The 144,179-nt window shown below is 39.3% G+C and overlaps 1 protein-coding gene across 1 annotated transcript; it reads right to left on the bottom strand.

Annotated features, from left to right (window-relative positions):
* Window positions 1-39,779: 39,779 nt before the first annotated feature.
* Window positions 39,780-92,361, bottom strand: Rab38 (RAB38, member RAS oncogene family). Its single transcript, XM_057756426.1, has 3 exons — window positions 92,049-92,361; window positions 73,854-74,134; window positions 39,780-40,644 (listed from the first exon to the last, which is right to left on the bottom strand). The coding sequence occupies exons 1-3, from the start codon at window positions 92,248-92,250 to the stop codon at window positions 40,492-40,494; spliced, it is 636 nt and encodes a 211-aa protein (XP_057612409.1). The 5' UTR covers window positions 92,251-92,361; the 3' UTR covers window positions 39,780-40,491.
* Window positions 92,362-144,179: the final 51,818 nt, after the last annotated feature.

Raw genomic sequence — 144,179 nt, 5'->3', positions numbered from 1 at the left:
TGGCCATGATGATGTATCACTGACTCTGAGACTCAGGCAGGCAACAGAAATTCACTTGCTCACAGTTTTGTATGCTGGAATTCAGAGCAAAGTGTCGGCAGAGTCTATAGCACTTCTTCTCCACTTGCTACTGATGGCCTGGCTTCTCATGTCTGTGTTTTACTCAGATTTTAATTGCTGTGATAAAACACCTAAGGTAACACCATTCAAGGAGAAAAGATGAATTTTGCCTCAGGCTTTCAAAGGCCCATGGTGGACAGGTTTCTTCTTCTGGTCTATAGAAAGCACCATAACAAAGTTGGTCTCCACTCCCCACTTGTATCTGGAAAGCAGAAAAGAAGGAAGAAAGGAAGGAAGGGAGCAAGGGAGAGAAGAAAAAGAAATAAAGAGGGGGCTAGATGGAGGGAGAGAAGGAGAAGCAAACAAGAGAAGAGAGGAGAGAAAGGAAGAGAAGAGAAAGAAAGGGTAGGGAAGATTGCCTTAGAATGTACCCCAAGTGACCACTTCCTTCATCTAGACCCACCTGTCAAAGTTTGTGGAACCTTCCAGAAATAATGCTCCACTTGGGAAACAGTCTTCACTAGGTGACATTTTTGGAATATTCTTCCTATGCAAACCACAATCTTTTGTGTCCTGATTTCCTCCTTTTAAAAGGACATACATCATATTGGATTAGAACCAATTCTAATCTCATTTTAACTCAATCATCCCATTAAAAGTCTGATCTCCAGTATAGCTACTTCCCAAAGTAGTAGGGATTAAGTCTTCTGCATACTAAATTGGTGAGGGCATAGCACGTGGTCTGGGATACTTGCCAAGATACACAATTGGAAAATAGAGTGAACTTGAACATTACACAGATAAAATATTTTTATTTTTAAGTTATTTGGTCACATCTTTTCCAGGAGCCAGTTTTGTGCCAACCTGCTTAGCTACTTTCCAAATAAATAAGTAAATAAAGCAGTTTTATCAACGCCCTCTGTGAGTCTTTCTTATTCCCATTCAACTTGCTGTTCCTTAAAGGATAAGGGTATTTCTCTTAAAAATGCCATCTGAATGTTTTAGGTAGTGTCTGTAACTTTACCTATATTTTAATCTGATGCTACAGTTCATACTGGTTACTTTTCCTTAATATTCTAATGCAACTTAATACCAAATCTATGCTCACTAACATCTGACTTAATTATCTGTCCTGACCTGGATTTTCTCCCTCCCTCACTACCTTGCCCCTTGGCAATTATGAGGCAAATGTTTCACTGACACTCATAAATTTCCATCTCCTTGCCCAAGCTTTTCTCTGTCTGAATGACCTTGCGTCTTGCCATCTAATGTTCGGTCCTTCATTTATACTGCAGTCATTGAATGATGCATCTGTCATGATACATTTCTTATCAGATTAAAATCGTAGGTTTTACAACAGACTTCATCTAAAGGATTCAGGATGGGTTGAGGGTAAAGAGCAGACATTTCATAATTCAATGTCTAGAATATGACACATACAATGCTATTAAGGTAAGATTTATTAAATGAGTGACTAGCATATTGGTTTATAGGCTGGCGATGCTGGTGATAAGATTGCTTGGGGGCACATACTTCCCTGTAAAACAGAGGAAATGTTCAGCTGTTGGATACATGTGCAAGTGATGTAAATCTGAGTTGCCTCGTGAGAACAACAGAAGCTGCATGGAAAGGAAGATAAGTGAAAGAAGAAAGAGATGTATTTTCTGAAAATTCTTCTCCTACTGAGACACTCAGGGCTTTCTACCTTCCCTCTGCAGCAGGGACGTCTATCTATCTGGTTGACAGTCACCAGACGCTAACACGCAGCCCTCCCTTGACACGTCCGGGCTCAGACTCCCAGTTCCTGTTGAGAACTGTGACAAGCCACCAGGCAGCAGAGACTTTTGTTCTTGAATTATCAAGATGGAGAACTGGTCTCTGGAAACTACGTTTTTCAAAACCTATAACTGAGAGAAAGGAGTGAGGATTTGATGACTAACGATAGAGCACTCTCTCCATACAGATTGAAGGACCAGTCAAGATTCTGAAATTTTAAAAGCATTTTTTTATCATAATTATGCTCAAATTCTTACATAAACTAAATTTTCTTTTAAATTGATAAAATAATTATTTCTAACAAATCACAAGCCACAGGCTTTCAGGGAAAAGGCAGAAACCAGGTTCTCCATAGTCATAAACCTTCCCAGGTCAAGCTAACATATATGGGAGAAAGCCCTTGACTCCCTCAAGTAGCAATCTGGAAACACAGTTCTTATGCAGAACCCAACTTCAGCAGAATACCCCTGAGTTAATTGTGTCTCTGAGAAGCTCTCTGAAGCTGGAGAAGGAGACACCTTCCGGCATCCCAAGTTAGCTCCCTGGGGCTGTCTTATGCTCATTATTCCTTTCTTGCACATCTGCCTCCAGGTTTCCCTGGAGCATTTCAAGTCAGTCGTGATGCAGGACAGCAGTCTGGATCCCTCTCCCTGCTCCTGAGTGATATGATTGAAGGGTAATCCCCAAGCATGGTGACTAGGGAAGCCAGAGAATGTGCGTGGGAGACTGATAATCCCCAGGATGATGTATGTCATCTCTCTCACTAATTAGTGGAAGCAGACAGCAGCTCTCTAGGTCTGCAGACCCAAGTGGGTGCAGACTTAGGATTGTCACTCGAGATGAAGGCAGAGGACGGTGCAGAGCTTTGTCCTGTCATGGGAAAGCTTTGCAAAGTGCTCAGGATGCCTGGGTTGTGTCTCAGAACTTACCAAATAATCAGTAATTATCACTGAACATGTAACAGACATTTAGAGTAGTAATGATTATATAGAGGATTATGTAAAAACATATATAACTTGCTAAAGGAGCAGCTTAGTTTGAAGTATTTAAACACAGATACCAGAGTTATTTAAATAAAAACTCTCTAACATACACGTTAACATACATTGAGCAATAACATAATTTGTCTTATTGGAAAACAGAAAACATGTACTAAAAGACAAAGTCTGAGACTTGACTGGTCAACAAGAGATCAGGATAGTCTAGAAGGTTCAAGGCTTTGAGATATTTCTATATCCTGATGCATATTATTCTGAGATCATTTCAGTTCTTCCACGTCTGACCCCTCAAATGAAAGGAAATACTCTCAGCCACACAGTCTTTGCCTTGTCTGCTTTTTATGTTACCTATCTGGTAAAGCGACAGGCAAAAAAAAGTGCTGAATTGGTATTTTCAAAAGGAAGGAAATAAGGCAAAGAAGGCACAATGACAGGATGGAGGCAGAGGAGGCGATAAAGAGGAAAGAAAGATAAGGGATATTTTAGGGTTTTCCAGAATTATATAAAAAAGTATTTGCTGAGCCAATATGTAGGTAATAGTTTATAGATACAATTAAAATAGTCTTGATTTTAAAATATTATAGAGTTTTCATACAGAGTTCTTAGTCTCCAATTATATTCTCAGGTTAAGCAATATTTATATACATTTTACTTTGATATAACCTCCTACCTAAAACCTGTCATATTCAAGAAAACAATTGTGGGCCAGGGAGCAAGCAAATATGTGTTCAGCACAAAGTTCTCCAAATAGTGTATTAGAATATGGTTCTCAGTTTTTCTCTTAGTAGGTATGATGATAAAAAAGGGGTGGTACTAAGCTAGACCTGTTTTACTTAAAAGTGATATGCATGAAGATATATGCTTTACTTTTTTTTTTTTTTTTTGCTTTTTCGAGACAGGATTTCTCTGTGGTTTTGGAGCCTTATACATTAGAAAAATAATATGGCCAATATTAGTAAATGTGGAGCATTTAAAAGAGAGTCTCATGCTCATGATTTCTCCAAAATAAGACAGAAGAAGGAATTTATGGCAAGAAATCAAAAGTTTTCAGTTACAACATTTTTTTCTTTCATTAATTTGGGCAGGAACATGAAAGAATCTCATCAATCAAAAACTACAGCATCCTTATCTGAGACAGTCTCCTCCCTCTAATAAATGTGCCCACACACACACACACACACGCACACACACACACACTACTTATGACCCATGACCTTTTTCTTGAAGAATGAAAAAAAGTAGTATACTGTTTACAATAATTTTAGAACATTATTGACAGGCATGGTGACACAGTGAAAATCCGTCACTCAAATGGCCGAGTAAACACGATCAAGAGTTAAGGTCAGCCTGCATTACTTTCAAGGTCTTGTGTCAAAACAAAACAAAACAAAACAAACAAACAAAAAAAACCAAAAAAAAACCCACATAAACAAATAAAAGCAAAAGCCAAACAAACAAAACAGAACACAGTCAGCCTTCTTTCCTGTGAAGGATTGTTAAGTTTATAGATCTGGGCCAAGTCACAGGTCAAGCTTGCTTTTCTGCAGGGTTTATTTGACTTGTCTGGAATAAAACCTACTTTAAGAGATATCAACTAAGATTTAGAAGATGAGAAGGTAGAATACTACTACATTCAGAAATGGTGTTCCTTATGGAAATCAGTACAACATACCCAAATAAGGACGATAGTTTGTCTAAATAACAGAGGCATCTTTTGCCAGATTGTTTACGCCTGTATAGAAACGGATATGCACATGAACTACCAAAATAAAGCGTGAAAAATGGCCTGGAATACATTGCAGCCAGTTTTACTGGCAAACTACTTGGCCAACAATCTTCTCAATAGACTTGGCATGGATAATGCATATGAAGGCCAAGTGGATGTGACTAGAGAGGAATACAATGTGGAAAGCATTGCTTGCCAATCTAGTGTTTTCACCTGTCACTTGGATGCGAGCCTTGTCGGAAGTGCAACTGACAATGCAGCTATTAGAGACTAGCAGGAATATGTGGAGAGGAGGCCTGTCTGTCCCTCACACTGCCAAATGATTCCTTTGACAGTTTTAATAGAAAGGGGTTAATTACACAAGCCCATCTGAAGCACACATGGTCAGAATGTTGCAGATTATACATGCTACTTAACAGAGATATTTTGAAGGAACAATTCCCTCAGTACTTAGAGAGAAACTTCACTTGTTTCATGGGTACCACTCCTGCCAGACAGGAGCCCTTCCTTTCTTCCTTCCTTCCTTCCTTCCTTCCTTCCTTCCTTCCTTCCTTCCTTCCTTCCTTCCCTCCCTCCCTCCCTCCCTCCCTCCCTCCCTCCCTCCCTCCCTCCCTCCTTCCTTCCTTCCTTCCTTCCTTCCTTCCTGTCTTTCTTTCCTTCTTGGTTTTTAACTTTAATTTTGTGATTAAATTCCTTTCTAAAACTCATCCTTCTATAGTCCGTGAATTTCACTCTTTGAATTTACAAGAACCTAGAACCACTGACTCAGTGAACATTTTGTAAGCTTCAGGGACCCTAGTTCCCAAGTTGATGCTCATCTGAGATTAAGAAGTGTCCATTTCCACTGCACACAACGACCTCTGTATCTCCACTTACATGGCTGAGATAGAGTAAGCACCTAACCCCAATTTTCCCACAGGAAATAGCTATCAAACCTGTACTAGGTACACATGACAGATGCTCAGTACCTAGAAAATTAATGAAAGATACATGTAGAGAAAGAAGCTCAGAATTCAGATGATCACCCACGTCAACAGTATTTGTAATCGTCCCTGCATGTCTCCTGTTGCTTGACCTCATTTGTTGGTGAAGTTGTGAAGTCCATTCTAGACCTGGCCTTGGACTAAAATGAGGGGAGAGAAGAGTGTAGTAAACCACGGATCTGGATATTTTCCTTAAAATATATATATTTAAAAAGTCATTATAGATGTTTGCTTGGATTTTTCACATGTCTCATTAAAATGTTCTTCATCTTGATGGTTGAATGTTTCGATGTCTTCTTAAATTTCATGCCTAAGAAGTATGTCTCATTTGCTGCACACTAGTTCCAACCTTGCAGGCAGAGAAATATGAAAATAAAAGCCCAACTTTCTGGCTGAAATCTTCAAGGAGACAAGGGTCATGGATATGGAAATTGCTGAAAAGATCTATGACAACAGCTCAGGAAAGTGGCCTCATGAAAACCAATTGTGACATCTTTGGTTGTCTGTGTGTAGATCTAGCTGTAATTGGCAAGACCAATTGACACCTGAGACAACAGAGGCATCACCACTCAGGTCTCAGACTGGAACACAAGATGAAAGAAGCAGTATTTTATAAATTGTAATTGATATTGACACTATAAATATTTCTACAGGAAATGGCATTATACCTGCAACCTGTGCTTCACCAGCACAAACGCCATCTTCTTCCATGGTGTCTGAACAGGATCCAGTCTCAAGAAATTGTTGGTATATCAAGAACGGTGGACATCTCAGTGCGATGTTCACATGGAAAAAGATGACCAACAAATGTCAAGACACAGATGTCAAAATCGTCTGAGAAAGAAAGCCTCTAGAGCAGCTATTAGGAAAAAAAAATGTTCCAACACTCAACTGTTAAAAGTCTTTAAATAAATAAAAACATGTAAAGTCTAAGAAGAGAATTGGAAGGCATGAGAGAAATCTCAGTAGACAGCTTTCTTCTTTTTAATCTTTGTTTCTCTTTTTTGTAGCACTAAGGATTGCTCCTCAGACTCTGTAGCTCTCAGACAGTGTTCTCACAGTGACACAATCTCTGATCATCTTTTCATAGTTTTATTTTAAGACAAGCTCTCTCTAAACTGTTCAGGCTGGCCTTGAGCTTGCAATTGCCCTGCCTCTGTACTAACTGTGATCATAGTCCCTCACCACCAGACCCGACGCTCAATGGACAATTTTAAGACTAAAAGCGTAGTAGCTGAAATAAAGATCCAGATGTTGTACTTAAGAACGGAATGCAGATGAGAAACAAATAGAGCATCAGGGAACTCAAAGACAGATCAGTAGAAGTTATCCAATCTGAACAGAAAAGAAAGAAACAAGCACTAAGAACTTTCTTAGAGATAGATCTACTCATTCCCAGAAAATGGGGGAGGGAGGGAGAGAGACAGAGAGAGAGAGAGAGAGAGACAGAGAGACAGAGAGACAGAGACAGATAGAGAGAGACAGAGAGAAGTGCTCCAAATAGTGGAATGAACAGTGACCTAAAAGTGTCAAAATTGTGTGTTTTCCCACACATTTCAAAGTATTTGGCGCTGTGAACAGGAAATATAACACAATGGGAATCCAATTCCAAGTCCTTTCAGAGATTGTATAGATATTTCTCATGTGTCTCAAAGATTACTTAGGTCTTAGTCTGTCCCTTGGTCTGTGTCTGAGGTTTACCAACTACACATTCTGGTTCTGAAAATCTCAAAGGAAGAATGCCATTTGGCTCCGGCCATTTCCTCCATTTCCAGCACGCTGACACCAAGCTCTCAGTGCTACATTAGTGATTATGCTGGTGGCTGCAGTTTCCCTCAAAGCTGGCTTTTTAATAGCTGAAAATCTCCAGTGACCTAGAAGAAATTGAGGCCACCTTTGAAAATCAGCATGAAATCTTTTAAGTAGTGAGATCTTTCTTCTTGCTGGGCCAGGGCTGTCCCTCAGAAAGAGGATTAATAGAGGTTAATATGAATCTTATATATTACCTATCGCTGCCTATTTTTATGGACTATATATATGCAAACTGTGCCGTGATACATATATTACATATGTCTGTATGTCTGCAGCCCATGCTTTCAAAAGTATCAGACCAACATGAAAGTCATCAAAGACTGTTTTTCCAGTGAGAAAACTGCATTTTTGAAAACCATGAGGGGTCTTGCTAATACCAGGCAAGAAAAATGCAGTTAAAACCAAGTTTTATCAGGAGGCCAGACCATGTGACCAAGGCAAAAATTTCAAATGAGTTCTACTAAAAGCTTAAAATACACAAAGGGCTTTTACAGGTAAATAGTTACTTTAGTTCTCAACCAGGGCGCTATTGGAAGAAAGGACTGAAGGGAATTTTTATTTCCACAGCAGGACTGCTAACAAAGGGGAGAAATTATTCGAGCCAATGAATGAACATAGAAAGACACTGGAATTTATGTCACCCCTGTTCAAGTAAAGGCCCTAGAACAAAGGATACCTACTGGAAAGCAGATGAGGGTTTTTGTGCAAATTTTACAATTTTTATTCTACTTTCTGTGTGAACTTGGCAAGCATTACACTTCCCTTTATCTCTCTTTCATTAACTATAATGAGTGAGATAATCATACCCAAATAACATGATCGTCCTGAGGATTCATGCATGCAGGGACACCCAGGGACAGCTCCAGGAGCTTGATTATCATTAAGGTAGCAATTCTGTCTATAGAGCAAGAGTTCTTCTCAACTGCAAAGTTTTCTGTCTTCCTCTGTATTCTGCAGGCTCAAAAGCCAGGCTCAGATGAACCAAACTGTCGGAGTTAAACACATCTCTGCAATGATATCTGCCTCCTAGCACTGTCAAGCTATATGTGTAAGATATGGAAATAAATAACTTCCTGGTTGTGAAATACCTCAGTGAAGCAATCAGATCATATATTTTAGACAAGCTAAGTGGTATAAATATTGCAGAGGAAGGAGTGTGTCAAGTACGTTTTAAATGTTCGGAGTCTTATAGCTAGTTCAGCTCCTTTGGTTTAACAGAGCATCTACTGGACGTGGCAAGAGCTCTGTCATCTGATGGTGTCCTAGTTAGGGTCACTTTATATAACCTTTGATATAAGACCATGACCGAGGCAACTTGGGGGAAAGGGTTATTCAGCTTACCCTTCCTCATGACTGTTTATCACCAAAGGAAGTCTGGACAGGAACTCAAAACAGGTCAGGATTCCAGAGTCAGGAGTTGATGCAGAAGTCACGGAGGAATGCTGCTTACTGGTTTGCTCCCCATGGCTTGTTCAGCCCGCTTTCTTATAGAAGCCCCACCACCAACCCAGGAATGGCACGGCTCACAATGGGTTGCGTCCTCCCACATCAATCACAGCTAAGAAAATGCTTTACAGCTGGGTCTTACGAAGGCATTTTCTCCGTTGAGCTTCCCTCCTTTCAGATAACTCCAGCTTGTGTCAAACTGACATAAAACTAGCCAGTACAGGTGTTCTATGATGTATCAAGGAAGACAATTATGATTAGACACTCCAGTGTGGAAAGTTTACCAAATGAACAATGTCCAGGTAGAACTAGGAGAGGGGATTAACGTCACTTGGGGTACAGCTGTGATTCATAGAGAAATTTTCATCTAAGCATAAGGACATGTGTGTGTGTGTGTGTGTGTGTGTGTGTGATGTTTCCAAGGTCTGAGGTAAGTCCAGGTTTTCCAGACAAGGCAGTTTGTACAAAATCTCAAAAGTATGTGATTGCTTTGAGTTATCTGCAGACATTTTTAAGTTGGCCATGATCTCAGAATAATGGAGATGAGAATCTTTTAATGAAAAGATTGCACCATCCTACACTGCATTCCTGTGTTATAAGAGGGGGAGCAATATGTAGATAAAATATCAATGTGCAACACAATCTTGGGCAAAGAGGTGTTGAAAATGTGGTTCTTTACCTGTAAGATAGGTTAAATGGCATCACTACTTTAATAGCTGTTATAAGAAATTGTTGCTATGATAACACTCTTTACACTACACGTTTAGGGCTGGTGAGCTAGATAAAAGCACTTGCAACACAGGCTTGAGTTTGAATCCTGGGATCACATGGTAGAAGGAGAAAATCAACTCTTACAGGTTTTCTTCTAACAGAGAGAAAAAAAAACATTAAACCCCATGAATCTACACTCATTAATTTTAATGAGTCTTAACGTAGACCTGATTATTTATAAATTATTAACATTAGATAATTGTAAATAGCTATATTCAGAAAGGAATGGAAAAGAGCATCCTAAATAAAATGAGAACAGAATATATGACTCCCACTGAAGTAATCTGGAAAGTAAGATTGGTCTGATAAAATTAAAAAACTGTTAAGTGACTTTCAAAATGTTTAGCAAATAAGAAGAGAAAACCCAATCACTGATATGACCTTCCAATTGCAAAGTTTGGGGAAAAACCTTTAATAAAAACAAGTAGTATGACAGAGTAAATAACAAAGTAGGGTAAAGCAGTACATTGGTTACTTTGAAAGAAGTGAAAATAGGAGGAAATACACAATACAATACACAAGGAGGAAATAGAGGCCAATACTGTAAAACATAAGAAATAGAAATGATGCATCTTCCCTGGGAGAATAAAGGGAAGGACGCACAAGACAGAATGGCTAAAACCTGAGTAATCAAATACAATGACTCTAAGGAGGAGGAGCCAGAAGGTCTGGAAGAAAAAACTGCTGCAATGAGATATTGCAAAGAAGACATTGATGGTCAAATGAAGAAAGACCTGAGTTGCTTTGTTTCGGAGTGTTCTATGAGCTCCACAAGCCTTCTAGGGTACTTGTAATGTTTTTCCTTCTTCTTAGCTTGTTTGTATGTATGAAGGAGATTATGTGTGTTTTATGTAATAAATTGCCTAGAAACCATACAAAGTACAGTTTTTAGTTCTTCTTTGGGTTATGACAGCTTATAAAAGCCTGTGAATTCTTTGGATATATTATGAGTGAACTCAAGTGTTTAATTAATCAATTGATTCTGTCTTTTAATTCATTGGCCCCCTTCATGATGCCAGGCTGGATGTTATGTGTATAAAGTGGCAAAAGCACTATTTTGTCTTTGAGATGCTTACAGACCACGTAGGGAAATGTTCAGAGGACTTTATGGGAATGTCACTTGCTGCTTGTGTAGGAGATGCAATGCTTGGGAATTGTAGGATAGGACATTAGGGTGGTAATGGGTTAATGACTGCCATTGAAGGATTTCCGGGAAGGCTTTCTGAAATAGGTGCGGTTTTATCTGGGAGCTTCTTTTCTTTTTCTTATTTTTTATCTTGTTCATTTCAAACATTTCATAAGCACCTGGAACTTTTCCTTGGTATAAGTAGACTCTAGAAATCACTAAGTCACTGTCAGAAAAAAACCATTTACTTGTCACACGGTGAGACATGAACGAAGTGAAAGTAAGTCTTCATGGCAATTTTTACATTTGCAAAAGGGCGCTCCACAGCCCAGACTGTGCAAGCAAGCACTCCAGGGCCCTTAGTTCTCATCCGAACACAGACTGATGACTGTTTTTCACTCCAATGATGGGAGTTCAAAGTAGCTGGCTAGCTGACAATCAGAGGCATGGAAGAGTGAAATAGAAAGTCAAGTCTCAAGAATGTCTGGCATGGGGAATATTAGTGTCTCATATGGACTGGGCTCTAGGTATGAGCACTGATCAAGACTGATCTGATCCATTCACTCACTCAACTTTAATGGAGTCCCCCCTGGAGAACCCAAGAGAACCATTCTCCCCAAGTTAGACGTAGAAACTCTTCCCTGGGAAAAGAATCTTTGGAAAGTCTTCCACTCTCCTGAGAATCATTCTGCCATTTTTTTGCTGGCACAAAGGACACAGATCTTCAACCAGATATTCTGGGAGGAATTTATTTCCCTCTTCCCCAAACCATATGCCAAGCTCATGTTCTTTCTGTGACGGCTTCATTAATCCTGGGATCAGAATGTATGCGGGAAAGTGTACCTTTGAGGTCAAGTGTACCTCGCTCGAAATAGTTCGGGTTTCATCCTAGGAAAGCCACTGTGCTTTTCAATCCAATGTGATTTTCGTTATTTCGTTTCTCCAAAAGAATAAGGGAAAGCTTAGTTAATTCGGAGTTGTGATGAGGATGCACTATTCTTATTTATGCTAATATGAGAGTACAACAATAGCTAACACACTAATTGAAGACAGCATGTTGCCTTCAGTGTACTGCTAGCCTATGCTTCAACCTCCGGTCTAATTGTCAATTCATGTATTAACACTCTCTTAATGTCCCTAAGCAGACTGTGGAACTCAAGTACCTCCTCTGTTCCCATCCTCCTTAAATTCAATTCTTTCTCTATCTCTCGAGCTGTGTGCTTTCCCGCTAAGCCACAAACTGAGTAGCATGTCTTCTGGGTGCATGGAAGGCCCTCCCAATAACACTGCTTGGAACACTTCACCTGTTTTCCCTCTTGGACTCACCATTATCCTGACTCTTGCCACAAACAAGTGAACACAAAGCTCAGGGAGAGAATTTTTTGCTAAGAGGACAAATCATCAGAGATTTGCAGACCTCAAGCGTCCTCCTTAATAAGACAGGCCGCTTAAAAAAACCTCTGCCTCAGTCCGAGAAGGTATTTCCTGCATGACAAGACCCTAGGAATTTGAAAAATAAGTAGCTGCACACTTTTGGCAGCAAAAACAAAGAAGAAAATATGAATATTTACAAGATTTGATGTGGGAAGGAAAAGGGCAAACAGAAGCATTAGGGAAGCATCATTATCCCTGGTATTAAAACCAGAGCGTTATTTTTCAAGGGCCTCACGGAGAGGACAGCGTTTAATTTAATTAACAATGCCGGCAAGAGCATCTTTGTTGTAAACTCAGCAAACAACAAAAAGGCCATAGCCAGGAAATCCGGGAGCTTTCTTTGTAGCCATTTGCGACCAAGAGAGAGACTGTTCCACATCTGGGGAACATAATCTTCAAACAATCATCCCTAAATACTATTTTAAAGACCATTTGATAAATACCTGACTTTGACAATCTACTCCCTGAAGAAAATAACAGCACTTTGCTTAGTTATTAAGAACCAGGACTGAGTTGGGGGTTATACCCTGCCGGTGGGATTATTAACACATGCAGTCACGATGGAAATCAGTCTAGATGCCCCTCAAAAGGCTCAAAGGATACAAACATTGGGCCAAAAATAATTCAGTGGCCTGAGAAGGCGGCTTGTTCAATAAAATTCTCCCTGTGCAAGCGTAAAGACCTAAACAGGGTCCCAGAAACGCCAGACATGGTAGAATGTGTTTGTAATAACAGTTCTGGTAAATGGAGCTAGGCCTCATCTGGGGTTTGCTCACCAGGGAGGCTAGCTGAATCAGTGACCTCTAGGACATTGAGAAAGAAACGTCTCAGAAAACAAGAACAACATCTTGAAGTATGACTCCTTACGTTCATCTCTGCCTCCCAATTGCATGGGCTCACATGCATGTGAACCCACGAGAAAATGCAACATTGTACATACAAAGAACAGCCACATGACCCAGGTACATCACATCACATGACTCAGGTACATCACCCCTGTAAATATCCCAAAGGGAATCCAGGTCTGTATACCATAGAGACACTTGTTCTAAAGAAAGAAGCTGATATGGGGTTCAGAGGGCATCTCCAGTGAGGTTCCACATTCCTGTCTCCCATATAAGGAATTGAGCAGAAACACATCATTATTGTAACAGAAGCAGTCGACAGTTCATTAAGAGAGTCTGCTTTCAAGTACAAGGAGCTACATGGTCCAGTGGGCAGAGAACTTGCCATATAAATGTAAGGACCAATGGAATCTCCAGAATCTGGATCAAATGAGACGTGCAGCGCACATTTGCAAGGCCATTGCTCCTACAGCAAGATGGGAGGCAGCAACAGGAGAACCGGAAGAGGCTCATAGGCCAATCAGCCTGCAAAGACCATAGAGAGCAACAAAGAGACTCGGCCTCAAACACGGTGACCGCAAGAACTAACACCCAAAGGTCTTCTCTGACCTCAATTCCCTATGCACCCACAATTATGCACAAGGAATATGTACACATATATAACATTTATACATATCACAGAGAGAAAGACGGGGGGAGGGAGGGAGGGAGAGAGAGAGAGAATAAGAGATAGAGAGAATAAGAGAGAGAAGTGGCACAATTTTAAGAGGAGTCAGAGGAAGGAAGTTTAGAAGGAAGTTTCCTTGCCCAAAGAGCTGGAGTTTAGGTCATTTCGTTGTGGGTGTTTGACTGTATAACAGGGGGTTTTGGCTGACTTGCCTGGTCTGGGTTTTTTGTTTTTTGTTTTTGTTTTTTTTTTCTGTGCATGCTTTATACAGCACAGAAAGTTCTACATACAACTTCATATATCACCTTTTTCATTAGTGTCTTACAACTCCAGGTAGGAGTGTTCTGGTATTGTAGTGAGCCAGAGAAATAATGTCCTGTGCAGGCGATTGATTTTTAGATGGGCTTGTGCAGTGGAGGGTGGGGATCCTCTTTGCCTATTGTTTGTTTTTTAAATGCTGATTTAGTAAGGATTTGGGCAAAGCCAGACCTCTTCCCTCTTATTTTGCCTTGTATTTATGTTTCTCAGTGCAGGATTCACAATAAACAAGATATGAGATCAGTCTGGTTATCACCAACAGATGAATGGATAAAGAAAATTGGTAGATAAACACAATGGAGCACTCATTATTCAACTGTAAATTATTCCTGCTATGTTGTTGCAGGAAAACGGATGGTACTGAAGATCATTGTGTTACATAAAATAATCAGACTCAGAAAGGCAAATGTACCACACGTTTTTGTTCCTGTGTGTGCCAGGAAACAGAATGGGACAAGGTGGGAGTAATGGAAATCTAAGGAAAACACAAAAGAGAGGCTCAGGGAGTCATGGGGATAAGTAATACAAAAGTATCAGGCTTTCTCACGTATACAGAATATATATATATATATGTATGTATGTATGTATGTATATATATATGCATAGTTGTGTATATATTTCATGTCATATATAATACACATGTTCATTAAAATTAATAAATAAACTGAAAAACCACATTAGTCTTACAAAATAATCTAGATTCTGGATTCATACTGCCCTGACTACTATGAATTTTGTGAGTGTGTAAAAACAAGCTGTGAATTTCCATATCACCCCCCCCCCACCTTCTCATTTATAGAATGAGGTAGCTGCAAATCTGCCATCGGGACTGTGAGCATGGAGTAAGATACGGGAAAAGTGCTGAGCTCAGTATGTAGACGGGGGTATGCATTTAAGAAGCGTGTGTTATTGACTCACTTTTAGAGGGGGAGTCACTGTAACTCCTAATTAGTCATTTCCTCCCGTTGAATCTAGTGCTGCATCGTGGGGGCTTGTAATTTCTGTTCATTCCTGATGGGTTCTCCCTAGTCCCTCTGATAATATAAGGGATGGGGCCCACTCCATTGGGCAGTTATTCTGTTACTAAAGAGCTGAAGTAAATCTCCCATCTTGGAGAAAGAATATTTTTATTGTAACCATAAATTCTGTGACTCACAGACTATGTGGGACACGTGCCCTTTGGAGGAGGCTGTCTTGATCTCTGCCCAGAGCCCTCCTTTCAGAATTCAGAGTCAAATGTTACTAGAGTAGTCTGTGTTGGGGATTCTGGAACTATTTGCCCATTATTTGCCAAATGCATACTATGTGCCAGGCACTGTGCCTGGTACCAAATGTGCTGCAAGTGAACAAAACAGCATTCCGGCTCAGAGGGCTTCAATCCTGGGTCTCCTTGGCTCCTGTCTACCCCTGTTTGATACGTAGTGTCAACAGCAAAGCAACCATGCCTGGTCTGATGTACTCGACCCTGGGTCCGAGCTGTTAGCAGGGCTCCTGATTCCATTGGGGACCCCTGTGATTGTCTGCCCTCAGTGTTTGCATCTGATTTCCCACGTGGTGCAGTGTCCTTGCGGCTCTAGTTCACCCTAACAGTCTTGGTAAAGGTAAGCCTTTGGGATTCTTTTAAATCAATTAAGCAAACATTCAATTTTCTAAGTACTTCCTGAGCTCAGGAAGTCAGTGGAATTGACATCTTTCATGCTTTGGCATGCTTCTTGTCTTCCTGCAGTCTGTCTTTGGGAAACAAAGGCAAAAGCGCTCAGAGTGACTCAGAGTTCTACTTTTGTTCTCTTTCTGTGTGACTGTTTTGACTGGGATTGCCACTCTTTGTCTCACGGGGGAACAGTCTACATCTATTAAGATGCTTAGGTCTTTTAAAGACAAGAATCTGTTTTCGTCTACCTCTTTGTATCTAGATTCTTGCAGAATTTAAGTATGAAATGCTTTCAAGCATATATAGAAACCCATATATTTTAATGCCATCTATAGTCAAGGCATTAAAGTAGATTATATCCATGATTATATCATCCCCAAATAATAGGAAATAGTATCTTTGTTTTGTAGAGGGACAAACTAAAATCAGCAAAGTCAAACAACTTGCCCAAGTGAGCAGGTGGGTTGAGATTAAAACGCAATTTGACTCCAAACCCATATTTTTTTCATAATACCAGCGTTCTTGAAAGTTGGTATTGTTGGGCTTGGAGCCAGATAATCCTCATTGTTTTCATATATTACATGTTATAGGATGTTTTACATTATCACTAAGCTATATTAACAGATGTCCATAGCATTTGCCCTGTTTGTGATAGCCAACATCTTTTCCTTGAGAGCCAAACATCTCACAGTTAAAATCCATTCTATATGTTAGACTAAAAGAAAATATCCATTAAATTGCCTAACTTTTCTATACTACAGAGAAAATTTATATTTATCAAATTATGTGGGGCAGCATGTTGGGAACTGCGGCAATACAAAGCTGTATGCAGCATTCTTTGAGTATCTTTATATGGTGGGATTGAAATGGCTGTAGCTACAAATCAGTGTTAAAGCACTGGTCTACCATGCACAAGGTTCTAAGTTTGGTCCTTGGCAACACACATATACATGCACATACACACTCACACATATAAACACAGGGATTGTAATCAAGAAAAGATTTTATGCTGGGTGGTGGTGGTGATGCACACCTTTAATCCTAGCATTCAGGAGGCAGAGGCAGGCAGATCTCTGTGAGTTCGAGGCAAGCCTGGTCTACAAGAGCTAGTTCCAGGACAGTCAGCAAAGCTACACAGAGAAACCCTGCGTCAAAAAAACGAAAGAGAGAAAGAAAGAAAGAAAGAAAGAAGGAAGGAAGGAAGGAAGGAAGGAAGGAAAGAAAGAAAGAAAGAAAGAAAGAAAGAAAGAAAGAAAGAAAGAAAGGGGAAAAAAGGAAGAAAGGAAGGAAGGAAGGATTGAGCTAGGCCAGCAGTGTGGCTAGGAAATAAAAGTGCTTCCTGTCATAGCTGATAACCTGAATTTATCTTACTTCCAGGATATGCATAATAAGAAAGTATTCTTATTCTGCAATTTGTCCACTGTCTCCACATGTATTCCATGACATGTGCATGCGTGCACATGCAATGAATAATTTAAATAAATAATTTAAAGGTGCTGGGACTTCTTATAGTTATAGCAGTCTATTCTATTTCAGCTACCAAGGGGAGGAAATTTTTGAAGTGAAAGACTATCAACTACTCATTGATCTGACCAACTCTTCAACACCCTGGCAAACTGCTTCTTGACCATTGAGCTAAGATCAAATGTAGCAGCCTAAAATGATGAGACGACATGTGAGTCATAATTATCACAATCATGACAATTATGCTAGAAGATTGACAAGCTTTTACTGATTTTCAAAGTGAGAGCATTGAGGCTGAGAGAAATAAAGACAGTGATGTCAAATCGCCAATCTGTGAAAAGGAAAGGCCAGAATAAGCATCCATTTCTGTCTGTTTCCAGCCAGAGTTCAGAAGGATGTCAAACACTGGACAGTCGCAGATGCTGGAACAGACCCAAGTACAGGCAGTTGCTGCAAGCCTCGGAAGTCGAATGAAAGCAGCAAATTAGGCATGAGTTTCAGTGCTGTGGAAAATGAGGATATTAATCATTCATCTTTGGAGAAGACGGCCCAGATGTCTAGAGACATTAGCCAGCTTATGCAGCATAAATGAAGACATCACTGAGTCTAATGATCATTTAAGAATCGAATTGTGGTATGTGTTTGCCTCAGACACGGAAGGCTGAGTCTAACTAGTGACATATTAAACTTGGGCAAATGAGAAACACCGAGGCAATGAAGAGAAACCGTTAAAACATAATCTTGATAGCATAGAGGGAAAGGAACACTATTGGCATAATGATGTGTTTGTACTCCCTAGTGGAATGCCTGGAATATGACTGTGGAGGGCTTGGCTTTCCTTCATGTGACCTAGTAACAGAATGTCAGCTGAGAGTTTGCCAGTCTTGTTTCTTTGGGAATCCATATGGCACCATGCGGATCATCGTGAGAAGACATGGTCAAGCTCACTCTGCCACTGGTTTCAAACACTAACAGGTATTCATTGAGTGAGTCTTTTTAGACTTGATTCTGCCCACCCTGAAATACAATTTCACTGCTCCCCAATGTATTTTATTTTTCATTTAAAATTGCAATCTCTCTGGAATCTTCAGATAAATATACTTTCCTTCTTTGAGAAGAATTTTAATAAATAATAAGACAACATATTTAGGCTTAGCAATTGAATGGTAATTCCATGATACTCTGACTGTCTATCTATAAAAACTATTTCTTTTAAAATATATCTTCACATAACTGTCTTGGAATTACTTATGGACGACAGAATTTGTTCTCTATAGTAAATGACACTTGTTGCCTTCAACTAATCCAAATGAGGCAAAGGAACATTAAAGAAGAGGAATTAGGCTAAGAATGTAGAGACTTTGGTTTCTAGTTCCCAGTTCCCACTGTCTTTTCTTGGCTTCAGTCACTGACTGAATTTCCCTGGATTGAATACATATTAACCCTCCAACCCAAATCATAATATGTATTTCTGAATCTCTGGTAATTGAAATACGATGGGCTCATAACTTGACTCAATGACTACAGGCTCAATTTGGTCTAAGTTCATGTAAATTCAGTAATTGCAGCCATTAGAAGCCATTAGAAGGCAAATCTATCCTTTCGTAGCTCATGGAATGACCATGCAAATTCAAAACCATCACAACGTGCACAATAAATGTCAGCTGGTGAAGCAGTGGTGGTGACAGCCCTATTGGAACATTTAGAAGTGGGAAATCTAGAATTCTAACTGGCTATTTTTGAAATTCATATTCTTTAGAAACCTAGAGTATCTGAATATAACTTTTTCTCAGTATAACTTGATAAACTTTCCTATTTTCATACATGAAGTTTAGTGTTCTAGGAAGAAGTAAATTAGTCAGCTGGTAGAAGATTGAAGATGAATTGTTTAGTAGCGGCTTGTGGATGTTTGTTCCTCTGGTAGCAAGTTCCTGTTAGTTTTAACTGTCAACTTGGCACAGTCTAGAGTTATATGGGAAGAGAGTCTCAGGTAGAGAACTGCCCATATCAGACTGACCTGTGGCCATGTCTATGAGGAATTGTCTTGATTGTTAGTTACTGAAGAGGTGCTCATTCTGCTTTGGAGGTGGTACTACTCTGGACAGGCATCCTGGGCTATATAAGAAAATTTTTAAAAATGAGCCTGTTGGTAAGACAACAAGAAGCAATTTTCCATGGTTTATGCTACAAGTTCCTACTTGAGTTCCTGCCCTGCCCTCCTTCCGTGAAGGAAAGAACAGGAATTCAGAGGAAAGGCGGGAGAAGCTTGGGTTACATCATTGTTTTCACACGTGTTGGAAATTCACTTGTTAAAAAAGAATGCTTTGAAAGTGATATAGATCTATTAATTTTTACATAATATCAAAAATTTTACTTTTGAGGACATATGTATAACAAATATTTCTAGATTGTTTTAGGCTATTGAATTATCAGTTTCACATTGTTATGAAATACTGTTTATTAGGCTGGAAAAAGAGACATAGAAAGAGAGACCACTTGTGACTTAAAGTCTCTCAATGTAGCTGCTTATCTCACTGATACATAAGAAAATTTCACCACTCTGTTCAGGTATGGAACGGTATTTCATAAGGCTGTCTAGTGATAGGAGTGGCACCTCATCATTGTCCATATTCTCTTAAAGGCACAACACAAGGATGTTACACAGCACTCAAGAAGAGGGAAATACACACAGGCATGAGCACTTGATAATAATGACGGTGATCAGCCTGGGTGTGCTAGTGTACTTTCTTTAAAAACTAACTAAAAAACCTTTTCTTGGATTAAGGCCTCCACATCTAATTACCAAGCTGAAGAAGTACAGGCGAGGGGGGAGCACAGCAAACATCATTACAGGCTAGCAAACAGCAGAAGCTTAACTATAAAAAACAAACCAACAAACAATAATTCCAGAAAACTGATTATCTTGCTTACTAAGTTGTGAGGAGAACAGAAAATAATGAATGGCGGAAGACCAGAGAGGCATATTGATGAACGTTGATTCTACAAATGAAAAAAGAAGACTACCACTAACTAAGGTTTCTCTTTTCTTAGTACATAAGACATATTTGATTATATTTTGTAAGGCTTCATTTTCTTTGTATTATTGGTAATAAAATAAATATGGTGTATATATATATATGATAAATATGTTGGTAATAATATATATTATCAGTAAAGAAATATATATTTATAAATATATAGGAAGTGATGTTCTTCAATGTGAGCATCCCATCAGAATAAGTGTGTGAACTTTGGGACCAGAAGTCATACATTGAAATTACTGGACTTAGACAGTGGAATTAAGATGCTCTACAATGTTCATTGCCTTATATGTTGAAAATTTCCACAATTTATGTAAAACTGAGTTAAAGCAATCCAGTAGAATGTTTTAGCCAAATGTATAATATTAGGCTGTAAAACTAGCGCCCCTTGCTTACAAGCGACTACACTTACACCAAAAGAAAAGAAAACTCATGGTAGGTAAAACAAACAGAAAACCAGTCAAGTAGAGTTTAGTATCATATCTACGACAACATTTTGCAGCTATAAACAAACAAAATAACTCATAATCTAACCAGAATCTCCCTATCACTTATAAAAGCACATTATTTGACATTTGAAATTACCCTTAGTTACCAATTTCGCAGAAGCTGGATTTGAAATTTTGGTAGTCCTGGGGAAGGATACATCCTTATATACCCACTAATGACCCAGGAGAAAAATTGTCTTTGGGATTTCTTCCAGTGGCACCACAGAGAATGCTGGGAGAATAAGTCCTCTCCTGTCAGAACGTATGTGAGCAGATTTCACTTCACCTCGGATAGGGACTCTTACAAGCACATGCCCAGAAGGATTTTACATTTTTCTGTGTTCATGAAGCTCCCATGTCCCACTGGAAATGGATATATTCCACCACTTTAAAAGGCTATACTGGGAGAGATCATTATAATGTGTCCTATCAGTGACTCAGAGATGAACTGTCACTAATGAGAATTTTAAGCTTTGGGAAGGATGTTTGTGTGATGAATGACCAAACACAATGTGTGGAAGAAAACATAGTGAAAAATTGGTACTCGGAATATGGACTATATCAGTGAATGAGCAAATATTTGCCATTGGCTTCTACTGGCAAATAGGGAAACACCATTCCATAATCCATTTGCCATGCTTAACTGTAGCTATGTGATGGTTACTGACCAATGCCATGTAACATGTTTAGTATTATTTCCAAGACAAACCTGTTAAACCATACAGCATTCTGTGTGCTGTCTCTGTTCTTTGTCTGTCAACCATATTTTGCACATGAATTTAAAAACAGAAAGAAAAGAGCCTGGATGGACATGCGTTGGCTCATGAAGACAGGTGTACAAAACTTTTGATTCTCATCAGACTATACTTGGCATTAGAAGAGAACATGATTCCATTAAGCCTCTAAAATTCAGGTAATGTTAAATCAATGAGACTCATATTTTGAGGTAAAGTCACACATCTTTTAAGTTCTCAGAACTTAAGTAACAAAAATGTCATATAATTTGACTTTGCATGTATTTGAAAATTTGCAATTGATAGCGTAGGATTTCTTAAATCATGGTATCTGTTTTGTTTTGTTTTTTAACTTCTTTTTTGAGGGTCTAATACTTACCATCATTATCCTTGATGCTAAGCATTGCTCAGAAAATAAATACTCACCTTATATATGACGCATATATTCTAGTGGGAAATAACCACACTGAGAGTTGCTGAAATCTCTAGGGAAAAATCTGGCTTTATGCTATAATTTTTTCGTGGGTTCATGATTCTTGATTTTTCTTCTTGTCATTTTTGGTGTGACCATTTGTATGGTCAGAGCTCTGTCAAGTCCAACATTTAACAAACTTTTGACATCTCCCTCTTAACTTCATATATGAAGGGAGAGTTTGGGGTTTATCTTCCAGCTCCATCTGTGGTGACTTGTGAAGGCTCATTTTGCAAATATTTTCTCTGCTGTGGCAGAACCAAGTTTTATAAGTTCAATAGAAACTAAGATTTCGCCTATAATTCTTGAATCCGTGTCGTACAAGGTAGGTCTCATCTCCTGGAATCTAATATTCCAAATAGTCTTCTTGCCCTCAGGACTAAATTTTAATCCTTTTTCTTCAATATACAATGCCCTGAGATTCTGGGATTTAAAGGGTGTTTGGCAATGGAGAACTGCTGAATGGGGTAGAGAGAGAAATAGATTAATTCTGAAGCTACTTTCCAGGATCAGCGCATCTTCAAAAGCAGGTATAAGCAGCAAAATATTTCAATATGTTTTTCTTTTCTCTTAGGAAGAGATAATATATCTAGTAGTTAAGGAAGAAAGGAGTAGAAAACTCTGAATTTTTACTTCTCCACATAAAAACTGTATGGTGTGTGTCTTTGAGCAAGCCAATTAACCCAACTAATATATTTTACTAATCTACAAACACACATATTCATAGGAGCCCTTATAGGGTTCCTATGAGAACAGAATTAATAAATGATATACTTAGCATGGATACAGGGTAATGGAAAGTGACCTTAGACTGTAGCCCAGACATACACTTTCCAGTTTCTGCTCATCCTTTCACAGAGTAAAATGTCCTTGCAATTTGATCAATTGTCCTGCTTGAAATTTACATTTGAGATTCAGTTTTTTTGGTATCCTTATAGGGCTTTTGATGGGAAGCTGGGAGGTGACTTATGGAGCAAGGTTATTATAAATTTAGAAGCTGCTGCCTCGTCGAAGGGGGAACTGGTCCTGAAGTGACCCCAGCTCTATGAAGACACTGCTCTGTTTCATGGTCATCAAAGCAGCAATGGCTCTTCACTGACATGAATGGGAATTTAAATGTATGCTTTGTCGCTGGAGGGCTAGATATGTAACAGGTTTACTTGATCGCTGAAAAACTGCCTAAGAGACACACTGACTCTTTGCTGCCTCAACGCACAGCGGAGGCACTGACAGCAGTTTGCTACCTTCGTGCTTACTGGGTGAGCTGCCATTTCAAAATGTTATCAGAGGTTACTTTCAAAGACCTCACCCCAACCTTGCCACCAATTCTAATAAATACGTACTGTTTTCACAAAACGTGTCCTGGGTCTCAGATCCTTACTAAACATTTTCACATGGTACTTTTTATTTCTTTATGGATCTTTGTGAAAACCCTGTTTCTCTAATCAGTAAATCAGGTTATTTCAGAACCTGTATCTCTCTGTGCCTCAATCTGTATCTAAAATAACACAAAAAGGACATTGTTAGATGAATTGAATAGGTACAATAACTTGAACAAGATTAGAAATGTATGTACAAACCAGGCGGGTGGTGATGGCGCACGCCTTTAATCCCAGCACTTGGGAGGCAGATCTCTGTGAGTTTGAGGCCAGCCTGGTCAAATAAGTGAGTTCCAGGAGAGGCTTCAAAGCAACACACACACACATACACACACAAGAAACATAATGTGCAGTCTGATTTAACAAAAATTAATCTCAAATTTGTATCAATATATAAAGTTTGTATACAACATACAAAACTTCAATCCAATGTGAAACATTTAAAACATTTCTTCACTATGTTAGTAAATAGCATATGCATTGGATGTCAAAATAGTAGCAAATACTCCAAAAGCTTAAGAGAAACCCTGTCTCGAAAAACAAAACAAAAATATAATAGCAAATAAAAAAGTAGATAAATGGGTAGAAAGATAGATCGGTATTTAGGTAAAGTAGTTTGTGCTTCACTCTCTTCCATGGGTGTGCCTCTGGTTTTAAATGACCTATGCACTAAATAGAGAAGTCTCTTTCATATGTTTGTCTAACGCAGGGCTTCTTGGGATGGAGATAAACTTCTTACGACACTTCCAATTCCTAGAACCTGGTAAATGTCCAAAAATGTATTTATTATTTATCCTGGAAAAATACCAAATGCATTAAAAAGTGGACTGCATAGTGTTGTGGAACTTTGGGGAGAATAGGAAGACTTGTAAGAAGTCTTGCAACGCAAATCCATGGTTTATCATACAAGTCTGGTTCCTTTGTTCTAAACAAGACCAGTTAATCACCTTTCTCTATGTGTATCTCAGCTTTAGACTCCTTTGGGAAAACTTCTGATTAATTTACAATGGCAAACTCTTGGATGAGTCCATGTGTCCCTAAAGACAGACATTCCTCAGTAAGCTAGTTCACAGACTCTGGTGTTTTTCTTACTGACATATCCGGAGATGCACTCATTCCTCACTCCTGGGCCTGTCAGCTGCTTGTGATGTTATTTCCCTCAACTCTTGGAAGTCTTGTTTGTGTGCTATTCTTTGACCAAGGTCCAGCCATTGCTTTGTCTTTTATTTTGTCCTTTCTCATCTCCCAATCAAATGCTGAGTATTGGAGGACCTCCCTACAATTTGTTTGCATAGCATTTACATGTTTTTCCTATTAACTTTTCAACTAAATACTGTGTATATGCTCTCAAAGTTTTGACTAAATCTGGGTTCCCCTTCTATTCTAATGTCATGTATCACATGCCCGACTATTTGTATCAAATTTAACAAGCCTGAATTTAACTCCTAACCTCTCCACCGCCACTACAACTTCTCTCATGGATTCCAGAATTTTTACAGTCAAGATAAAATTCTCAGATCACTTTTGACTTCTCACAAACCTCACATTCAATCTATCAGAAAATCTCACTGACTTTCAAAATTTTGTAAGCCGGGGAGCATCTTGCCTAGCTTGCCATCCTACTCCTTTTGAACAGACCCCTAGAAACTCTCCTAGTCATGCATAAGACCACTCTTCTTCACAGTAATTGCTGATGATCATCTCAGAGTTATTTTTGCTCAATTTGAAGAGAAATTTTGAAAATGCAGACTCCAGCTCTCTTTGCTATCAGTTCTCAGCTCTTTCTTTTTCACCTCAGCCCATGGTTCTTCTCTTCAATTCAAGAAAGAAATCATGAAAAAGATAAACCCAAACTGTCCACCTGAGATTGGGGCTTCTGATACAGCACAAGGAGTGCAGTGCACGGGAGAGATTCTCTGTGCTTTCTCCCCAAGGAAGGGAGGAGTGAATCTCACACAGGCGAAAGGTGTGGATAAATATACTCACACTCCGCTGTCAGCAATAGAATCTCTGTACAATCGTGTCATCTCTTTGCCCTGGGCACTGAAGTTTGTTTGTACTTGGAAGATACTCTGTTCTTTTGCTGGATTCCAACATTCAGCTGTCATGGGGGAGGGGTGGGACATTCTTCTCAATCCCTGAAGGCTATCGGATATTCTCTGGTAAGTCTATAGGGACAAGCAGCTCAAGCAATGCCTATTGTTCACACTGCAGAGATGGGGCAGCTGAAGCAATGCTAGAAGATAAACTTTGGTGTCACTCCTAGACACCCAAGTTTTTCTCTTCTTCTCCGATGGAGTCTCTCATGGTCTATCACTCACTAAATAGTCCAAGATGGGGACCATAAGCCCCTCCCATCTGCCTGTCTCCAGCACTGGAATTACAGGTGCTCGTCACCAAGCCTATTTGTTACTCTTATTGTTTGCTTGTTTCCTTTACTTGTTAAAGTGTATTCCAGGGATGGAATTCAGGTCTCCATGCTGCCTATTAAGTACTTCACTGACTGGGGCACTTATGAATATATTTAAACAGAAAAAAATTTAAGAGTAATAAGATGCAGTAAAGATAAAAGATGAATATGCACTCCTAATTTCCCATCACCTTCCTAAGCAGAAAGCTCAACCACTGACTAGATTGATATAGTAACAGTTTTACCCATGAGGTAAATCCCTTTCTATTCCCATTTCCTCTGACTTTTCAGACCATCATTCAAAAAAATCGCAGTACAAAATGCCTCTATTGTGTAGAAGTAGATTGTAACAGGTCCAGATACACCTCTGGGCAAAAACAATCAAACTGCAAGGACCTACATAACAGAACTAAACACAGAGGCAGCAGAGTATCCATCTGTGCCCCACAAAAGTATAGACTATCAGAAAACAGAGTTTGCATTTGGGAAATAAAGCATTCTGCGTGTGACTCAGAACGTAGAAAAAAAAGTAAAGATGAATACAGTGGAACCTTGCTGAGGCAAACCAGGGATGCTGCAGGGTACCTGGATATGTTCATGGTCTAATGTGCCTTGCTGTGTTTTCTGTTGTGATTCAGATATGGTGAATAGTTGATGGCTACACAAGGATCAAGTCCATTCGCTACTGTGCAAAGAATGAAAACCCTTAGCTCCCTTTGTGACTCTGTGTACATCCAACTAATCCATTTCCAAATTTAAAGCAGTTCCAACATAAGTGGAAAATCTTTACAATAAGAAAAGAACAGGCTGGGGCTCCGGATTGTAGATCTTTATGACTGAGATCTCAATCTGAGGTCCCAGAGGTTCAGCTGTGATTCAGCACAAGGCATGGTTTTCAGCGCTGGGCAGAGCCACACATCCAAAGCCTAATTCAACGGAACAGCGCCACTTCATCAGTGCTTTAGTGCTCATAGCTTTCTTTCGTGGGGCCAATCCTTCCAGAAATCCATTAACTTTCTTTTTTATTTGATTTGTCAACAGAAATTATTAAAGACCTTAGGAATTTCCACACACCCTCTCTGCCTCTGTGTCTTTTAAATTTATACACATACTACAAGTTTACTCTTCCAGTTCTAAAACTAGTATACAGAATACTTGGCATCTAACCTAGTGTCTAGAGACAGGATGGTCTCCTGTGTGTCACTCAACCTTCTGAGATCAGAGTTATAGCTTTAGACAAGGAGAAAAAAAAATGGTTCCACACTGTGGTTTTAAAACTACCTAGCTTTTAAGAGGCTGTATGAAAGAAAGAAAGAAAGAAAGAAAGAAAGAAAGAAAGAAAGAAAGAAAGAAAGAAAAACAAGTGTTTCATTTCACCAATACTTCGCAGCAGCATCTTTGAATGAAAACAATCAAAGCCAAAGTGAGGCTGTCGATATGCACTGAAGCTGGTCTGCTGGCTGCTTTCGAATCCTGATTGGCTAGGTCAGGCTAAGTGGAGGCTGTATCCTGTGTTTGTCCTGACATGTCCACCATTTCCTGACAAACAGACCCAAACCCTGTGAGATCCAAAACATCTTCATTTTCCGTCTTCTGGACAGTGGTGGTAATGAAATGACTTTTGTTACTGTTTCATCTTTATGGGCTTGGGGAAAGAATCAAAAATTAATTCATTTTACTTAGAGAAGTCAATACCAATCAGTTTTTTAAGAAAAGTCAATACTAGCCTAAATAAATGCTATTTATTTCTACTTGAATACACAGCAGATCTAAGGAAGGGAAAGTATTTCCTTAGTGTCCATTTTGGTTTTATATAAAGTTCTCAGGTCTCCTTTGGTTGTTTTAGTAATTGTTTAAAAATTACAGAGAATTTAATCTAAATATATATAATTTAAATATAAGGAGGAACTTGTCTGTTCAATTTTCTCATATGTGAACTGATTGTGTATAGTATATAAAATTCAATAATATAATGAAAAACAAACTCTAAGATTAAAATAAAGCATGGTTGATATTAAATACTCAATACTCAATGACATTCATGTCCTGGAGCATAAGGAAATCCCTTTCCTTGTTATATTGTTTTATTTTTCAATTTGCACAGAATTCATTACCACTTCTCCAGCTGCAGATTTTCCTTGACTGATGTAATGAAAAAAAAAAAAAAAAAGGGAGGGAGGTGAAAGGAAACTTCACAGGCACCTGGGTAGAAATTCTTCACACTAAATTTTGTTGTCACCAGTTGGAATCTCCTGAAGGGAGGGAACAGCTTCAAAGGGTAAGCATAGATAGCTTCTCAGTGGATTGGGTAAGCAGGTGGAGAGGACCCTATAGGAGCTGGGGGAAGGAAATAACGTGATTAAACTATAATTCTGCTCCTAACAGTGTGAACAGGGGCTGTCTCTAATACTTGGGCTGACTTTTATAAATCTATTCTTCATATTGGGTTGCCTTGGCCAGCCTGAAGACAAGGGGAGGGAGTTAGTTCTATCACAGTTTGATATGCCATGCTTTGTTGATACCCAGGGGAGGCCTGTCCCTTTCTGAACAGAAACAGAAACAGAAACAGATTGGGGGTAGATTGGTGGTGGTGTGGGGGAAGGGCTGGAGGGAGAGAATGGGAGGAGAGGAGGGAGGGCAAACTATAATCCAGATGTAAAATATATAAATAAACTTAATAAAAATTATAATATCTGGAAATGTTTAAGTAAAATTGAAAAGGAATATGAACAGCTCTTAGGAAGAATAGAGCTCAGTTTTCAGGAGATCCTCAAGGGCATGTCACTCCAGCTCCAGGGCATCTGATGATTCTGGTACCTGCACACACAACATGCATAGATTTACACTAAAAATGCACATATACATGTCATTAAAAATAATAAGAGTAAACCTTGAAAAATTTCAGGCACATGTGTGAGTATATACATGTACAGACAAACCCCACAAACCCACAGAGCTTCACCCGAGAGACTCCAATGGATAAAAGAATATGCTTAGAGGTGTCAAATGAACTTTTCCTAATACCATTAGTGTTTGTTACACTCTTAGAAAGACTGGGGTCAAATGTCTCAAATCGAAATGTATGGTTGTTATTGTAGAACATGCTCTCAGCACAGAAGGTCGCAAATGCCTTTTGTTTTGTGTGACATTTGGGTTCCAATTTCTATCAGAATATCACTAGCTAACATCTTTGGAAGCAAGAAGCCAGGGACTCCTCAAATAGTCTGCGCTGGTTATCTCCCTTAATTCTCTTAGGAATTCCATTATCAGAATCTTAGAGTTTATCAGCAAGTGTTTAATCTTGGGTGGCTTCTGAAGCCTTCCCCTAGAGGAACTTAGAGCTCAAACAGGCTGAAGAGGGAAAGGAAAGAGAGAGGAGAGGAGAGAATTACCTAAGGTTATTTTTTTTTCTATTTTTCTTTCATCTTTGAGATTATAAATACATTTCTGCATTCCCTTCCTCCCTTCAAACTCTCCCATGTACTGTTCCATGCTTTCCTTCTAATTCACAGTTCCTTTCCTCATTAATTGCTGCTGTATGCATATGTGTGTTTTATATATGTATATATTCCTCTATATAACCTGTGGATTCTGTCTAAATGTTTCTTGTATGTTAGAGCTGACCACGTGGTGCTGACAACCAGCTGGCGTGCTCTTCCCTGGGAAAACCACATTGCCTACTCCCTCCCAGCTTTTACTCAGCTCCTATAGTTCTTTGTGCAGGGTACCTAAAAGGATTTTAAAACATCTTTCTGTCTCCTGCTCTACGTTCAAAAAAGAGAGAAACTGATATGATATTGACAAATCATTAATTATGATTCAAAGTCAGCCAAGATAAACTAAAAACTAAAAGTATGTTGAAGTACCAAAAGGGATAATACGAATATGAAAAGCTTTAAAACAGGAAATCATGCAAATAGTGCTTTAAAATGGTAGGTTAAAATATTTTTCATAATCCAGAAGTTCTTGGTGTCTAATATTTTATAAATTTTCAATCTAATATACCAAAGATCCTGATTTTTGTTTATATATTTTGAGACTCACTATATAGTCAGAGCAAAGTGGTGTCCAATGTAGTAATCCTCCTGCCTCAGACTTTCTGAATGTGGGGATGAGATTAAAGGGGTAAGGCAAGAGAGCTGGCAAACCTCTATAAATTAAGGTAGAAAACAAAGCAAAACAAAACAAAACAAAAAACTTAAACTTTGCTGGGGAAATGTTTTATGCTTTGATTTTTTCTGCTGCCATAATTCAATTTTCTACAAGGTTAAAGTGAAGGAAGACTCCACAGTATATTTTAAAAGGCATTTTATTGTTATAGATCAAAAGCAAGCTGAGAAACATTATAATTTATAATGGCTTGGTAAAATAAATATAACGCCATAAAACACAATACCTGACTCATTGATTTCATTAATATTATTAGCAAGCAGATTTACTGGATGAAGCCCACGGGCTACATCTCCCTAGCAGATAAAAATACTCCTACAAAAACTAATTTGTGTGTATTGTTTTGTAGTTAGTAGAACAAACTGACCTTTTTCAAGGGTACTGAGGAGAGGAGGGAGGACTCTAAATTTGTGTTTATTTGGGTCTCCAGTAAAAACTGACGTCATGTCTGTGGTATCTATAGAGATTTCTCTACGCCTCATGCATTTGCCTGTCCTCCCCAGCACACACAGGGAGTCTGTCTGCAAAGGTTCTACAACAGTCTAGCAGAATGGAGGAGGCTAGGTGGCTCTGCTCACTGGTTATTTTCAAATACCACCAAGAGAAGGAGAAGAAATTATTTCTGTGAAATAATTTCCAAATGGCTTTAAAATTTTGCATAAAGCACGAAACAGTTTCCATTTTAGACATTTTTTTCTGAGAAATTATTCACGACTATATAATAAAAGCTTATCTTTGAGATATTATGAATTAAAATTATTGGTGAAAATAAATAACTCTCTTATTAGTTATGTGATTGCATAAGCTTTACTGGATTATAATGTGTGTAATTTCTATCCACCCTGAAAATTTATGATGTGTAGTAAGTTTATGAACTAGAAAGATATTCATCATAAAAAGAAAAAAAATGATCCCAACATCAGGTTAAACACCAATTCCCATTAGACAGAAAAAACTACTGCTAATTTGGGAAGTGAAATCACTTATGACGTTTGCATTCATTTTATTTTCCAAACCATACAGAAACTTTTGATACAGACCTACTCACCCTTTCATACAACTAAAAAAGATTTTGTTCTTTAACCACGTGCTTCCTAATAACATCCTTAGCAGCTGATTATCGCAAAGAAACAATAATATACAAAGTTATCCTATTAAAATTAAATGCTACATGTTCATAGCTGTGGTTTATATATCATTTGCATATTTGCATTGCTGTCTATTTAGAAATAGCTGGGTACTGTTTCAATTAATATTTATGGGAGTCAGGGAAGGCAGACTGACTTATGAATTGGAATAGTTAGTAGCGTGATAATGGAAAAAGTAGGGAACTAACAAAAACGCAGTGCAAAGCTTCCTACGTGCTTGAAATACTTCTCTCCCTGCAAAGCCCTCATAGCCATGCCTGCAACAGTGCATGCGCTGAGATGCTCTCGGTGTTTCTACTGCCCAATTTGCTGCAGTGGAATCTGCGCAATAACTGGAGACCACGGTACGATTAGCAACACTTCAACTTTGCAAATTAAAGAGCCAAAGGGTTAGAGTATAGGTGGAAAATTCATGCTTGGCTTTACCAGTATCAAAGCTTCAACATGTAAAATTTCTTCAAACACTTGGCTCCTGATAAGACCAACTATTTTCTGACACTCAGATGATTAAAAATAAATCTGTAAATTTGATCACTAAAAAAAGTAGGTTTTTCTGTTTCTATAAACTACAAACTGAAATTATTTTCTTACCATAATGACCTCTGTAAGATATTTATCCATGTGTGGATTTCTCTTCCAGCCTTCCTAATTACTAATTAAGGGAATTTAATATGTACTAAATATCCATATGTGCAATAAGTATCATCATTTTTTTATATTAAAGACACGATAATTCAATTGGGGCATTGAGGCATGGTGAAATTTTAAAATGAACAAATTTCTGAAAAATCTCATGTGGTGAAGGCAAGACTATAGGTCATTTTCTTGGTCCCTTTCTCAGCTTCTCTTAGAACTAGGAGCCTTCACTCTGGTCAGCTCTGTGTGAACAAGTGTTGGATACCACTCTTATGTATTTCTCTCGCTCACTTCTATCTGCATCTCTAGAAGCAAAGGACTCCAGGGTGATGTAGAAATCCAAGAGAAGAATAACCTCATCTGGCAAACTCCACACCATGATTTCAGTGACAGGGAAGTGCTTCAGTGAAGCCAGTGAGGCCAGGAGCTCTTTAGGGCTGAGCTACTGAGGTTTACAGTAATTAACACACTGTGATGGTTATCCCTTTAGTCTACTTCCAAATTCAGTCTGTGGTCCTTCGCATTTTTAAGTTATTTTTTAATTTTTCTCTAATTTTCTTGCAGATTAGCAGGGTTCTTTATGGCGTTTTCATGCGTTGTTTGTTTGAATTCATCCTTTCTTCTGTTCCCCACACTTTATCTCCTGTGCTCTATTGCCCACCCCTTCCTCTCTCAGATTCCTCGGTTTTCCTTATTTTTGTTTATTGTCTTGATTTCTAGACAATCCTCCCAGCGAGTGCCACCTAAATGCTTGCAGTTAACAATAAGAAGCTAGGATCTGCACTCTGTCCTTTGGTTCCAGAGGTGAGCCTTCTACTCCTGTGTTCTTTGCCAGTATGCGCAGTGCACAGCCTTGCCAGTAGAGGGTGCTAGAAAGAGCCCAAGAGGAGGAGGGGACTTTTCTCCTGACTCAGTGCTGTTCTTTCTGATGTTAATAGATTCTTTTCTGGCAAACAATTCTTTTGTCAGAAGACTTTGGTAGCGGTGCACGTCTCCCAGTGGGTTTCAGGAGGATCCCTGTCAACGATTTACAGAAAGTGGTTCCTGTGTGCAGAAGATTCTTCACAGGTAGCGACTGGGTTCTCTGGACCTCAGCAGCGTCTTCCCTAGCAGAGTCCGCACCTCAGCCTCAGAGGTGAGAAGGAGGGAGGCTCAGCTAAGTTTTCTGTCTTGTGGCAGTGATCTCTCAGCCTCGGAAGTGCTGGCCTTTCCCTATGTTCCTCAATTAATTCTTCATAATGAATCTCCACTTCCTAAGACGTAATTGTTCCTATTACGTGTTCTTTGTTCAGCTTCATGCATCCACTCTCTTTATGGAAATTTTACAGTTTTACACACAAAATAGCTCTGGTTTCAGGAATAAATGTTCAAACTGTGGGTCCTGAGCCTAGGCAGTTCCCCTACCTCTGGTCCTCAGTGCTTGAAATACAGGTTTGCCGCAATTCTCAGGGCGACGTTCACGGGGCCCATAGAATTCCATATTTTCACACATTATTTCTTCCTATGCTACTTTGATTCCCCTGAGAAATATTCACCTCTCTTTGAAATAGACTCCCAGATTATAGTTCGTAGAGTTTAAAGAAAATTTGCTTCCCTAATTGATATATAAATATACTTAAAAATATTTGCACTAATTTTTAAATATAAATTGATACACAGTGTGAAGCATTCTATTTCTATTATCTTGTTCTCTACAATTTTACCAAGTAACTTAATCACAGAATCTTAATGTGTTTGTTTTTATTAGGTAAGCCACTTTTTACCATTTATTATTTTTGTGATACCGAGTGTTTTTATTAGCGTAAAACACCTATCCCTTCATCAACTGTAACTTTATATTTCTCTACTACTAGAATATTAAAGATAAAATTCCAATATGAAAAGTGAAAAATCTCCATATAACTGGGAGTTGTAGCTGTTAATGAACATTATGGTCCGCAATGTGGGCCCTGTGGGACAGGACCACAATTAAAAGGGGTCTTCGTTAGGGTTCTAATGCTGAAATGAAACACCAGGACCAAACAGCAAGTTAGAGAGGAAGAGGTTTGTTTGGCTCACACTTCAGCATTGCTCTTCATCACTGAAGAAAGTCAGGACAGGAACTCAAACAGGACAAGATCCTGGGGGCAGGAGCTGATGGAGAGGCCATGGAGGGGAGCCGTGCTTAGTGGCTTATGACCCCCGCCTCATTCAACCTGCTTTCTTATAGAACCCAGGACCACCAGCCCAGGGATGGCACCACCCACAATGAGCTGGGCCCTCCTCCGTTGATCAGTAATTGAGAGAATGCCTTACAGCTGGATCTCCTAGAAGGGTTTCCTCAACTGAGACTCCTTCCTCTCTGATAACTCTACCTGTGTCAAATTGACAGACAAAACCAGACTGTATAACAGAATACAGGTCTAACCCCCTCTTACTATAGAATTTGGACTCTGCTTAAGTCGTCAGGGATGTTTGGTTTATGAACAATAGAAAATCAGCTCAATCTTTATTGAGTAAAAATGCAAAGAAATGAAATAAGAAATTCTTATTTCTTACAACATAATAGTGAAGGTTAAATCAGGATTCCTGCACAGCTGAACCGAGAGACTTAGATAGGCAGTTTCATCCTCTCTGCTGCCCCCTCTCAGCGCTTGGCTCTCACCCCATCCCATACAGGTTCACCGACCTGCTGCCAAGTGAGAAAATGACAGTCACACCCCGTAGGCTGCTTTACTCAAGTTTGGAGTGGGAAGCACAGGGGCCAGCCTCATACAGCTTGCATCATAAACACATCGTTCTCTCTCACATTAGCTAAGGACAGAGTATCCAGATTAATCAGAAAGACAGACAGCCTGGCTACAGGTCTCTGCAGAATCATGGTAATCAAAACATCTTTATTTTTCTATATGCTTATTTATTTTTCTATTTATGTATATAAAAGGAAACCCTCCGGCCGATAAAATAGTAAGAATAATTAAATGATGCTCTACTTGGAAGAGATATATTGAAGGATCTGGGAATAAATAATATTTATCACCTTTTGCTGCAATGATAAAAATACCATAAAATGAAGATGCCAGTAGTAGCAGAAACAATCACCTTCATCCTTGTTCCATCTTTTGCCGGTCTTATTAACCAGTCTCTCTTCCTCTAAGGAAATTCCAAACTTAAAGTGCAAGGAACCATGACATTTTATTCTTCAGGTTTCCATAACAACAGCTATCACAGAAAAAAAGAAACTAACACATATTAAGTACTATGTATTTTGTTACAAACCTTGACAGGTGGCCCATTTAATACAAATACAGAGACACGATCAGAGCAGTGACTTGGTAGCTGTTTGATTAAAGACTTCTGTGAACACGAATTGATTGGTATTACACATCCAACGTAAGGTAACTTCTTAAAACTTCAGTTCAAGGCGACAGAAAACAACACAAGAATGTATTACAAGTGCCAGCATATCCTTTGGTATTTGATGTGAAAAATCAAAAGAAACACTTGCATAAGGCTGATCCATGTTCTGACGGAAAGCATGATCGGGATCTTCTGCATTGTTAACTTCCTGGCTCTTACGTCTGAAGTCAGTATACAGAATTTAGGAATACACTGCCTGGGTCTGGAGATTGATATTCTGACAATGAATTCAATAGAAGAAAATAAGCTGGTTGTTAAAACGGAGCATTTCAGACTTAACCGCACTAATAAAAGAATGTGCAGCCAGGCTTCATTGGGGCACTTTCCTCCCATGTTTGAGCGCTTGCTTTAGTTCGCCTGCACTTTCTACCCTTTCAGTCAGAGTTTTTCGTGCTCCTTTTATCCCAGTCCTGGAATAAAATAAATAAAAGACTCACTATTGCTTGGGGGAATTAAGAGCAGCAAAGGTATCAGGGTTCAGGGATTGCTCAGAAGCAACTAAATGTAAAACTACGCACAATGGTAGTTCCCAGCATCTGAGAGCAAGTGGTGAGTTCAGCAAGGGTGAGCTGGGGAGAATGATACCGGCAGTGGTACAAGCATGTCAGAAGACACCTTCCGGTGGAATCAGACCAGGACAGTATCCCCAAGCTGGCCTCCATTCATGCATCGGGGAAAACAATTCTGTATTTCTTTTTCTCTGGCTTTACTTTGTTTCTTGTGAGGACTTTGTAATTTATTTACTCACCATTTCTTCCCCCTTTCACTGGATTTTAATATGTTCACAAAGTGGTGAGACTATCATAACAATTAATTTCCTAACTTTTTTGTTTTTCCCTAAAGGAAATCATTCCTTTCCGCTGTCACCAGAACCAATCACCAAACTGCATCAGTGAGGTCGGGCACGTATATCTTGACACATGCATATCATTTCATCAGATGGCCATGTTTGTACTCCTTTAGCTTAGTAATAGCTAAGTCAACAGGAGAATAGCACAGTAATCATTTTTCATTGCTTGCCATGCTTTATGCACTGATCTAAGTGTTTCTACGAATCGTGTACAGCAGCATCTCACACAGTGCTGAAGAGACGTGGTTGGTAGCAGCTGGTATGTGGTAGCACTGCATCCCGCAAAGATCTAAGGAGAGAGTTTACCATAGCATTTAACAGCAAGACCATTGGCATCAGGCCTCCTGGATGTGAGTCCTTGTTCTGCCAGTGAGTAGCAATGTGAGCTTTCGAAAGTTGCTCACTGTCTGTAGAGATGAGTGAGCCCACATAACCATGCCCAGAAGCACTCAGAGCACAAACGGAAATGAAAATTGCTTAAAGATTCTGGGACTCACTGGTGATGAGACAGAAAAGGGAGGCAGGCACAAAGGGAAACCAAAAAGATTGCAATAATTAGTTTCCTACTCCCTGTAACTTTGCCTTTGGAGGTCTCTGGAGGAGGAAGCCTGAGGTTTATTCAAGCCAACGTGAGACAGCCTGACTGTTTACCAATTTATGCTAGTCTTTTATGAGGCTCATCTAGGAGGTCACACCTCTGTGGTGCTCTGACCCTTGACATCCAGAGCCAGCTGTGAGCAATGGCACAGGAGGCTGTAATAAGTCTTACGCAGGGCGCCTTTGGTCTGCCTTGCTATTATCTGTATCCTCTGCATTTTCTCCCTCTGCATCTTCAGGACACTCTGGTCTTACACGGATTTTTCAAAAAAATTCAGGGACTTTCTTTTAAGCATCTTTTTCACTTGTGACCCCTTCTTACAGAGAAATTTTTAATTTCTCTTAAATTGAGTTTCTTTTAAATTCAGAAAAGCCGGAGCATACAAAATGATTATAGGATGCAAATATTTACAGATAATAAAGGATAAATAAATATATTTTCAAAGTTCTTTGTTGTACATACAATGTTACCATTTTTTGAAGATGAAAGTCCATTTGCATCCTAGTGAGAGGGATGTGACTATTTCTTTTTTTCATACAGAATTAAATTTTGCAAGACATAGTTGATCTTTCGATGATATTTCAAGCTGTTTGATGCTCTGATTTGTTCTTTTTAATGTTAACAACTCCACTTCATATAAATATGAAGTACTAAATGGTAGAAAAACATTTAGGGTCCCTTCAACAATTGTTCAAACTTCTATCTTAACCATAAGTCAAAATTCCTTTAATGCTTTCTTTTGAAACTTGATGCAGAAATTTAAATAGCAACTTTTAAAATCAAGCATGCGGATATGATGCAGTCCTGGAACTCTGTAGACCAGGCTGGCCTTGAACTCAGAAGTCCTTCTGCCTCTGCCTCCTGAGTGCTGGGATTAAAGGGTCATGCTTCTGTTTTTAAAACTTTTTAAAGTAATAAATGATAAATTTATATGTGTGGTATATCAAAAAATATGGTATATCAATACATATATACATACAATAAAATTAAATTAGGTAAAATAAATTTTCTCTTTGTCACATTTGGGAAATTTGAGCTCATCTCTTAGTTTTCCATGATACTATAGAATTATTCCTCTTACCCGTTTTCATACCCATATTCACCCTTCCTCCATCACTCCTTCACTCCGACTCCTTCATAGCCTCTAGTAATTACAGTTCTTTCTTTACTACCTTAAAATAAGCTCTTTACAGGTTCCACCTGTGAAAGAGAGGAGCGCAGAGTATTTGTCTTCCTGTGTTTGGCTTATTATATCTAGCATAATGTTATCCTACTCCACCTAGTTTGCTACAAGTGACAAAATCTCATTTTTTTCCTAAGAACAAGTGGTATTCCATAGTAATCTACACATTTTCTTCATCCATTTATCTACCAGTAGGTATCTTGGTGGATGCCACAGCTTAGCTATTAGTGATGCAGTAAATATTTGTTTGATACGCTGTTTCATTTTCTTTTGAGCATAGACCTAGAAATGTGTGGCTGAAGCATGTGGTAGATACATTTTAAGGACTTTTATGCTTTTCACTATAGCTGTTATATTAAACTTTATTTCTAACAGTGGCATAAGACTTTTCTTAGTGTTTTCACCAGCATTTGTTATTTTTTTTTCCTTTGTGGGGTTAGCTCTTCTGATTAGAGTAGAATTACAGCTCATAGTGTAGAATTGCATCCCTTTCTTTGACGGCTAGTAATGTTCTACCTTTATTTGGTGACCATTGATAGTTTCACATTGAAAGAGTATCTTTTCAGATCCTCTTTATTGGATTGTTATTATTGTTAGGGAGGTTTTAGAGTTCCTATATATTCTAATATGAACCTCTTGTTAGGTGAATAGCTTGAACATGTTTTTTTCCATTCTGTAGTTTGTCTCCTCATACTCCTGATTGCATCCTTTGCATCTGATACTAAGGATCTTCCCCCTTGGTTCACCTCCATCTTAACAAACTTAGGTCACCTTCCACATAATAAGACAAGGATTTGTGTGAATGTAATTTGTTTTGGAGGTTAACCCAAAAGCATCAGCGAAGGAATAAGAAAATCATGTTGGATGAATCAAATGGAAAATTCCCTCCATAAAAACCAGACACTTGATTTGGACCTTGAGATTTCAGTCCGGTGCTCCAATGTGGGTCTTTGTCTCTGTCTCCTTTCATCGCCTAAATGTTTTTCTTTGGGTTCACCTTCTTAATTAGCTTCTCTAGGACCATGCATAATAGGCTCAACGTCCCCTATTCATGGCTAGAAACCAAATATGAGTGAGTACATCCCATGTTCCTCTTTTTGGGTCTGGCTCAGAGCACGAGCAAGGAACTCAGGACCGCGAGGGGTGCACCCACACACTGAGACAATGGGGATGTTCTATCAGGAACTCACCAAGGCCAGCTGGCCTGGGTCTGAAAAAGCATGGGATAAAACCGGACTTGCTGAACATAATGGACAATGAGGACTACTGAGAACTCAAGAACAATGGCAATGGGTTTTTGATCCTACTGCTCGTACTGGCTTGGTGGGAGCCTAGGCAGTTTGGATGCTCACCTTACTAGACCTGGATGGAGGTGGGTGGTCCTTGGACTTCCCACAGGGCAGGGAACCCTGATTGCTCTTCAGGCTGATGAGGGAGGGGGACTTGATGGGGGAGGGGGAGGGAAATGGGAGGTGGTGGCGGGGAGAAGGCAGAAATCTTTAATAAATAAATAAACAATAAAAAAAAACAGACACTTAATGCCACCAGAGGCAGTCCTCTGAGCATGCCTTGGAATTACTCTTTGTGAGTGAAAAGAAATTTGGGGGTTTGTATAGCTCATTTTCTGCTCTCATAGGTCAGAGCCAGTTAAGAGGCATGAATTCCTAGATGCTTCAGGACCATTTGCCTCATGGGCCAACTGCATCAGAGGTAAGTGCACATCCTAAGGGAAAAAGAAACACAATACTAACGCGTGTGTGGTGCTACAGAAACAATGAATGTCAGTGGCGTGTGCTAAAATATATGTTGTGAAAGTTGAAGGTTTTGTGAGTGTACTATGAATAGCAAAGGAAAATATTCCTCTTAAAAATGTTACCCACCTAAAACATTTCAACAATATGGCCAGTTGTTTGCTTTTATATTCTTTGCTTTATAACCTTCTTAGTCAGAACGTATAAAGATATTTTTGTGATTAACCAAAAATCCATAAACACTAGTTATTTTCTTGACCTAAATGATGAATGAAACAGTTGGTGCAAGATAGAATGAACTCATCCCAATTCCTTATCCCCTTTCTAAAATCAAATGGAGAAACGGAATTTGAGAAACATGGCTGTATTGTCAAAAAAAAAAAAAATCCACAGTACTAAAAAAGAAGTTGAAGGCAATTATCAGAAATAGGGAAACAGCATCTTTAATGTTTTATTTTCCACCTGTGCAAAATATATATAATATATCTTACATGTACAGAGGAGTCCCACAGCTTGAGTCCAAGGATGCTAAGAGAAAGGCACATTCAGGGAGCAGATCTTTCCATACAGTTTTCAGTTAAACCAGCTTTCAGGGCACAGCAAGTAACAGTGAAGGCAACAAAGGCACAGGCTGCCTGCATACACGACTCTGAAGGGCAACATCACACACAACCCTCAGGTCTGCCGAGAAAGGCGAAAATACAGTTTCTATTTAATAGACCTATAGGACCACCCAGAAACAAGTTGAAACCAGAACAAAGACGCGCCAGGGCAAGGCAAATTCCGCACTTAGCTTGACCTTCGCCATGCTCTCTTGTTCCCCTTCTCAAGAAGACCAGAGGCCTTTGCTGATTTAAAGGAAAACGTAGCACAGCTGGATGTGTCCCTGAGTAACTTTGCTCGATGATAAAACAGCATTTGACAACAGACTGATATTTAAAAAGCTTGTAAACACTGTGCTGAGGGTCAGGAAAAACATATAGAGAATATTTGCTGTTCCTCTCTGGACAGGAAGCGTGCAGTCACACATCTTTGGCTCATCACGTGCCACGGGCTTCTTCTGACACTTACCCAGAATGGTAATCAAAGAAAAATTGAAGCCCAATTCATTAGGGCTCTGGGGTTCTGACCGTCACACGCCAGCAGAGGCACCTTTTAGGATTTGGCACAGCCAGAGCAGCTGACGACCTTGGGTGCTGTGAGGTGGGGCTTCACAATGTCCGGTTCTATGGACTCTATGAGGTCACACTCATTAGCAAGGATGTGCTTGACCAGGCATCTGGAAGCTTCGTCAATGTTTATGTTTTCCTAAGGGGGAGAGAGAGAAAAAAAGCAGTTTTGTTTTAATGCAACACTATAAAATAACAGTCTCATACAAGACAAAATCCAGTATTATAAAAATAGTGCCTGTGTGTGTACGTGTGTGTGTGTTGCTTTTTGTATTCAGGCACATGTGTGTATAGGCATGTAGAAGTCTGAGGACAATCTCAAGCGCTGTGTTTCAGATACCTCCACCTTTCTTTGAGACAATAGTCTCTCACTGTCCTGGGACTAGTCACATAGATTAGTTTGGTTGGCCAGAGGGGTGAAGGATGTGCCTGTCTTGGCCTTCCCAGCACTGGAATTAAAGGTATTTTTGTCATAGCTTGTCTGAAATTTGTTGCCCGTGTTCTGGGGATCAAAAGTCAAGTTAATCCCTGTGCTTGCAAAACAATACTTTACCCACTGAGTTTTCTTTCCAGCCAGGGCAGTGTTTTTGATAATTCATTCAAAAATCCTTTCTACACATTATCCATATATATTCTTGTTTTTCCTCACTCTCCTTGCTTTCCTCACTGCCATCTTCCTTCCTTCCTTCCTTCCTTCCTTCCTTCCTTCCTTCCTTCCTTCCTTCCTTCCTCCCTCCCTCCCTCCCTCCCTCCCTCCCTCCCTCCCTCCCTCCCTTCCTTCCTTCTTTTCTATCTCTTGGTTCTTCAAAGCTGAGGTACAGATTTTATTTTGTCAAATATGAACAATATTATTTGCTGAATTCATTTAATATTACATATTTTTAGATTTCAGTTTTCTTATTTTTTACCTGTTATATAATCTTATAAGAGAAATAAGTTTCAGTCTAGCTTGGATTTATAATTGCACTGATGTGCATTGCTTTTAAAGTCTCAATAGGAAACAGGGCAGTGGGACACCTTTGCAGCTGTCTTTGGCAGTTTAATCAACATTTCTATCTTCTTGCCTGTCAGCCACCACATTTTTGACGTCCTTGAACTCAGACATGAACGTGCGACAGCTGCTGGCCGATTAAATATGAGAAGCATGAAAAGGTATATGTCTGATTTTGTTGGCTAGAAGCTACAAAAGTCAGGATTTAACTGTCCCACATTCTTTTCACATGAATTTACGGAAAGCTTGAGGTGGGAATTCTCAGCTTCTGTTCTGATCAGTTCATGTAGCGTGGATGGGAATTGCACCTTTGCTATGGGAAATTCCTAGGATTAGGAATCATTTGACCATGGCATTGCCTAAAACATTCCAGAGGGAGGTAATTCTTTAAAGGAGGATGTGAAATCAGAAGTGGATCCACAGGTAAGCAGACAGTCTAGTGAGCAGCACTTGTTACGCCAGCCTGAGGGTCCGAGTTCAGAGCCTCAGAATCTGTGTCAAAACACGGATGCAGTAGACCAAGTGTTTGTAAGGCTAGTGCACCGCCACTGTGAAGGTGTGAGGCACAGACAGGAAACTTGTTGTGCACTCATGGACCAGCTAGTCGGGCACTTGCTCTGAAACTACAAATGGAGACCCCATGCCAAACCAGGTGGAGGGTGAGAACCAACGCCAAAGTCGTCTTCTGACTTGCAGTCACCTTGGCATGGCATGGCGGCACCCCCTTCCCCAACACACACACGCATACACACACACACACACACCACACGTGCTCAGGCAATCAATGAATGTAGTATGCAATAGTTGAATGATCTTTAATTATGAAATAACATGAAACAAATATTTTAATCTAAAGCATACATCAGATATCTAAGTACTATAATTCATAAGAATTTTTTCTTATGAACAGATGAAGAAAAGTAACAAGGAATTTACTGCCAGAATACTAAAAATCACCTTTTCTCATGTAAAATTCAGTGGAACTCTCCAGAAAACTTCCATTGTTTTAAATCATAATTTATAAAAGTTTTTAAAAAGTTCTTCCAGGCATTTCTTTGCTAAAAGACAGTTTGTCACGTCAAGCTGTTACGTCACTGTGTCTCTTTGTCCAGTTTGAACTCAAATTGCTTCTTCCTAACATTTTTGCTTCTCAAAATCACTGATCTGCTTTAAGAACCTTGCAAAAAATTAAATAAAAAGGGAGTGCCAAATGAAAAAAGACATCCTTGCATCAAGTCCTGTTTCCTAGAGAATGCTAAGGGTGACGATGGCCACCCAATGTGTCCATCACCAATGGCACTAGCTGTCTATACGTGTAATCAAACTGCACACCCTTCAGACCTGACCCCGAGTTCATCTACTGTCAAAGTACATGCTGTTGTTAATGGTTTTTGCTGGAATAGACCTCACGGGTTGTCTCTGAGCCTTTGTTTTGTCCGTTATAAAAGGGTCTGTCTGAAAACAGAACAAATCAAAGCTTGCCTCGCTTGGCCGTCCCTGGTCCATGCACTTCCTATGCAGATGGCAGACGTTTTAGGCTCACATTCTTTAATTCTCTTTAGAATAGAGCAGGATAAAGGTTCACTTTTGTGCTTGTTGATTCTGTTACTGTTGGGGTGGGAGGCAGGTACCCTCTCTTCAGCAGCTCCAGCGTCTGCTCCATTCCATGAAAACGAGTATACAGAAAGACACATGCCACTGCTCCCTGGTGGGAAGTCAACTGTGTCCTGACGGCACAGTGCGCACTCAGTACACCTGTCACATCTCAACTCTTGGACCCAAGGCGGTGATCTGAGCTTAAGCAGTGTCTGGCTCTTCCAAAGAGACACAGACCAATGCTGTGCTTCTGAATCCAACCAGCTGTTTATGCTACTAAGAACAAACCTGGTTACTGGTTTTCCATTACGTTCATGATGGTGAGAACAGGTAACCTCACTTAGCCTTGTAGGACCTCAGCGTATGGTACAGCATCTCTCACTAAAGAAATCCTATGAGCTAGGGCGACTTTAAAGTATGTGCTCAGGGAATTAGTAAGCCAACGCCACTTCTGTATTAACTGTTGCTTGTGTGTTAGAAACAAAGGCACTTTACAACCCCAGTCCAGATACCAGACATGAACTATGATCATAAGTTGGCAGGTAAGAAGCCGTAAGTTTGGAAAGGTTCCAGACTTCAGCCTGACTTTACAGCAGGTGGCCTGGAAGGCCAGACCACTCCTCAGCATTAAAACAAGTTGTGTTTCTTTTCAAGGCTGTTTTTCTCCCTAATTTTGAAATAGTTATTCTTTGACTTTGTGTGTATGTATACGAACATTAGTCATGTTCACCCCCACTGCCCTCCCTCAGCCCCGTCTCTCTTCCACATCCCGCCTCACACGTCCATGCTTTTTGCTCTGTGTGACCCACTGAGTTTAATTAGAGTTGTTTATGTGCGGATGCGTGAACACTTATTTACTGGGGTATGAACTGATTTTTCTGTGACTACACTGTTGAAGAAGAGACACCCCTTTCCCAGTAACCAATCACTACTGACAGTCCCTCAGGGAAAGGTGGGACCCCATGTGTTCTTCCCTGACCCACGAGAAAATGCTGTCAAACCATTTTAAAGATCAAACGCAGTAGCAAAAGTTCTTTATGAGACACAATAGGTACTAGATAATTCTCCTTTTATTTCATTATATACTATAAAATATGTTTATATGATAGAAAAACTTTAAAAGTATATATTACATATTGTATATATTACATATAAGTATATATATATGAATTATATTGTAACTTAGATATTTTAGTGTTTTTTTTTAAAAAATTCTATATATATGTCAACATGCCAGTTAAATGTACTTATCATTGATTAATGTAAAATTGAGAAAAATCTGCTAAGGAATAGGGTTAAACACAATAATAGCAAATAAATGAAAATCTATTCATCATGATGAGGAAATGATTAAACTATCTGTCCAATCAGTGGCAGCTTAGTAAGATGGTTTCCGTAAAGATAAGATGATAAAGGAGCAGTTGCCTTTGGAGAGATGCTTACCGAGTAAAGGTAAGTAAAGGACTGGGGTGGAAACATGAGGCTCCCCACAAGGAAACAAGCAGAGCAAAGGGGTAACAGAATCTTCAGCGAGGACCCAAATAGTGACAAAGTGGCAGTTCGCAGTGACTGAGCCACATCTCTTATTTTACCCAGTGTTATGTGCATTCCTGCTAAGTCCTAGATGTAGAAATGAAGATGAGAAAGTCACATTCCAGTCTGGAAAGAACGTCGGGGGGGGGGGGCAGCTTTTCGCAGAGGTTTAATCTCTAGGCTCTCTTGGAGGTGAAGTGCTAATCAGTACAATCCTCTGCAATCCCATTATAGACAAGACTGTGGAGACCCTGAGCACTCCACCATAGGGACACACACTTAGCACTCTGCCTAACCATCTATCAGCATGTTTCATGAACACCGATGCTGGTGTGCTTCTAGGTATCACGGCAGCATGCCTGACCCTGATCTTAAAGACTTAAAGACGGAGCCAGGAAACATTCAGGGTTTCCATTTATCATCATAGTCACCATAAGCATGCTGTAAAAAGGAATGGATGTAAAGGGTAGAAAGGTGTCTGGAGTCCCAGGCTTATCTGAGTTCCCTCTCTCCCTTTTGGCTGTGTAATCCCAGGAAAGCTCAAAGCACAAGATGCTTCACAGGACAGTATGAGAAATGTGTCGCACAGACTCGTGTGCTTGAGCAACTCGATCTGCAGGTGGTGCTGTTTGGGAAAATTATGGAACCCTTAGGAGGTGGAGCTTTGCTGGGTGAGGTAGGTCATTAGAAGTAGGCTTTAAGGTCTTATCACCTGAACCCACTTCCCTGCTCTTTCTCCCTACCTCCCTGGCGTGTATGAAACATGCTCACTCTCTCTTTCCTGACTACCAGGCCAGCCTCATGTTTCTGTTGCTGTCTTTCTAGTTATGGTAGATTATACATCTTTGGGAACTGTGAGCTAAAATAAACCCTCGTCTCTTCTAAGGCACCATAAGTAATATCACAGCAGCAGAAAAGCAACTGATACACCGCACTTTCTCCTCTTGAAAAAAGAAATTAAAAAGAAAAAGAATCTGCCATACAGGAAGCATACAAAACACCAAACAGACTGGATCAAAAAAAAACGTCCCCTCGCCATATAATAATCAAAACACAAAATATACAGATTAAAGAAAGAATATTAAGAGCTGCAAAGGAAAAAGGCCAAGTAACTTATAAAGGTAAACCGATCAGACTTACACCTGACTTCTCTATGGAAACCATGAAAGCCAGAAGGTCCTGGATAGAGGTACTACAGAAACTAAGAGACCATGGATGCAAACCCAAACTACTATACCCAGCCAAGCTATCGTTCACTATCAATGGAGAAAACAAGACATTCCAGGATAAAAACAAATTTAAACAATACGTTGCCACAAATCCAGCCCTACAGAAAGTAATAGAAGGAAAATCACAACCCAAGGAATCCAACATTGCCAACACTGCCTACAATAACCCAGGCATCTAGCGACCCTTCAACAGCACAACTCAAAGAAGGGAGACACACAAACTCTTCTACCAAAAGCAGTAAGAATAACCGGAGTTAACAACCACTGGTCATTAATATCACTTAATATTAATGGTCTCAATTCACCAATAAAAAGGCACAGGCTAAGAGATTGGATACGAAAACAGGAGATTCAGTTAATTGTATTAATACTTAAAACATGCGAAGTACTTGGGGTACTGAAGGATACAGCGGCATCTGTATTCTGAGCTTGCAAGGTTTCACTCAGCACCTGAAGAACAGTACTGTGGGAATTCTGTCCCTGCGTGGGGCAGCCAGGGACATTGAGAATGAAAACGAGTAAGTAGCAAACCCCACGTCACACATCAGTATGAGCGCAGGGAAAATAATAAATAGTGATAATGACCACAGGCTTACTGCCAAAAGGCAGGGGAAACGTGTATGCAGTGTCTAAAGTCAGTTTGAACTCCTTTGACTCTTCTAAAGATTACCCCAATAAATAAAGGAACAAAATGAACAGGGTATGTGGTGCCAGAATAAAAAAGGGAGGGAGCATGCCATTGGGACCTCAGGCCAGCCGTGTTTTAACTGCTGATACCCTTTCACATATATTTAGTATACTCTTTCTTGCTTTCGTTGTGTACCACTTGAGTCATAGCCAAAGGACATAGTCTGAAAAAACAAATAGCAATATAGAATCTTTTAAAATAATTATTTATTTAGTTCTCTCTCTCTCTCTCTCTCTCTCTCTCTCTCTCTGTGTGTGTGTGTGTGTGTGTGTGTGTGTATGTGTCTGTGTCTCTACATACATGCCAACTTGAGGAAGATGGTTCTTTCCTTCCACAGGGGCTTGAACTCAGATCATCAGGTGAAGGATAGACTTACTTATTTACTTTCTGAGTCCCTGCTCTAGCCTAATGTAGAACAAACCTCTCTCTCCTTTTGTCTCAAGGCCAAGGTGGATGATCAAGCCCTGCCTATTAAAACTGCAGCTAGGTTTCGGGCGTCAGTGAACTACTTGGCATCCGGGTACCTCCGGTCAGGCTTGCATTGCAGATGGCCGTGCCGGAGTAGAACTGCCAGCTCAGCCGTCAAGTGCTCTCTGGGGATTTTTGTTTGAATGTGTGACTCGGAGCAGTGACAGCATCCCAGGAGTATCTCCTGCCTGGAAGGGAATTTACACAGCCTGTGACTCCCAAGCTACACACAGGCCGGCAAGATCTGGCTGATTCAGTCACACACATGCAGTAAGAGGACATGGTCTGTTGTGCTGGCAGCTTCGGGTCAGATGGCTCAGGCGGAGGCCGGTGCTATGGGTTCACTTCACTGTATCAATAGAAAAACTGCCAATGAAGCATTGCACTAAAACAAGTGGTGTAGCTGCTATAGTTGGACAAGTGGGTTATTTACAAAATAATGTTCTCATGCACTAAGCGCACACACACACACAATCTATGGAAAAAAAACTTGGCAGCCACATTTTAAAGATAAAGAAATTATAAGGCTGAGAAAACTCACCCACAGTAGAGTTTGTCGTTGGTCAATCTGTCATTTCAACCAAGACTCAACTTCTGTGCCCGTCTCTGAGCACTACACAGCAGTCTCCCAGGTTTATAGCAGAAAGAGAATAACTTCCCTTCTAAATTTGGAGTTCTCAGTCATGGCTATATATATGTCTACCATGTTAGTTTACAAATATACATTACCAGGTTCCCCCTCTCAAGTATGGATTCAATTGGTCTAGCATAATAACCCTCTTAGACATGCTCCAAAAGATCCTGGGCTGAGGAGATGACTCAGCTGGTAAGGGCACTTGTTATTGTACCTGAGCAACTGAGTTCGAATCTTCAGCACACCTGTAACAGCTAGATAGGGTTACACGAGAAGTAGAGATAGGCAAACCCTGGGAGCTCACCAGCCAGTCAGCCTAGCTGAAGAAGACTTCACTCCTGATTCAGTGAAAGACACTGTTTAAGAGAATACGGTAGACAGCAGTAGAAGCAAACACCCGATGGCCACGACACACAAGAGTACTAGCATGTGGGTACCCATGGGCACACAAAGAGCCATCCATACATACAGCACACACGCACATGGAAACACATACACAGAGACAGACCAGGGAGGTAATTTAACTGTAAAGTGCCTGAGTTCAGTTCCCCAGCATCCAGGTAAAAACAGAGAGAGGTGCCCTGCAGGGGCAGAGACAGTCTCTCGGGCTTGCTGGCCAGCCAGTCTGCCTAACTGGTGAGCTCCAGATTTTGTCAGAGAACCTGTCCCAATAAAGGAAGTGGAGATTGATTAAGCAAGCTCTTAATGTGAACCGCTGGCTTACACACACACACACACACACACACACACACACGCAGTGCACATGCAAGCCCTCCCTTATGAACAAACGTACACAAAAATTAAGAAATAAAATGTGCACCCAGTGATAAGACACAGATAGCAAAGATGCTTTTAAATACTCTATTGTTTTCATTTTTATTTTGGGACTTCTGAAAATATAACTTAATACCGTGCTCCACTCTGGAGAGGTTCTGATTTTTCTGTGAAGAAAAGCATCGAACTCTATCTGAGGTCAGGAGATCCTGTCATTTAGTTATTTAGTCACAGCTTTAGAACATCTGGCTGGGGTCAAATTGTTCAATCTTTGACCCCCACCCCATGCCAGAGAGGAAAAAAAAATTCTAATAGAAAACTTTCACATCTGCCTTGTTAGAAGGCAGCCAAGAAGTCACTTTCCACAATCTTTCCAAATACATCAAGTTCAAACAAAATACCAGGGGTAGCAGAGGCCGGAGGGTGGGGCACTAAATTCCTCAGCACTGTGAAGTTCTAATTAGAACAGGTGGATGCTGGGTAATGACCGTACAAAGTCTCACACAGACAGGGGTTTCAAGCACCTTACACCAAAGAGAGCATGCGTCACCTGCCTATTGAACACCTACAAACACCTACATGCCGAAAGGTCTCTAGGCTCTGTTAGTCAGGATTTTCTTTTCTGTTGTTGATACGAACACTGGTGATGGACCTAAATTTGTTTCTGCTTTGCGCTTTCTTCCTCACCTCCATGCTGTTTGGGATTTACCGTCTTGTAGATCTCACGCTAGGGCTCCCTTCATCTGAGACTTATGCCTTACACACTCTTCTCATAATGAAATTTTTACACTTATTCTCCACAGCAATACTGAGTGATTTTTTTTTTTCCAAAGAGAAAATTCACTCCATAGAACGCTGTACACAAGATCCTGTAACAGTAAGGTTCAGAACCTACTGGGATCCTGCCTTCACAGGCTGCATTTTACATTTGATTGGAAAATGCTTGGCTACCTTTTATTTCTGTCCAAGCTAACGGTCTAGAGCACCCAAAGCTCTGTACTCTGCCCTTCTTTCTGAATGAGAAGGCATATGTGGTATATAAAGAGAAACTAAAGTGTCAGTTTAAGGTTATTGGGAAGGACAGAGCGAGCTGCATCACTACTGATCCGGGCACAGAACGAGCAACCATGCTGTCAATCAACCCAGAGAAGTTGACAAATGCACTCAACAAGAAGATCGTGTTCCTCTGTCAACACTGCTCCTATCCCCACCTTGCTCTTCCTGTCTTCCTGTCCTTTACTTTCAATGTTTATCCTTTTCTTGTGCTGTAGTTTGAACCCGGGGCTTCTGACATGTGCGGCTACTGTTTTCTTACATCACCTACCTTTAGGTTCAATTCAACCTTTCTGTGTGCTTCCCTCCAACTTCAAGGCCTGAAATCTCACACTTCTCCACTCTGATCTGCCAATCAAACTTCCTCTATCACCCAGGCAGCCATGTACCCCATGTTAGCCCTGAAAACACCCTAGACTTACAGAGTCACAAACACTAATGAGGAAGGGAAACAGGTCATCATTCTTCATACTTCTCTTACGCCTCAGAAACTGAAGGCAAACAGAAGGAACAGTCACGCGTAGACATCACAGAGGCTACGGGACCACACAAGGGAACAAGCCACAAGCACCCCCTCTTTGCTTTTGTTGCCTGCTCTACTCATTTCTGGAAATGTTATCTCTTCTGAGTGGCCTCTGTCTGTTTTGTGAGATGTACCCTCTGTGTTCTCAGCTCTTTAGAGCCGCCCCCAGTGACCTTGAGGACTGTACCTTTCCTGACTTTTGCTGGTGTCCCCCAACAGTGTCATGTTTAACTATGATACATGCTGTGTGCAACTGACTTCAAACCTTATAAGGCCTCTCTAAATCATATTATGCAATATTGCTAATACCTATGGACAAGTAATTATAAATCATGTACCATATGCATACTTTCCCTATGTCAGCTAAGTTAATCCTACCTCCCCTAAAAAACCCCAAGTAAGAAAAACAGGATTACACAATTTTCCCAGAGTTATGCAGCCCACAAATCCAGCTAGTCACATGACCCTGAAACATATTCTATCGGGCTAGCCAAGTTCCTCTTCCTAACCTACTCTTCTCCATAAATGACTATGTAAGGCACCAGGCACCAGCTCGCCTTCCTTCTTGGAGCTCTGTTGTTTTCTTTCCAAACCTGAAAAATCAGAAATGGGCAGTCTACAGTGGGTTTCACTTGGTCCATGGCTAGTAATTAATTTCGTGGCTTTCAGGTTTACTCTCTTTTAATGGAATATGCATACTCCCCCTAGCTTGACACCTAACTCATATCCATTAAATTCCTGAATCTGAAGAAAAATGGCATCATACCCCTTGTTTTCACATTCATCAAGCACCTGCAACCCTAATACCAGGCAGACAGTTCCCCAGAGCTTTTTGAGCTTGCCATTCCTGAAATGTATTTTCCAAATTCAGTATGTGTAACTTACCGCGAACGATCACTCAGTCAGAACACTCATGGATTCTGCTGCTATTAACACTTCACTTTTAATTCAGTCATGCTTTAATTACCCTCACTGTGAGCCTTCTGCTAACACACTGTTAAGACACCCAATCATCAGCTTCAGAAAGATAATACCCAAGTTTCAACGCTATCACTTAGTCAGACTTAATAACTCCATTCATGAAGAATAGCTTCAGTTAATATCCTCTCTCATTTGTCAGCTCGGCAAGGCAAATAACCCAACAGACACAAATATGAATAGTAATAATTGCTAACACAGCTTGGATGCTTACTCAGTATTCTGCTATGCATGCTGCTACGTGTATTAACTCCTCTGAGAAGGAATATACTCTCAACCCCTCTTTAGCGAAGGGAAAATTGAAACACACAGAATAAACACTTAGCCACAGTATAAAAGCCGGATGCATCTGATTCAACTTCAAGTGTTATTGATTGCTCACTGTGAGCAGAAATGATCTGTCTTCAAATCTCTCTCTATCTTGATTAAATGCATTTGTTCTGGCAACTCTGTGCATTAAGGCTGCAAACAGAAACCAGAGCATTGTGGTCTCAGGAAGCAGCAGGGTGTAATGGGAAAGAAGCTTCAGAGTCAAGATCTAAAGCGTGAATTATCCCTAGGACCAGGGAGAAGTTGAAAAGTTCTAACTCCACTTCTTAGTCTGCAAAATGAGGCCAGTAATAACTCTATTTCACAGGGCTCTTGTTAGAGTTGAATGAAAAGCAGAGATGAAGAACCCAGACATGACTCCAGTTCTGTCACTGGTACGTCAACAAATTTAAGTCCCTACTCCTATATCATTCTCGTCTTTTTTCAAGTCATACTTTGGTTATCACATTCTGTGGGGAGTCTCACGGTTTGCGTTGGCTGGAGCAGAAGCCTTCCAGATACTGTCGCCTATTTCCAAAGAGCAGAAAGAGGCTTCTGTGTATGCATGCACTCTTCACTGAGACGCCAGGGTTATTGCTGTGTGCAGTTGCATGTACAGTTACAGCTGCGATAACAGAGGCGTGAACAGGCTTAGCAACAGAAGCTCCTCTCCTGGATAAGGCTCTATGATGTAGACAATGTGTAGATATCTTAAGCGGTTTCAGCAATAATGCTAAAATTTTAAACTTCACATCTGAAGCAGCGCCATCTTCTGCTTGGCAAAGAGAGTGTTCATTTTGCTCTCATAAATTGGTAAAATCCTTTCAAGCAAATAGAAAGCAGGAATTAAGTTTTAGTTCTCAAGTTTCAAGTAGGCCTTTTATTATTATTTCTATATTATTACCATTATTTTAAATTATACCAAAAGAAATGGTTTTCTGGTTAAGGTAATTCTTTCAAAGCACTCCTGTTTCAATTGTCTTTAGCGTCTCTGTCACTATGCCCAGTAAAGTACCCTAAATTATCCATGTATCCAGCACATGGTGAAGTTATTAGATGTCCCTGTATTTGCTAGAGAACGTTATGCTGGGGAAAATACATTTTCTCATTAGGATATACCCCATCTGCAATGGAATTGATGGTATAAATGTCTATTAAGTGATATAACAAGGTCAGCTAAAGATTTTCAAGTTTAATGTCAGGTTTCCTTTTCTGATCCTATCCACGTCCCTCTTTCCATCCCCCTGCCTGTTTTCTAAGTATCAGCTGTCATTTCTACATGCTGGACCTGACCTATCAGATCACTGTCAATTGCTAATCGTGTCCACAAGATCTGAACGAGGCCACTTGTGCAACCACTGAACTTGAAGTTCTTCTAGCCTTGAGTGTAAATATGCGACCAATTCCAAATTCATCTGAGTTCTTCTTCAGAGATTTTTGCATCTGAAGCTGAGGACTGGAAATCTTTTTCTCAGACATCAAAGTGGTGAACAGATGAGCCTAGATGCTTCTAGTCTCTTCATATATAGCAAGCTACCACTGATGGAGAAAATGAAGCTGACCTGAGAGCATTTGAGAGTATAATTATATTGCCTAAAATTCATGGAACAGCCCGAGTCTTTCAGCAATTGTCATTCTCAAGAACTAAACTCCAGATTCCATGGACAATTTAATGGACTTCTGAATTTTATAGCCAAAAAAAAAAAAAAAACCCTTATGGCTAATCAAATTGATAGAGTGTACATGCTCTAGTAGGTGATCTGTTAAACCAATGTCTCCTACTTAAAGCCTCAATATGAGGAATCTCCCCCATTAAAGGACCATTATTCTAAGGCCTTCCACAAGTCCTACTGCATTAGTCAATGGACAGAGAGAGTCTCGATGGTCATCTTTAGTTCTTTTTGGAAAATGACAGAGTATACAATCCTTGCCTTCACCACTGATGAAACTGAACAGGAGAGAGAGAGTGGGAGAGACTTGGCATGCCGTTAATGACTAGGAGAGTTTGCAGAGAGGCATCATACAGGCCTTGAGGTTAAAGGAACTTGAGATAATGGATATCAACATAGGCAGCTCTTACTTTCCCCCTCATTTTTCTTTCTCTTTCCCAGAACAACTTACCCCAAAATGACATTTTTAAAGCTATTGCCCTACATATGAGGTAACAGTCCTACAGAAGACTGCTTGGATATACCTAGACCCACCTTGTTTTGATTGACAGGGAGTATCAACCTATCAAAGTACACAATGCCTTTTCATAAACAGCAAGGCACGCTGTTTTAAGTGTTGCATTATATGACTGTTTTGTTAGCATGATATTTGTGTGTATACACACACACACACATTTCATCTTCAGCTAGACTCAGAGAAATAGAGAAAGGTAAAAGTAGGAACAGTATATGTAGACAGATTTTCCTTTGGCCCTCCAGCTCACAAAATATGGCACAGAGACTTATTAGTAATTATGAAAACTCAGCCTTAGCTTAGGTTTGTTTCTAACTAGCTCCTAAAACTTAAATTCATCAATGTTTTTAGTCTACATTCATCCATGCACATGTTATTTCGTTTCCATCTTGCCCTTCCTGCTTCCCAGTGTCTGGCTGACGATGCTACCATTCTTCTTTCCAGAACTCTCTCTTTCCAGAAGTCCTTGCTCTACCTCCTGCATAGCTATTGACAATTTAGCTTTTTTGTTAAACCAATCATAGTGACATATCTTTACTATCTTTCAAAAAGCATACCTTAGATAAAGGTCTGAAATCACACTACATAAAACAGTTGATAAATGTCTCCCTTGGTCCCTCTTCCCCAGCCACTACTCTCCCACATACTGCTGCTTCAAGTTAGTAGCTGCTGATTGTATAAAGAGAAGCATAGTCTATGGCCAGATACAGGCATGATTGCTTGATACTTTTCCCCCGTGTTAGCACAGAAGGAATAAAATGGGATAGGGGTTCCATAGGGTTTCTCTGCCTCCGGAGTGCTGGGATTAAAGGCTTGCACCACCACCACCTGGTTGGACCCCACCGTGTTCTAATGATACACTGTAGATGCAAACCTTCCTGTAAGCTGGATGCTATTCTAAATGGGTAAGGCATCTATGCAGAGAGCTGGAATAAGAATCACCAAACCAGAGTTGTATTGTTGATCTTCAGTCAGAGAGGGATGTAAGAGTCACTTGGCCACAGTGAGCACTCTCACTTCCAGCACATTCTATGCTCTAGCTCAGCTGAGCTTTACTAGGCAGGAGATTCAGTGGAGAAGATGGCACACTTTAGTAGCCTGTGCTCATTTAAGCAGGCAGTCTGAGCCAATAAGGTTTTATACGTGGATAATGAGGATGTGATATGAACAAAATTATACTTTAATTTAAATAACCAAGATACAACCATTCAAGTTCAAGTGCCATTCTGTTTTACTAGATTAGTTCACTATGTAGGGTACCAAACATGATTTCCAGTAGCACTCTGAGAGTAGAATACTAACTGTGAAACAGTCACAAACAATAAACTCATGTGACCATGGTCAATTAGAAACAATTCATCTGTGTTGACTTCAAAAGAATAAGGATTCAGGGAAGTGTGCTATATAGAAGATATTCATTACTAAGGGTAGTAATGGAAGGAAAATGGGCTTAATAAGACTAGGGATTAATATTAGATAAATATTAGAGCAAAGAAGAGAAAAGAAAGTTGTGTTTGGATATTGTTTGGTTAAATAGTTTAAAGTTATTAATGCTACAGATACTTATGTTGAAGAAGTAAATATGAATTGATGGTGAATGGAACAGAGAAAATGAGATATGAGAAACATAGCAAGTCACATGTGTTGTAGGTAAATAGCAGAAAGAGCACAGCAAAAGAGGCACAGAAACAAATGGAATAATCACACAAATGAATTGAATGATATAAAAAACAGAACAAAATAAGGGACACTTACATGTAAATACGTTTGTTAGTTTTCTGCTGTTGTGCTAAATATCACACCAAGGTCACTTATGCAAGAAGGAATTTAATTGGCTTATAGTCTAGGTAAGAGTTCAGTGTAAAAGGGAAGGAGCTCTAGAAGGAAGCTGAGAACTCACATCTTCAGCCTCGAGGTAAGACTACCAGCACTCAAAGTCTACCCTTGTAATACTTCCTCCAGCAAAGCCATGTGCCCCAACCTGCCCTAAACAGCACAACAATCTGGGAACCAAGTATCCAAGTACTGGAACCAGTGGGGGACTTGTCTCATTTAAACCACCACTATAAATGAAAATTAAAACAAATAAAAGCCAGTGTGGCATAGATAGCTTCAGTCAATATCCCCTCTTTGCTGAGATGGATGTTAGATCCAAATTCTCCATGAACTAGTTCCTAGAGCAAATTGATGATGGGCGAACTGCTGTTTGTGTCTCCAGATGAAACCTGGTCTATATGGTTGGTCAATATTGGTCTGTGCTGGATTTCTGCACAAATATCAGAAAGGGTGGCTCATCCTTTTGGAGTTTCCCAGACATCATATTAAGTGTAACCAGCCTACAGTCCACAACCCCAGAGAACCAAAACAACAAAGAGGACCCTAAGAGAGACATGTGTGGATCTACATGGGAAGGAGAAAAGACAAGATCTCCTGAGTATCTTGGGAGGTGTGGGGATCACGGGAGAGGGTAGCAGGGGAGAGGGGGGAAGGAAGGGAAACAGAGAAAAATGTATAGATCAACAAAAACAATTAAAAGAAAAAAGGCCACAAAAAAGTGTTGCCCCAAGTACCTCATCCAGTAATGTGCAAGACTGTTAACTTCTGTGAGTGGATCCCAGCACCCAAGGCTCTGATGCGTCCAGGTCCTATATCCCCTTTGTCTGCATATTCCTATCTTACTAATGCTTGAATAGCTCACGTCAGCGTCGTTAGCCTTAGCTTGAGTAAGTTTGCTCTCCTAAGTTTCAGTTCAGGCTGGCATAGAGTATTCATGAGGTTCTCTGGGCCTCATGAGAGGATCAGGGTTTGGTGTTCTAGTGACACCACGGTGCAGCATTGAGACTCTAATCACCTCCTTCCCAGTGGGCAGCTTGACTGGAGAGTTTCTCTTGGGATCTGTGTTTTCATTACTCCAGCATCACAGGCAGTAATGAAGCCTAGCCGCCAGTGGGTGGATCACCACCCAGCATCCTCTCTTGTAGGTCTTTAGTTTTCATTTTACAGTCCTCTCTTTTTCTCTCTTCTACAGATGTGCAATATTCTTTGTGTTCCAGCAAATAAAAAGCTGGCCTTGAGGTCAGGGGGCGGAGCTAGGTACTGGCCACACAAGGGCGGCACACACCTTTAATCCCAGCATTTGGGAAGAGGAAGCAGGAAGATCAGGAGTTCAAGGTCACCCTGGGCTACTTGAGCTTGACCCAGTCTAAAAGAAAAGTAGAGCCAGGTGGTGGAGGATCACGCCTTTCATCCCGGCACATGGGATGCTCAAACCTGTGATCCCAGCATATGGGAAACCCAGTCACACCTTTAATCCCAGCACTAGGTGGAGACAGGAATATAAGATGGGTGGAGATAGAATCTCACCCCATTCAGCCAGAGAATTCTTAGAGACAGGATCCCTATTCAGTCTGAAGATTCATAGAGGTAAGAAGTTTCTGGAGGTTGGCTGTTCTGCTTCTCTGATCTTTCAGCTTTCACCCTAATACCTGACTCCTAGCCTTTATTTAATAAGACAAAATAAATTCAAGCTTCATACAGATTTTCCTTTTCTCTTTTCCCTGCTGCTTTGTTCAGGGTTCTGGGCTCGTCTGTGAATTCCCTTATAAAGTCACTATTCAATATGTCTATGTTTTACCTAGTCTCTGACACTCTGAAAATTCCTCTGATCCTCTGTTGTCACCCCACACTTTTCACCTCTTTCTGGAGTCACGGATGTTTCCTTTCAGATTTATTAGAGCATAGGGAAGTGCTGCCTGTCCCTACTCAGCCCGTTTCCTTCTCCCCATGACATTCTCATCGTTTCGGAATATAACTGGGCACAGCAGGCTAAGCCAGTCTCTGAGTACTGTCCCAGCATGTCAGGTCAGTGGGCTGGCATCGGCGGAGCTCTGCCGCTCTTCTCTTAAGTCTAATGGGATATTGATTTTCCCCCAATCTCAGCAGGCTCTCCCAAGAAATCAATATCTCACTTGCGGCGAAGCAGACAGAGATGAAATGGAAGGCCTTGGGATGATAAGGCTGTCACCAACAAATCAAGAATGCTTCAAAGATGGCAAACAAGACACCATCAGAGAAGGCAAAGCACCACAGAGGAGGGGGCAAGCAAAGTCAATGCAGAAAACAATAAAGGAGCGGGAGGAGGGAGAAGAAACACGGGTCTTAACAATGAAGCCCTTCTGAACCAGGGAAACCCATGTCAGGGTTAGAAAGAGGAGAGAGAGACATTGGTTCTGACAGAGGAGGCACAGCCTATGTCTGGGTTTTTTTTTTTTTTTTTTTTTTTTGTAGGAAGTTGGCAGGAGAGCATGCTGGTGAATCAACTGTCATGAATTTCAGTCCCAGCTCTAACACTCACTAGCTGGGTCACCTGAGGTGAGGTACTCATACTGCCACACTTTACTCCCCATGTTATGAAGTTAGGACAAAATATATTTCTTTTAAATCTTCAATAATTAAGTTATATATTACCAAGGACTGGACTGAGAAAGCAATCAGCCAATGGACAAAGCACATGCACACATTCCTGTTAGGCACGGCAGGACAAGGAGATGTGCCCATTTATTTTCCTTACCAATATTCTGCAAAAAATATCTGCCAGTAATAAAATACATTAAATAGCATCAGAATGATTAAGAGAACACGAAAGCTGCATTTCTGAGATCTTGACATACTTTTAGGAATTTGGAAGCAATGGAAAGTTGGTAACGGGCTGGTGAGCATGTAGACATTAGAGGGGGATATTGATGAGAGAAACTTCATGCCCACAGAATCTAACAGCCCTAGAATTGAATACTAAGGTAGCTGAAGTCAGAGGGACTGACTGAAAAGATGTAGTGTTCATTTGTTCTCTATTCTACTACATAAAAAATCAGCAACAATACCGGGCGGTGGTGGCTCACGCCTTTAATCCCAGCACTCAAGAGGCAGAGGCAGGCGGATCTCTGGGAGTTCGAGGTCAGCCTGGTCTACAAGAGCTAGTTCTGGGACGGGCACCAAAGCTACAGAGAAACCCTGTCTCGAAAAACAAAAAACAAAACAAAACAAAAAAAAAATCAGTAACATCGAGAATCTGTATCAAATATACCTATATATCCTCTAAATAGCCTAGTAATAGAATAGATTGTTTAATCAAAATGCATACAATAAAATAAAACTTGAAAAGCATTGAAATTATGTAGAAAAGTGAAAAGTTTCCATACTTCAATGAGGTTACACTAAGTCAGGAAAATCATAAAGAAAAACCAACATAAACAACAAAAAATAGAAAATTACCACAGGAACAATTTCTTTTCAAACACTAGTTTCTAAGGTGAAAGAACTCAGAGCGGGAAAACACAAAGGGGCGACAGACTAGACAGCAATAACGTGTGAAATTACAGATTACCAGGCTTAAGTGAATGACCCCGAGACCCGACAGACAATGGAAAGCATAACTGTAAGAATCAAAAGGTACGGGGCCTTGACAGAACAACAGGGAGTGTTTGTTACACAACAGCGGAGTAAGGCTTTCCAGCCACGAAAGGAAATAATTTTAAATCTAAAATCTGAGACCCATCCAGAGAACTAAAATTGTGTGAAGCTGAGAAAACTCATACTTGAAGCTATCAGAATCAGAAATGTCCATGCAGCTTTTCCAAAACAATTTCAGAAGCCTGCGTTTCAATAAAATAAGGCCATAATACAGGGCACCAGGGAGCGGGCAAGCCGTACAGTGGAAGAGCAAAGGCAACCCCACCCGAGAGGAAGAGCAAAGTTCCCGGATTCTAAGCTGTGTCATGAGTCTGCGGGGCATTTCCCACAGGAAGTGGGAAGTAGAGGAGCCTGGAATGGGGTCAACTAGAACAAAGCTGCTCTCAACAGAATAATCGGGATGAGGGAGAATTTTCGAGAACCTTGAAGAACAAGGTTTCACTGAGGCTAACTACGTAAGGAAATAAAGTTGTCATGTTAAATCACATCACATAGAGTCATTACTTGTGATTGAACCAAAAGCAGTGGCAGAACCACTGGAAAGATTTGGGGTCGCTGATGAGGAAACAGACATGAACAGGAAGTCATCTAATATAGACGACAGCATGCATGTTTGTCTGTATACCATAGACAAGGCAAAATAACAGAAAACTTTGATTTATATCCTTGGAAATGAAGAAAATCAGATAATATGAGGTTTGGATAAAGAGAGCTACATTCTAATTCTTACACTGCCATAAGCTAAACAGATGACCCCAGGAAATAAATTACCTTCTCCAGCACCTGCTCGTGCTTCGTAAAGGTTGGGGGGGGGGGGTTGATAAGATGAATAATTGAATCATTTAGGAAAAAGTCTGTTTTAAAGAAAACATGCATTTTTATAAATCCTCATTAATATTAGAATTCCCTGTGGCCTGGTAGTGACAATTTCTAAGGACTTGGGAAGTTAGAGAACGCGGGAGTAGCAACCACATGCTCCTACGTAGACACTTAACATGAAGATGAGATATTTGAGTGCCTTCAACAGTCCCCGGGTCCCTAAATGTGATTCCTAAGGCTCCACTCAACACCCATGAAAACAGAGTTTTCCTAAGAGACCCCCGTGAGTCTTCCCTTAGTGCCTCTTTATGCTTAGTGACCCTGACCCAACAGAAAGCAAGCTGTTTCGTCAAGATATAGGGAGCAGTTTTACTCGCAAATTCTCTTACAGTTCTTATTGAGAAGGACAATTTTTTAAATCAAATTTCGCACTGTACCAGTTTGTCTTGTGAACTTTCTCTTAGGATCCTAGGAGCTTTTTGATTAATAGAAACTGCCATTAATTGTCATTACCTCAGCCCTTAGCAAAGTGCCCACCTGCAGATACAGCAGAAATTCACAGAATGACTTGGAAATGGATGAATGAACATTAACACATGTTAATCAGTATTCAAATCAAAATCACTAAAGCTGTATTTTCCAAAAAAAAAAAATTATTCCACTGCAGTTATTTCTGAAAGTTAGACCAAAATACCTGCAATTTCTGCAAGACCCTTGGATGTCCCTGACGTGAAAGTCTCATTACGAATCAGTCACTGTCAGTAGGCAGATCAGTGGTCTGGATGCAAAGATGAGGTCCAATGTGTCCAATAAACACTGAAAAGCATTCCCGGGGCTGTAGGAATGGCTTAGCATGTTTACTAATCTTGTAGAGGGCCTGGATTCTGCTCTTAGCATGCACCTTGTGGCTCACAACTGCCTTTAACTCCAGTTCTGGGAGACCTGATGTCCACTTTTGGCCCCCCAGACTCCTATGTACACAAAGTACACAGAAAATTAGTCTACAAGCACATATACACAAAAATGATATGAATGAACAAAAGTTTTAAAGAGATTCTATAAAGCTTTCTTAGAACTCTGTTCTTTAATAGTAAACACAGATAAATCCGATAAACATCTTGCAGGTCTCAAATGACAGTACCAGAAACACATGAGATAACCATGCAAAAGAGAATCAGTAAGGAGAAAAGGTGGAAGACCCTGAATGATCAGAGCCATGGACTAATGTCAGGTTCTTATTGGATTCTCGGTAACATTACCAGAGTTTGCAGTCCCAGTTTAGGCCAGAGGGCATTAATGGAGGACGAGGCCTCCTTCACCTTCATTTTTCCCTCCTGATTCCCTATTGCCCATTTATATAACAGGGCACAGCAGAAACCTCCTTACTGTGTAGTGTCTGGAGAGCTTTCTAGAAAAAAAGGAGTTGCATGCTGTAGAGTCCTTCTAAGAAAAGCAGAAGTAATTTAATTTTTCTCTTCTGTAGAATCCACCAAGGACAGAAATTGTCCACAAGGGGCAGGGAGAGAATAATACAGTACACTAATCTTCCAAGAGTGTCCTCGAAAGGCACGGCAGTAAACAATGCTTTTCTGTTCAATAGCTTCTGCCAAAGCAATCACCTCTCTGTAGCAGATATTGTGTTGGGTGACAAACAGAGACACTCATGAACAAGGGTAGGATCCAAGCTCTAGAAGAAATAATCACTACATAAATTCTGAAGTGAAAGAAGAGATAACCTGTGGTAAGAGATGACCAGTAATCTTGGATATCAAGCTGAGTTCTGCAGGAAGAGAACCATGTGCACAAAGACAGGAAGATATTCTTCCAAGCAGAAGGATACGAAGGTCAAGAGAGGGCTTCATGCAATGTAGCAAAATTATGGAGAAAGATGAATTTAAAAAAAAAAAAGCTCTGGGTAAGAAGGTGGTCAGAGGATCTATCTCTATGGGAGTTTGGAGGAATGTAAAGGATGAGTAACAGGTTCTAGAAAGGACTAGTTTAGCTAACTGCACATGAAGGGTCTCCAAACAAGATGATGACATTTTTAGAAAAGCAGTGAGGTTCAGCCCCATCAGGTTTGCAATCTCTGGGTGGCATGAAGGCATAGATTCATAACAAATGGAAATCTAAAGAATGGAAAGAAACTAAATCCCAGAGGTAGATATCCAAGCAGAAAAAAGAACCCCAAAACAAATCCTGGTTGTATTTTGTAGGAGGGAGATAAAGACGCTTGGCCATGGAACTGCTGCCAGGGTCAGACATGTAGAAACTTTAGCTGGTAAGTCACAGCCATGTAACAATATACAGATTAATAAAAATGGGTTAAATTAATAGAAAAGTTTGCCAATAAAAAACTAGAACTAATGGCCCAAGCAGTAATCTAATTAATACAATTTCTATGTGATTATTTCCGGGGCTAAGCTAGCCGGGCAGCCGGGAACCAACAAGCGGCCTCCCTCCTTCAACAATATTTAATAATCCTTTGAATGAGGGAATGACCAATGTGGTCCACTGGTCAAGTCTAGAGTTCGAAATTTAGTTATAACTTGCACCTGGCTGCAAACAAGCAGTTGTTTCATCATTTACATCCCAGAATTATATGAGTTGTTCTTATTACCTACAGTTTTATGAAGAAGGGTTTTTGTGTTTCAGGTGAAGCTTGAGCTTAGATAGAGCCTTGGGAGGATCTTTAGCCCTTGGAATTCCAAAAAGGTGTGTGTATGTCTGTTTTTTCTTTAAAAGTCTATAGAAACAATCACGATGCAGAGTTAGGAAATGATTAAAAGAGAACGCAAGATGGAATTTTGAGTGGCTAGGAAGGTAGATCCGTGGATAAAGCACTTGCCTTGCAAGCATGAAGAATGGAGTACAGAGCCCCAATACCTCCATAAAAGCTTGGCAGGTATGATGAGCTGCTGTAATCCTAGCATTTGAGAGACAGAAACAGAGGATCCTTTAACAAGTTAATTAGTGAGACTAGCTGGAGTAAGGAAGAGACCCTGACTCAATAAGTAAGGCGGAAAGTGATTGTAAAAGACACCTGATAGTGAGTCTGGGTCTCCCCATGCTTGCACACTCTCCTCACACTTGTGCAGCCACACACTTGTGAGCACACATATTCACATGCACACAAAACAAGAAACAATCCAATTCTTACAGATCCCATTAACTCTAGTCTTTCTCTAGATAAGTTCATTGAGGATAATTTCTCCTTTCCTTCCCACAGCGAACTTATTCCCATGAGAACCATCTCTAAATCCATACAGTGTATCTCCATGGGGAAGCATGGAGGCAGTGGGAGATTTTACCAAGGTATTTGGCAAAGTTCTTTGAGATTTGCTTAAAGCAGCCCCTCCCCATTCTCTCCTCTCCAATTCTGATACTCAGTACTTCCCCCAATCATATTCTAGCAGTCTGAATGTGCTACAAAGAAGATTTAAGAAATTCAAGACACTAAGGGGGTAGTTACAGAGAATTCCATGATTTGATTGACAAGATTGTTAGAGAAGCCTTTGGAATTTGGGTGTAATGATGGCATGGAGGTGTGTTATTTCATGTATGGTGTTTGAAAATTTCATGCTTGAATATAATGTGTTTTGGTCAAGTCGATTTCCCATGCTTATGACTCTAATCGCTCCTCTATTGCCAATATCTGCTCTATTCCCTCCAAATTCCATGTGTTCATTAGAAAAAATAATGCTAAAAACATTGTCTTAGTGAGGGTTTCTGTTGGTGTGAAAAGACAACATGACCATGGTAATTCTTATAAAGGAAAAATATTTAATTGGGGTGGCTTACATTTTCAGAGGTTTAGTCCATTATCTCCATGGTAAAATGAAACATTGAAACATGGTGATATGCAGGCAGACATGGGGATGGGAAAGTAGCTGAGAGCAGTACATATTGACTTGCAGGACATAGGAAGTGGTCTAGCTCACGGGGGATGGCTTGAAAATTTTATGAGACCTCAAAGTCCACCTCTACAGTGACACCTAATCCATCAAGGCCACACCTCCTGATAGTGCACTCCCTTTGGGGGGGGGTCATTGTCTTCCAAACCACCACAAACACTGAGTCTACTTAGTACTGCCTGTACACGCACAGGTGTAAGGCATCTACTGGAGCCTAGTAGCAACTCGAGGACTGAATTCCTGAAGAAAACTGGTTTTTCCTTTCCCAGAAGGCATCAATTGCCAGTAGCTTCTCAGCTAGAAGTAAGACTTCATGCCCATCTTCCCTCTGTATGTTGAGATTGGATCTGGTTTAATCTTATACAGGTCTGCATGCTGTCACAACCTCTGAGTCCATATGTGCCACGGATTTTTGTTTGTTTGTTTTTGTTTTATTTTTTGAGACAGGGTTTCTCTGTGTAGCTTTGGAGCTTGTCTTGGAACTCACTCTGTCAACCAGGTCGGCCTTGAACTCACAGAGATTCACTTGTCTCTGCCTCCATAGTGCTGAGATTAAAGGTGTGCACCACCATGGCTCAGCTTGTGAAGCTATTTTGTCATGTCCAGAAAACATTATTTTACTCTAGTCGTTCACTGTCTCTATCTCTTACAATCTTTCTGTCCCACCTTCTGCAATGATCCCGAGTCTTGAGAGGAAGGAGAGTAATATGCATATCCCAATTAGAACTGAGTACACTAAATTATCTTCATATTGATCAGCTGTGTTAATTGCCATCCACTATAAGAATACATTTTTAAAATGCATTTTTTATTGAAAATAGATTCTTCTCTCATAAAATACATCCTGACCACAGTTTCCCTCTCTCCACTTTTCCCAGCTACCCCCATCTTCCCTCTTTCCCAGATCTGCCCTCACTCCTCTGTTTCCTCTTCAAAAAAGAACATGCCTCCAATAGACAGTCAAATAGAACAAGCAAGATACTATAAGATGAGGTAAAAGGCCTTCATATTGAATCTGGACAAGGGAACCTAGGAAGAGGAAAAGTCTCAAGAGAAGGCAAACGAGTCAGAGATGCTCCCAGTTCCGCTGTTAAGATTCTCCCAGAAACACTAAGTTCACAGCCATAACATGTTGGCAGAGGACCTGGTGCAGACCCAAACAAGCCCACCTTGCCATCCTGCTTAGTTGATTCAGTGGGTCATGTTCTCCTGGTGTCCTCCATCCCCTCTGATCTCTACAGTCAATCTTTCCTCCCCCTCTTCCCAGAGGTTCCCCATTCTCCTAGGGAAGGGACCTGATGGAGACCTCCATTTAAACTGTTCTTCCCCAAAATGTCTGAAATTTTTTTCTTTCTTTCTTTTTTCCCCCTTTTGGACTCAGGATTGAACCCGAAGACCTGCATTTGTTAGGCAAATGTTCGACCACTCAGATAAATCTTCAGCATGATTCATAATTTGATGGCATTATTGGAAGGTGGTAGAAACTCTCAAAATTTGGGTGTATTTAGTTTAAGTAGGTCGTGAGGGATGTACTCAAGAAGAGTATTTCTTGTCTGTGTTTCTCCTTCTTCTTGGCCTTTCTCTCTCTTTACTGGTCGTTCTTTTCTTCTCTCTTTGTCTTTTTCCCTTGACCTTACCCACTTTATCTTTGATCCTTTCTTTTCCTGGCTCACATGATGCTGCCCTCACCTTAATCAAAGAACCATGGATTGAGACCTCTGAAACCATTGACTGAGAAATATGTGTAGACCCATCTTCCTTCCAAGGTATTTTTGTCAGGCAATTTGTCACGGATAAAGAAAGATTTATTTCCATTGCATGTGTCTCTCTCATTGGAGCTGAATTTTCTGGAAAACAGACTTATACATTGCCATCTGTGTCAGCTGCTCAGTAAGTAGTGATTACAGAAGGCCACAATAGGGAAAAGCTGCAAGGTAGTCCAATGTGGTGCTTGGGTGACTTAGCTGGGCTGTTAGTGCACCTATATTGAAATCTCACCTTTATTACAGGCCAACCCATGGGTGCGTTGGATAGTCATTTACACTTTCTACTGGAAACTTTAATGTCCTTATCTGTAATACGGAAAATTGACAGCAGCTTCATTATAAACTTGCTTGAAGGAAACCAATAGCACAGTATTTTATAAAAACCCATAATACCTTGATAAGAGAAAAGCTATTCCTATTAGAGAACATCCATGGCAAACTTCAAAAAGGTATAGATGTTGAGCAATCCAGGGTCTGCTGTCTACAAGTTGGTACAACTAGGTTTGCTGGTTGCCAGGCCTCCGTAGTTGTAGTAGAAAAGGTGCCATCAACAATTGGTAAACCGTGAGCACAGCTCTGCTCTAATAGAAGCTTAGGTTAATACAGAGGAGGCCTATATTTGGCCCACAGGTCATAGTTTACCGACACTTCCTAGGTTGTCTGAATATTAATCATTTATGAATGGAGCTTATTGGGGATGATTGATCTAGGTAGTGGAGAAATCAAAGGAATCCCTGTTCGGGGTGAGTTTCAGCTATGGCATATAAACCAGGCTCCTCTGAACGAGTCTCGAGATGGAATGCTATCATTCTCTAAATGTGAGAAAGCAAAGGTTGGAGGTCTACGTTATAAAAGCATGGACCACGTAAACCAGAGTGGCAGGCGCAACCCTGTGCCATCTAGTCGCCAAGCTCTAGTTACATTCACTAATAGTCTCTTTCCCTCTCCTGAAATGGGATGTCAGCCCATGTAGAAAATTGTAAGCACAAAGGTAGAGAATATTTAAAGAACTGATTAGGTACAAATTAAAATGCTATTATTAATTTATGCTGATTCATAAGCAGATTGGTAGCTTGAATTTGTGAGTCAGACTTAAGCCACTCTCCAACTCAGGAAAAGATTTCCATTTCTCAAGTAAGGCATTAAGAGTCTGTCAGAAGAAATTATTCAGATGGTGGTGGTCAAGACTGGTAGTCATTATGGAACCAGTCAGAACTATTAAACACACCCAAAATCTCCTTTAAATTACACTTTCTAACTTCAGTCCGACTTTGGATTTCTAATGGGTCTCATCCTTTTATGTTCCCAAGTTCTAACAGTTCCAACCAGAAGAGCCAAAACTGCAGGGTACAATATATGAGGAGATTAAAAGGCAAGGCCAGATAAGTCAGTCTAGCTACATCCTATAACTCCATCTAAATTCACAGGAGCTGAATGGGTAAACTGATGTATTTTCCTTAGGGTTTTGTTAAAAAAAAAGTAATGGTTCTTTGAACACATTATAGACTTAAGGTACACCGTTCATAACACAGATCCTGAAAGAAATCACCTGATGAACTGTGCCCATCCATGAATACACAAGGGATGATTGAAGTTTCTTTTTTCACACGTAGACATTTGAAAGCGAGAAAGAATCAGAGATGGTTTATTACTTGATTTAATAGAAAAGGGTTTAAAAAATAATGTGTTATGCTCAGCTCATTAAAAAAAAGAAATTAGAATTGCTATTTGCCCATACCCAACTACAATTATCTATGCAATTCCAGTTTGTATAAATTCCGGTTTTATATCTGTTTATTTTCTAGACTCCTGTAAAATAAATGATGTGTGTTACTACCCTTGAGAAAGTGTCTAAAAAATTCGCCAGTCTTAACTGCTCTCCATGCCAGCTTCAGAATAGCTTAAAAATAATAAATTAGATCACTAAGCTTAATGAAACACAGAAAACTTTCCCTTTACAACAACAGCAACAGCATAATTCTAGGCTAGTATTCCCACATGCTGCATGACTTAGGAGCTGTCACTTGAAACATCAGAAAAAACCAAAACAACAACAAACCAGCTGCCTGTTATGACGCAGCGTCAGACTGTAGACCACACCCTGAGTTGTAAAATACACTATAGTTAAGTAAAAACAAATCTCTATTAAAATAAAGAAATAAAATAAATATCCAATTTTAGGGTGGTCACCTCTGCCTCAATTTTTATTTCTTTCAAAAGAAAGTAGTGTCTACCCCATGAAGTCTTAAACTGAGTGGACTCTTACATGAAAATTTTTGTGCAGTTAACAACAGGGACTGGAGAGATGGCTGAGTGGTGAGGACCACCCAGCTCTTCTGGAGGACAGGGGTTTGAGTCCCAGCGCCCATATCAGACTGCTCAAAAATGCCTGCAGCTCCATTTCCATAGATGACCTAACACTCTCTGTTGGTCTCCACTGGCACCTATACTGGCACACAGATACACGTAAAAAATAAATTTAAAAATCTTTTAGAAAAATTATGTCAACAAATATTAAAATTTAGAGAGTATCGGTGTGGATTCAGAACACACAGGAAGTTAAAGTCTAAGAAATTCTATAGGAAAGACAGCAGTGAAACTTGTTTTTCTCACCCTCGTCTGAACCACATTTATGGTAAGCTATGTTCTTATTTGAAAGGTACAGAAGCCTAATGCCAGCAGGGTAAAGATGAGCATATTCAAGGGATGTTCCATAGTGTGCAGAATCATGCATGCATCCAGAAGAACAATCCACCTTGATTGTTGAACTTCAAACCACACAGAGAAACAGCTTAAGGAAGAAACTGTTTCTAGCCGCCTCCCAGAACGGGTGCTGTTGTTTTCGAAGCAGCAAAGAACTCAACAATTCATAGGTCGAGCAGTGACTGATTATGGCAAGCACAGGTGCCTAAAAATCACTCCGCTTCCCAAAGATGAGTCTTTTCTGCAATCCTGCTCCAGAAAAAAAAAATGGACCCTGCATCTTACCTTTGTCGTCTAGTGGCTCATTTTCTCGTCCATTAAATTGATGGAATCTAGGTCATGAGGCTATGTCCTAGTTCCAGAAGAAGCCATAGAGGAAGTGAGATGGTTCAGTGGGCAGTGGCAATTGCTGCCAAATCTGACAGCCTTCCCTTCCTGGAACCCACAAGGTGGAAAGAAAGAACTGCTCCCAAAGGTTGTTCTTTGACTTTCATGCATGTGTCAAAACACACACACACACATACACACGCACACACACACATACACACGCACACACACACATACACACACACAAAACCAAAATAAATAAAAGTACAAAACTACTATAAATAGCATATGAAATGTGTTTGCCAAGAATGCACAAAGCTTAGAGTTCAGTGCAAGCCGTATCACCTCATGAAATCACGTGTGGTGGCACATGCTGGTAGTCCCGGGGCTTAGAACGTTGTAGCAGAAAGGTGAAAGCAAAGCAATGACAAAATAAAATAGTCATAGGCTTTCCCACATAGGGGAACTAAAGAAAAAGTCCCTAAAGATAATAAATGTGCTTAGCACTTACTAAAATGTAAAAGAAGTTGCTGCAGTGAAAAATGTCTGCTCTTCTACTGCAGTAGGCAGCACAGCCAAGCACATTCATCCTCTAAGCAGAAAGCACCCACAGGCGTATTTACTTTTAAGCTAAATTGGGGAGATTTTTTTTTTTCGAGACAGGGTTTCTCTGTAGCTTTGGTGCCTGTCCTGGAACTAGCTCTGTAGACCTGGCTGGCCTCGACTCACAGAGATCCGCCTGCCTCTGCCTCCCGAGTGCTGGGATTAAAGGTGTGTGCACCACCGCCCGGCAATTGGGGAGATTTTAATTTAAAATAGTTGCTTCCCTATGCACCTACTGATCTTAGACCACTCTTGGAGGTGTGGGCTTAGAGAGTCACTCTACATAAACAGAAATTGATGGAGGTGGGTCTTGTATTAATCTGTTGCTTTCATTGGTTAATTAATAAAATAACTGCCTAGGCCCATTTGATAGGCCAACCCTTAGGTGGGTGGAGTAAACAAAAGAGAATGCTGGGAGAAAGAAAGCCGAGTCAGGGAGTAGCCATGATTCTCCCACTCCAGACAGACGCAGGTTAAGATCTTTCCTGGTAAGCCAGCTCATGGTGCTATACAGAATATTAAAAATGGGTTAGATCAATATGTAAGAGCTAGCCAATAAGAAGCTAAAACTAATGGGCCAGGCAGTGTTTAAAAGAATATAGTTTCTGTGTAATTATTTCGGGGCATAAGCTAGCCATGCGGGCGGCGGGGTGCCGGGGACGCAGCCCCGCTGCTCCATATTACAACAAGAAATTGTCGAGGAAATCAGTCAGAAATAGGGCATGGGGTGAAGGGAAACAAGAACAGAAGACTAGACTTTCCTCTGTGGATTTGACTCATCCTCAGTATTATACAGATAGAACATGCTCCATTGTTTCCCAGATACCCTTTCATTACCTCGTGTCCTACTTACGAATGCAACTGCACCCGAAGCACTATACTTGTAGATTAAAAGGGAGGGCGTAGGGCAAAGAGAACAACAACAACAACAACAACAAAAAGGCTTAGATACAGGAGGACTTCTCTAACCAGAGTGCAGTTGTGTGTGCCTCAGAGCCAAACACAGACAGTAAAAACCAGACTAGCAGATGGGCTTTGGCAACAATCAGTAGGAGTGTGTGTGTGTGTGTGTGTGTGTGTGTGTGTGTTATAGTGAAATCAGATGTAATACATCTGGGAAATCCAAATACATATTCACAAATATAACAGCTTCAGAAGATGCTGAGAAAGCTAATCCCAAAGCTATGTAAGAGGGAAGACTCAGAGAACAGGCAGCAGTATGCGCCAGGTAGACCTGTCAGCAGTAGTAGGGTTCAGCAACACTTGAGATGAGCCCAGAGGGCAGAACCCAAAACTTTTAATATGAAAGCACATTATGAAGATTATATATGGTCACAGGAAGGCAAAAAAGACAGCCATTGTTAAAGTAAATAGACAGAGTGAGCTAGACTGAGCTCCTGGGCAATTTATACATGTAAGTGTGCAGGCATAACCAAGAATATGAGACTTCAAGGACTATTTTGAATAAACCAGGAATGTTTGGGGGTAACTGAAACTGAGACATTTGAGGGAGCAATCATATGCTCTCTAGAGAATCCACAGGGAGCATTCATTCAGGCAAGCTGCACAGAAAATCTGATTTAGTAAAGATTATTGTTCTTTTCTTTGAATTTAGTGTAAATAGAGATAATTTAAAGATTAGATACACCACTATATAACTATAATTATAACTATACATATGTATGTATGTATATATATATATATATATTCTTTTAAAATTCATTAGTCAGACAGGTGCTACCATATTGTTCGAGCAATAACAACAGGTACAAAGGCTCGCACAGAAATTTGCTGCAAAAAATGTAAGGCTAAGACAGAAAACCCTCCTCAGCTATGCAGTCAGCAGCAGGGCAGAGGGTGGCTTCAATCACAAGCTCTAGTTTCATTGAAGAAAGCGCAAGGGTGCTGCTGTGCACAGGATTTCTACAAGATGCACCCATGAGGGTAAGCCGGAGGGTGTGGCTTTGGTTCGTTAGCAGTTTTGAAGATGTAAAGGGAGAACAATGGAAATCAGATGTTCGTTGCCAGATGATTATGATGTCATGCAAGAGACCTCTAATTGTTTAAAGATTTCCTTTATAAAAAAAAAAAAAAAAAAAAAAAGCTTTCTATTGAACATGTCTCCTAATCCCAAATGCCATCAAAGAAGGAACTGTTTGCTGTCCCCAAAGGCTGCTATTTCAGGACCAAACAGCAGTGTCATCTGGGACTCGGCTGTGAAAGGTTGCAGTGCTGCACTCCATAGTCAGCAGAAAGCTTGACTGGTGCAGAAGGAACACTTCTTCAATGAAAGAGTAATAAAAGACAATTTCCTCAGAGAAATCACTCAGTCCAGTTTAGCCTTAGCTATTAAAAGTAATCCAGAAACTCAGGTCTCCTTGTGCCTAGATGAAAAGTTCACGAAAGAAAAAAGAGGAGGGAAGGAAGGAAGGAAGGAAGGAAGGAAGGAAGGAAGGAAGGGAGGGAGGGAGGGAGGGAGGGAGAAAGGAGCAAAGAAAGATAAGAAAGAAAGAAAAAGAAAGAAAGAAAGGATATCAAGGAAAATGCCTCAGGGAAAACAGTGAGCATGTTAGTTCATATTCTGGAATGAAAAAGAAAATCCAGGCTAACAACCAGGGAAAGACTGCAGTTGTTAAACTTATGTGTGCTAAGAACCAAGGGAAGAATAATATGAAATGGGCAATTAAGGACTGAAAGAGCTGGAGAAATGTATAAAACATGAGAGCCATTTTAAAAAGGACAACACAGGGAACTGAGGGACAATAGCCTCTACATACAAGATAATCCTAGCGACAGCACATAGATGGGCCAGCTGCTGAGAGTGCCCTGGAAATCACTGTAACAAAAGACTACTTCAAGTAGGAGCCCATCAGTTGTGGTGATATTTTGTTTGTGCTTTAACAAATAAAATTTGCCTGAAAGACCAGAGAAGCAGAGCAGGGAGCCACTAGTTCTTATCTCTACGACATCCTCAGAACCAAAGGGCCAAGACCCTGTCTCTATGGATCCTCAAACTGAATGCTGCCTCTAAGAAACCTCAGAGTGAATCCTGAGCTCCTGTCTCCTCCCATTGTATTCCTCTCTCTGTCCAGCCTTACCACTTCCCATCTCCATCTTCCTAGTGCTCCTTGACTCTGTTTCTCTTTTGGACTGATTCAATCAAGTGTGGCCCAGGGTGGCCTTAAACGCAACAGAGACCCTTCTGCCTCTGTCTCCCAAGTGCTGGGATTAAAGGTGTGAACCACCACTGCCTGGCCTCTATGGTTGACTAGTGTGAACTTCAGGCAAGCTTTGTTTGTTAAAGCACAAACAAAATTCTCTGGGACAGCCCACTCACTCCCTTTCCCTTTTTCTCAGCTTGGGAGTCAAATAGTAGCTTGATCTTCTCGAGTTATTTCAAATATTTTCAAATAAACTTTGTTTTCAAATCCTGTAATCTTGAGCAAGGTCATTTTCCCATAGGAATACAGGTAATGTTTAAATCAAAGTAAACATATTTAACAAAACATTTTATTTCTTTTACCTATTTCAAAATATATAGCTAGATTTCAGATGTATAATAGATAATCATATCTATAGACAGACTACTATGTAACAGAATATCCCAACCCACTTTCAATGTTGGCTAGTCAAGAAATTTCCCCCACAATTCTCTGGGGGCAGGTACAAATGCCTATAATGAAGTCTACATATGAACTCCATAGGTACAGAGACAATACCTGTGTTATGCACACCTGAATCCCAAACAATTATCAAATGCTTGGGCTTCACAAAAAATCTAAATATCTGTTTTACACTAACTAATAAAATTAGAACAACCATGACTGAAACAATATAGATTGAAATCCTAATAATCTGAAACAAGTATTTAAATTCACACAGAAAATTTCAAAAAAAAAAATACAACAAACTAAGGTGATGACTATGCTAAGTGTCCTACGTTGATTATTTTCTAATGAAGAAATGAATGCATGGCACAAATTTATATATGTATTAAATGTCAATTAAAAGTGAACTGAATTAAACAAATTTACTTTGAAAGATAATTCCTTCTAATACTGAAATTTAAAATAAAAACCATAAAGGGAGCTGAGAGTGAGAGCCGAAAAGAAAACGTGTACTAACAAATCAGAGATTAGTGTAAGGCACAATTTTTGTACTGCGAAGGATCCTGGGTCTTCCAGCCTTGCATCTGCTGCTCCTTCCTGGTACTTACCAGTCTCCGAGGAGAATCATAAGTACCGAGTTCTGCTATGTGCTCCATGTTTGTACTATTCTCTTTTTTACCCTATTATTCGAGTATTTCCAATGTGGTGGTTCTATATTATTGGCATCTCTTCATTCACATGATAAACTGTCACACCTGGCATGCAGGGGAATGGCTTTAAGAGCCACAGTATGAATTTAAGAACACGACAACATAGGACGTCACATCCATTTCTTTCATTTCCTATGGACTCATAGGACGTTGTGAGGACTAAATAGAAGTACACCTGTAAAAAACACCTGGTGTATAGTGAGCTCACAAAAGTTGTGCACAGTTATAAACTCTGATCAGTGTGGCCATGTACAAGTGGCTTTGCTTTCTTAGTGATAATCGTCTTAAATAGTAGATAACAATTTTTTTCCCACGCACTTATTACCTTGCCGTGAGACAGAGCGTAAAGCAATTCGCAAACTCTATACCACTGGACAGAAACATCACAGTAATCTATGATAATGATAATGGTTTTGTGCCTGGCTCTTTGTGAATCTTACCCTACTAAACTCACTGTTTAATGTGCCATTACCTTGGCTGACGTTTCAAACCATCCTACGAAACCGTGCTCCTTGCAGAACTGGTCCATCTTGAGTCCATTGTTCACAAGCACGTCCTTTCCCTGGTCACATTTGTTGGCCAACAAAACCACCGACACTGGCTTACCATTAGGGAGAGTTAACTTGGAGTCTAAATCATTTTTCCACTTTGCCACTGCTTCAAATGTGGCTGGCCTGGTGACATCAAAGACAATAAATGCTCCCATAGCTTCTCGGTAATAGACTCTTGTCATGTTTCCAAATCTTTCTTGACCTGTCACCAAAAAGAAACAGAATTCAGAAAGTTATTAAAATTAGAATCATAATATACACTACACTAGAGATTCATGGGGCCTGCAAAATGAGCAGAAGATGCAATAGAGAGAACTATTGCTAATCTTTAAAGAGTGGATAAATATACAATTATGTAGTTCTGCTATTTCATCTTTACAGTCAGAAGGAGATCTTTCATTTTAAAGACTGGGATTTTGTTTACTGGGCCTGAGAGATGGCTCAGCAGTTAAAGACTCTTGCTGCTTAGCCTTAAGTCACTCCCCAGATCCTCCATGGTAAATGGAGAAAATAAATTCCCAAAGCTTATTCTCCGACCTTCACAAGTGTGCAATAGTATGTGTGTTTGTGTATTTGTGTGTGTGTGCTTGTGTGTTTACACACAAGCATACAAAATAAGTAAGTAACTTGAAAAATTATGAAATATTTATTGAGAAAGCACAGTGCAGTGTGTAATATACTATAACTCTGCTTATACAGTACCTCAAAACCTGTATGTGACTATTTACTTTAAATTAATTAATGCTGAATAAAATTTAAAATTCATGCTACAAGTCACAGTAGTTAGCTACATTTAAAATGTTCAGTAACTACACATAGTCTTCTTTGAAGTTCAGGGTAAAATGACAGATTAGAAGTTGTGTCTGAGCCTGTTGGTGGTGGTTCACGCCTATAATCCCAGCACTCAGAAGGGAGAGGTAGGTGGATCTCTTTAAGTCGGAGGCCAACCTCGTCACAAAGCAGCTCCTGGACAGCTAGAGCTGTTACACCGAAAAACCTGGTCTCTAAAAGAATATCAAAAAACAAGACAAAACAAAAAACAAACAAATAAAAACAAAACAAGAAGCAATGTCTGTGGAATTGGATAACAAAAAAAAAATGTTACTATAAAAAACAGTTGATTTTGTTCCTGTAAAAGAGAGAGCTATAAAAAACAGAAGAATACTTGGTAGGTTTTTGCCCATAAAGCAATAGCCAAGCCAGCACTCCAGCCAAGACACATGACCTGTATGTACCCTGACAAATTTAGCTGTAGCTGCCTGGGAAGCGGGTTCCTAGGCAACCAACAATGGAAGAGGTAGAGAGAGACAGTCAAGGTTTCAGAAACAAGAGGTTTCAGAAAAAGAGACATAGCTTTCAGCAAAAAGTGGCCAATGTAGAACCAGCTGCAGAGGCAGAGGAAGTGTGTAGAGCTTGTAAAGCCAAGAGGAGCTCAGCACGCTCACACCCACACCTGCCCATTGCCCGGATGAGCTCAATAGCTCACAGGAAGTTGGAAGTGGAATTTAGTGCAATATTCTGATGGGCGCAAGAAAGCTTCAAGCAACACAGACTGGAGATAACATCGTTGAGTGTGGAACCTGAAGTTGAAACTTCTCTACAATCCCCAATCCATACTTCTGCCACTGCTTAGACAAGCTATTGAACTTGGTATGGTATTCAGGAGACTCAATAGAAGGTAAACACGACCAAGCATGTCTTCCAAACTCCTTCACAATCTCAGTCATAGCAAGTTCTGACAAAAAGTACCGTCTTCGAAACATCAGACACAAAGTTGTAAGTTGACAGCAAGTGTCACAGACTGGGAATTATAGAACAAAGGGACTTTAGCCGTACAATTTTTTTCTCACTTACAAGGACAAACTGGCATAACTTGTGTGAATTATTGACACTATAAATCTCCCCTAAATCACCTATGGAGACTGTTTCAAAAGACAATACAAGGTCAAGGAGAAACCACATCTTCTTAACTACACTTATAATGACTTCTGTATCACAGAAGAGCTATTATTATTACAACTTTTATAAATTAATTTTTTGTTATTGTGTTTTAACCTGGGTCTCAGGGATTTTTGTTTTTAATAAGTTTTTTTGACTGTCCTTCCTTCCTCTATACCTATCTAAAATATTTCCTCTGGCAATTCTCATATTTCATATCATTTCCTTCTTATCATTCTATCTTTCTCACTTCCACATTCTCTCCTCACCCCACTCTTAAATATTTCCTCTAAATGCATTACAAAATATAGTCCCTTAGCAAGTATCCTAGAGGCACCGTCTCTGAACTCTATCAGGATTTAAGCAAGAGTACAATTATCTTCTACTGAACATTAAAGTTGAGATTGCCACCATATCTACAACTGTGGTTGGTTACCCTCTACACAGCATTATAAAACATATCCCTAAGTAAAGACATCTCACCAGAGAACTAACATGAAAATGAAAGCAATAAAAAGAATAGGGAAAAAATGAAAACTGGGAATACCTCTCTTTTAACGGAAGCATGGGCCACAAATGCACGAAACCATCCACTCTGACACTTCCATAAGCTGCCAGCTCCTCAGCATCAGAAACCAACTTCCTGTGAGATTTGACTGTTGTAGCACTACAGCAGGGCTACACTCCCAGTCATTATCCTCAGTGTAAAATGAGAAAATTGAGAATTGGAACATGTGTGCAGCTTGCCCATATAAAATAAACGATAAGGTTACAAAATCAGAATTCAAACCTCAGCTACCTGAATCCAAAGCCATGTTATCCATTAACATCAAGTACTGTCAGCTTCTAAGCCACACTCTTGAGCTAACTTGACTCCAGATTTATGTTCTACAAGCAGCCAACTCAATCCAATTTTACAAAGACTTGCTGGATGTCTATAGAATCTGTCTAGTCTCTGGTCTGTGTCCTTACAATGTACCAGTGAACCAGACTCTCCATTAAGGAGTCTACAGTCCATTAGACAAAGAAATAATCTTGGTATTGAAGAAAATCGTTTCCTTTAAAGAATAAAGATTGGTTTGGGAATTAGTTGCAGTCAGCCAGAAGCAGTTTTGCTCTGAAAATCTTCCTAATGAGTATTGGCAAGTTTCTTATACTTTCTCAATTAAGCCCTCCTCATCTGGAAAGCGTCTCTAAGACTATGAAGATCAGCTTTGTGCAGATGGAAGGCATTAACTAAGCACCCAACAGTCAAAATTTCTCTACTATGCTGAAAATATAATAGAAATATGATATAAGTTCTAAAAAACAGTTTTAGATCAGAATTTAAGACAAAAACACTTAGGTACTTCAGCAGAGACAAAAAGTGAGCAAAATCCTATTACCTCTAATTATGTCTGCTAGTGATTTCTGGAGGCAGAGACTAATGAAGGATGGATTCTTATTTTATGAGTCCCAAATCTTTATTTACATGAATCATAAAATTATACAAATCAGAACAAAAAATAGGTATGCATCACTTTCCTTAGAAAGAATAAAATACTAAAAATGCAATGTATTTAGGAAAGTGGATGCCAATATAACATGAAAAAATATTTTAGATAACCTTAGAACACAAGATTTTGTGCTGGTGAATTTTAACATGAAGTAGTGAATGTTTTGTAGGTGATTTTCACATTGCTATTAAAGAAACCATGCTTCCCTAAGTACATCATGGGAAGGGATGGAACTCACCGGCTCTTGCCTTAGTATCTGAGCCTCTGCTAGCAAGTGTGTGCTGGAGAGCAGCATTCCATCAGGACCAGCATGTGACAGGCTGATATTTCTTACTTAGGTTGCACCACAGAGAAAGTTAAAACTGTTTCTCACAGTCATCCAGTCAATGAAGGGAAGAGTAAAACGTTTTTCATATGACACGCAACCTAGAGATGAACTTTCCTTTTTCCCCAGTGACCCCTCCTTTATTCTTTTTTAATGCATGATACAAATAATGACCTCCTTTGATACTGTTCAGGGTGGGGCAGGACATTTCAGGACAAAAAGGAAAGAAGCCTTCTGTGATCATTCAGAACTCTGAGGGCCTCTAGGCTTATTAAGGATGTCTTATGATCTCTCTAGAGAGCTAACCAGATGAAGGGCAGTCACGGGTTCTTCAACAATCTACTTGTCCAGGGGTTTGCAAAGTAGGTGGCTCCCAAGAATGACGACTTTACACTAACATACGGACAAGGATCATATTCAGACCGTGCAAAGAGCAACATATTAGGTTTTCTACCCTGACTGGCATTTTCAAAGGACAATGTGTGTGAAAGAGTGTGAATAAACACATCAGAAACTAGGAGAAGGCAACTTCTCTAGAAAGAAAAGACCTTTGTATGTGGAGGTCATTGGGCCAAGCCACTGGGAAAGTTGGTATTTTTGACATTCCGGAAAGGGGTCACAGGCAGACCAGAGCATTTCTGGCTCTCACATCATATCCTTCCTTTGTCAGGTGACAGCCCTCTCTGCTACTTCGTGGTAAAAGTGGGAATCATGTGACTCTTAGCGAGTGCCTACTTGAAGGTAGAATAGAGACTTGTCTAATCTAGCCTAAGTAAATTTTCTTTAAAGCAAAGCAAAGACTATAATTCAAAACCCATCTCCCACAGCTACTTAACTCTGTGTCACTGAAATGTAGGCCTTCTGGTCATGAGAAGCTTCTTAAGCAAAGAGAGTCATACTTGGATCTTCTACTAAAAATGGCCTGCTTCAGCAGGTGGAGGTCTTCTCTCCTAGCCTCTAAACACACCCCATCATGGTATGGATATGGCTCATGATTCTGCTCCCAGACTGAGGGATATGAAATTGTAAACTCATTTATTTAAGGAGTCAGAAGATATGGGCCTTAACGTTATCACCATTAATCTTAAACAAATCAAGAGAGCCTAAAATGAATATGTCTCTCTCTGAATCTGAGTTGTCTGCTATGGTAAATAAAATTGATAAGGTTGATTGCTAAGGTCCCCTTAGTTGTTCTTTGCTAACATTTAGTCAAGCCTTGACTCTGTTTTCTGTCACCTGAAATGATTCCCTTGGTGTCATAAGCTCAGGCAAAAATATATACAAATGTCACAACCATAATGTGTATTTAATGGTATTTTCACTTAATAGTGGGTGTTCTTCTTGTTGGTTTTCTGGGACAGTGATAAGACACTAATCAAATCAACCCAGAGAAAAGGGGTTTATTTTGCATACACATTCATCTTCAAAGGCAGTCAGGGCGGGAAGGAAAGGCAGGAATGTGGAGTCAGTAACTGAAGCAGAGATCACCGAGAAATGCTGCTTCCCAGCTTGTTTTAAGGCTCTGAATCCACTAGAATTTACAGAATCTGGGCCCACCTGCCCACACTAGGTTAGGCCCACCCACATCAATGAGCAGTTGAGGATCCCTCTTCCTAGGTGATTATAGGCATCTGTCAAGTTGGCAGCTGAAGATAACTATAACAATCGGCACCCAAAATGTTCTCACTAAGAACAGCCAAGCAGTGAGTCTCCCAAACAGGCGTAAAACCTATGTGGAAGCATAGAAGGTTATAGTCTACAAACCATTCATTACTTCATGTCTAATTTCACCAGTACATAATCTTATGTTCAAAATGTATCTGAAATATTTTTTGAGGTTATACTGGCATGCATTTTACTAAATATATTGCATTTTCAGTATTTTATTTTTCAAAGAAAAATGATGTACAACTACTTTTGTTCTGATGTGTCTGTGTATGTGTATAATTTTATGATTCAATGTAAAATAAGGATTGGCTCATAAAATAAAAATGCCCCTTCATCAGTCCCTGCCGCCAGCAGTCACTAGTAGACAAAATTAGAGGCAATAGGATTTTGTTCACATTTTTGCCTCTGCTTAAGTACTTGTAATACTGCTTTGTCTTAAACTTTGATCCAAATCTCTATTTTTAGAACCTATATCATATTTTTATTAAGTTTTAAACATACTAAAGAAACTTTGACCATCATGTTTCAGCTACTTTTACAAATTATCTCACTTCTTTCCAAATGTTCTATGGCCCAGTCCTATTTGAAAATTCATCTTCCTAAGAACCTTAGGCAGCTTTTATGTGAGCATCAGGGATTTGAACTTGGGTCCTCACATTTACACAGCAATCATTCTTCCTCTTTGAACCATCTCCCCAAACCCACATCATCGTCTTATCCTCCATCACGTTTACCTATTATGATGTGTATTCATGCTTCTGCCTCACTCGCGGCCCTGAAATTTTTAGGGAGCAGGTAAGGATGTGTTGGTGTTGTAAAGCCTGAGGACCATTTCTTTCTCTTTTGGATACAGATAGAGCACCAGATACAATGATGAAAATAAATTGCATTTAAAGTTTCATTATTTTTTTTACAATACATCGATATATATTCACAAGCCACTAGTACATGCTGGCATTCCTACTCTGTAATTGACTGTCATTTCTATTCAATAATAAGTGTTCATTGGAGGAGAAAAATGAACTTTATTCTAACAAGGTCTGGTGTAGGAGGTCCTTCTTTCTATATGAAAGAAGAAACTGCCTTGGCCTTGATAGGGCAGAACTTAGGTAGGCGGGGTAAAGGGGGAGATGGTCGTGGGGGGAACAGAACTGAATGCTGGGAGGTAGAAGGACAAAGAAGCCATGGATCCTCCACCTGAGACGGATGCCAGTTAGAATCTCCGGTAAGCCACTGCCATGTGGTGACACACAGATTAATGGAGATGGGTTAAACTAATATGTAAGAGTTAGCCAATGTGTTTTAATGAATACAATTTCTGTGTGATTATTGTGGATTATTTCAGGGCTAAGCTAGCCAGGCGGTCGGGACGAACAAGCAAGTCTCCTCCTACAAAGGTTGTGTACATGTCTGCATTTATATGACTAGTATATGAAAAGTAGGAAAACAACATCAAATCAAAAGTAAATATAGCTATTTCACAATTCTCTGAAAGAAAAATAATCCAATTATGTAGTTACTGGTGAAGTGAGAAAAACACTAAGCTGTTAATAGAGTAATCTTGTTCTGAAGGCTTGAGGAAACCCATGTATTTCAATAGATAGCATCTTATGAAGGTTTTCTTGTTTTTAGGTGCCTCAGTGATCATCTGGGGGTAGATTTTAACGTATTCACTCCTCACTATTTTCCCCTGAGATGCCAGTGACAGAAAAAAAACTAGATTTTTTCCTCATTTAGGCATAGATTATACTTAGTAACAAACTTCTATAATCACCCCTGAAACCTACCAACTGACCCACAACCATGATCAAATTTCCATCACCCCCATGACCAGCTTTGAACTCTGTATGGTTCACATACTGAGTGAAAAAGAAACACTATGTTGTGATTGGATTAGAAGACTCTCCGAAAAAGGCTCAAGTACTGAAAGCCTGAGCTTTACTTTAGCTGTGGGGACCAGATCATGAAAATACTGGTTTCATATAGCCAACACCAGAGATGGGATGTGGCTGGAAGACTGGAAGAAATAAATCACCTTGTCTGTGGCAGTTTGCTCGCTCTCTCTCTCTCTCTCTCTCTCTCTCTCTCTCTCTCTCTCTCTCTGTGTGTGTGTGTGTGTTTTGAATAAGAATGTCCTCCATAGGTTCATAAATTTGAATGCTAAATTATCAGGGAATAGCACTATTCAAGAAAAATTAGCAAATATGGCCTTGTTGGAGCAGATGTAGCCTTGTTGGAGGAGTGGTGGTCTTGTTGGAGGAAGTGTGTCACTGGAGGTGGGCTTTGAGATTTCAAAAGCACATGCCAGGACCGGCCTTTCTCTTGTGGATAAGGATGTAGAGCCCTTAACTACTTCTCCAATGCCAAGCCATGCTCTCAGTCATGATAATGGACTCTAAAGTGTAAGCATCTTCACAGCAGTGGAAGAGTGGCTAAAACGTGTGTGTGCATGTTTGTGTGTGTGTGTGTTGTTATGTTGTTGGAGTAGGTGTGGCCTTGTGGGAGGAATTGTGACCAAGTTGGAGGAAATATGTCATTATGGGTGGGCTTTGAGGTCTCATATTTATATCACACACACACACACACACACACGTATGTCTTATCTTTTCCATATCTTTCTTTCTTATGTGCAATGAGATAAGATAAACCTTATTACTTTATTAAGATTTTCCCCTTCAGGTAGTTTTTCATAGTGCCAGAAAAGCTAGCTAATAGCCTTAACCCCTTAGTTCCCTCCCAACAGACAAGTGTAGGATTACCATGGCTTAAACATGCCTATCTTGTCATTGTCATTCCACTTGAACTGGAATAAACAAACTATCTCCATCAGGCAACAACAAAGAAACAAACAAAAAACTTTAACGCTTGTGATTTTCTAGGAATTGTTTTAGCAATTAGAATAAAATTTTTTTGAGTCCATGGTGATTATCATTCCACTGGTGAGAGGTAGACAACAAATTTTTTAAAACAAATAAGATTGAAAGAATACTATTTACGTGCTTTTTATTAAAAAAAAGTTATGGAAAAAAATGAATCAGGAAAAGAGAAAAACATATTCTGAGGGAGGGGGCGGAATTTTAAAAGTTGTGTAAGGAACTACCCAGTAAATGGATATAATTTGAGCAAAGACCAAAAGACTAAAGTAAGAAATTACATGAATATTTTGTAGGTTTAAACTGAGGGATTGCCTGGCACAGAGATAAACAAAATCAGGTCAGTCTGCCAAGTCTTTGGGGAATAGTAAGGGGATTGAGTGGGATAGCAAAGACTGCACATGGGTCAGAGTAGACTGGGATAAAACAGAGATTAGAATGTCCAAAGTATAAACAGTTTGGTGCCATTGTATTGATTTTGTCTTTAGCTCTAGGCAAGATATGAAAATACTGAAGGAATATAAGTAGGTGAGAAATCACGAATTACTAACACTGATGTATCGAGAAATGATTCGTGGCAGTAAAGATAGAACTGGAGATACCAGTTTAGGAAGGTTTTACAACAACTAGCAAGAGAGTATTATTTGAATTAAATTAATAGTTTTGAAGATGGTTTGTTTCCTGGATTAAACTGGAGATGGACATAGCAGAGGAATTGTGCAGGGGATGATTCAAGCATGACTCCTAGAGCCTCAAAGACAACATGACTCTACTATAGATGGGAAGGAGAGGATCTCATCAGGCAGAGGTCTGATGTGTGAGACTCTGTGGCAGAAAGTAGGTCAGGATTCTGACATGTTACAGTTGGTACTTCTGTTATGAAATATGTTACAAAGATAGTTGGCTATATGGTCAGAAGTTCCAGGATGTGGTCAGGGCTGTAGAATTAACCTATTCTCCTTTTAATTTCTGTGCACTACTTCCAAATTCTCTTTCCATGGCACTGTGTCTCACATCAACACTTGGAGAGATTCATGGGCCTAGAGCCTCGAGTTAAGGTACAAAATGAGGAATTAGACTGTAAGAGGCTCTAAGTGTGCGCTCCTAATCGGTTTACGTAGCATAATGAAACCAACAATACAGGAACTCCAAGCAATGAAGTGACTATTAAATTTGTGAGAGGGAACCCCAGCAAGGAAAGGAGTAGACCGAATAAAGTGGAGTCTTAGATCTTGTGTTTACGTACTACTCTGCTAAACTGTTGCTAAAGATCCTCTCCTGCCTGTAACAAAACCACACAGGCTCTTTCAATCTCTTTAGATTCCCTGCAAACAACGTCTCTTATTCCAGTCTCTTGGTAGTTAACATTCCTTGAATCTATCCATCGAGAATAAACAAGTCATCTGTCACATATTTAACTGAGCTAAAACATACAAGATAATATGACTCCATAAAAAATGTTCTTAATTTTTAAATCTTATGATTCTATTCATTAAAATCAGTAAGCACCAACAATTTCTAATTGAAAACTTTTTTTGCTCTAAAACAACACCTGAAATGTGTTCACAAAATAATAAGCTCAACACATCCAATGGAAAACAATCTTAGAATTACTTGGCATTTGAAATAGTATCTCTAACTAGCCTTTAAGGACAATTTAATACATAACATATAAAAATATCCTCTTATTTCCTAAATCTTCACTCCTGAAGGATTCCTAGATTCCTTTAGAATACCTATTCCCCAAAACACATGCCAGAAATGCTCTAATAAGCCCCCAGGAAACCCATGTGATATTTTAAAATCTTGTGGCAAATACAGTAGTATTTATGGTTAAGCAGATATATCAGACACTGTTAACTTAGGGTAGTTCAATTTTGGAAATCAGAAAGCAAGAATCATGCAAAGAATCAATATGAACAGGCAATGAGGGTAGTGGGGCCACTCTGTTTAAACCTTTTAAGAGACCATTCCATAAACAAGGACACACATATTCCTATACTGTAGCTTTTAAAAATCTAATAATCATTTTCTCTTGTAAATTATATTGCTTTTTTTAGTGGATAATTATTTGTCAGAAGACACATTTTTGTGTTTGTGTATAGCAAAGCCTCATGTACTCCAGACTGGCCTTGAACTTGCTATATAGCCCAGGATGACCTTTAAGTTTTGATCTTTCTGTCACCAATCTGGAGTGCTGAGATTCCAGGCAAATATCACCATGCCTGGTTATACATACTGCTGGAGATCCAAGTTTGTGTGTTAGGTAAGCACTCTACCGACTGAGTTAATCCCTAGCCCTTAAACATATGCTTACTAAGTAAGTTGGTGTTAACTTTTCTGAGAACAGAATCTTTAGGCATTTTTTTTTTTTTTGTCTGAGGGCATAATAAGACATTATTCTGACACCCAGAATTTGGTGAATTTGGTGTGAGATTTTCTGCCTTAGCCTCCAGAGACTACTCTATTTCTCTTACATATAGAACACACATACATCACTATATACCCACAGAGAGACCCTCCTGTCACTAGAGGAGCTAGTTATTATTCGGGTCCCACACAGCTATTCTTAATTTTGTTTCTTAAATGAGAGACTTCTGCCCCTCAGGCCCTGTAGCTTTTCAGCCTAAATGTCATGTTTGAGGATGGTTGTTATTAAGCCCAGTCACCCATAAGCTTCCTTCGGTGATGAAATGTAAAGAATCGAGCTTACCTTACAGGAGAAATTTTAACAGTCTCTGAGTTGCAAAGCTATCGCATCATGGCATCATCTACTGGGAAGCATTACCACAGACTAGCTAGAAAATGGGAGCGGTAGCCAGATACATCACAGAGTGGAACTCAGCAGCGCTCCTTATCTGTATGCCTTTCAAAAAGTTCTATGTGTTTGTCATTTTTATAGCCCAAATAAGCAGAGTTTTCTTATCTCTGTGTAATAGTGGTGACCAGATCAACTCACTGTGAGCAATAAATGTAATGATGCATATACCTATAATATGCCCGACCTTCAATAAATAGAGCTATTAACAACACATCATATTGCAGAGGAGAGCAGCTGTCTCGTCAAGGACTTCGAATCAATTTGTTTTGAACTTTGCCCTACGAATTAGACAGAAATCTTTTGGCATCCCCCTTACAGTATAAATATTTCATCTATATTAGACTTAGGAAGGAAACAAGAAAGTTCATCATGCTTCCTGGGAGAGCAGCTTTATGCAAGATCGGTAGACAAATCAGAAGTTCAATCTGAGTATAAATATAGGGTTAACTAAAGCACATGATAGTGCACACTACGAAAACTACAGAATCAGGGATAAAGATGACGAAGCACTTAAAGTTCTTCAGTCTTCTTAAATTCAAGATCCTCTGCCTCAAAAACATTAGGACCTTGCTTGATTGTCCTCTGGGATGACAGAATTTGGAAGCACGTGGGAGGTGGGCGCACTTGTGGGAGATTTTCTTGATTATGTTAAATGACATGGGAAGAGCCATCTTAGCTGTGTGTATAGCTGCACTGTTTAAAATGAAGAAAGCAAGCCAAGCGCTAACATGCATGCATTCAGTGTTCTTTGCTTTCTGACTATAAATATGACACTTCGGGCTTTTGCTGTCTTGATTTCCCCGCCTTGGCGAATTGTGAGCTAGGAGAAACCCCTTTCTCCCTTACATTGCTTTCATTAGAACATTTTATTACAATAAGAAAAGTCACTAGATCACCCTTCTCTTTCTCTATTTCTTTGATGATCAGTTAATTAAATTGTATACCAAATAACTCATGACCAAGTCTTCTAAAACTTGCAAAGGATATCTACAAGATAAAAATAACTTTTATGCAAGTCTTGGTGAGAGAAGTATCACAGAGCAATAAAACAAAGTCACATGAGATTAAAAGAGGAAGAAGCTTCTACTGACAGGAAACAATTGGGGGGTTTACATGGGGGTGTGACTTTTCAAATGAGTCAAATATTAGCAAGGACTATGACATGTGAAGACAAAGAAAAGATCACATGAATTCTGTGACAAAATAAGACAGAATAGAGACAATAAATATTAGACCAAACAGGGATTGCCAAGGAGTTAAAATGACTGAAATATAAATCACAATGGATAGTGGTTAGGATAGTTTTCATTTTTAGATTGCTGTTAAAGTGCCTGATTCTGTAGCTCCATGGTTTATCCCTTGCAGAGTCTTCATGAGGTTCTGAGTTCAATTCCCCAGAACTACAGAAAAAAGATGTATTGCTAACAACTGAACTGTGGATCCCTCTTGCCTATCCAAATCCATGACCTTTGAATCTCAGTGCTTAAGATAACATCAGACATCTAAGGTTAAAAAAGGTTTTAATTCTCCAGACCACACCAATAATAAACACGGAATTAGTTCTATCATTACTAAATTCTATGAGCTGAAGAATCGAATGCTACTCCCTTCGAAATAACAGCTGCCTCATCTCTAAAAGGACTGGGATGGTTTAGATGAATACTGACAAGATGATGTGACTTAATAAAACTAATTTTTACAAGTTATTGCTCCATTTAATGTACTGAAAAAATTACAAAGAAGATAGTTTTCCACTTGGCCTTCAAACGAGTGACATTTTACTGCAAATTTTAGAGATTTTAATAAATGAAGACTCACAGCTTTTACAATCATAGTCAAGTGCATTAACCAGTTTTTGTGTTTCCTGCACAATATTGAAAGTTCTCCATCTCTGCTTACTGTACCCTCTGTTTAACGGCAAGCACACAACATGCTATTCCACATAGAGATCTGGAAACCTATAATTATCCAGGATAGAGACAAGGTAAGAAATTCCCCTGCAGAAATGGGTCCATCCTTAAACTCAGTTTTGTTTTACTTGACATACTTATTTTCAAAAGATAGCTTTTTCTATACATCTATTTCTCTTGCCAAGACACTTAAAACTTATAAAATTCATTAGATAAGTTATTTTAGATATGAATACTAAGGAAATAGCCTGATTTAAACCCTTCATTCAGTTGAGTTCACAAGATGAGAGTTTGAAAACTATAAAGCAGCCTACCATGGTGATCCAAGTGAGTGAGAAAAGGCAGTGTAGTTGGAATGGAAATGCTGTTCTCATAAGTGGGTCTTCTTAGAGGCAGCTGTCATGTGGAAGAGTGCAGCAATGAACTTCTCCATGCTGAAGCACTCTGTCTGCAAATGCGATGTTTTATACTGTATTTGTTGAACTTGGACTTGGGTCTTCTGATGACTAGCAGACTCAGTCACGTTATACACACACACACACACACACAACACACTTCAGTTAGACAAATACACTATTTCCGTCCTTCTGTGAACAAGTCCCTGGCTTCTTTGATTTTTGATCTTCATTAGGATAAAATGAGTTTGATACTATTTTCTCTATAAACATCAGATCAATCAAGAAACGTATGTGAAAACAGTTTATGATAGTGACAAGTTACATAATAAGAATAAAGATGGCAACGTGTCTCGTGTGTGTCAGCAATGCTCATGAACTAACTCAGTTATTTCTTTTATAACAACTCTAACAGATACAAGTTCTGTTGCCCTCATTTTACAGACAAGGCAGAGGATATAAAACTTGTATGCCAAAACGCTGTCAATTAACTTAGTTAAGAAAACTATCATGTATTACTGAAGGCAAAGTCAGGTTATGATATTAAAGTTGGTAGAGCCTAAAAGAGAGTATCTTCCAAATGTGGTATCACAGACAAATAAAATAGTTGCTATTCTATAGCTGGAACACCTGAGGTCTCATAAGATTTCATAACTTGACCAATATCAGTATTACATTTTCACGATATATAATTCCTACTTCTTCAGTCTAACGCTCTCCCAACTGAGCTATTTCGGCGGCCTATAATTCCTGCTTCTTATAGAATGTATCTGAAACGCTTACTATTAAATCAGAGTAAGTAGAGCAAAGCTGCTAGAGAAGGTGGGGAGGGAAGTGTTCAACAGCCATGTGTTAAATTCTGACATGATCATATAGCCAGCTATTTTACTAGGAAATTACAGGTTTTTGGACAACCAGAAGAACAGGTGCTTAAGGGATGGTAGCTGCTAGATCTGCAATTGTCTCAATTCCTGAAGTTGTGTCCCATAGTACATTAGCTCTTAGGAGAGAATTATCCACTTCTCTGAATGCACTAATGTGGCAATTGCTGGTATCACAATTATCCAGAGTAGTAAGGGCAGAAGCCTCAAGTGTAAACCATATATATGGAGGAATATAAATTCATGTCTTAGCCAATGATGGAATTTTCAAAAAGAAAAATTTCATTCATTTGTTTCCATTTCTCCATACTGGTATATAATAATATCCAGAAAAATTATAGGGAGAAAAAAAGGATTATCTATCACCTAAAGAGAGGGAAAGGTGGAGAACAAACAGGAGGAGCTGGGGAGGGACAAGTGTTAAATAAAAGCAAATAAAACATAAAAGATTCTACCTAGGCAAAAATAAATAAATAAAATTGTAATAGCCTAATATCCTATAGGGAAAGAGTAAGTCTTTTCCATTTCATCAAGGGTGTCAAGGTTGAAGATGAAGCTCAGTGGGCAAAGTACTTACCTACCATGCACAAGGTCCTTAATTTTATTCCCAATATTACAAATCTGAATATGATGGCATTGCATGTAATCTCAGCACTTGGGTAGTATAAGAAGAGCAGAAATTTAAATCATCTTTGGCCTCACAGTGAGTTCAAGTGTAACCTGAGCTACATTGTCTGAGCAACACAATAAAACAAGGAAAAGGACCTAAGAAATGGCTCAGCATTAGGAGCCCTGTCTGCTCTTGCAGAAGGCCCACCTGAATTCAATTCCCAACACCCACTTCATAGCTCAAAACTATCTGTAACTCTAATTATAGAGGATCCAGTGCTCCCTTTTGTCTTCTATAAGCACAGCACATATGTAGTGCACAGACATATATGCCGACAAAACACCCATACACACAAAATAATGTTTTAGCTTTTAAGTTAAAAGAAAAGAACTTGAACATTTTCAAAACTTGTTTCACTACTAGCCATTCTTTATAGACACACATAATAGCTAAGAAGAATAGAATGACATTCCGTGACCTGAGTGTACTAGAAGGCATACTAACCTAACTCGAGTCTGAGTGGAGAGTGGAGGGCAGATTTCACATCACCTTAAAACCCACAAGTCCCCAAATACTGTGAAACATTTGTGTTCCAACCATCCTATTCCCGCCCCCCCCCCATTACCTAGCTTTTACCTAAAAAAGCTTTCAACCTCTAACTCAGCAGTTCCAGGGCCTTTGAGTTTGAGGCTATCAAAGAAAGAGTGAACTGGGCATTACCGCAAGTCTGAATGCCATTCTGTCTGCCAAATGGATCTCAGATCCTTCCGATTTCCTACTTGCACAGACTTCTATGATTATAGCCTTCACAACCTTGGTCTGAAACTATGCCTTGGAAAAGCTTTCTCAAGTCTGGGAGTTAAATTGCTCAAATTGTTCCTGACAGCAAGCTTGGAACTTAAGTTGCTTTATGCTGCAAAATGGGTGAGACTCAAAAGTAATACTGGCGCTTGAGGATGGGATATATGTGCAACATAGGAACTGAATCTTATTAGGATTTAATTGCTACATGTATGCCATGTTCCTCTTATTTAATATGTATAATTGTTCAAATAGTGGTAACTTAATAAGCTCCTGGATAGTAAGCATTTTTGTCTTTACTTTGAACTTTTGGTTATTCTTCTCTTATTTGGTGGAATAAAACATATTCCCTGTTAATAGATAAGAAAAATGATACAACGATGTTGGTGGATTTGCCAATAACCACACAATACATACGACAAAAAGTGAGATTCAGAAAGAGGTATTCTACTCTGGAGGTATCCCATTCTAGAATTTAAGCTGAGAATCTTTACACCTTTCTCTTCCTCCAATTTAGACGAGGAAACTAAAACTCACAGATGTTTAACAAGACTGAAGACATAATGCTACTTGGACTTGAAATTGGTGCTAGTGACAGCAACATCTTTTAAACAGTAAGCTATTCTAAACTGTGATCCTGGAAACGACGGTGCTGTCAGAAGACAATTCAGACACTAAAACATGCAGCAACAGAGCACACAGACCACGGATGAAAACTTCTAAAGACTCTAGGTGATGCCTCTTCAAGTCTCCAATAACTCACGTTTCCCTAAACCTACTGAAGATCCAAACCATGAACCTGTCTACCTAGCCTTTATCATAAGACCTGGCAAAGCTCATGGTTACAGAAGACTAAGGGTCTCGAGACCAGAAACATCCTTTCAGGAATTTTTCTCCTCTGGTTCTCATTTCAAGTCATGACAAAATGCTTGCAGTCAGATGTATTAGTGGAAAGGAACATATTTTCTGAAAAATAATTGCTTATTTTAGATCCAGCTCTTAGCATGCGGCTCTTAGTGCCTCACACCATGAACAGAGACTAAAGAGGGCTGTCTGAAGTGGACAGTAGAGAACTCATCAGAGTTCCAAACTGCTTAAGCAGGAAGGTTCTGAGCCATTACTGCCTAAGCCCTGGCAGGTTAATACGGATGCTACTGATCAGGTAAGTGACTAAGTTTCTAGAATAAGAGGCCAGGCACGCCCAGGTTACAAGCAGACAAGTCGGACTCACTTTTGGGGAGGAGGGTTCTAGACAAGGTTTCTCTGTAGCTTTGGTGCCTGTCCTGGAACTAGCTCTTTTCGACCAGGCTGGCCAGGAACTCACAGAGATCCGCCTGCCTCTGCCTCTGCCTCCCTAGTGCTGGGATTAAAGGCGCACCACTGCAACCTCAGTTTTCACCGTGCCTAAGAGCTGGTATACCTGGTGGCCAAATTCTGATCTCAAAAACCATAAAAACATTTATCATAGTTTCGATTTCTCAAAGAATATACCAGGATCAAATTAAGAAATCTTAAAGCAAATGCCACAAACATTGTCACAACCCCCACCCCGCTTCACCCCCTTCTCCGCCACTGGGGAGGCAGTGGCTGGTGGATCTCTATGAGTTCAAGGTCAGTTTGGTCTACATAACGATTTCCAGGACAGCCAGAGGTAGGTGGTGAGACCCTGTCTCGAAAAAAAAACAGTTGTCCTAAAACACATGCAGTCTCCTTTCTAAGAGAGACTATGGAAAGAGAGCGAGAGATAGGGATGGAGAAGACAGGAGAGATAAGGAAAGAGATAGCTTGTTCTAGATGTATACGAAATCAACTTTCTCAAGCTTTCTTGGCTGAAGAGCTGACCATAGTAGTGAAATTTGGAATAAACTAAATTCCTAAGACTCGAGATTGCGTAAACAAGAGTTAACCTGAGACAGCCCTGTTCCCTCTTAAGTTTCCTAGGGGCTTCCCCTCTGCAGGCCAGAATGAAGGCCACGTGGGCCTTCTCTGGGCCCAGTCGGGGCTACTTGTATCCAGAAAGGGACTAGAAGGCAAACGGAATGCCACTATAGTCTGGGTCCGGCCCACAGACTGCTCTGTACCCGGGAATCCCAGGAGAAAGTGGAAGAACCAGCTTGAGCCATGGCCACAGAACACCCAGTGAGAGCAAAGTTACTTGAAGTTGCCACTAGAGTTCGGGAAGAATCCAACAGAAACAACGGACAAAAACATGCAAACACTTTCTTTTCTTTGAAAATAGGCTTCCAAGTCACTAGTCCAAGTTTCCTAGAGTGGACCACACTGGTGATTGGATCTCCTGCTTGGTCGCACTCCAGGGTCCCGGGACTGGAAAGGAGCTAAAAAGTCACTCTCTGCTTCCCAATCCCTCCGCTTTGCTCGCGCTGCTCAGAGCGCTCACCTGCAATGTCCCAGAGTTGCAAGCGCACCACAGTCTCCGGGTCCCAGTGGAGCACCTTCAACGCGAAATCCACACCAATGGTGGCCCGATAGTGCGAGGAGAAGTTCTGGTGCACGTAGCGCTTGATGATGCTGGTTTTGCCCACACCCAGGTCGCCGATCACCAGCAGCTTGTACAGGTGCTCCTTGTGCGGGGCCTGCATCCTGGAGGCCCGCCGGTCTTGCAGAGCCTGGAACCTGCCTGGGAAGCGCAACCGGGGCTAGGGTGCAGGACGGAGACCCAAGAGCTGTGTGGGCGCGAAGGCCGGCGGGCGTGCTGGTGCAGGCTGGGGAGCTGGGGCGGAACTCCTCCCCCGGGGTTAATCCTCCTTCCTACACTGCCGTCTCCAAAGTGGGAGGAGACAGGAGCGACTCCCGGGACTAGAAGCTAAAGGACCTGAGTGCCATTGCCAGTTCCAGCTCTTATTTGCCTACTGCTCCACACCTTTCGCAGAGGTTTTTCTCGCCTTTCGTCCAGGGCACAAACTTGTGAGCGGTGGGATTTGTTTTCCATATTCTGCCAGCGAAAGAACTGCGTGTCAAAAAGTACCCAGGGCTTCCGAAGTTACAGAGCCCTGCTGCCACCCACACTGTGGTGTGAGTTTAAGAAGGCCTTGAGAAATACCAAAGCAATAGGCTCAATTCTTCCTTTTGGGTTGAGCCCTGCCTCTGGAGTTGAATGGCATCAATCAAACCCATTGAGCCCCTTAGCCTGGTCGACTGTAAAATCGTAATGCTCTTGGCACCTTTTCACCTATTAAACTGTTAATGACCTTAATGCCTGCCCCCCCAGATGAATGCTGAGGGCTTGCTAAACTTTCAGCCTCCACTCCCATCCTAAGGCCTCCCAACTATACTGAGCTACTAGACACATGAGGTCTTATCACTATTAGTAACAGCAAATGCTTATAAAGCCTCCCATATATGACACCTGTTCACCCTGGCAGTCCTAAAAATAAGTCTAATTATTCTTCCTCTTTTACAAATGAGGAATCCCAAGAACCGACTATATCACAATAGTGTAAAGAAAACGTCTATTTCAAACCCTGGTCCTTCTTTCTTATTCTAATGGCATGCTCTATGCAGACATCTGTGTGCTTGTGAGAATAAAAAAATCATCACAGCAGGATAAAATACACCAGTAAAATAGATAAAAGAATGTGAACCCCTGTGTGGGCTTGGCTGGTTTCCTGGGGATGCTAGGAAAGGTCTGGGCAGGTAAGGATTCATGAGGTGCTTACAGAGGTGAGGAAAGGAGCATGCGAGAACTGGGGACCAACATTCTTCCTCAAAATGGGTAATTTTGTACCCGATGTGCTCAGAAGGGAAGAGAGCTCGGTCTGCATGATATTATTTCGTCTTTACATTCCTTTATGAAGTGAGGTATTGTGGGCAACTGTGAAGAAGGAGAGCAAGATTGAGAGCCGCTTTCCCAAGGTGCCCTGTAGCTAAAGAGTATACGAAATTAGATTTAATTGTACAAAATAGCAGGTGAAAAGTTTGGTATGGTCAAAGTCTCGAGTGGTATATTATTTGTATTTTGTTAAATAAATCTTGCCTGAAGACCAGAGGCAAAGCAAAAGCCTCTAGAGGTCAGGTAATGGTGACACACACCTTTAATCCCAGGATTTGGGAGACAGAGTCAGATGGATCTCTGTGAGTTCAAGCCCACCCTGGGATACACAAGATCACTGCAGAAACAAATCCAGGTGGTGGTGGCTCACATCTTTAATCCCAGTCCTAGGGAGTCACATGCCTTTAATCCCAGCACTAGAGGGAATATAAAATGAGAGGAGAGAGAGGCTTAGTCTGCTTAGTTTATGGCCACCCAGCCTTAGTAGAGATAAGACTTCTCTAGTGGCTTGGCTGCTTTGCTTTTCTGGTTTTCAGGTTGAATCCCGATATCTGATTCTGGATTTTTATTATTCATGCTACCAAATTCTTTCTGCTCTGCTTCTCTGAAATTACATAATGCCTTTACCATCAACCTCTCATAAGCAGAGAGCTCCTTTCCTTAGTGACCACACATGTGCAACTGTCTGAACTTTGGTTTTCAGACCAAAAAGAAAGCAATAATGTCTAAATGACCCGGGTAAAAGATACATATATTCCTATATGTATTCATGCATGCATATAGTAGGTGTTGATGACTCTCTCAGGGACAGTAGTCAAACCAGAGTCATTCTGACAAGGCAAGACTTACATGGTAATTTGTTTCCAGAGGTATTCATTGTAGTCTTATGATAATGTCTCACAATAGGAAGAAATTACTCTTAGTTTCTTTTTAAACCCTCTAGACTTCAGTGGCACAGGAAGAACAGACAAGCAGCCCAGTGAAACCTAACTAGGTCCCTGAACCTGTAAGGGCACCGTCTCAACATTGTATTTGCGTCAGGGAAACCGGTTTTTCCCAGTGTCTATCCACACATCCCTGGCACTGTTCTCAGGCTCTGAGCATGCTCCTATTGCCAAACTACTGCACACCCTTTCCCCAGCAGCAGGAAGGCAGATGACTCAAGTCGTGAAGGGGTGAGACTGCAAAATTCTCCCAGTTTGAGGCCTTTGTGATATCCCAAAAAGCACAGCGGCAGCTCTCTCTGCCTCCGTTCACATGCTGTCCAGTGGGCATACAAAAGCTTTCACTTAGTAGATGGAAAACCTAATTTAAATGATTGGAAATTGCTTTGCAAATATAAACTTGAAAGGCCAATCCCTTTTGCTTCTCTCGGGGGTTGCCAAATTAGATGAAGCTCTCAGAAGTTACTTTGTTTGCGTTTGCCATTAAAAGAGCCACAGGGAGTTACTCGTTAGCTTATGTGAGCTCTTAATTATTGCATCAAAGAAATACTTAAAGGACTGCAAGACAGAGTCGGTCCCAAAGGCTTTGGTGTAGGAAAGGTAATCTAAACTTCTTAGATTAATGTAAGATATCATAAAGAAGATGGCCTGAAAAGGACCCTCGAAGAGATGACCACATAATTTATTATCCAAAACCGGGCCTCTTGGGTACAGAAGGGGACATTACTAAGAATTACACCAAGTAAAAGAAATGAGCCAAGGCGTTCTTCAAATGCATTCATTCCCGAGGCAAAAGCAGGGCGTTTCAGATCTCCAGTGAGATCTGCACGGAGCAGTGGCATCTAAAAAATCTCCTAAAGCACGATTTTAACAAATGAAGCTGCCAAGTGACGACTGCAGTTCGTGGCTCTGCGGTCTTCAAAGAGCTCCCCTTTCATGCACCAAGCTTGTCTCAACCCTGTTCCTCTTAAACCTGTGCTCACTCGTAACGGGCTTTAGTTATATCCAGTATTGATTCTGAAATGCAGCAGCCGTCTGAAAGTGGACATTAACATTCAGTTATTTGGAGAGAGGCCCAGGTGGGTTTACTGTGGAAAGTGCTTGAAATGAACACATTTCCATCGGTAAGAATTCTGATGTTGGAATGGTTTATTCTTCTAAAAGCTGGTTAAAAAAAAAAAAAGGTTTAGCAGTTATCATCAAAAATTAATTACAGTTGACATTTTGAACTGTCCATTAGTCTACATCATTAAAACCTGATTCAGTCCTAAGTCATTTTAGGTCATAGATTCATTGAAAGAATTATGTTCATAGCTGCACATGTTAGGCTTGTTTTAGAAGGATCTGTGGGACTTGGGGGCTCCTGTTCCTTCTAACCTGAAAGTATATAGTCCATACTTGCTCAACAAATACAGTCTTTTTTATTTGAGCAGGGATCCAAACTTGTATCTATAGCAAGCATGTGCCAAAGTGTCTTCTTCCATTGCTCTCAGAGAAGGCAGAAATGCTGTGATACTCAGGGTATCCGATGTTGAATGAGCCCTGAATCTGATGATATAAGATGTCATGCAATACAGCCAGAAGGATGAAATCATGCCAGAAAGAAAGCATAGAAGATATATGTGTGTGTGTGTGTGTGTGTGTGTGTGTGTAAAAAATGGACAGTTTTTTTTAAAACTTTTATTCTTTGTGGATTTTACATCATGCATTCCGACTCTACTTAGCTCCCCATCTCTTTGCATCTGCTCTCTGCCCTTGCATCCCCCCGCCCCCAATCAAAACCAAATTTAAAAGAGAAGCCAACAACCAACCAAACCAACCAACCAAACAAAACTACCATCACACAATGGACAGTTTTAGGGTAAAGGTCAAAACAAGAATCTCACATCCATGTAAAAGAATTGAAAAGACATGAACACTGACCATCAAAATTCACCCATTCTGGTTAAACTGTCCATGTGGTCCTCTGCCTACTCTCTGACCATTTCTGAAACTCTTTTCTGCCTGTCTAGTATTTTGCTGTTTTCCATCCTTTGGGATCCTGTCTCTCTTTACTTGATCTCATTCACTCTGTTACGATATATCAAATCAGTCCAAAGATTAAATTTTTATTCAGGTTCTACCATTATCAAATAGTAAGAGACCTTAGTAACTTAATTTCTGTAGCTGTGCCCCTTCCTACTTACAAGGAGAACAGTAATACTTTCTATTTAATAAATTCTTTAAGAAGACTAAATGAAAAATGCAATAAAGCATTTTTGCATAATTCTTGGCCCAAAATATACACAGAAAAGAAAATGTTAAACTAACCAACGTTTGAGTGATGATTTCCACAGTCACGTTTTAAACCGCGACTTGGCTCTTGCTTTCCACAACCTGCTGGGCACTTCTGCCAGGTTTTCTGGCAGGCATTTCAGCTGCGACATGGGCAAAACTGAATTCATTATCTACCCTAACAGACTTGTTCCTTTTCCTGTACTCATGGTTTTGGGGCCGTGGTTCCACTCTAACATCATATACAAAGCCTGGAAAGTCAACCACATTTGACTCCTCCCTCTTTGTTGCTAACATCCATCAGCTGATTCCTCCGATTCAACACAGGCCAGTTCCGGAGCGTGCTTCCTCTACAGCACAGCAGTAGGTCTTAGCAGACAAAGGCCAGTGGGTGTTCAGTGTTATTGCTAGGAAGGATCACATGAAGGCAAATGATAAAAGGAAAAACGTTCAGTGTGCACATGCATGTCTGTGCATGTTTGTGTGTGTGTGTGGTTGTATATGCATTTATGCATGTTTGTGTGTTTGTGCATGTATGTGCATTTGTGTGCCTGTATGTGTGTATGTCTTTGGAAACAGAACAAATGACAGATGCAAAATGGTTAGAAATTTACAATTAAGAAAGAAAAAATGGTTTTATATACATACATGTTTTATATACATAAATTCTCATTAAATTATTTTTAAAACAATCCTAAAAACAAAAGATCAAAAATGTGAAGGAATAATTTGGTACACAAGAAATACAAAAATCCAATAATATGAAAAATATTTTCTATCAATGTAAAGAATGCAAATTAAAAATCTTGAGATACCAACAAGACACTGAAAGATATTCACAATATTTTCCTCATACCATTCATTTTAAAATTGGGGAAGCATCAAATCACCAGTTACAAATAAAGCACATACTTTCAACATGTTGATCTATTCTTCATAGAAACACATGATAAGGATCGACAATAGCATACCATTGGTGTGCATTCTCCGGGGGGGGGGCGGGGGGGTGACTGCCTTTTGACACTGTGCTGCTCTTGTTTTTCTAATTTTCTGTTTTACCCGAACAAGCCAACACTGCTGACACCTAAAAGACACGAGAATCCAAGTGCACAGATAGGCCCTGGACAAGGAGGTCTAGCAACTCTCAACGCGGGTTTCAGGGCTCAGTGTGCAATGGTAACGACACCCAAAGTCTTGCTGCCAAAGTCTCAGCTGCGAGTCAGTATTTTCCCAGCCAGAGTTTGTAATTCTCACCCCACTGATCTTATCAGTGCGTAGGGGTTGTCCCTCACCACAAACCAGGGCACCATTCCCGGGACACTCAGAACCAGTTAGACAGGGCCTGGCCCCTGTCCTGGAGTGACTCTGCTGCAGCAGCCCATGCTCAGTTTAGGAGGCATTGATGGGAGTGGTCCCCAGGGGCTTATTTGGGTTAAAATTCCTATCAGGCTCATGGATGTCATCAGATTGCATTTTTGTCTCTTTCCTGATCCTGTCCCAGTTTCTCACTGGCAGCACCCTGCTGATGCTTGTCTCCTGGGCCTCTCCCATCCATCTTTTCCTGTTCTCTCCCTCTTTCCTTCTCTCCCCCTTACCCCTCCATTTATTTACTTGGTCTGGGAGAAACAGGGGTGCATGCATACCTCAGTGTTAGTACGAATGTCAGAGAACAGTTTGCTACAGTGATTTTTCTCCTTCTACCATTTGGGTTCTGGGGAACAAACTCAGATCCTCAGACTTGGCAGTAAGCACCTTGACCAGCTGAACTATCTCACTGACCCAATTTTATTCCCTCTTAATAGCCGCCCAAGTTTAGCTGCTTCCTCTAGAAATCTCCCTGACTTAGTTACCCCAGGCCTGACCTCTGCCGCCAGACTTAGATCAAGCTCCTTCAAAAATAAAATTGTATTTATTTTCTCTATTACTTTGAGATTTATTTTATATATGAGAAACTATTTGATTCTGTGTAACCATTAGTTAGTTCTGTTATGTGCAGCCAAGCTGAATCTTAACTGATACTTGCCCTAGATTCTTAAGAGAGAGTTATGCTCCTCCATAGTACACTTGTGTAATAGGGAATTCCGTGAAAGCTGGTTTGCCGTTTTCTCTACAAACTTTGTTTCTGGAGACATTGTTTCCTCTTTGACTCTTCCTGAGAGGCTATGAGCATATACTTTCTCAGCACATGATACTGTGCCTGTTACATCATACCTGAAAGCCCAAGACATTTTTCATACCTTATCAGGGGTGACATTTGATGTTCTACCTTGCACGTGTGCTCAAGAATCTTTTAATAATAATATAAAATATGGCACAAAGGCCATGTCTTCTGTTACTGTGAGCCTTAAGTGTAGTAAGGTACCTGTTTTTTGGCTTGCTGTTACTGTCTTGCTACTGTGATTGTTACTGTTTGCCTCTAAGACATGAGCATTCCAACAGGCATATGGAAAGCAAAGGAAAGATGGAAACTCAAAGGTTGCTGGGAAGGAAGTTTTAAGGGCTCCTCTTTCCATTCTGAATCTGTCCACTTGGTATGTTGAAATATTACAGTGATATATTTGGCTTAAATCACTAAGTATTGTTTTCTTCTAAATGCTACTTTTCTTTTTTTTTAAAAAAAGAATTTTTACATTATTGTTTTGACAATCTTCTCTGCATTTTAATGTGTCCTCAGTATCTCAAAATGTTTCATATCTAACTAACAGTAGGCCATGATGAAGACATTTAAAATATATTTCACATTTTTGTCCCTTATTTTTGAAATTTGATCAACTTAGTTATCTATCTTTCATAGAAACAGTTTTAGCAGTTTTATTTTTATAAACTATTTAGATGCATATACAGTTATTAAATTAACATGCTCTGATCACATACATTTACAGCTTAATTCATTAAGCTTTCTGTGTTGGTGTTTGATAATAACATCCTATCAGGTTTCTAAAAACTAAACTGGAAAATTCACTTAAGGACATCACTTTCCCACCTTGCCACATTGAAAGTACTTTAGAGGAAATCAATTATGTATTGCCTGTAGATTTACAAACCTAACATATCCAAGTCTAACAATAACCTAGCCATTTTGCAATAGAGGAAACAGAAAGTCTATGGAAAGCAGAACTCCCTCGATCTCCCACTGGAAGAAAATTTGATGATAGCGTTGATGATAACGCCACCTGGAAGGCAGGTGAGAGATGACAGGCTTCTGTCATTTTACTTGAAGTCAATTAATGATCATCTTTGATTCAAAACTTTGGATAAATAAATACCCAAACAAAATATAGAATGGAAGTGATAAGCAAAGAGGGTTTTTTTTTTTTTTTTGACTGTTTACCTAAACTGTCTCTTAGCTCAGGTCTATTTAAAATCTCCTAGGTAGCATCAGATTCTATGGTGCAAATGATTGGGTCAGGCCTTCTTAGCCAGTTCACCCATGATCATTTCTGCAAGTGAGGTGTGCTGTTTTACAATAGGCTCATGTCAGAGGGAAGAAACAAGTGGCATATCTACTAGACTTCTTGAGGCAGACACTCTCACGATAAATTCCAGAGAGAGAGGTGCAAGGAGCAGTATCTAAAGACTCGGATGAGAACTGTACACAGCCTGGCCAGGTCTCACATAGGACAAGTGTTTTCAGGAGTTGTTGGGAAAAGAGTCATTTTTAATGAGTGTGGTCATACCATTGCTGATCCTCCATTTGACTCAATGGTTCTGCCAACCAACTTCACCAATTGTTTAAAGTTCTCAGATTAATCCTGTCTGGACACATGGTCCTCAGGACACATTTTTCAATGCTCTCAAAAGTTCTGAAGTAAAGTCTGTGCATATGTAGAGAGCTAATGTTAACTTTGCTCCCCTGGGAAACTTTAGAAAGGAAATAAATAATCTATCAGCTAGTTCACCAGTGAGTTACTCTAGCGTCTACAGTGTTAGAAACTTCTCTCAAGTCATTTCTCCAGCAGCTGTCTTGGTAAAGAGCCATGAGACACGTAAACTTCTGAACCATGTCTACTTCCATCCTTATTGAGGTCAAGACCCAGTCTTCTAGCTCCTGGTATGTAAGACTAGCATTCCTTTCTGCTGGAGCAGACTCCAGAGGCTCAGTCTAAAGGATTAGACAGCCCCCTGCCCTCCAGGGAAACAGGCCAAATAAATAATAATTGAAGATGAAAGAGACTTTCACAGCTTCAACAGAGGCTAAGAAGATTACAGCTACTTTAACCCCAACCACAGTGGCTGCCTTATTGAAACTTGAGTTCACAACGAGGTCACAAGTCACAGACAGCAAGCGGGGTTTTGGAAGGTAAGAGTTATGTATCAACGTGCAGGGTCTGCCAGGTGCTAATTACCCGGTACTACCTGACACTCATTATCCAGAGAAGCTGGCATCAGTAGGGAAAAAGGCTTGGAACACTGGGTCTGCAGGAATTGCTGAAGGCTTTAATTACGGGTCTCACCATAAGAAATGACGGCCATCTTGCCAGAAAGAAGGAAATGCTTCTAGCAAATTCCAGAGACATACTCTGCTGGGAGGCCGACTGTTGGCTTTTTGGAAGGCACTTTACATTTCACCATCAAAGCTGTATTATTCACTTTAATAGCAGCTCCACAACTTGACTGCAGTGTGAGCTTGGGAAGTCACTGGGCCACTGTGAACCTCAGATTCTACACTTGATGTGAACCAAAAGACCAAGAAGGAATAGGCCTTGAATCTCAGCAGCAAATATCATACGCTCTCTCTGGTTGTCAAAAAAAAAAAAAAATCAAATCGGAAAATTGACTAAATAGTGGCTTAAGAAATCTCTGCATGAAAGTAAGATATGGAGTCCTCTCTTGTTGAACATGCCACGAGATTAAAAATAATTCTTTGATTTGTTAAGTATTAAGGTTAAATACTAATCACAATAATTTATTTTTTTTGTTTACTGAAGCACTGAAGACTAAATATTGCACTGTCTGACTAAACAGCAAGCCTGTTGTATAATTCTGAAACAACTTGACTAAGTCAATATGAGAACTAAAAGTTAAGGAATTCTTCCCCATCTAAGGAAGCGTTCCTGAGCATTGCCAGCTAGAGTGACTGTAGCTTCTCTGACATTTGGTGACACATGCTCTCTTGCATCAATGAACCAGAACTTGAACTGAGAGTGTAGCACTCATTAACTGAGAACTCAAAGAAGTCACTTCATGTGCCAAGACACATTTTTCATGTTTGTGTCCTATATATAATTCAAACGCACTCTTTCTTTAACACCAAACAGTTTGACTATTGCCGTTTATTTATGTAGAAACGCATCTGAGAGGATGGATTCCTTTTCCAAAGACATATTATATATAATTTATACTATATAAATTCTTGAACTGGATTTTTTCCCTTTTTTATTGATTTTTATTGAGCTCTACATTTTTATCTGCTCCCCTCCCTGCCTCTCCCCTCCCCTTCAATACTCCCCCACAGTCCCCATGCTCCTGATTTACTCAGGAAATCTGGACTTTTTCTACTTCCCATGTAGATTAGATTTATGTATGTCTCTCTTAGGGTCTTCATTGTTGTCTAGGTTCTCTGGGATTGTGATTTGTAGGCTGGCTTTCTTTGCTAACGTTTAAAAAACACTTATGAGTGAGTACATGAGATAATAATTGTCTTTCTGGGTCTGGGTTACCTCACTCAAAATGATGTTTTCTAGCTCCATTCATTTGCCTGCAAAAATCAAGATGTCATTTTTTTCTGCTGTATAGAACTCCATTGTGTAATGTACTACTGGATTTTCCTTATCCAGTCTTCAGTTGTGGGGCATTTAGGTTGTTTCCAGGTTCTGGCTATGACAAACAATGCTGCTATGAACATAGTTGAGCACATGTCCTTGTGGCACAATTGAGCATCCTTTGGATATGTACCCAAAAGTGGTATTACTGGGTCTTGAAGAAGGTTGTTTCTTAATTTTCTGAGAAATCACCACATTGACATCCAAAGGGGCTGTACAAGTTTGCACTCCCACCAACAATGCAGAACCTAAATTGAATGGCTAAATTGAATTATTTAACATATGTATTATCTCACATGTTTACCATCTACAGATATAATCCAACAGAAATCTGCTTTCACAGAAACTGTCAAGAGAAGAAACCTCTGTAATAACTGTGGGAGATAAGAATTGTGATACAACAGATCTTTTGATTGTAATTTTACTGGGAATGGAATTCAAACCCAGAACCTTCCCAGAATCGAAGACTTATTCATCTCCCTTGGCAATGATACATAAACCAAAGTATAATGTAACAGAGAAGACATCTGGTGGGTACAAGCAGAACATTCTAGTTAAGAGCTAGATAAGAACATAGGCCTTAAGCAAAGTTCCTAGTTTCCTTTTGTTGAAAATAGTTATTAACTGTGGGACCTTGTGCAACATAATTAAGCATAAGCCTAGGTCAGAAGCTCTAGTGACGGACTTACTGTTATTGTTTTGCTAAATGAACATGTTGTGCCTGTCTAATTGTCTACATAACTGTGTTTATGATCATAGAAGGTGCTGCCATCAGCTTAGGGTAGAGATGCTTTATTTACAGTAGTCAGTAGTAACTGCAAAGATGCATGATTGGTCAAAGTATTGGAAATAAGTGTCTGGAAAAGTTTAATTGCCAGCCATAAATACAAGACTATACTACTCTGCCCAAAACTTAGGAATATTGTGGAAGAGGCCCCGAAACTAATATAAGTGCCGAAGGAAAGGAGGAGGACATGGCACAATGCTAACTTGTGGGCATGCCAAGGCTGTAATACTCTTAAACTCACAGTAGATCATCCCCTGAACAAAATATGCAGAAGACTGGTCCTATCAAACGCCTACCACATAATGAAAAGTGCTTCAAAGGCCCCATAGTGTCCTATAGATTTAAATGCAATTAGCTATACTTGGGGAGAAAGAGACATTTTATCCTGTGGTATAATCTCTGGTAAGGTACTCTTGTTCCTATCAAGACACTCTTACCTCACACTTCTGTAAACAATGAAATTCACTGGGATATAACACACACACACACACACAAACACACACACAGGGGCCTAGGTGGGAAGAGGAAAGGATCAGCTAGAGTGGGAATAGAATAAGAGAGGGTAATAGGATGAAAATAATCTAAATACATTGTGCACATGTATAAAATATCAGAATGAAACCTACCTCATGCATAATTAATATATGCTAGGAAGAAACACTAAAAGAATGCTTCCACTTCTGTTTTTGTTTTTTCCCCTAAAATGAAGTCATACTGGAGAGATCAATCAGTGGTTAAGAGCACTTCCTGCTCTTGCAGAAGATCTGAGCTTGGTTCTCATTGCCCACATTGAACAGTGTACAACTGATTATAACTCCAGCTCCAGGAGGTCCAGTGTCCACTTTACCTCCTTGAGTACATGGAACCCCCCCACACACACACGCGCACTCACGCTCACACACAAACACACCTACACTTTTTTAAATGTCATATATCTTCTCAAATTATTCTGAGAATTGAGTTAATGCACTATAGTACTTAATGTAAACAGGCTATTAGAAAAGAAAAGTAATTAATTTACCCATGCATGTACAGCAACAACTGGCCTTACAAGACATGGCCTCTGATGCAAAAGTGGCATGATGTCATGGGAGTAACCAACCACTTTCTATTTGGATTTAAGGCCGCTTCCACAAGAAGCCCATTCCTGGCCCAATTATTAGTTTAAGAATCAATAGCTAGACATATCCGGGACCCTATGAGAGAACACACTGTTACTGTTCTGCTAAATGAACATGTCAAACCAACTCCTTATGATCTATCAATATACCCATATATTAAGGTATTTACCAAAGCTCATCATAGAAGCTTCTGTTTTCAGTAGATGAGGCTCAACACAAAGACCCAAAATGTGTAGAAACTAGGAGATTTCAAAATATCCATCCCCAAAGGAATATATATTGAGTATGCATATTATATGTAAATGCATATATACATATACACATATGTATACACACAAACATCATATCCTTGTAAATGCTCAAGGGTCATTATGGAAGAGGGGGCAAAAAGAGTGTAGGAGCCAGAGACAGTGGATGACTACAAGAAAACTGTATCTTTGAAACATAGCAGGGAAGTTGTACATATGGACTCACAGGGGTTGTAACATTGTGAAAAAGACCCATGCATGTCTATAACAACCCAAATCAAAGCTTGGAGTGTGGGTGGGGACATGAAGTTTCAACCTTATTTACGGAGCTCTTAGCAATCCTTAGCTGCTGGGAGAAGGTAGGCTTTCTCTAAAATTATAGCCCATGATAACTTGAACTTACTCCAATGGAAAGCACACATCCAAGAATGTGTGAACAACACAAATTGGCCTCCATGGAAAAAAATGGGAACAGGGAGGGCATCAAATTGGGTGGGAAGTGAAGGACAGATGAGTCTTTTAAGAGTTGGAATATGATCAAAACACATGATTTGAAATTCTCTGAGAAATAGTTTTAAAAGTTCTATTACCTTCTTGGATTGTTTGGAATATTGAGTTAGTGCATGCTGAGTACTTAAAGTAAGTCATGGAATAGTACCTGCCTATAGTCTCAATATCTAGGGAGCCTTGGCAGAAGAATTTTGTGTTCAAGGTCATCCTGGGGTACCCCTGTTATGAGAAAAAAAAATCAGTATTCAATTAAAAAAATAACCTACTACGGTTTAATAACAATGAATTTTATGACCACCAATCTGTAATGTAGATATACTACATGCAATTTACTTCATGAAGAAACAAGAAACCATCACTGAAAATATTTTTGGAGAGTCACTAGTGAGTCATAAACGCTTCTGCTGATAAGTATCATTAAGAGATTAATTATAATCATTATTGAGCCAAATTAGCAGGCATTCTTTCTTTTAATTTTGTTATAAATTCTTACTTATGCATCTTCAAGAAGTTGCAGAACTCAGAAGGTAGAGAAAATAAACCCATCAAAACATCATCTACTATCACAATCACATTCAAAGTTTATTGCATCCTATTTACTTATTTCTGTCTGTTAATACATGTGTGCATATGTAGACATGTAAATACACTTAGAAGAATAATAGGTCCATATAAATCTAACTATACTTGTTTACATAATTATTATTTCCTTGTTTCCAAATATTAGACATTAATTTTTCATCATAGTCTGTCTATTCTCTTAAAAATGTTCTCAGAAAACTTAGCAAGTTATAACTTTTTAATCCAGTGTGACATTTCCAAATATAACATCTCTAGAGTCTTAATAAGACGTTTTCTTAGTTTAAACACATTATATATGAAGTGATATATCATAGGAAATAACATTTTAAGCAAAATCATTTCCTTCCTCAAAGATAATAAAACATCTGCTTTTTTCCAAAATAAAATGCAGTTATAAAAATAGTATTCTTGAGCTACATAAGCTATCTTTTATGTATTTAGGGAGCTCCTCTGAAAGGCAAATTTTACAAAAGTCTTTGTGGTCTATGAACATGATTTTCAACATATGCAAATTATCTACACCTAATTATACTCAGCACTTCTTATAAGGCCTGCATCAAAGCAGTTCACACTGCTAAATAAAGACTCAAAGCTTTTAATTAAAGATCTAACTTGAAGTGATATTAACAAAGAAAATTTCACCGAAACCCCTTACATAAGAGACTATCTGCAAAAACATATGGTTACAGACCTCGTAAAACTCTAAGACAAATGTTCTCTATTCAAGATAAATGCACAGCATGTGGAATTCCAAAACTCATTCTTCCCCCTTTAAAAACTTATTATGATTATTTGCTAAGATGAAACAAATCCAAATAGTGATACTTTGAGTCAAACACAATCAATGATGAGTGACATAAATGGTTTTATGAGTTTTATTAAATTCTCATACTGTGCTGCTGTCCATTTAAATCTTCCTCTCCGCCATTTTCCAGCTTCTGACTGTCCTCTCAGATGCTTAAAAGCTCATTAACATTTGCACCAATAAAGCAAGAGTGGGAAGTGTCTGTGATGTGTGATCCAAAGAAGTCACTCAAGAAGTCTCTGTAGGGTAGAATATTTGGATTTAATAAAGAATATTGTAATCATATTCTAATTAATTATTTACAGGACAGAGATTCTGAAGTACTTGTGAGAATAACATTTGTGGGGACTTCAGTTGTAATCTTGTAGGAGAGGAATTTATTCATTAACATATTTACCTGGAAAGGGGAATGAGTTTATTGGGGAGACAGAAAAACAGGAAGAAATTGAGAAAGGAAAGAGAAGGTAAGAGGTTGGATGGAGGAAGGCTTACTCCCAACCCTAACCCTAACCCTAACCCAAAAGGAAAAGGGGAATATTAACTGTAGTAGTTTTTGCTATGTGTTTTTATTAGCATTGTGTTATTTAGTTCTTAGCCTAGACCTGAAATATAGATGTTGGCTTCAGTTTACAAATTAAATTGAAGCCGAGAGAAGGATAATTTAATTTAATAATAACTTGTATCAGCTGGATTGGAGTGTAAACTAAACAATGTCTGACCTCAGGTTTGCATTTGTCTGTCTATTTATTTCTTATATTTCTCACATGCACATATTGCTCTGTGACCATCTTTGCATTCCTTTGGTCTTTTCTACTCCTCTTTTGCTCAGGCTGAACCTCCTTTTACAACAAACTCGCTTCCTATTTTCATGATTTACTTTTCTTTATTTTGTTTTTGCTGTTTCCTATGAACTTGGCAGGGCATTCTTTCTTTGATTTATTTGTTGATATAAATGGAAGACTTGTCTGTCAACTGTGTTAACTACAATATTTGATATAGTAGGTAGGAGAAAATCAAATTTAATTGATTTAACAAAAACTAATATTGAATTTAGGGGTATGATACGACTTGACCCAGTAATTTAATGGGCCCAGTTATTTTCCATGAGAGAACTGGTTTTTTTTTTTTTTTTTTTTTTTTTTGGAAGGTAAAAATTTCTTAACTTTCTTTATAATCAAGTTTAGCCACGTGACTGAGTTCTGACCAGAGGGTAGGGGTCAAAGTTTTATCTCCTTCCAGAATCAGAGCCTAGAGAATCACCAAGATACATTTTTTTCTCCAAGCCAATCAATGTATCACAATCTTAGAAACCGAAGGTAGAAGACAGTAGCTGGAATTCAAGTAAGATGAAGAGCCACCTGTCAATAAAAACACCTTTTGGGATTCTTATAAACAGCAATAACCTGCTGGACTGTTTAAAGCTTTGCAGAGCATTATTGACTTAGATTAAAACATCACTATTGGAGCTAGAGTAATGGCTGAATTCATATGAATGCTTGATACATAAGTAAGAGGGTCTAAATTAGAATCGTCAGAACACACACATTAAAAGTCAGGCTTGGCGACCTATACCTATAGCTCCAGCACTGTCAAGGATGGAGACAAACAAATGCCCATCTAGCTCCAGGTTCAGTGACAAAACCCTCTTTCAAAGGAAAGGAAGAGAGTGATAGAGTAGGGTACTAGATATTCTCCTCTGTTGAAGATACACGCTCACGCACGCACACACGCACAGAGAGAGAGTTAGGAAAAACACTGTTTCATATTTCTTTTTTTTCTTCGATTTTCAAGATAGGGTTTCTCCGTAGCTTTTTTGGTTCCTGTCCTGGAACTAGCTCTTCTAGACCAGGCTGGCCTCGAACTCACAGAGATCAGCCTGCCTCTGCCTCCCGAGTGCTGGGATTAAAGGCGTGCGCCACCACCGCCCGGCTTGTTTCATATTTCTAACACTACTTTATTCTGTGACACCTTCTCTGTAACAGTTAAACTCTTAGTTGACATCTTCTATGTTTAATACTTACATATCTTTTAAGTTCTTCCACTAACTTTCTTTCTTACCTATAAGTCCAGAACGTTAAACAGTGCTATGATCATGGCTCAATGAATATTCACCAATCTTATTTATAGAGTTATAGAATGAACTACATAGTTTAAAATTTTGCCTTTGAAGATTATCATGGCATATGAAAGCTTTCTGTTGTAGAAGCAAGTGAAAATTACAGACTACAGTAGTTTCCTGTTTGAGCATGAACACCAGAAAAAAAAAAAAAAAAACACAGTAACATCTGTAGAACAATGGCCCTGTGGTTCACAAACACTCAGAGTTGTATTCTCTTCTCTCTGTCTCTGACTCTGTCTCTCCCTTTAATGAGCATAAGAAACAAATGCGACAAAAATGGGTGAATTATTTACAGGAAAATTCTTCATTTGGTGACTGAAGACACTGAAGGAGAAGCGTGCATTTATCAGTGATCTTGAAGCTTAGTTAAAAAAAAAAAAAACAAACCTGCAATCAAGAGTCTTTTATGTAATCATGGAGAATGAATGGAGATGCAGTCCAATCAAGCTGTGGGTGAGTCAGACAGAAGACGCAAGAACTGACCCAATCACCATCAATTGTGTGGCAATGACCTGAAGGAAGTCCTATGAAAGTGTATGGAGTTATTTTCCTGTTTCTCCTAACTACTGACAAAGGAGGTCCTGAAAAGGCGTGTTTCTTCATGCTTTCACACAAAGGTATTCCAGTAGTACTATGGCTCATGGGAAAGAGAACTCAGAGAGACTTGTCTGATGAATATTCTTTTAATCAAGTCTTGTCTCAACTTATCAGTCATTTTGGTCAGTGGGTATAAAAAATTGAGTTTTACTCCATAATTAATAGAAATCTTTTAACAGTGTTGACCAGAGGATATGAAGTAGATTCTTTTCTAAAATTCAGTTACCTCTATAGACATGTATGTATGTTAATATATATGCTTGTGTTTGTTTGAAGACATTAATTATCTAAATATATTTTATACAATTTATCTTTGATTCCATGCAAAAAAAAATATTATTGTTGTTGTTGTTGTTTGAGACAGGGTTTTTCTGTATAGTCCTGGCTGTCTTGGAACTTGCTCTATGGATCAGGCTAGCCTCAAATTCAGGGATCCACCTGATTCTGCCTCCTAAGTGCTGGGATTAAAGTTGTGGGTCACCATGTACTTCTTAATTAGGTTTTCTACCAAAGCCAGTAGAACTTCTAATTGTTTCTTACTTAATATATTCCTGTATTAGCAACACTGCTAAATACTGATTCCAGAAGTAAAATGATGCTTATCCTGTTATCCTAAATGTTTTTAACATCACTTAGCTTTTATAGTTGTAGTTCATTTAGTTACAGAGGAAATAGGTTAGTGATTCATATTTTGGAATAAACAAATAATAAAACTAGTATTTCTGTCATTAGAAAGATAATGTATGAATTTGTAGCAAAAATGTAAGAATTTGTTGCTACCATTAATTGTTTAGTAGTTTATTACAAGGAAAATTTCAGTTCAGGAAATAGTTTTCTTCTTTAAAACTCATTGAATGTGTATTGGTATTTTGCCTGTATATATTCTCTTTGTGGGTGTTAGATCCTCGGGAACTGGAGTTACAAACAGTTGTGAGCCACCATGTGGTTTCTGAGAATTGAATCCAGATCCTCTGGAAGGTGAACCAGGGCTCTTAACTGTTGAGTCATCTCTCCAGCACCCACAGAATAGCTTTCAATCATAGATAAGAGTATAGATTCCAGAATTTGTGGACTCAAAGGAATAGAAAAGATGACTGGTTGTAGAACTCAAAAAAATGATTTCATAAAGGTTTAGATAATGATAAGTGAATAAATTTTTACACATTATTCTCAATAATTCCAAGAACCCATCTTTTAACACTAAATATCACAGATGTGCTGAAAATAAAGCAAAGGCAAAACTAAATCAGGTTTCAAAGTGATGTCTATAAATTCTGAAGACTATTACAGGTTTCACTTAGAAGTATGCATATTCTGCTGCCTGACAAAGCATACTGTCAGTGTATGTCAAGAACATGTGATCAAGTGCTCAAGCTTGTTTTTTTATTAAACAATTTTTATTCTGGATGCCATATCCATTGTTAAAACTGAAATATTGAAAATTAATATTACTTCTTCTTTTTGATCTGTCAGTGTTTGCTATACTTATTTAGGTGATCTGATGTTGGGTGCATATGTTTCTATAGTTACTGTGTCTTTTGGTGAATATTCCAGTATATTCTACACTGACTTCCTTTGTCTTATGACTCATTTTACTACAGGCTTACTTTCTCTGACTTCTCTTTTGATTACATTAACATAGAATATATATTTTTATGTCTTTGTCAACCTATGTGCATTTTAAACCTAAAATAACTCACTTATATTAAGCTTATAGTTCTACCTTACTCTATTCATTTCATCACTCTAATATTTTAAATTTAGTTCACTTACATTTAAAGTAATTATTAATAGGTAAGGATTTACTGATGCCCTACTATTCATTGATTTTTATGTTTTATTTTTGTAATTCATTTGCTCCTTTCTTCCCTTCATGTCAGTTTTGACCTGATGGCTTCTTTGATTTAATTTGATTTCTTTTTCTTTCTTTTGCAGGTCTACTTTAGGTATTTTCATGGTTAATTGTATAATTAGGAGTTAATAACTTAATAGTTAGATGAAATATATATTTTCCAGGATCAAGTTTTTCAATTTCTTTTTTCTAATTAATTTTAAAGTCTACAAGCATGCACAGTAATAGTAATAACATTTTGTCATTTTGCATATATGCTTCATTGTATTTCATCCATATCCATCCTCCTTTCCTACAACTTTTCCCTTCTCTGTGCCCCCGCCATTCTGCTTGCTACCCAGTAGGTTCTCCCTTCTACTTTCATACATTTATTTTGTCGCCATTTTCCCCCACCCTTTTACTTAACATCTGTTGTTCATGGAAGCCAAAAGAAGGTGTCGGTAAGTTCATGGGAGTTGCAGTACAGTTTTCAGAAGGATCTTGTCCCTGTAGTGAAATAAGATGACTTGATCTATTCCTGCCTATTAAATAGTCAAAACAAAGCCGGGCGATGGTGGCGCACGCCTTTAATCCCAGCACTTGGGAGGCAGAGGCAGGCGGATCTCTGTGAGTTCGAGACCAGCCTGGTCTACAGAGCTAGTTCCGGACGGGCTCCAAAGCCACAGAGAAACCCTGTCTCGAAAAACCAAAAAAAAAAAAAAAAAAAAAAAAAAAAAAAAAAAGTAGTCAAAACAAGTCTTAAAGAATAAGACTGCTTCTACCTGCCATAACTATCCCCAGAACAGCTTTGACTGACGTTTGCTTGGTTACAACCATGCCTAGCATATATCAAACCCCAATAAACTACAGTATTTAGCACCCAAATAAAAATGTCCAGAGAATCAAAGAAGCAGGAAAATACCGTCCATGGTGAAAAGGGAAAACGTTGCACTGAAAACCCTCATAGAAATAATAGACAAAGAAATTAGTAATTATCCTAACTTGTTCTATATATCAAGAGTTATTATAATGTATTGAAAAGAAAAATATTAAAACTCTAATGACTAAAATTAAGAAAATCACTAGGTGGTAGTAACAACCACATTGTGGGAAAATTAGTGAGCTAAAGATAATAAGACCAACTTAAAGGAAATGTAGAGAGACAACATTTAAAGATAATGTAAAATAGAGAAACAATTGGAAATTTTTCTTAAAATGATAAAGGGAAACCAAGCACATGATGTAGTTACTGTGTTCCTAAGTGTTCACCTACAAGATTTGAAAACAGATCTATGCAAAAATAGGTGAATATATATGCTCAATTTATTTCTGATACCCTACATTGGAAACAACCCACACATTCATTAACCACTGAATTCATTTGAAGTATTTGTACAGTGGATTTTATTTAACAATAAGGAATAATTACAGATACATGCCATAATGTATATTTATCTCAAAATAATATTCTTTGAAGAAGACCGTTAGACGTTGTCCTGTGTAATGTTATGCCTGTGAAGATCTACACAATAGAAACTGTCACATCGTAACAGAAAACAGAAGAGTGACAGTTTGAGAGCATAGCAGGAAAAGAGAAAGGTCTTGGGGGAGAGCACAGAAAGATAATTTACAGATGGTACAGTGTTCTTTCTTACCTATCTGTATCATTCAGAGAAGCATAATATATTTTGTGTTAATTATACTATCATAAAACTGATCATTATAAAAAATAAAGATCTTGTGTCTTTGAAAGCAATGAAATTAAAAATAACCTTTGACCTTATGTGAATAAGCTTGTAGCATTATTGAATCTCTTCAGTTTGCTGGACATCTGCTATTACAGTGAGTGTCCTATTAGAGTTGGTCCCAAGATTATCTGAATTTTTCATAATAGCCTCTAACAGTTAAGACAGTTTTCTTATTAGCGTCCAGCGGTGGAAAGTGTGCTTTTAGTGGCTTACACAGAAGAAAGACATTTCTGTCTTCTAAAATCCCAATTATTATCTGTCTCCTTGCATTGGAGTAGTATAAACTGATCCATGTAACGTGTCTGAATGAGTCATGGCCAATGCTACTATAGGTCATTGTGTGGATTATAACTTGAACCTGGTCACTCAATCAAAGAGGAACAGTCATGGGTCCCAAATGAGTCAACTTCTTTCTTACTATATCACACAATCAGGCGGGCTTCATTCACCTAGAGGAGTGATGAGTGTACTGTGATCGGAAGAGGCGTTATGCAGTGTTATTTATGCTCTGGTCATAGTGGTCAAGGAGATAGAATGTAACAGGAAAAGAGACGAGAACAGAATGCTGTTTGAGGTTGAAAATATCAAATATGACTAACATAATACTTTAGTGACACAATTGTTAATGTGGCCATCAATCATTTACAGTATTTCAATATGTTTTCAGATTCCTTAATAAACACTATCACTAATAGAAGTCTCATGCTACTTCATGGAGCTTTCAGATAGTTTACAAGCTATTTAAAAACTTAAGAACCAAACATAGGGAGGAACAAAATTTGAATGACAGCATGAATCAAAAGTATTTGGAATTTTTGATAAAACAGGAAAAGTTGTACAGTGAGCAAAGTTTCCAATATTGTCTCTATCATAAGTGGAATATTTAGTGGCAAATGTGACCATATTACACATCTGATTGGGAGGAATGGCTTCTTGAGCCTGCAGTATGTTCTTTTACAATCACTAAGATTTACAGGTTGTCTTGATGGAGGCATCACTGCCAAGGAAAACTTCCTAAACATTTCCACGGGGATTCAGAAATGTTCTTTTAACCGTGGGAGACCGAACACAGGAGTTATGAAGTTGCTACAGAACTAAATTAAAAATCATTTTTGCCATTGATTTCTGTATTATTTGCTTTTGGACACAGTCAGTTTGCTGCTATGTGCTATCTAGAATTTATTATAGCATCGTATTAGTTGAGGTACACTGAACTCAAACTGACCAGGGCCAGAAAGCTGGTTCAGGTTGCAAGTAAATATATGAGTCAGGCCATTTATTTGTACCTATCAACAGGTACATGCCCCTCGGCAGAACACAGAGCAGTAAATACAAAAGGCAGGAACATTTGGCAGCCTGTTACATTTTCCATGATCTTTCTTATACACCATTACCTCAGTCACTCCAGTAAAATGATGTTGCAATAATAATTACAATAAATTAATAATGAAAACTATCCAAAGAGATGGGACAGTTTAAAAGAATAAAACACACAAGATGGGCTTAAAACAAAAAGTACATGGAAATTAAACACAAAGCTGCCAAGGCCAAGGGCACAACCTGTGTGTCCCTGAGTCTCTATGTGCTCCTCATGCTTTTTTCCCCCTCTTTTTCTTCCACTTGTTTATTTTGTCCTATTCTGGCTTGTTCGATTTTCATTGTATTATTATTCTTTAGAGTGTTTCTTATTTTCTAGTGAGAGACAGAAAGGTGTGGGTTCAGACGGGAGGGGAGGTAGCAAGGGGCTCAGAGGAGTTGGGGAAGAGGAAACCATAATGAGAATATATTGTGTGAAAAAAAATCTATTTTTAGTAAAAGAAAACCAAAATGTATATTTATATTTCAGGTGAAGCAGAAGTTATTGCATTTAATATTGCTTCAATCACACATATCATGTCAATATTTACCATTTCAATTTTGATATACTGTTATTGATTTATATATTCAACCTATACATGTTTTGAGAGAAGTATTTTTGTAGATCTTTGAAAACTAGTGAGTTCATACATAGTCTTACCGGACTTTTGGCACATGGCCACTTACATTTGATAAAAATATACAAGAAGCACACCACCATTAAACATTAAACTAACTTTCTAATAATTTAGTCCTTGATTTAGTGCCCTTGAAATTCCTGAACAAAGCTTCAAATCGGTTGCACTGGAAGAGATGAATTTTCTTTTTTAACTTTTTGAGATAGGGTTTCTCTGTGAAGCCTGGCTGTCCTGGAACTCGCTCTGTAGACCAGACTTGTCTTGAACTCTGAGATCCACCCTCCTCTTTAGTGCTGGGATTAAAGGTATTTGCCACCATCACCTGGACAAGATTAATTTCTCTAATAAATATTCAGCAGAGAAAAAGAGGGATTTCCTAATAACTAACCCACAGGAAGCACTGTAGTTAATTAAACGCATGACAACCAGGGATATTTCTTCAGCTTTAGTAACTAAAATTACTACACTGAAAAATTTGCAGTGTTTTGCTACACTTAAGGGCTTTACATCATAGAGGTTTTGGCTGAAAAAATGAGGCAATCCTCATGCCCCCTTTGCACAAGTCAATAGGAGATGCTCGCGATCTTACTGAGCTAAGCCTATCTTGCTGCCTGTCTGTGAATCTCCTATCACCAAACAATTAAGAGTTTTCCCCAAAGGAAAGTGTTAGGTTTTGAATATGAAATGCTGTCCATCAATTCATGTTTTGAGCACTTAGTCCCCAGTTGGTGGCACTATTTTGGAAGATAGTAATAATTTTAGGAACTGAGGAATGGCTAAAGAAAGTAGGTCACTGATAGGTGTGTTTTCTATGACTATCCTTGCAACCTAGATCTCCTCCTCCTCCTTCTCAAGACAATGTTTGTCTATATAACCCTGATTGCCCTGGAACTCAGTGTTTCGATCAGGCTGGCCTCAAACTCTGAGATCCACCTGCCTCTGCCTCCCCAGTACTGGGATTAAAGGTATACACCACCACTCCTGTCTTCCCTAGTTTTTTCTTATCCTTCTGCTTCCTGTTTACCAGGAAGTGAACCTCTGTCATATGCTCCCATCAACAGCTATGCCTCAACACATGTGAGGAATCAATGGAACTCTACCATGCCCTCTCCAACTGTTGATTATCATTACCCTCTTTCCCTGCGTTGTTAGTTCAGGTGTTCATAGTGATATAAAAGCTGACTAGTCACAAACCTACTCTCCTTCTGTTTATTTCCCATTCCTACCTAGTATCCTATCCTTGCTGTACTCAACATTTCAGCTCCCTAATGGCTAATCACCAACGGCCTTGATGTCTTGCAGAACTAATGACCTTGTGTCTGGGCAGCTAGCTGCTAATCACAGTCAGCTGAAGAAGCTCTAGCTTCCTGGACTCTTGACACGCAGAGGTCTGCAACCTCTAATGAGTCTAATCTGTTCCCATCTTTCAAGACCACTGCTCTTTCTTCCCTTCCAGGCTTCAACTTTTGGAACCTTTGCACTATACCTGCAAGAATTCCTGTCCAGCCTGCCACTACAAAGTCCTCCCCTTTTCTAATGCTCTTTCTAAGCGGTCAATACGTCTCCTCAAAAAACCTTTTGCACAGACTCATTTCTCCCTCTATCTCTGATTTAGAAAGAAAATCCTAAATTTGTTATGAACTTGGCATTTGAGAGGAAAGGTCATTCCAACATGGAGACTTCCAAGATTATTTTAAAACATCTAGGCCAAGGGGGTTATGTGGCCGTGTAATTGCCATCAAGGACTTTATGCAACTTTTGAAATGGATTTTTGGGATACGTAGAGCAGCATATATCAAAGGGAACCTTTCATTATGATCTCACGTTTTCTTCCCACTAAATATTGAATGGGTCTTTGGTGTGCGTCAGAGCCTAGGCTCTACTCATCTTGGGAGGTCAAGACACTTGCTCCTCAGTCTTCTCTGAGGGTGTTTGTAAGATGACTCAAGCTTTGAAGCCTCAAGACCCTCATATTTCTTCTTAGGAGACTAAGACTTGTTCTGGTTTCCAAACTACCTTTGCACACTTAGGGTCAAGAGATTCACCTCAGTCTCTGGACTAGCTGGAAACACACCTGCACACCACCATGCCTGACACTCTCCCCTTCTTTTCTATAATTGAATCACATGATTTCTGCAGTGGAGGAGATACATCTTTGGAATTGTTTGTGAAAAAATAGACAATTTACATAAAATGAATAAAACGTGACTACGAAACAAACTATATTTTATCTCTTTCTGAAAATATCTTTGAAAAACTATTAGTTTAAAGAGTAGCTATTTTTTCTCAGCTTGTCCTTTATCTTTTTATGATAAGTGAGAAGTTACTTTATAAAAATAAGGAGGAGAGCTAAGTACATGGAGTTTAATCTTTGAGCAACGAGTGGATTGGTTCATTTGGATTTTGATGTTTAACATATAAAATTTATTGCTGTGAAGAGACACTATGATCTAGGCAACTCAGAAGAGAAAGCCATTAACTGAGGACTTGTTTTCAGTTCCAGAGGGTGAGTCCATAACCAGTATAGCAGGGAGCATGGTACAGGTACACAGGCATGGCACTGTAGCCAAGAGCACACATCTCATCCACAAGTTGGAAGCAAAGAGGGGAGGGAGGAGGGAGGGAGGAAGAGAGAGAGAGAGAGAGAGAGAGAGAACCTAGCATGGGTTTGAAACCTCAAAGCCCATCCCCAAAGCTCATTCCCAGTGCAGTGACATACCTCCTCCAAAAATGTCACACCTCTTAATTCTTTCCAAAACAGTTCCAGTAATCAGGAAACTACCATTCAAACATATGAGCCTATGAGGATCATTCTCATCCAGACCACCACAGTGCAAATGCTAACTCCTACCCAATTCCCAAAGAGATCCTACACTTCTAGGGCAGTTTTTAAAGAATGTGACTACAAGACTGGAGAAATAGCTTGGAGGTTAAAAGCATTGACTGCTCTTCCAGAGGTTCAAAATCCAGGAACCACATGGTGGCTCACAATGAAATCTAGTGCCCTCTTCTGGTGTACAGGCATACATGCAGGCAGAACACTCCATAACAAACAAAAAAATAAACATTTATAAAAAGAAAAACAACATGACTACAAATCCCTAAATTACATTATAGAATGAAGTTTTAGATTTTTTAAGGAAAGTAGCAGAAATTTTTGTGATTTTTTTCTCATAATTGTTGTTTCTAAACAACAACAACAAAGATGCCTTTTCTTCCTCAAGTCAACTGAGACGGTTTTCCTAACAACAACTGAGATGGCCCAATATACAAAATAAATAAATAAATAAATAAATAAATAAAATATTTGGAATTAATGCTGAAGAAATACAAATTTTAAATGTTATTAATGAAAATGGTCTAATACCAGAATGAATCTACATTAAAAACCAGCTTAGTTTCCATAGGCAATGGGGGAGAATATGTATTATTATAAATATTTTATATATACATATATTAAAATATAGATTTTGTAGCAAGAAACTAGCCGGCAGCTAGTTTCCTAAGATCTTCTGTTCAAGAGTTAGCCCACATGCAGGATCTCAGCTCTGTAAAGCAAAGAGTGGGGTTGTGTGTCCACAGCCTAAATGAAAGCATTAGGAATATATTTCAACTCTGTGGAAATCCAGGGAACCTGGCTGACAAGCTTCCAGTGAGTCTACCATGCGCCCAAGAGAGAAAGAATAATCACTGAACAATTAGCATGTCAACAGAGCACTGGTTACAGATCTCAGTCACAGAATCTGGACATTTATTGAGTATTTCTGGAACTTGAAGTTTTTATATCACTTACCTCAATCCTGAACAGCTCAGGATTAAAGCTAGTGAGAAAAAACATCAGTCCCCCTGCTCCATGATTGACTTCTCAACAAAAGAGACTGGAAGCTAGAATAAGAGGCCACCTTCAGTCTCAAACAATAGTTTTATTTTTCAAAAAAAAAAAAAAAGTCATGTCCAAAAATAGAAATAGCTATTATTCTGAGACTGCTCTGGGAATTAAAGCGATGGTTTATTACTTGGGAGTGATTGGCACAGTTGCAATTGTGCTGTTTTCTGGGCAGAGCAGGGAAGAAACAATTTAAAAGGAGCCAATGTAGGGCACACACCATGTTTCTTTCTGTAGCTTCGCAGAGACAAGCAAGACGCTAACCAATTCCCCTCTCTCCAGAAAGGACAGGAGCACGGATTGTCCAGCTTCCTTTGAAGTTAGGTCCTGGGTCATAAGACTTGGATATGACCAGTATATCATGAAGATGGGCTACTAGCCTGGCTCTAAGCCACGTCAGTGGTTCTCCCTCTAACTTTCTCCTGACATAATTGCTGGAAGTGAAGGTCTGAAAGATTTTGGAGCTATAACAGAGGAGCAGTATGATTGACTCACTGTTTGGAAGCCTGCACTATCTCAAACCCCTTCGCAGATGACTTTGTTCTGTACAAGTGGCCTCGAGATAAAACTTTACTGATTCAATCCAATATGATTTGCTCCTGATTCTGAAAGGAGGTGGGGCTAATTATCTGATAACTATTGCTTCATTAAATGTCCACAAAATCCTTCTGCATATCAACAGCCGTGTGCATTATGCGCCTGATTTGATTGTCATCATTCACTCTAAGCAAAGACACTTAACTTTACAGACGCTAGTCCTGATGTTGTGGTGATGGTGGGTCATGTAAGCAGCAATGCTGATGACATTTTTTAGATATAAATGTGGCATTTAGGGTAACAGTAAATATCAGCACAATAGGCACCTGTATTCTCTATGAATTCTTAAAAGTGTGCCAGATTTAAGGGAAAGAGGTAAAGTGCCTGTTGGGTTGTGGCCAAGGAAATAGATGCAGGGAGGAATGAGCATGCTATGATTGTGTTCCTCAAGCTTAAAGAAAATGTTACATTCTCACAAGTTAAACTGGTTGTTAAAAGAGTTGAGGTTTTTTACTTGAAATATTTGGTGTCACTAGAAAAATGTCAGCTGAAGATTAAATTTCATGGATAATTCATAGATAATCCACATTTGGAGGCATAGTAATATGCCATTTTCTAAAATGTATTTTTAAGTAAATATGTGTCTTCTTTCCTAGAAAATAATTGGTAAATTAGAAACAACACTTTTCACTCCTCTTACCATGTATAAATCTCAAATGACTTTAAAAAAAATATCTTTTGGTCTCTCATCTTCAGAATGAGAAACAGAAAAAGGAATGCTTAAGAATATAAGACTTTATTTCTTTATCTTCTATTTTTATTGCATTTTTCTCAAAATAATTTTGCTGTTACTTTAATAACCAAATATTAGCTATAGACTGATGGAAGGCACTGTACTAGTCTCCCTTTCTTTACAAAATAAATATGTTTTTAAACCGCCATGGTCTTCAAGTTAAGCACATATTCCAGTGTCAAAAATGATAATTATACAGGAAATGTATACAAAGAACCACCAAACAAAGCCTAATAGTCCAGATGAAAACGATCTTCAAAGGCCGATTATGCTGACCTGAGCATGAAGATATGCAGGAGCTGATCAGGGAGAAAGCTAAATATTTGTATGAAAAACCAGGAAATTACAGAGCTAAATTCCGCGATCTAATTCTCCTGTTTGTGCCATACTAATCTGCCAATATGACACATTCCCTTAATCGATATTAGAGAACTTACATCCTTGCTCTTGTTATTAATTTGAAACAGTTTCATATTTATTCACATTAAGAACTGTAACATATGCAAATATTTTGACACTGTGATTGGGGCTTCCCATTACATTTCTGCCTTTTAAGATGCATTATCCTGAAGGAATTCTAAAGTTTATACACATATGAGGATGTAATTGTCTCTAGTTGGCTTAAATAGTTACCGGAAAGAAAAAAGAAAACTTTAATTCTGACCCACTAACTATCCAAATATAATCTGACAAGAGACATGACTTGAATTATTACAAGGTTTTGGTGGTTCTTTCAGGACCTTCCATATTGTTTATGGTTCTTTCAGGACCTTCCACATTATTTATAGTTCTTTCAGGACCTTTCATAAAGATTTTTATGTTAAATTAATGCTTTTTCAGAGCACTAATTCACTGCAACAATAAGCTAGTTTCTGAGTTTTAGAGCAATATTTCTAAAGGTCACCATCTCTCTGTCTCTCTCTTGAAGAGTTTGTTGCAAAGGAAATATTAACATTTAAAGCGCTGGCTCTACAGAAGCTGCAAATTCCTAGCCAAGGCTTCCTCTGTGGAGCATCAGCTTCCTGTGCAGCAGTCCTCGGAAGCGTAGATCAGCAAATTCTCTATTGTGTGTTATGCTACTTTTCAATTTTTCCAGTTTAAAAAAAATTAAATATACTTGACAATCCCACACATACATTCAGGCATTGATTGCTCCCTCCCCTCCCTTTATTACCTCTTCCACCTCTGGCATCTCTCCACCTCACTCTACTTTTCCATGTTCACGCCTCTCTCTTGTTTTGTAAACCACTGAATTTAACTGTTAATTGTTTGGTAAAAATTTGTAATGTAAATGAACTACAAGTACCATCACATGGCTTTTCTCTACAAGTATACATTGATTACTATTATTATTATTATCATTATTATTAATTTGTGGGTACTGAATCTCAAATTCAGGGGTATGTTTCTATCGGGTATGCACCCTAACACTAAGCAATGCCTGCAGTGCTATGCTGTAGCAGGTAGAGACAAGCATATGATTTTCTTAATATAATGAATTAATTATAATGAAATAATCTGGAATTTACTCACAGATATCATTTGCTTAAGTTATCAGCTAATATTGTGTAAATGTTTATTAGAGATATCAACATATTACTATAATGTTCTTGTTTGCTTTTATTATCACATACTATCCTGATACACATATATGTTTATATTTATTTATATATACATATTTAAATAGAAAATAGAATTTTTCTGGTTTTTTAAAAGAATATAGTCAAGTTTGGTGCAATTTTTTCCTTTAATATTTTCATACTATACTCACCTATGCTTGGAGATTCCTTTGTTGGAAGGATATTACTTCAATATATTTCTTTACTGGATATGACATTATTAAGCTTATATATTTTGTGCATATTTTAATAAATCACAAAATCACTTACCCATTTCACCAGAATTTTATAATCTAATATTTTATTTATTTTTATTATTCATTTCAATTTCTCTGAAATCTAAAAATAATACTATAACTTTTTATTTTGATATTACTTGAGATAATCCTAAATCTTATAACAATGCTAAATCATAGATATTATTATAATTTTTTTGATCTAATAAAAAAGAAAATTAAATATGAAGGAGCTAAGAAGGTGTACATGGTTACTATCTAGTAAGTGAGATCCCAGACTGGAAATACAAAATGCAGCTGGAAATGCCTACATCCCTTTTAAACCTCTCACTACTAGCTTCAGACATAGACAGTAGTTGTGACTGGTGCAATTTTAGCCCCAGAAAGAAAATACATGCGATGACAGCTTTGTTCAAGGAAAATAGAAGGTAGAATATAAAAATGGTAAATACACTTTCCCTGCTTCTTAGCACCTAGCTTTTGACATTGGGACTGTTTGATTCATTTTCTACTTGACGTGTGTCTTTTTATGCTTTTGAATTTCTGGGCAGAGCTCACCTGCCTCTTATTAGAAGACTGAGTGGTTCTTAAATCACCAACTCTGCCAATGATTTCCTTCTTTTTTATTCTTCTGGGATTTCTGCTCTGTGAAGAATAGCTTACTGTCCCAATAAACAGACCATTCTGTTGTATCAGGACTGCAATCACATTTGTAGGATCGCTGTTATAGCTCCCATATTTACATACAGCCCTCTATGTTTGTGAATGTCTGCTTCTCCTACCATGTTATCAGTCTCTTGGGGATAATAGGAAGCAGTCTTGTGATCTTTCTATTCCAAGTGCTTACCTTAGTCACACCAAGAACAGATCACTGAAACTATGACCATTGCTACAGGTGTTTTTGGTGGTGGTGGTGTTTTTCAATGATTTTCCTACTTCACCTAAGAATTTTTCCCTTAGTGTTGTGCCCATCACTTTGTTAAATGAAACGAGTGTTTTCACTTAGCAAATTCTTTTGGAATTTAGCTAATTTATTATTTAGCAAATTCTTTCATTTAGCGAATTCTTCTGGAATTTCTCAGAAGAAATAGTTTAACACTTTCTACATGAACAAATGCCGACACGTGGTGACATAATTAAGTACATTTTTAATGTTCACGTCTAGCTAGTTACTGCCTAAAATTCAGTCAGTCTCTGTAGCTGTGCAGGATACCGCAATCAGAGATAATAGTTTATAGAAACTTTTAACAACATTGGCCTCAGAATAAATATTTGTCCTGCTTCCATTTTATTCTTTCCATTTTTTTCTCTATCCTATTGATTACAAAACATCCGTGCACTTTTCCGAAAATCTAAGAAAATCCTTTAGTATTTACAGCCGCAATGTGAGTCAAGGCCACTAGGTGGAACCCTATTAAATCTAAGGCTGTTAAGGTCCAAAATTACTCCATCAAATTCACAGGAGGTGTCTGCTGGAAGAAGGACAATGACAATCCAACCTTTTCATTGTCACAGTGGAGAAGTCTGTGGTAGGACCAGGCTACCCAAGTTCACACATTGAGACACTGGAAGGCAGAAACCAATTCCCGGAGACTCAGTTGCCCCATGTGTTTCTACTTGAGGCAGTGACTTTCTCCCCATTCCCAGGAGTTGTGAATGGAAAAAAAAAATGGACAGCTTAAATAAAAGGAGCAACAGTCCCCTCCTATTCTTCTCTATGGCATGCCAAAGAGTAGTGGACAAACATTATTGGCTTTCTGGAGTCACATACCCTGACCTAGAGGAAGTGGGCTTCAACATGCCTACAGTGAGCAGGAAAGCAAAGCACCTAGGTGTCTCCTTCCTAAACCAGCAAAGGGTCTCATGTCCCTTGTGTACTGCAACTTTGGGCGGATCAGCTGTGCAGTCATGTCTGTCTGGAGCTTTTCCTCTGGCAAAGTCTGTGGTCAGGACAAGTTTCCTGTCCATACTACTTCCAAGAAAAAGGCTGTGGGTTTGCTGGGAAGGCATCCTTTGCTTCTGTGGTGCCTGTGGACAGAGGTAAGGGAATATGAGATGAGGAGGCTGCAGGGTGAATGATCATGAGAGGTTACTGCAGGTCACTTCTCTTGGGCCCTTTTCTACAGCCCTCTGCTCTTCAAAGTCTTTGTTTTGGAATGGTATAGAGGAAATAAAACAGAACACCATGAAATGGTCTGAAAAATATTCATTACAACAGGATAAGCACACACATATTCTAGAATAATCTCTAGATGCATGCCCCCATATCTAAGAGCTGTTTCCATGATTCCTTACTCCTCTAGATTATGTTTACACATAAAGAAATGCTAAAGAAAAATGATCTTTTAGTTGCCACAGCTGAAGAGATTAACCTGCTCTTGCAAACTGTTTGAGTCAGTTAGCAAATTTATGTGCAATGTTTAGCAGACACTTTGGATTGAACTACTCACAAATAGGGATAAATTCACTTTCCAGAATTTTCTTTTTTCAAAAAAAAATCTACTCTGAACTTTGTCATTCATAATTTGAATGCAGCCTCCTGACTGAAAGGGCAAAAGAAATGAACAATGATTTGATTTAAGTTTTGTGACGCCAGAGAATGGAGCAAGAGGGGAGTTTCTAAGACTGTGGGATCCAAAAGGTCACGAGAAACAAGGTCCCAAGAAGGCCCCAGAGTCCTTGAGAGTCTTTAGTTTTAAACTGAATGTGAAAACTCACTCAGCTTTTTCAAAAAGGAAAGAAAAGACAGCTTCTTATAGCATACAGAGTAGGAAACCATTACTTTCAGGCTTTGTTAGTGGCATTCTATGTTACTAAAGTATTTGAAAATATAATACTATTAAAATATAAACAGTAATGAAGTGTTTACTTATTGTGGACATTATTTCCATAAGATAAGTGTGATATAAATCTGTATCATATCTTTCTGCAATATATAAATATTACAAATAAATATATGTGTGTGTATATACATATGACATGTACGATGGTTTCCCTTCAGGAGGTAAGGAAAAGAGAAATCATTTTTTACTTTTGGGATAACCTAAAATAGCATGGCAAAGCTTATCAAGCTCATTTTGGGCAGCCAGTTTTGCCTATGAGAATGTCTTCGTCCCAAATGATGCTAGACTTCATCTCACCAAGCAAGAGCCAGCATCTGAAGCAATGATGACTGTGTTCTTGTTTTGATAAGAGGGCCCTACCTATCTGATAGAGTAGCAGTTATGGCTACAGGCGACTGAGCTGCTGAAATGGATGCCATTCATCTCAAAAAATGCTCTGAATTTTGATATAATGGCTACCAATTTAATTGCATCAAGTTAAGAGGTGGTGTGACATGACAATGAAATGTTGATTGGATGTTATTACTGATACCACAATGTCATGACTTCCATCCAACTGGATGAGTAGTCCTAGAGTTTGGAGAACTTGCGCTGCCAAAGTAGGAGAAGAAAATTGCAAGCAGTTGATTTCTTCTAGGTCATCTGTATTTTGTTTTCATTTTTCTTTTTAAAGAAAAATTGATGAAACTTCATAACTGTAGCTTCTGGAAGATTCTTTCCTCCCACCTTAATTTTCTAACATAAAAATATGACCAAGACAAGACAAATATAGACAAACCTATTATTGCAGCAATATCTATGTATTGATCTATTTGTGTATTCATTTATACCCCCTTTTTTTCTTGTCTTCTAAATGGAGTCACAATTTATGATTTTACAGAGATCCCTATGGAGACTAGAGAAGTTAAAAAGATCTTGAATCTTGTAGAAGTGAGAAGACGTTCTTTCCATTCTCTGGCCACTGGTAGTTTTGAAATGAGACCTTTTCTTTTCCTTCTGCATCCTCAGTATCTAGAGCCCTGGCATCTTCTTAAGAGAACTGCCTGCATTTCCTAAGGTCTTGACCTCAATTCCCAGCAACCACATAGTGGCTCACAACCATCTGTAATGAGATCTGGCACCCTCTTGAGGTGCCAGATCCTCATCAACTTAAACCAAGAAACGCTTTATGGGCAAGCTCAACAGGACCACTATATATGGGCTGCCCATGCGTGCTTCAGCATTGCCAGGGCATAAATTGCATTCATTTTCCGGTCATATTCCCCCACCTCTCTCTCTCTCACACACACACACATCATATATAGTCAAATATCTACTTCATTGAGATAACTTTACTGAGGCATAATTCATGTTTCATATAATTTAAAGTAGATGTTCCAATTAATTCAATGGATTATATTTTGTCCTTTATCACCATCAATTTTATAGCATTTTCATCACCCAGAGAACAACCTCCATAACTTTGTCATTATCCTCGTTTCTCCCCTCAATTATCCCATCTTACCTCCTATCAATAAACCCAACAATAAGTTCACTGTTGTAGGGAGGCTGCTTGTTCATTTTCCTACCACCCAGCAGCTCAAATAATCAAAATAATCACACAGAAACCTGATTATTTAAATCATTGCTTGGCCCATTAGCTCTAGCTTCTTAATGGCTAACTCTTACATCTTAATTTAATCCTTTTCCATTAATCTGTGTATCGCCATGTGGTAGCAGCTTACCAGGTAAAGTTCTGGCGTCTGTCTCATGTGGAGCTACATGGCTTCTCCCTGACTCCTTCTTCTTTATCCTAGCATTCAATTTAGCTTTTCCTGCCTACCCATATTCCCTGCACAGGCTGAAGACAGTTTCTTTATTAACCAATGGTATTCACAGCATAGAGTGAAATCCCATATCACCTACCCTTTACTGTTTAAATAAAAAGGAAAGTTGTAACTTTAACATAGTAAAGTTGCATAAAACAGTTATCAAGCAAGAACTACAGTTACAATATTTATATCTAATTTATCTTTTATCATAACTAAGGAAAACTGTATTATTACTATCTATTCTTTAACTCCATCAAAGACTCCAGAAAGATATATTACCTAAGTTATCAGGAAGTGCATTGTAAGCAACTTCCAAAATTCTAGAAATGACAGAGACATCTCACTGACTGAACAGTCACCCAAAGTTTTTCTGTAATGTTGGGGCATTCATCTTCAGCCTACAGGCCCATAGTATCCAGCAGACTTTTCCATGAAGCAGAAAATTTCAAAGACATATCTGTCTATATTGGCAGTTTGCCGGTCACTTTCTTCTGTATCCTGAAAATGTCTCACAGACTCTTTCATGAAGCAGGAACCCAAAGGATTGTCTCACCTTTAGGCAAGTTAAGCAATCATTTTTCTGTGGTTCCTGGATCTCCAGTTAAGCAGTCCAGGCAAGAGCAGTTTCTTGCCCAAATGGCTGACAAACTCCATAAGGAGTCTCTTTGATGCCCATCTTCCTCTTGAAGTATATTGGTGCCACATTCGAGCAAATTTATGTGGTAGTAGTATTTCTGTGTGTGTGTCATATTTTTCTGTTCATGATATCTTCTAGGATCATTTGATAGTATGGTAATAGGGTTTTCATTGTCATTGTAAAGACTATGATCATAAGCAAGCAGGTGAACAAAGAGTTTATTTCAGTGTACAGTTCTATATCACAGTCTGTCACTAAGGAAAGTTTGGGCAAGAACTCAAACAGCATAGTGATGTGGAATCAGGAACTGATACAAAGGCCTTAGAAGAGTGTTGTTTATTGATTTGCTCCCTGTGTCTTGTTCAACTTGCTTCCTTATAGCACCCAGGACCATCAGCCAAGAGGTAGTACCTCACAGTGATCTGGATCCTCCCACATCAATCAAGAAAGTGTACTATAGGCTTATTCATTGGTCAATCGGGTAGAGGTATTTTCTCGGGTAAGATTCCTCTAAAATAATTCAAGTTTGTGTCAAGTTGGCATAAAACTAGTTAGTACAGATGCTGTCACAAATCCTGTCACTTTCCTTTTCTATGGGTGAGAACTATAGAATTGTGTGTATATATAATACATCTTCTTATCCCACTTATACACAGAGGCACACATATGCTGACTCTGCTCTGTCTTTCCTACTGTAATTTGCAATACAGTCAGTAAAAGAGTGCAGGTATCTCTGAGATATAGTGATTTCACTCCCTATGCTTCTATTCCCAGGAGTACTGCAGCTAGATCTCAACATGCATATGCTTCATCTTTTCCATATTCTCATCTGCGCTTGTAATCTCTTGTTGCTTTGGTGGTAGCCATTCTAATGGATATGAATTAGTATCTGAAGGTTGATATCTGTTATAACTTCCATTTTCATGATGATTGTTGGTATTGAACATCTTCATATATCAGTTGGATAATTGCAAGTCTTCATTGCCAACTCCATCTTGTACCTGTTGCCTTGAACTTTGTTCACAGTTCTTTCACTTGCTAGATTTAAAACGCTCACAAGGATAAATAAAATAACCTTCAGGGTTGAAAGATTCAAAGACGATTTTAAACTCTTTTATTAAATGAAGAGTAACTTCATCTTAACTGGTTTGAGTTTTAAATCTTTGATTGTGTATGAGTGTCCCTGGTAGATGACTGGGCACTCCAGGAATTTAGTAGATCAGACACATGGAACTCAGATACTGATCTTATGCCTATCTGCAACAAAGCCACACTTTCTGTGTATTAATCAATCGCTGTAATCAGTTAAAGCAAACAGTCCAGTTCTATGGTAGAGTCCTATGTGGAGTGATAGGGAGCACCAAGGGAAAGCAGCCTGATCATATGACAAGTAGAATCAGCTGAGAGAACTTGGTTTAATTTGCATCTATCCCATTACACCTCTGTTATTTCTATTTCTAGAAACTTATTCCACAAAATAACAGAATTTCAAAGTCTTTTTCCAATGGTTTTCTTGCCTCTAGATAACTATACTACTTCCCATTGTAAACTGAAACTCTGCTTTGGTTTACACAGCCACCCAGACCTGTGTAATCACACAGAAACTGTATTAACTACAACACTGGTCTATTAGCTCAGACTTCTTTTTAACTCTGACATGTTAAATTAACCCATTTGTATTATTTTATATTTTACCACAAGGCTCATAATTTGTTACCTCCTGCTTATTGGGTGGCTACATGGCATCTCTCTGACTCCACCTTCTTTCCTCCTCTATCTGCCTTGCTATATTCTGCCCTGCCATAAGACAAAGCAGCTTCTTTATTAACCAATGGTAATGAAACATATTTGCAGCATACAGAGGAGAAGTCTACATTGCTCCATTTTCTGCATAGCTACCTTTTGTTTTTCCCTGTACTCAATAGATATTACTGAGCTCTGATGATGAACCAGACCCTGTCCTACAACTATGATCAAGTCACTATCTAAGGAAACTCTTCCTTGTAGTCATCTAGTTAGGCTATGACTCTCATTGTGGTGAGACAAGTTTATACTTATTGGCCTTGCTCACCTCGCAACCACACATTTTCCAGCACCTCCCAGTGGAACAAGCTGTGATACTTGATTTCTATCTCACTCTCTGTGTTCACATTTCTGGCAGCGTGTCCATGATGCTCACATTTCTTTATCTGGCTCTCCTGATGTAGTCTAAACTCCTCCTTTTTAAAAAAGGGAGATTGGAAAGTAGGTGATGTTTCCAAAGAATAGCTATATATGTTTAAGACATACAAAAACTAGGTTATGCCATGTGTGTGCAACAAAAAGGAAGACTGCATGACAAGACTAACAGGGATAATTTTCAATTACTAGAAAAAATATATTTTTCTTGTTGTTAGTCTATGTAGCTATGCTATCCAGGAACTTAATATGTATGAATCATGCTGGCCTCAGACTCACAGAGATACAGGTGTGTCTGTGATATGAGTGATGGGATTTAATTGTTTTTGAACAAATCTTGCATTTTCTAAAACTATCTTTAACAGTCATGTATTTGATTTCACAATGGGAAAAAACAGCATTTATAATCAGTTAGGGTAGAAGAAAGAAAGGGAAGAAACAAAGAAAGATGATGGATAAAAAGAAAGTTCTAGATAATTGAAGAAACATCACAGTGCTGGATAAACTACTTATGAGGTTTTGTTTTTTTTTTTTTTTTTTTTTTTTTTTTTTCGAGACAGCGTTTCTCTGTGGTTTTGGAGCCTGTCCTGGAACTAGCTCTTGTAGACCAGGCTGGTCTCGAACTCACAGAGATCCGCCTGCCTCTGCCTCCCAAGTGCTGGGATTAAAGGCGAGCGCCAGCTTACTTATGAGGTTTGTAAGCCTGTTTTTATTCTTCTGTAACAGAACTCTCCCACATGTTTCGCATTTATAGCCAACCTCAGTTAATTACCATATTGTTTGTGGTTGCCTTTGAGCAAGGTCAATACAGGTAATCAGATGTTTTACAGTCTCCAGAAAGTTCCTCTTGTTCCTTCCTCTTGTTCCTCTTGAACCATCAATATCAGATGGATGTACATTAGTAAGGAGACATCGTGAGTTATAACATGATCCTAGAGTCAGTGAAGTGAAAAACCGAGGCAATTAAGAAGAGTTCAGACATGGTTTCATGTCCCTGATTACCCAAGAGCAATAGCTTTTTGTCAGAATTATTTACAAAAAAAAAAAAAGAAAAGAAAAGAAGAAAAAGTCTTAATTCTGATATTTAGCCAGGCCGGAAACATTAGGAAATTATATAAGAAGCTAGGTAAATCTTTAAGAGTTGTCAAACTTTTTTCTAGAGATAAAAGCTTTTCTTCAAACCATCTCTAAAGTAGAGAACTGGTAGTTTAGACTTTGGGTAGCAGTACAGCAAAGAAGAAAGAATAGGAGTTAGAAACACAAACAAACCAGACTGGACATTCAGAGAAGGTATTTTCCTGTAGATAAGGACTAAGATCCACCTGAGATTTCTAGAAAAAACAGTGTGAATTAGTAACAAAGATTAGTATTTGCAGTGCCGTAGCCCTCTTAAAACTAAACAATTGGAAAATGAGTTTGACTCTTGGAAATGAAAACAGATCTTATATATGCAAAAAAACATAGTAAACATCCAAATACTGTACAGTTCAGCAGAACTGGTTTGTATTGAATTGAATTGGTTAACGTTTACAGATAATGAGACCCTAAAAGGAGTTGAGAATGTCAGAGGCATTCCTCTTCCAATCATTTTCTAGAGGGGATTCAAATTTAGACTCCACTCTAAGCATTGTTCAAAGAGGAACCCCAACATGGAAAGGTTGGAACTGGATTTTGTGTGAAGGAGTTTAAGTACATTCAGATTTTGGGATTGAGCTGAGACCAGTGCCCTTAGACCCTGGACTCTAGTTCCTCATCTGGAGTCCATGGCATTCACGCAACCTCTTATCTTATTTGAAATCATGTTAGTTCATGCTCTAGAAACCCACGCAGATGTAACATGAAGACTGAGTATTTTGGTCTCTGTGGTCATTATTTATTATGTGAAAATATAAACTGGCATTTCAGTTTTACATCTCAATTCTGTGAGCTTAGTCTATACGACACTGCCTAGGAGACAGGTCTGCTGCTGTTTTATTGAGGAAATTAGAAAAGCTTCCAGTTACGGCAAATAAAACCACCAAGGCTGTGGAAGTCCCTTATTTGGGGACACCCATTGGAGTTGTTAGCTAGTAATTTTCTTTCATGGAATAATCCACCATCGTTTTGTTGCTATGATGGATCATTTTTAAGGCCTCATCCTAGGATATTCAGCATTCATTGCATTCCTTTTCCACCTTAAGGAGACAAGTTGAGTTAATGTCTTCCTGAAGCAACACCACATATGTGGGAGATGCCCACAAAAAACATGAATGGGAAAATGCTAATAGAAAGCAAGAAATAGAAAATTCTAAATATCAAGCAAGTAGGGCTCAATGCAGACTGCAAGAAATGCTACCAACTTACTCATATTTCTGTCTCCACAGCAAGGAAAAGTGTATTTTAATCCACTAATTGCCATATGTCTTTTATTTAAGACTGCTTCTTAGTATAATGACTCTTGGCGTTGCTGCCATTCTCGTGCCTGATAACCTAGTAAATACTTGTAGGTGAGAAGTAAGCACTGAAAAGTGGAGTGCTCCAGAGGAGTAGGGCAATGAATGGAGCCAGCTGACGCTGTCTCATGAATGAAACAGTCCACAACTCTGAGAATACTGATAGTGACCGGACATAACTCCCGTCAGTTTCATTCCATCCGAGCCGTGAAAGTAATGGAAGACTCATCTTTGTGACTTCAAATTTGGCTCCAGGACATTACAAAGAAGTGAGGGAAAATCCGAGTCGTACTCATTGCGAGATCTTGACTTCTTACGTGATGGGGGAAATTGTAACAACTCCTGTCCTCAGGTCAGTGCTAACTCTGAATGTACTACATCCTGGCCTTGGCAGGCACATTCTGTTCTCACAGAAATCAAACGTGTGAGTCTGCCAGCAGCCCCACTTTAACTAGAGCAAGGGTGCTGGATAAAGCCTAAGTCCAAATTTCTCAATAATCCAAGTGCCAGCAGCACTACGTTTGTTACGAATTCTCGGTTTTGTTTAAGATTTCTAAAGACACCTCACCCACCCAAATTTGTGAGAAATCCAAAATCAAGCTACTTGGAAGACATTTGCTATAGTTTCCTTGCTGACTTCCTGTCTGATGGAAGAATATGAGCAGGACAAGAGAATGATGGGAAAAGCTACAAAGTGGTGCTTCCAAGGCATCAGAATCCATAAGAAAGACACAAAGAGATCACTGGTCAGCTTTTCTGGTCATCCTTGCTCTTCCTAGATGTATTATAGATACATTGACAGTCTATGCTCTCCTGCCTCAGCATCTCAAAACTGGAGCTGAGTCTCTTCAGTTAGTGCTCACACCAGGACTTCTAGCCTTCAAAGGTGGATCAATCTCAGTCCAAAATGAGCATAGTGACCTGTCAGCCATAATGGCCAGTCTTATCTATATTCCTTTTGCTCTTTACTTCAGAATCCTATCAGGTAGGGGTTCTTACCCACCTTAACCAAAAACTAAAAGCCAAAAGTGAATTTTTGCTTTTTTGTTCTCAAAGACAATAGCTCAATGACTTCATTGGAATTAGAATCAACGTTGGCTATTTTTAATGTCCTGTTGTTGAACTATTTCCTCCTAATAAGAAGGAAGGGAAAGTGACTTGATATAAAGGGTACTAGAAAGTGACACAAGGCTCCAAAATCACTCACCACTACTGAACATGCCCACTATAAGGAGACCTGCCATGGTGACACAAGCCATTTGTCCCAGTTGCTTAGGAGGGTGGGATGAGAGAAACAAATGAACCCAGGACCGTCTGACTAACCTGGGCATTATAGGAAGACTCCCACCCAAATAATAATAATAATAATAATAATAATAAGATGATGATGATGACATCTGTTTTTAAACTACAAAAGTACAAGTTCTGTCCAGAAGATGTCACGCTATATTGACTTACTTGTATGAGTGCCTATTTGAAGTGTCTGCCCTCATATCATAGGTATCTGATGCTTATCTGACTTCAAGAACCAAAGACCTGCTCTTTGACCCTCACCAGCTAACTTCACCTTAGTCAGTGTACAGTTCGTGTGACACTCAGAGACACAACTAATTCACAAAGATTTTCCTCTTTGGTGTATCACTTTGAAGCATGACTCACACCCCTTTCCACCATCGAGGCAGGCACAGTCAAGTGAACGATCTTCCCTTGAAGGTGTGCAGATTATGTCAAGAACTGCCCTGAAAGTTGGTTTTCTGCCTCAACCATTTATATGTATGCATCTTGGAAAGACATATTTAACGTTTGTTCTCTACAATAACTTCTCCATCTCAGAGAAGGGTTGTCAAAGGGAGTTTGTGAAAACACACACCACTCTAGAATTCTAATCTGCCACTTGTGATGGGCCTAGAGAATCTGCATTTTCAACAGTGATCTATTCTTTCATATTCTTTGTTTATGAGTAGCACATTGCTGGATCTTTACTCTCATATGTGTCCGATGGCTTTGTACAATGGCTTTCCAGAGGCTACTGGATGCTGTCACACACCACTGCAGACCCGGTGCAGAAAGAGGTATGAAAATTCATCTGCCTTCATTAAGACAGTTATGAAAGATTTTTAAAGAATTGTTCTTTGAGACTCTCACACATATATTCAATATATCCACACCCACACTCTATTTCCCTCCTCCAGCTCTTCTTGGATCCCCCATAACATATCCCCTTGCTAACTTCATGTCTTTTTTTTTTTTAAACCCACTGAGCCCAACTTGTGATGACCCTATAGTGGGGAGGGGCATCAGCAGCCTCCCAGTGGTTCACAGGCCCAAGGAATGCCGGCCTCTCCCTGCGGTAGCCATTTAAGTGAAATTTATATCCTGGCTATGCTGAAGCATGCCTGGGCAGGCCCTATATGTCCATATTGGGTTTCATGGTCTAACTGACTAGGTTTCATCCTCAAGAGGGCACCAGATCTCATTACAGATGGTTATGAGCCACCATGTGGCTGCTGGGAATTGAAATCAGGACCTTTGGAAGAGCAGGCAGTGCTCTTAACCATTGAGCCATCTCCCCAGCCAATAATTCTTCAGTTATGGGTGGGTACTTGGTATTCCCTCCCCTAGTCATTCTGGAGTATTGGCAGGCTTGGTCTTGTGCAGATCACCACAGCTGTTGGGAATTTAAAAATACAGTTACCACATCACTTCCAGATAACAACATTTTACAGCACCCCTCCCCATCCATTTAGGGGCAAAGGCAAGATAACAACATCTGGTAAAACAGCTTTTGTTATTGTCGGGTGTCTTGTTAAACAGGCTTATTTTGTTGAACTATCAAATCATTGTGTCAATGTTGTAATAAGAGCATTAGCTCATCTAATGAAACGTAAATGGGGGCTGAGAACTAAACATTAAAGCCATGGTATTAAATCACATGTTATAGCCTAGATATCCAAATTAAATTATATCTACTTGATTGCAAACACAAATTCTGTCGATTATATTACAATTTGAAATACTTCAATTCTAGAAGAAAGATTATAATTCTCTACTAATGTGTGTTAAGAAAAGTAATCTGTTTATTAGTTGAAATTTATGTGTCAATCAGGTTAGAAAGGTTATACTGTGATAACAAACAGTCCTGGCGTAGCTGGAACATAAAACAACTCAAATTACTTTTTCTTTTACTCCAGGTCTATCTTGAGCTGTCCTGGGAGTTGTGTGCTGTGCTGTGCTGTGCTGGGGACCCAGTTTAGCAATGAAGCACTCTCGCTCCTTGCTGCAGGGAAGGAAAATGCAATCATAAAGCACCAACTTTTGTACTTATATGTAAGTAGACAAAGCAAGTGTGATAGCTGTAGTCAGAGTTAGGAGGTGGGAGATGTTCCGCTATGTACTCTGTTGAAAATACAAGGGATCGGCACGAGGTTCAAACTAGAGCTACTAGACTTTAAGTGAGGGGGCTTGAGTACAAACTCTGCTGACTCTTACAAGGTATTAAACTACAACTGAAGCCTATTGAATGCTTATAGTAAAGCCAACTGAATTCAAAATTACTACTTTGCTTAACATTTCTGGCTAACATCCCAATAATGGCTCAGATTCGCATAGCTCTTACATTGTCACATTTCAGCTTATAGAGGACATCTAATGAAACAACTCTATGGCAAGAGTAAAAGGCAGTTAACTCATTAGAGTGATGCTTTGACCCAGACTGGGTACCCTAGTAAAAAGACTCTAAGGTAGATAGATACTTGTTTGTAGAAATGGTACCACCTGCAGTGGGGTGGGGGAAATAAAATTAAAGAAGAAGAAGAAGCTGTGACTTACGCAGCAGCGATCCCAGAGCTGATCTCCTTGGAAGCATAGATCTGACATGGCTCTTCAGGGGTGTTCTAGATTGTGTCATAGGATCCAGGCATAACCTTGGGTCAGTTCAGTGTTTGAAGAACAATTCTTAGAGAGGGGCCAAGCTGAGAGCTGGAACTAGGGAGCAAACTCCTGCTGCCGGGGAAACTAGGGAATCCACCTCAGACATGCGCGGAGGGGTCTGAGCAATTCCGTGTTTACCAATTGATGCAGAACAGGAGGATCTGTGAAGTTGGGAATTAAGACAATTACCTTTTCACCAGATCCGACTTCATTTTGAACAGTAAGTTAACTGCAGTCTTTGGTGTTGAATGTTCTGTTTTGTAAACGGTGGCATGTGTAGAAACACAAACCATTTGTATGGAAGGTAAATTCTTTTTCTCTAGCCTCTGTCGTCCTCCTCTGAGAATAATTGAATTCCGATGAATCACTAATGTATCAGAATGTTAGATTTGGTGGCAAAACACAGTCATGGCAAGCCATCTTAGAAACAATTTCTGAAAGGCTATTTCTTCCTGAGTTAAAAGGAATTCCAAATTTTTACACCTTAGATTGTATATTGTATCTCACTGGTGATTTTCAGGGCTATTCCATGGACTCATGGATAGAAAAGGCATATTTTCTGGAGGATGTTCATGTCTGGGTCATTTCGGTCATTGGGGGTGGGGAGAGAGAAAATTTAGTGAATTTTAAGTTTGTAAAAGCATGGGTGTATATTATTTAATGAAGCGAAGAACTGTACTGCTTTCAATAAAAATACTAAGTATGTTTACATAAATTTTATGCTTTCTGTGGGTATTTCAAACCACAAGTTTATTCTGTTGTGCCTTCAAGGAAATTTCAATAAATTTTTTTAGGATGTATTCCCTAAATTACTACAGAATCCCTGTTATGCATTGGTCAAGATTTTTTTCAATCTTCCTACCTTTTGCACATTGGAAACATGTCCCTTGTAATTATTTCCCTAGAAAACAGAACAAATGAAGCTGGTCTGTGTTTTTTGTAGAACACAAAGGGCAGCTTCTGTTTGGGTTTATTCTTCAGTACAGCTTTACAATGTGAGTTAGTGAACTCAGCCTCCAAAGAAAGCTAGGAAATCCTCTGTCTCAACATGTTTTCTAAAACAAGAACATGCTAGACAGGGAGAATGAGAATGTGGACTACCATTTTTCAAAAGTCAAAATCCTTTACATGTCTAATCTTATACAGTCCAATTTTGAGAAGTATCTGTTATAGTAAAACTCAGAAATTGGCATCTTCAGATATTTATGTCAAGAAGCCATTGAGCAGGGCTTAGGAGTTGACTCAGTTAATAGCACTAGATGCTTTTCCAGATGACTCAGGTTCTATCCCAGAACCCACTTGGTGGCCTATAACCGTTTGTAACTCTAGTCTCAGGGTTTCTGGTGCCCTCTTCTGACCTCTACAGGCACCAGGAAAGCACATGGTACACACACACACACACACACACACACACACGTGAAAAACACCTGCACACATAAAAGGAAAAAATTGAGTAGTTTAATAGAGGAGCCACTGAATGCAATGCTCCCTTCTTTTGATGTATAGAAATATCCTGTAGTGTATAAATGTGATGGGCATTCCGAATCAGACATGGACTCAGACTCATTTACTTAAAGACAATTGAAAAGAATTTAACAGTTCTAATCCATTTTCCACGATTTTTTATTTTTATTATTTTATGCGTATGGTGTTTTGCTCATATGTATGTCAGTTCACCACATATTTGCTCTATTAGGACTGTACTTACAGATTATTGTATGATTCCATGTCATATCTGGGACTCAAATTTGGGGGCATTGGAAATACAGCAGTCCTCTTAACCACCGAGATATCTGTCCATTCCCTGGACTTAATATTTTTGAGCCTTACATGTTTTATACAGAAAATACCAAGCACTACTTATCATCTAAATATCAACCATATCTCTTCTTGTCTAACTATTTATCTGTCATTTATAAAATAAATTTCTATTAAATCCCAGATCTAATATTATATAATGAGGTCATTATGTAATAAATTATATGATGTTTGAATGAAACGATTGTGCCATCACCCCATCTACTTAGAAAGAAACCTGGTGATGCCCAGGCAATCATGCAGGAACTCTGGGAGGAAAGTGAAATGTTTGAATTTGTTTGGGGTGTATTTTTGTAACTCTGCCTGTCCTTGCATGCCTGTTTCTCTCAAGCACTTGATGACAAGAAGAAAATCAAATACCCTCCTTTACTTTTTCCAAAGAAGGCCTAGGAATATTCCAAATGTGATATATCTTCATCTCCCTCTATTTCACAGGCCATTTTGTATGGGGGTATTTTCCTCACCACTTGAACTACTTTTAATTAATGGTGATAATTCTAGGGTGCCTTCCACATGCTCCCTGATGGCTGTGTTATAAATGGACATAATAAACAGACCATCTAATATTGATAGAGTCTACAGCTGCATCTGCTAATTAGGACCAATAAAAGCTTGGAGGGCAAGAGTTCCCATGTGACATTTGTTTAATTAAAGCCTTTGTCTGCTCTATTCAGAAGGATTAAAAATATTTCACTTTAAATGTGCTGAAAACAAACATAGCCTTTAAAACGCTGAACATTCCACCATAGTCTCTTCTGGGTCCCCAGGAGGAAAGTTTTCGAGAAACATAAAATCTACTTTTCTTATAATATCAGTGATGTAATCATTTCTGCCCCCTTTTAACCAAGCCTGATGATTTGCTCTATTTGCAAATCCAATATATGCATATGCATTTGTCTGACTAAAGGCTTTAAGGGAGGAATAGGTTCATAGGTGAGCCAGCATTGATTGGAGCAAGAAGCATAGGGCAGCCCAGCAATGGAGTGGGGTGCTGAGAGTCAGCAGTGGAAAGGAACATTGTGAATGGCCAGAAGGGAGCACTGAGATAGAGCCTGTGTTCATTATCTTGACAGTGAGGTTTTCATGAGCTTCTCTTATTGAATTTCATGCCTCATATATGTGCAATTAGGTGAATGGCAATTATACATAATTTTTTAAGTAAGAAAAATCAAATCATCACCATGATAGACATCCTAAAACTCCAACTGAACATAACTGATCCAAATAAATTCTCAGTTTCCAATGAGAAAAACTTAAAATTGAACCCCAAGATATTGAAATAGATGGTGTACTTGATTATATAGTTAAGAAAAACTAACAGGATCAAATAAGAAAACAGTACAAATTTATTTTTAATCATATGTACATTGTGTGCATCTATATGTACATTATACACACAGAAAATATGTTATAAAATGCAAGAGAGGAAGTAAAATAAGAGACATTGATAAAACAGAAAAGACAGAAGGCACCGGGTGGTGGTGGTGGTGGCGCACGCCTTTAATCCCAGCACTCGTGGAGGCAGAGGCAGGTGGATCTCTGTGAGTTCGAGGCCAGCCTGGTCTACAAGAGCTAGTTCCGGGACAGGCACCAAAGCTACAGAGAAACCCTGTCTCGAAAAACCAAAAAAAAAAAAGAAAGAAAGAAAAAAGAAAAGAAAAGAAAGAAAAAGAAAAGACAGAAGGCTGCTTTGAGTCATTAACAATCATAGAAAAAGTCAGTAAAGAGGTACAGAATATGATTTTTCATAATGAAATCTAGACATCAACATTTTCCTGACCTCATGGTCAGAACCAAAAGCAGATGATAACAACTCACAGGTGAGGAGCATGGGAATGTGAATTTGGGCAGCAGTATTAACATAACTCGTAATTGTGATTATGACAGATTACCCCTTGTCAATACCAAAACAGACTGAATTCCTAAAATACCACAAACATGTCCTAACATGGTTAGGATTCTATCTGAGACCTTGTCAGTCCTGTGGATACACGTCAGCATTGATCTCCTGGGCAACAAGGGGCTTATTGACCATGAATTAGACACAAAGCAATCAATATATTCAGGAAGTGGAAGGAAATGTGTTTAGAAGTGGAGTCTGCATGTTTGTGTCACAAGCATTCAGTATTACGGGTAATGTCCTTTCGGTACAGTTCCTAGATACACAGTTATACAGTGTCTAAGTTAGGGAAACTATTGCCGTGATGAAACACCATGACCAAAAGCAACTTGGAGAAGAAAACACTTGTTTCTCTCACACTTCCAGATCACAGTTCATCATTCAAAGCTGTCAGGGCAGGAAATCAAACTGGGCAGGAATCTGAAGGCGGGAGCTGATGCAGAAGCCAGGAAGGAGTACCACTTATTAGTTTGCTCTTCATAGCTTGCTCAGTATACTTTCTCATAAAGTCCAGGACCACTAGCCCAGGGGTGTTCCTACCCACAAGGGCTGTACCCTCCCCATCAGTAACTAATTAAGAGAATACCTGTTAGGCTTATCTGCCTCCAGCTGGATCTTACGAAGATATTTTCCCAATTGAAGTTCTCGTCTCTGATGACTCTAACATCTGTCAAGGTGGCATAAAATAGCCAGGACAGTGGCCAAATATCTACTGAATTTATATAAAAATGGAGAGGATCCCTTGAGACTCAGAATAGGTCATATTTATAATCTATTGTCTGCAGAATTAGTCTCTGCCATTTATCCTTCCAGTGTACCTAATTTTTTTTTATTCAGCAACCTTGTACTACATCCTCTCTGAAGGAGATGTAGACTTTAATTCTCTGTGCTCTTCTAGACAGCTACCAGCAGTAAAACACAAGTTAGAACTTTTTAACTTGAAAAGACAGGCATCTTTAGCCAAAAATGGCTTTTATTACTAAGGATTTGGGGAAAATTCAAAAGAATTTTAGTCTTGTCAGCATATTAGGGTCAGAGGTTAAACCTGCTCTCTAATCAATCATTCTTGCTTGCTTTTTCTTCCTTCCTTCCTTCCTTCCTTCCTTCCTTCCTTCCTTCCTTCCTTCCTTCCTGCCTGCCTGCCTGCCTGTCTATTTTCCTTTCTAGATCAGCAATTCTCAATTTGTGCATTGAAACCCTGAAAAGAACTTCAAGAAAACACTGGTATTATAGTTATATTACCATTTATAATAGTAGCAAAATTAGTTATGAAGTAGCAATAAAAATAAGTTTATGGTTGGAGTCACTATTAATGAGGATTTAATATAACTGAATTAAAAGATCACAGCACTGGGAAGGTTGACCACCACTGATCCAGATTGATGTTCTATAGTTAAATTACTCTGAACCACATAAAACAGCAACTTTCCTTACACAGTTGGAAAGCAGCACAAGTTGGAGATTTGGGTGGTGATTGTTGTGAGATGATGTACCCTCTGTGCCTGAAAACTGGGAGGACAACACTGTAGCTTTATGTGTAAATTAGACAAGCTGTCTTTGAAGAAATCCAACAGAATTTCAGGCATATTAATTTAAAGGTCAAATAAAAGTTCCACTGCAGATGACCCTGCCTTCTGTATTAATATTGTATTCATCAGCTTTACATACTGTGTGCTGAAAACTTTTCGAATGGCTTTGAGAAATCATCTTCTTAAATACTCTCATCAGCTTCATGATATTGTAATGTGGGATTCCCCTCTGTATGCTGTGAAAATCATTCATTAATAAAAAAAAATTGCTTTGGGCCTTCAGCAGAGCTATAGGGGAACAGAGCTAGGCAGGGAAAACTAAACTGAATGCTAGGAGAAAGGAGGTGGAGTCAGGGAGAAGCCATGGAGCAGCTGCCAGAGACAGATATGCTGAAACTTTGCTGATAGGCCACCACTTCGTGGTGATGCACAGATTAACAGTGATGGGTTAAATTCATATGTGAGAGTTAGCCAATAAGAAGCTAGAGCAAATGGACCAAGCAGGATTTAATTATTATAGTTTCTGTGTGATTATATCAGGGCTGAGCAGTTGGGAACCAACAAGCTTCCTCACTCTTCTCCAACAATATTGTTATCCTCATTTTCCAGGCAAAGAAGCTAAAATACAACAGGTTTAGACTGTATTGCTGCTTGTAGGTCTGACTCTATTACAGTGACTTCCCAAGTTAGATTCCAATTTAATGGTAGTAGTAATCTCTTAAAGGCTTAAATACATGCAGCTTAGAAATAATTTTAGATACTTTAGAATTTTATAAAGATCATTCAGATGATAAAATAGAGAATATTTCATGGTGCTAAGTTTAGTTCATAATATTGCTAGAGAAACTAAGAAGGGCCAACCAATTTGAAATGTGTATTGCTTAAAGAAATCCAGAGATTACAGCAGCCCTAAAACCATTTGATCATTTTGAAGAAGTTCACTGTTACCCTGCATGCTGCTGTCATGTCTGTCTGAAACTGCACTCCCCCCTCTTATTCACATGAGACAAAAATCTAGCTTAATAGCAGGGCTTGTGATCTTTACTGACAGCATACCAAGCCTTGGGAGGAAACAGCCTGAGGCTCATGGAAAGACCCATCAGGTATTCAACATTTCCAGGATCCAACTAAGAGGCATAAATGAAACCTGAGATGAGATGGGTCCAAAGCATAGGCATGGGACAGTCATAAGCTGCAGATCACACACCCTAGTGACTACAACCGGAAATCTGTTTTCTCAATCCAAGCTTTCTGTGGACTGGAGAGATGGCTCAGTGATGAAGACCACCTGCTGCTACAGGATCAAATTCTCAGCACCCACATAATGGCTCACAAACATCTGTGACTCCAGTCCCAGGGGATCTGTGACTCCTCTTCTGGTTTTTGCATGAATGTGGTGCACAGAAAACAACACCCATACACAGAATAAAAAGAAATAAAAGTTTAAAAACAACATTTATAATCCAAGTTTTCATGTGTGGGTTATTGAAAAAAATCAAATGTTTGACCACAGTTGACTTCTGCACCTCTTCTCTCTCTGGCTTTTACTCACCCTACACACACATATGCACAACATATGCTCACATACATGACAAATATCATTTGTATCCCTGGATGTAACTCAGAGTTCTCTTCAGGTCCATTTAGGTGCTTGTAAATATATTTTATGTTTTAGACACCCCTAAGTTCTGCTCAAACCCTGCCTCCTCAAGAGGTAGATTCAAAAAGGAGATCCTTTATTTTTAATAATACAAGTTGGCCTTATGGTACTTAATATATTTTTACTTCTATAGGACATGAGGAGGTTACTATTCTGATCACAAGGAAAAAAACGATTCCCTCTTTTCTCCTTGATAGCCAGCCATTTTTTTCAGAGGCAAAGAGACTGTTGGCCTAGATAGACGAATGTAGACTTATTACCTCCCTGGCTGCACTTTCAGGTGTTATTAGTGCACCATCACTCCATTATATCACCTCCAAATAACCTCTAAAGCTATTCTCTCTTTCATACCTAAGAATACCAGAGGCCATTGTGATATGAGGGTTACCTAGCAGTTATTCCTCACAGACTCTCCACAGGACCCAGAAGTAAAACATGATCAAGGGAGGTGCACAGGGCAAGAAACTGTGGGTCAAGAGGTTTATTACTCATCACAAAAGAACTAAGGAGATTCTAGTGTTGCTGTTCTTTATTTGATTTTTAAAACAGGTCATCCTAGAATTTAAAACTGTGTGACGGTCACTGTTTGTTTCTAACTATCACTGTTGAGGATGTCCACTTTGAAATGTCTGTGTTGGTCTTTGAAAGCATGAGTACACACATTTATTGGACACCTGGACAAGGTTGGACCCTTCAGTGTTCCCTCATGGTCTGAGGAGGGGTCCGTGAGACCCTGCTCTTTCCTGAGGAGATTTGACAGTTAATGGCTGCTCTAGGAGGGCATGTCATTGACTTCTGTGATATACTACTGAGGAACTAGTTGTGGCGGAAGGGATCAGAGGAGAAAGAAGGGGAATAACAGAGCTACATGGGTGAATATAATCGCAATAGATTGCATGTATGTGTGAAACGGTCAAATAAAATCTGTGATCCTGGTTCATGGTTCCATGTTTTGCTAGATGCCATATATGGGACTCTTACTTCTATTGTTTAATCTGTAGTCCTTCTCAAGCTTTGGTTTATCGCACCAGGGCTGATTCCTGCCTCACTGACTTCTGATTTCTATTCTCCAAGAAAAAAGAATGAAGGAAGGTAGGAAACATTATGATCAAGATTGAGTTATCATAATAAAATGATAGAAGGTTCTAGATTAATTTATATAGGTCATTTAAGATGGGTTTTTAGAGTAAAGAATAACATAAATAATTCTAATTTCTTAAAATAGGAAATATATTTATGTGGTTTGATAGATATGATGTACTATGTCTGTGCGTGTTCAAACATGGGTGAGTGTTCCTACGTAAATGGCATAGTGCCGCGTGGAGGCTAGTGGACAGCTTGGCACCTCGGTCCTTGCCTTCCACCTGTTTTGAAACGGGGTCTCTGAGTCTGTGGCACGTGAACTTGGGGGAATTTTCTTGCCTCCGCTCTCCATCTCTGGTTAGGTATGCTAGATTACAGATGGACACTGCTACCTCAGGCTTCACCCAGCTTCTGAATCTAAACTCCAGCCCCCATGCTTTCAGAGTGCTTTATTCTGGGACTCGGAGTCACAGCACCCGGAAATCCCTAATTATAGGGATATTTGTGGCCAACCAGAGCCACCTC

Source organism: Chionomys nivalis, chromosome 23 (assembly GCF_950005125.1).
Source record: "Chionomys nivalis chromosome 23, mChiNiv1.1, whole genome shotgun sequence".
Lineage (NCBI taxonomy): Eukaryota > Metazoa > Chordata > Mammalia > Rodentia > Cricetidae > Chionomys > Chionomys nivalis.
Note: the sequence above shows the minus strand (reverse complement) of the source record. Positions and strands in the feature narration are given on the sequence as shown.

What these genes read in the sequence shown, in the direction of transcription:
- Rab38 (XM_057756426.1), bottom strand. Translation starts at nt 92,250, where the DNA reads ATGCAGGCCCCGCACAAGGAGCACCTGTACAAGCTGCTGGTGATCGGC. An exon ending in GCAACTCTGGGACATTGCAG is followed by an intron (nt 74,135 to 92,048) that starts GTGAGCGCTCTG and finishes TTTTGGTGACAG; the next exon opens with GTCAAGAAAGATTTGGAAAC. An exon ending in GGTTTGAAACGTCAGCCAAG is followed by an intron (nt 40,645 to 73,853) that starts GTAATGGCACAT and finishes TCTCCCCCTTAG; the next exon opens with GAAAACATAAACATTGACGA.